Source organism: Dromiciops gliroides, chromosome 2, assembly GCF_019393635.1.
Source record: "Dromiciops gliroides isolate mDroGli1 chromosome 2, mDroGli1.pri, whole genome shotgun sequence".
Taxonomy (NCBI): domain Eukaryota; kingdom Metazoa; phylum Chordata; class Mammalia; order Microbiotheria; family Microbiotheriidae; genus Dromiciops; species Dromiciops gliroides.
In genome coordinates this window covers 412,507,345-412,639,903 of record NC_057862.1, presented here as the reverse complement: position 1 = coordinate 412,639,903, position 132,559 = coordinate 412,507,345, and the positions used below count along the sequence as shown (strand labels likewise).

The following is a 132,559-nucleotide window of genomic DNA, read 5'->3' as shown; positions in this document are numbered from 1 at the left end:
TTTTTATTCTAAAAAACTCAGTGAACAGCGGTTTTACTTGATACTGATTATTTTCATGTGTATGATTTACTCTTTTGTAATGTTTCATAAATTCTAATAATTTTTTAATTCCAAAAAAACCTTGGAAAATGAGAATCACAGAATCTAAAACCTAAGAGGAACCTTGAAAGATCATCTTATTCAATTTATTAGCAATAGGGATGCTCATACTTTTTTTTTACCTTTGCCTTGTTCTTTTAATATTCCATATTTTGTAGGTACAAGCTACATTTGAGCTGTCCATCCATTATTATTTGCTCTTTTTTCCATAAAAGTATTTTATTATTTTCCAGTTACGTGTAGAGATAATTTGCAACCCAACATTCTCTTCTTACAGATGAGACCTGTAGTGGTTAACTAACTGGTGCAAGGTCACACAGGTAGTAAATAACAGAACCCAGATCAGGAAAATCAGGTTTGCCAGCCAGTGTAGTTTCTGAGCTCTTTTAGCCTTCTGATTCTGGTGACTGGTCTGTATCTTTTCCAAGACATCATGATGAATCAAAGTATTTAATTTTGTCCATTTCTTGTTTTTCTGGAGTTGTCAACTTATTTAAACAAGTTGGGTTAGAACTGCTATAACTGGATGTGATGTCTTCTCTTGTTGCAAATCACTGTGCCTCATTTTTTTTTGCTTAGAATGCCCTTCAACCCCATGTCTACCAATCAAAAATCTTGCCCAAACTTTAAAGCCAGCCCAGGTACAACAACTACTGATTCCTCCAGAAAAGGGAGAAGTGATTATATATATATATATATATATATATATATATATGCTTATATCCATAAGTAGCAACATTACCCTTGTGTAATATGTGTGATATTTCATCTCCTCTAATAGACTATTTTAGTTCTCTGAAGACAGGATCTATGTGTCTTAATGAACCAACAAGAAGTAGTTTTTGAGGTATGTGCCCAGGCCTGAACTAGACAGAAGGAGGGGCAAAAAGATGAATCAGTTTATAATATTCTCTTGTCTTTGAAAGAAAGAGATGGAAAGGAATGGCTCATAACTCAAAAGTATGTTCCCTGTTGATTTTGCTATGGCCTGTAGGTAGAATTGTGATAATGTTGTGTTTTAAGTGCTTTCCTCACAACAAACGTGAGAGGAAGGTGATTTTACAGATGAGGAAGTTGAGATTTGCAGAGGTCAAGTACCTGTTTTCTTCTGCTTCTTTAATCATGACTGGAACCTCTTCAGTCCAGGCCCAGGTATGCCTTTTCTGCCAGGATCCTGGGATAATTTAGTCATTGTCTTCTCATACTTAGCTTCCTTCTCTCCCTAGAACCCAAAGTGGTGGAAGGATATGAGGGTGTGGTTAGGTTTGGGGAAGGAAGTCAAGTGGATAATTTCAGTTCTTACTCTCTTATCTTCTCCTTGAACTTCTTCACTTTCTCCCTCAGATGCTTTTGTAGAACCTTTTTTTCCCCTTTTCATGGGCTTTGCTGTTTGGGGGTAGCCTCAGTGTGACCAAGAGGATGAAGGGAATGTGGATGCAGTGGTATTCCTTTCAGAAAAGGTCCCAGGGATATAGGGGAGATTTCATTTTTTGCCTCTCTCAGCCATAATTCTCTATCCTCTTTTCTTACCCCACCCCTCTTCTCTCCCCTCAACCCCCTCCCAACTCAACTTCGTTTGCACAGCAGACAGGCTTGCCTTCCCAGGAGAGGGAGATAGATCTGCACCTGCATCATTAAGTTGATGTGCTCTGGGCTCCGGGGAGTGTATTTCCTGGGGTTTTTGGTATCTGATTGTGCTGCAAAGGCTGCAGAGGGAGACCAGACGTTCTGTTCAGAATGAGACAAAGCTGGATCTCACGCTAACGAGCCAACATTGTCTCCTCTTGGGCCTCCCTTTCCGGCACTTTCAGGCATGATCTTTGGGAGAAGTTTCCCAGAGACTAAATATTTCAGTAAGAAGGTTATGTTTTCCTTCCTTCCAAGGATGCCTTCATTCACCCAGAGCTCATCAGAGTTTAGAACATTTGAATGCCTTAACATGCAGGATTGCCATGTTGGAGGACTCCTGGCAAGCATAGAGCCCCCCACTCTCATTTTCCCCATCCAGAGCCTCATTGTGGGAATGAGTGATTATTGTTGCAATAAAACTGTTCAGCTTCCAGATCCGGGGAGGAGGAAGGGAGGGATGGATGGACTGATTTTCTCTTGAGCTGATTACATTTGGGTATTTTAATGTTGGCCCAAGACCTTCTTACGTGGCCACATCTGGAGCACTGTGTTCAGCCCTGGGCCCCACATTTTAGGGAAGACATTGACAAACTAGAGCATGTCCAGAGGACAGTGACAAGAGTGGTAAAGGGACTGAAGACCATGCCATGTGAGGATCAGTTGGAGGAACTGGGTATATTTAGCCTGAAGAAAAGAAGATATAAGGGGAGGGACATGATAACTGTCTTGGAATAGCTAAAGGGCTGTCCTGTAGAAGAATGATAAGATTTGTTCCAGCTTGAGAGGGGGAAAACTAGGACCAATGAATGGGTCAAAGCTACAGGGAGGAAAAATTTCTTATTTCTTTTTTTAAAAAGAATGGCTTCTTCATGAGATAGTGAGTTCTCTGTCACCGGAAATGTTCACAAGGATGCTCTGATGACCATCTATCAGAAGCAGTATAGAGAGGACTGTGTTGTATTAAATGGAAAGTAGAACTAGATGATCTCTAAGGTCCCTCCTAATACTAAGATTCTATGTTTCTAAGATTCTTCAAAACCACACACACTTTTCTTTGGAAAAACCATTTAAGGATGTCATTGAGAAGAGGGATTAAACTTGTTTTCCTTGGCCCCAGAGGGCAGAAGTAGAACCAGTAGGTGGAAGTCACGGGGAAGCATATTTGGCTTCATGTAAGGAAAAAGTTCCTAACAATCACAGATGTCCAAAAGTAGAGCTGGCTTCCTTAGGAGGTAGTGAGTTCTCCATCAATGGAAATTTTCAAGTGGAGGTTTGATCACTATTTGTCATGGATGCCATAACTGGGATGCCTATTCAAGGAAAGATCATGCTAGATAGTTTCTAAGGTTCTTTCCCATGTGATTAACTGAATTAGCTCTGTAGGTACATGGTATTTATTTTATGTATTGACAAAGTAGGTATATGATTAGAAAGGCATCAGGGGGCAGCTAGGTGGTGCAGTGGATAGAGCACTGGCCCTGGAGTCAGGAGTACCTGAGTTCAAATCCAGCCTCAGAACATTGACACTTACTAGCTGTGTGACCCTGGGCAAGTCACTTAACCCCAATTGCCTCACAAAAAAACCCAAACAAAACAAAACAAAAAAAAAGAAAGAAAGACATCAGGAAGGCTTCCCCATAGCCAAAAATATCTCTACCCACATCAAATTCTTATCCTTAGAGGATCAAAGAATCATAGAATGTTAAAGATGGACTTCATATCTATTACATACATGGAAATAGGCTAAGAGGAGTGAAATGATTTGCCCTACGTCAAATTTAATTGGTGGCTGAGTCAGGCTTAGAGTCAAGCCTCCTGAGCAGCAGGCAGTACTCTCTAAGTGGGCTTCAAGACTCAGATCACATTCTTCCTCTTCCAAGAAGCCTTCCCTGACTTTGCCATTTCAAAATAGACTTCTCAAATAAATGCTGGAGGGTCTGATTAGATGGTCTCTAAGGTCCCTTCCAGCTCCAAAACCATGATCCCCTGTCACTTGGTATGAATGACAGAAAGTGTAAGCCGGAACTCCAGGGAACTGAAATTGTTCAAACACTTTGTTTTCTGGATTTGGAATTAGTCTATAAGTTTTTTGAATATTTATATTCACTTCCCTGTAGGGCAATTGCTGCCACCTTCTGTGTGTCCCTTCATACTTTCCCTCTCGGCTTTTCTTGGAGAAGAGGTGACGTCTATCCATTTCCTCTTTCATCTTTGAGATTGTACCTTCTTCCCATTCTGCACTGGAAGGCAACCTCTTTAAGGTTCCAGACCCATTACAAATGAGCAGAGTCTGGGAACCAAACATTCTTTTGTAACCATCACCCCCATTTCAGTGTCTTTACACCTGCAGAGTTCCTTGGCTAAAATAATGTAAACAAATGTGGGTTGAATTTATTAGTGTGTGCATGCATTCATGCATGTGCCCACCAGTGCATTGAGGGAGCCAGGAGAGAACTTTCTAGCACAAAGACTGTATGCCTCTGAGACAGGAGAATTGCTCAGCAAACTTTTGAAATGATCAGAATGTCCTATCCATAAAATCCCAGTTTAAAAAATGTTAGCAGGTGCGTATACAATAGCAAGTCAGTTGGGATGGATTAGTATAGAATACCATTTCCGTTCTCACCAGATTATGCATTCAAGGCATAATTTTCCATAAATTGTCATTCTTGTCTGCTAAGAAAAGCAAAAAAAAAAAAAAATTCACATGGAGAAACCTCCCTCAGAGCCAAGCCAGTGCCTGTTTGCAATAGGATATCACTGAAGCATTTCACCCTGGACCATGGGAACTCTGGAAATGCCAGACATTAGCCACTCTGGTATGATGGAAACAGTATTGTCCAGAGGACCTGAGTTTGAATTCTGACTCTATTTCTTAACTACCTACCATGCTATGGGAAATTTACTTAATTTGTCTAGATCTCACTTTTCCCATCTATAAAACGAGGGGGTTGTATTAGACCATGGAATCATGGTTTTAGAGTTTAAAACATTCTTAGAAAAGATTTATTTTATAAATGAAGAACTCATCTCTAAGGGCTATGATCCTATGGAGTTCTCAGGCTCTTGCAGGCTTGGAGGTGAGTGTTGTGGGCTGAGATAACCACCTCCTTTAATTCAGTCTAATATGGATAATCTAGATGCTAGGCAAGGCCCAGGATGATAGAGCACATGAAAGGCTCTAATATGCAACTTGCAGATAATATCTCTAGGCTTCTAGATTGTCACATACTTGGGGGAGGGGAGAAAAAAGTGTTCAAAAACTGCGATGGCTTTCGATCATCCATAGACTAAAGACCAAACTTCCCAGCCTGACATTCATGTCCTTCCACACTCTGGCTCCACCCTATCTCTGGTAGATTTCCCTCCACTGTTCTAAGAGCCCTCTGTCATACTATTTTTCCTCTAAACAAAACAATAGTTTTTTGCCTCTGTACTTTTGCTCAGTTTACTCCCTCCTCATGGAATACCCTTCTCCCCCATCTCCAACTAGCAAAGTTTAGAATCGATCCTTCTAGATCCAACTCACTCCTTTTCAAAGTTTCCTCTTATCCTTCATTCTAATGCAATTGCCTCATCATATGTATTTAAGTAATTTGTGGATGCCTTATTTTCTGTATTCAATTGTAAGATCCCTCAGGGTAGGCAAAATGTCTTATTTTCCTTTATATACTTCCTAATAGCAAATACAGCATCTTGCATTTAGTAGGTAATCATTGAAAGTTCATTAAATTGAACGCCCATGACTTTGATTTTGCTCCTTGTGAATTTTTTTGTGGGGAGAGTAGGATGGTCAAGGTTGAATAGGGCAGCTAGGTGCTACAGTGGATAGAGCATGGGTCATGGAGTCAGCAAGACTTGAGTTCAAATCTGACCTAAGACACTTATTAGCTATGTGACCCTGGAAAAGTCACTTAACCTCTGTTTGCCTTAGTTTCCTCATCTGTAAAATGGAGATGATAATAGTATCTACCTCCCAGGATTATTGTAAGGATCAACTGTAAGCTATTATTATTAATTGTTATTACTAACAGGTAGGATAGATTCGAAGGAGTGCTTAATGGTTATTTGCAAAACTATTCTATTCACATTCATAGCATGTGTGGCAGGGTTACAGAACACAGGAATAATGAAACCAAGGTCATATAACCAGTCTCCACATGAACCACAGAACTTTGCTTTATCCTTCAGCCCAGCAGTTTCATTTATTGACCAGTCAGGCATCTGGAAAAACACAATGTTGGCTACAGATGGGCCCAGGTAAGAGAACATGGACAGGCTGAGGGCATTCTACCACTTCTTCAGCAAAACCTACTCTGAGAACTCATAGTCAGCAACAATATTTGAGGTATACTTGATGAAAATCCATGCATAAGTATACATATATTTTGTATAGACTTCCTCTCCTGCCTGACAACTTTGAAGTGCCCCTTAAATCAGTAAAACCAAGCTCCCCCAGGGCTTTCACAAGTGGTCATGCCTATCCTGAACTCTCTCTCTCCTCTTCAGCTCTGAATGTCTCCTCTGTGAGCGCATACACGACATACATTTGCGTGTGTATGCAAGCATGTTCCTCTGTGCCCCATCAGAAATCAGGACACCTCCATGAAGAGATCCACTTCCCCCAAATACATTTCCTTTTGATGAAGCAGAGTAATTGAGAACAAAGGTAGTCATGATATGGGTGGCCTGAGAGATAACCCAAGACTCTACACCCTAAAGTTTCTAAACTGTCTTTTAACCAGAATTCTGGGTTTCACTCAGTTATCCCAAGGCATAAAAGAGACATGCCTTTCTTTTCTGGGTCATCTGTTGGAATATCATATGATGTAGTGGAAAGGGCCATAGCCTGAGAGTTAGGAGACCTAGGTTCCTGGATCTGCTCTGCCTCTTATTAGTTGTTTGACTTTGGGCTAATCACTGGATTTCCACAAGCCTCAGTTTCTTCATCTGTGAAACTAGGATGTGTGTCAGAGGAAGGAGAAGGAAGGCAGGGTTGAATGGATAATATCTAAGGTTCCTGCTATGATGTTATGCAATTTTAAAGAATGCCTCCTGTGTGCCCCCTATTCTAGGTGCTCATGAGAGACACAGGGAAAGGAAGACAGGGTTCCTGACCTCAGGGACAATTAAATTCTACAAACACTTATTAGATACCTATTATGTGCAAGGTACACAACTAAAGGACTGGCTAGCAGCATTATGGAGGGCAAGGGGATGGGGTGGTCTGGAGACATGGGTCCTTGGGCTACTCCCATCAAGAACTGACTCATCACCTTGGGCAAACCATTTTCTCCTTCTAGACCTCATTTTTCTCAACTGTAATATTGGCAAACTGGATTAGATCAGTATTTCTCAAGCTGTGTTCTCTGGAACCCTGGTGTTCTGTTTGCTGTGAATTAAGGATTCTTTGAGAAAAAGTCAATGCGAGTAGTATTTGTCCCTTTGAGAAAGGGACATACTATATGCATTAAACATATTCACTAAGTTTAATTTCTTCCCCTTTCCTCCAAAGTTTCCCTGACCTTCCCTTTATCCTTGGGGGAGAATTTTGTGCCCCTAGACCAGAAGTGTGGGTTCCATCTTGGGAGTCATCCATGACCTACTGGTTTGAGCCACATTGGACTCAATGATTCAAGGTTTCTCCCGGTTTTGACATGCTAGGATTCTATGGATCCTTTGGTTTCACATTATACCTAAACCTTTGTCTTCTGCTGTGTACTTTCCCATTGACTTCAAGGCTTCAGATAAATAGGAAATTGTTTTCTAAAGGTATTCCTCATTTGAGGGGTGAGGTAAGGATGAACCATCTTATCCCTCCCCTTAAAGAGCTTACTTGTTGCCTCTTGGACTGTAATTTCAATACTGTTTTCTATGCTTTTCTCATCTGAACACAAAGTAATGCTTGCTATCTTATGGGTTGTTGAGATAATGAATAAGATGGTGTTTGTCTAATGCTGTGCTTCACAGGAGAAGGCAGATATTTTTAGTTGGGTGTGGGAAGGTATTATTACTTAAACAGTATGACTACTGTTATCAGTAGTGACCACCAAATGATGGGGAGCAGGGCAGAAATGGTTGCAGAATTTTTAGTTCTGATAGGGGCTTAATTTCCAAAACTGATTTTTTAAAAGCTTATTTTAGGAGACCTTTGAAGATAGGCAATCCCACCAGAATGAGAAGGTTTGCTTGAAGATTTCAGAAGCAGCTATTCTTGGGGCTGGGGAAAGTTTTTGATTGCCTGACATCTGTTTTTATGGAAACTTCAGGGAGTAACCAGAGGGAAATATACGTATAAACAAGGCAGCCAGTTTTGCCTTTTCACCATATTGTTAATGGGGAATTGTACACATGGCTCCCTCTGCACCCCAATGCAAATTTGGTCCTCAGTCTAAGGTAGGAGTTATTAAATTATATGTGCAGATTGAGAATTGGGCTGAGCCACAGTAGAGGAATCAATGTTTTATGTCCCTTGGTTTCATGCAGTAAAAGAAAATATTCTTGTTAAGTGTGAATTAATTTTCTCCTTTAATGGGTGCATGGAGTTAATTCTGGACATTTGGAAGGTTAAATTAAAAATATGAGGATCTGTTTTGTGGGCACAGGAAGTACTTGGGCTCTTCAAAAGTGCAGGAAGTAAAATCTAACCTATCTCATCTGATGAATTGCTTCCTGTTGATTGTGTATGGATCTCACTGAAGAACATGGATTCCCATAAAGTCCCATAAAGTCTCACATATTTTAATCCTTCAGGTTGAGTGTAAAAGCGTCCCCCTTGATTTTTCCTTCTTTTGAGAGTCTCCCCCATCCTCCTATTTTGGCTTTACTGGTTCAAAGGGCTCTTGGTTTCCTCTTGTTGCTAATGAAGGCACCATTAATGCTACCATTAATACAAGAGGCTTTTTTAGAGACTGAAGGCAACTTCAGATCTCTGCTGACATCTAAAAGAAACACAGGCCTAGGGGGAGGTGTTGAGAGTGAGCCTAGGGAGTTGTTTCATGCGGGTGTAGTTGAAATTGGGGTCAAGGACACACACTTCCTCACTTTGTTTGGGATTAGGGACCCCTAGTCATTACCATCAATAAATTTCTGACAACGATGACATAAACACAGAGATAAAGAGCCTTACTGCTATGGATCAATACAGGAGAAATGTGAATAATGCAGCCAATAATAATAACAGCTCCTGTGTACACAGCACTGCACAGAGTGCTTTCCTAACCCTAACCTTGTGGAAGGTAGATGGTACAAGGATTCCGCATTTTACAAATGAGGAAAGAGTCTGAGGCTTTAGAAGGCAAGTTAGTAATTGTCAGTAATTGACAGAACTGGGTCTTCTGACTGTAAGCCCAGTTCTTTCTATTATAGCACACAGATAGGGTTAGTTATATGGTGTACAGGCAAAGGCTTAAGGGCATGGCCCTGGGAGGGTGTGTGTGTGTGTGTGTGTAAGGAACAGACATCAGAGTGAGTTGGGAATATATATTACTTTTCCTTTTGAAGCTTCTGGCCCCGAAATGTTCTACTTATCGGCACACTGTGTTCTCCACTGCTGTTATCATCATAACTGGTTAATGTGTGTCCTTGCCACTGTTGTTATCATCATGTCTGGTTAATGGGTGTCCTTGTTCTGAGGAACTTGAAGCAGACCCCATGTATTACCTGTTTCCATCCTCACTTCCCCTGGGGCAGGTGTTATTTTCTCAATCAATTAGTCATCCAGTCTTAACTGAATGCTTCCTGTGTGCCCCCTATTCTAGGTGCCCATGAGAGGTACAAGGAAAGGATGACACAGGGTTCCTACCCTTAAGAACAATTAAATTCTACAAACACTTATTAGGTACCTACTGTGTGTAAGACACAAATGTCTATGCAAATTTTATAGCTATCTATTTTGCAGAAAGGACTTTCCAAGCACAGAGAGATACCTACTCCAGGCCATACTGACTCTCCATGTGCAAAGTCCTGGTCCTGAGATGCTTTGTCTCAATTTCCTTTTCATCAGCACCTATCTCACAAGGAAACTTGAGCACTAGAACCCCATTTCCTAAGAGGGCTGCAAAAGGCTATGGCAAATCTCCTATCCATCTCCACTTCTGCATTTGTGGCTGCCCCCATCTCCACCCCACCCCCGTGCAAGCTGAAGCGGCTGGAACTGTTGGAAATTATAGACTCTGCAATATGTTGAAAAGTGTCCAATTGTGTCTACAATGTAGCAGATGTCTTCATCACATAACACAGAAGGAGTCTGTGAAATACAGAACTTTGCTATACATCAACACAAAACTTTGAAGAGCCTTGTTTATTTAGATAGACGGCATCAGGGTGAAATAAGCACAATGAGAGCTTTAACAGGCACCAAATCCTAGAATTATGGATTCTTAGAATTGTAAGAAGCTTAAAGGTCATCTAGTCTGACCCTCCACCCAGTGCAAAAATCACAGTCATCCCGCTTCAACTGAATACCTCAGTGACAAGGGACTCACTAACCTACCATTCAAGCCCATCCCATTGCTAGGCAGTTCTCATTATTAGAGAGGTTCTCTGAGATCAAACCAAAAACTGTCTCCCTGTAATTTTCCCTCTTTTGTTCTAGTTCTCCACCCCCCACCCCCCAAGAGGAGTTCTTAACCTTTTTGGTGTCATGGACCCCTCTAGAAATCTAGTCAGATCTATGGACCCCTTCTCAGAATAATATTTTTAAATGTATTTATAGGATTATAAAGAAAACCAATTGTAGTAAAATACCATTAATAAAATTTTTTTTAAAAATAAAAAGTTCAAAGTCCCCAGGTTAAAAACCTTTGCCCTAGAATTTACTCTCTTCCAAGGGAGTGTCTATTCCATTATCCAATCAAAGAAGAATAACAGAGTCCTCCTGTTATAATTTATGGAACTAGGAGAATGTGCCTGACAAGTGACAGATAACTAGAAGTGATTAAACCTTACCTCTCTTAAGTCTTGAGATAGGAACAGCTAATGAATGCTTTTTCCTTTAGGAGGGGGTGATAGGAAAGGAAAAAGCAAGAGTTGAAGATTAATATTTGAAGGAAGAAATTTAAAATCACCAATGAGCAACTGAAGTAGAAAGTAGTCTTAAACATGTCCATAAGAAAAACTCTGGTTTTATGAAGTGGAAGTGTTAGATAAAGATTTAAATAATGTTGGACTCTTTGGCTTTTGTTGTTATTGTAGTTGTTTAACTAACCTAATGGAGAGGTGACAGATTAAGGATGCAAATAAAACATGCATTTTTGGACATGGCCAATTTGGGAATTTAACTTGCTTATTTATATATATACATACATACACACACATATATTTGTTACAAAGGTTTTATTTTTTTCCAGTGGGAGATGGGAAGAGAAAATAGATTTTTCTTAATTGAAAAAAAAGTAACAAAATATTTAAATAAACTATGTATCTATGTATTCTACTTAATAATGGTAATACCAAATGGAATTTTCTCCCCTCTTCACTTCCTTTCATCTTTTTCTTAAACATAGCCATAATATGGAACTGAAGTATTTTATTTTTATTTATTATATTTATTTAGTGGAGTTGTGTGCTCTCTGATCTTAATTTTTTAAATGAACAAGTAGAGCATTTTATATTCTCTATACAAAGAAGCTAATTTGAATTGCTTTTTTACTTATGTCAGCCTTGATTGCTTTCCTCCTATGAGTTAGTGTATCTCAGAATAAATTCTTGCCTAACCCTTATCTATATACTTTATCTGTATTTTCAAAAAAATTTAAAATACAATAAAATATACACCCCCAAAATGATCCTGAATATAATTCAACCTATATATACATATAAATACACATGTATACTTTATATATATATACATACTTTTATATATACATACATGCATACACACACACACACATATGTGTGTGTGTGTGTGTGTGTGTGTGTGTGTGTGAGGGGGCAATGAGGGTTAAGTGACTTGCCCAGAGTCACACAGCTAGTAAGTGTCTGAGGCCAGATCTGAACTCAGGTCCTCCTGAATTCGGGGCCAGTGCTTTATCCACTGTGCCACTTAGCTGCCCCTAATTCAACCTTTTATTGCCATTAATAATGACTCTGAGACACTGCTGTACCCTGAATTGACTTCTAAATCCTCAATTACAAATGTATCCTATATGCCAAAGACATATGGAAATATTATGTAATAGATGACTGCTTAATAGTGCCAAATAATAGAAAATACAGAGTGTCCTAAAAGTCTTAGTGCAGTAAAAGTCTCAGCTTTAAACTTCATTGAGATTTTTGGGACATCCTATTTAAGGATTTATATCTTTTCAAGGATCTATAACATTAATTATTTCACTTTTGCCTTCATAATGTCTTTGTGCTGAGAAGGGCAGGAAAGAATGTTTTCCCCTCATTTTTATCAATGGGAAAACTGAGGCTTAGAACACTGTAAGATTTCCCCAAGTTCACACACCTTGCTAATGGCAGAGAAAGGTTTCCTGATTTCTGATGCAGCTAAAAGCTGTCCAGGAGAGATAGCCCAGCTGGCTGCTCAAATTTGCCTTCTATAGTGCTGGGGGTAGGGGGGCAGTCATCTCTATTTCAGGGCCTGGTCTCCTGCTCTGCAGTCCCAGGAACTTGATCTCATCAGCCCACCCAGAGAGGACTCAACTCATGAGAGGCTGATCTCTAAACCAAAATGCCAGTTATGTCATGAAATGGATACTTGGTAGATATGGCTGATAGGATAACTAGTACCAGTTCCTCTTAGTGTGAGTAGCTCCACACCATAGACTAAATGACCGATCAGAAGGGTTTGTTTGTTTGTTTTTGGTAGGTTTAAAATTAGAGCACAATAAGTTCAATGTTCATAAGGAGAAATTTCCATTAAACTTTGATAGCCTGATAGACTGTCTTTTAACATACTGGGGCTATTTCTATCTAAAGAACCAGTCCTAGTCATTTAGGATCAAAGACCCTTCTCCCCTATGCAGTGCTAAAGGCTCATTCCCTTTCTCACTTAGCAAGTTACAAGAACCCAGCCCTTCTAGCCCCATCTCATCAACAACCCATTCATGCATCATTTCATAGGGTGGCCAGTCTCATTGACTTTATGTTAATTCTGCCTTGGAGGGTGACATTTTCCTGACCTTGTTTTCATACTCTGGTGAAGGCACTTTATGGCAGCTCCTATGGATGCATTGACTGAAAATTCTGGTCCAATCTAGTGCTTTTTCAACTCCACCACACCACCTCCCAGGTAATGCCTAGTTTATGTGAAACTTCATAAGTAAATGATTCATTCCTGCCAGAAACAAAAGTATAGAGACTGTCATATTCTAAACATTAACCCTACATAGGACCAAGCAGCAGCCCCCTCCCCCCCCCCACGGTACCCAGTGGTCCCTATACCCTCCCCTCCAAGGGTTTAGAGGCTGACCTTTTCATATTGTTTGATTGCATTTATTTATTTATTCCTCATTTTTTTTCTCCCGTAGGCTATGGTATTCAGTGTCAGGCCTTAAATCCCCACTAAGTTTAAGGTGAGTGGAATGGGGGGGGGTGATGTGTGCCTGGCATCTGTCAGGATACAGACATGAAAAGGGATGCAATCTTAGGGAGCTGATGTGGATCATCTGGTCACAGCTTTACTTAAAGGAACCTTAGATGAGGACCCCATAGGAAAGTTGGTCTTCATCATCTCTATTTACCTTCTGTAACAGATGGTGTTTGTTCGGAGATGGAAGGATCCCTTGCTGGTCTGACCTGATGAGAGCTTCACACTCAGCTCCTTGTTCGAGCACAGGGGCAGCAAATAATTAATCTTCTCTCTTAGTAGCTGAAACTTTCCTTTACAGAGTTTTCTCAGAGTGTTTTATGGTTCTAGGAATTGGGTCCAGTACATACCGATGCCCCACCTCCCCATCCATATGTAAAGTCATTTGGTTGTTTTCTGGCCTTTAAAACTCAGAGCTCTTCCTGCACTGATGTTTCTTTAAGAGGCTCCTCCAAGAAAGCTCCATTTATGTTCCTAAGTTCCCGAAATCTCTCAAAATCTCATGAATACCTCATTTATTTTATGTTGATTCTGTCTCGGAGGGTGACATTTTCCTGACCTTATTTCCAAATTTGGGAGGGGGGGGATCTTTATGGTAGCCCCTATGTATGCATTGACTGCAATACCTCGTTCAGGCCAATGTTTTTTCAACTCTACCACACCACCTCCCAGGCAACGTCTGGTTTGTATTAAACTTCATAAGTAAATGATTCATTCTTGCCAGAAACAAAAGTATAGAGACTGTCATATCTTAAACATTAACCCTACATGGGAGCAGGCAGCAATCCCCCTCCAGGGCACCCAGTGGTCCCCACACCCTCCCCTCTAAGGGCCCCTGATTTAGAGGCTGCCTCTCTCATATTACTTGACCAGGAATAAATAATCCCTCATCTGTTTTTCCTCCTGTAGGCTTTAGTACTTGGTGTCACACCTTAATCCCTACCAAATGAACAGTGGAATAAACAGCAAATCTGAGGGGTGATATGCGGTGAGCATCTGTTAGGATAGAGGCACAAAAAGGGTCACTATCTTGGGTAGCTGATGTGGATAGTCTGGTTAATAGCTTTTTAAAAAAAGGGCACTTCAGTGGAAAATTGGTTTTCAGTGCCACTTTATCAATAAAAGAAACTACATTTTTCAGCTGGTATCTTCTGGGGCAGGGGTGGAGAGAAGACAACATGGTGCCCTGGATTGGTACTAGGAGACCCGGGTTCTAGTTTCTACTCTAACACCACCTAACTGAATAACCTTGGACAAATCACTTCCCCTTTCAACCTCTTAATTTCTTTATCTGTAAAATGAAGGGGTTGAATTAGATGATCTCTATCCAGGAATTACTTTCCTCCCTCCATCTCTCTGCCTCCTTCCACCCAGGTTCCTGTGTTGCAATGGAAATACTCGAGAGGCTCATTACATCAAAGAGGAACAGTTTGGTGGGATAGAGATGCATTTAGGAGAAGGTGTAAAGGGAAAAGTCCTTTTAGCCTGAATGAGGAGATCTTTATTTGAGAGAAATCTTCCCTGTCCTATTCTCTATGTGCTGTCCGTTGCATAGCAGTCCACCCCTCCCACAGAGAACACTCAAGAACTATTGTTCTGGTCCTAGTCTTTTCAAAGCTACCTCCACTCTCATGCCCTTTGCTCACACTGAATTCTCCGGAAACAAAGTGAGGCCCATAGCTTTTTCTTTTGCTAAGGAATAGGTTCTTCAGCTGCCTCTCCACCAAGGATCTTCTTCTCATAGTCAGCAGAGCATAAATTCAGAAGTGAGATGTGGCAGAAATATATTCAAGTCCAGCCAACATTATTGTGATTTAAGCTGATGACTAAAGAATTGTAATGAGCCCAGCACTATTGAATAGATCTGCCACTTTAATAATCTCACCATAAAAAAAATCTGAGCAAGTGTGATGAATGGCACTTAGAACAGCAAGCATCTTGATCTAGTGACAGCCACACTGTAGTTTTCTTTCTTAGGTTGGTGGGTGTTTGCAGTGGATAATGGGTAAAAGGTGAGGTGTGTGTGTGTGTGTGTGTGTGTGTCTATAGTTAAAACTAAATTGCTGTCTCTCTTGTATTTCGAGTATATCAGTGTTTGAATAAAAAGTGCTTTGTCTCTATAATTTTCAATCTTTGTTTCTTTCCATGATATGGGGATGTGAGTTTCCCCTCACCCTCTTGAAAGTAAGCTGTGCAAACAACTCCTGCGTTACATGCGAGACAATATTTCAGACTTTTGCTTCCCAAACTTGCATGGAGTTTGACTTCTTCTGTCTTTACAGTCACCAGAAATCCAACCCAGGAAATTTTACAACTCTATCACAATCTTCTGTCATCCTAGGCTCTGATGGAGAAATTGTCACCACTCCAGGACCTGAAACAAATGGACAGTCTTCATCTATGACAATACTCCCTGCCTCACTGGTCATTCTTCCTTCCATGCTTAACACATCCTTGGGGCTCTAGCCTACAAGCTACCAATGAGACTACATTTGGTTGAGCTGCCTTATATGTTCACTTAGTTGATTATTTGACTTATTCATACTTTCACTTCAACACCCATCTGTTTCAGAACGCAGGTTCTCTCTTAAGTCATCATCCCTATTATTTTTTCATTAAAAAAATTCATTTAGTCACAACTAACATCCTTCTCTGGTACCCAGGATGGAGACAGCCTAGGATTCACAAAGCCTATGTCAGCATAGCACAAGTTCCAGCAGATCCCATCTTGATGAAAAAGCTTCAAATATTAGTACAGTGATAATGATGAGATATCTATTGTCTAAGGACCAGCCTTGATAAAGTTGGAGAGTATCATCACAAAGCTGGTGAGAGGGTAATGATTTAATGTCTTTTTGTCCACCTATATAAGATACTAAAGAAAGTAGTAAAAAAAAACCTATAGTTTTACTTCCCAAAAGGTGATTGCTTCTTCCCTGGTAGTTCTCTTTTACTGTTAGAGATTGCAGCAGAGAAGAATGATTGTTGGGATGACTGAAGGAAGAAAAAGAAGGTCAATTCACAACTATATTTTCAGATATGAGCATAGGCAAACTAGACTAGGGTTGGTTTTCATCAGTGGCTAAAACCCCCCAGGGAGCTAGCCAACTCAGACCAGCCCCCCTAACTCTTTTTTTTTCTAGCCCCCTAACTCTTGCCTGAAACAGAAAGAGCAGCAAAGCATTGGAGTCCCCACTCGCCTGGGAATACAGAAAACAAAACTTAACTCCCTTAAACAAGTGCCTGAGAGAAACAAAATCTCACATACATGGAGACATTTGGACCAATCCACTTTGGGAAATAATTTCTTGTATGGATTTCCGCACTAAAGCTACACAGAGATCTCATTATGTAATATTTCCCTGAACAAAGTTGGGGAATGGACTGTCAGATCACTGATACCAGACAGATCCCTGATGCTGGTTTATATAGTGTCAACCTTGCCACTTTTAGGTGGAGGCATGAGTTCATCTATGGATGTGGTTACACTTATATTTCCTGGAAGGTTTTGTAGGATTTAGTGCTGCTGGAAGGGACCTTAGAAATCATAAAGTCAAAACTCATTATTCTACAACAGATAAAACTGTCACACTGAGAAGGAAAGTGACTTGTTCACAGTCACACAGTAGCAGAGGTAGGGTTCCAATGCAGGTTCTCCAATCCCAAATCCTGGTTCTTTTCACTATACCCCATTGTCATCACTGACAGTTTGTTATTCCTCTAACTAGGGTATGTATACATTGGATTAACCAGAACACCCCTTTCCCCAACTATGCTGGATAATAAAATTTGCTATATTCAGTACACAGGTTTGCATGGATGATGCTCTATGAAATAAAAGTTTTATTATTACTAATCATTCCAAGATTACAGATCACATTTGATTTACCGGAAGAAACCATTGCTTGGTTACCCTCTGACAGAATGAATGCATGAATTGATTAAATTGTGACAAGTTAATTTATCTAACTATAAATAAAAGTATTGACTAAAGTTTGAAATAGGGCAAACTCTTAATACCCGTTAGCATGGGAGACTTTCTTCCCTGTTCAAGTAGTTGGATAGGCTCTGATTGTTTTTCTGAGGATGGCTCTGAGGCTACTTGGGAGAATGTGAAGATGTACTTGTATACAAATGTCTTTATAATGCATTCATATTTCAAGGGAGTTTATGAGACCAAAAGAATTGATATTTCTAGAATAGAGAAATTTACTAATCTTATAGCTCTTCAAGAAGGGTAAGACATAGTCAACAAATGAAAGCCAGCTGTGTACATATGTGTGCATTTGTTTGTGAATGTATAGATATAAATATGTATATGGGAGCACATCTGTGTTTCCCTATGTGTATATATAGGTCTTTGGTTGTTTGGGGCGGTCTGGGTGTGCAGTCCATGTATCTTGGTACATACTTGTGTATGTCCCTGCATGCAAATTTTTTCGTTTAAATACCTCTCACTGATACAATACTTCACAACTTCCACTCTGGTAACAGACTTTGGAAATGGCAAAGATAAACAATTTTTATTTACTAGCTTAACTTCTTCCCAGAATATTTCATGGTCAAATGTTTTTATTCTTGCATTTAGAAAGGTTCCTTCTCCCCACTTGCTCTATAGCCAGTGTAGTGTACCATTTCAAGTGGCTAGGCCTGTTATAAGCTTCCTGGCAGGGAGATTTGAGCTAGGCCTTGAAGGATGCATAAGATTTGTAAAAGTGATGACGAGACCTGAAGCAGCCTATGAAGTGGCCCATGAGTTAAGATACTGGGATAGTAAAATCCATAGTGAGTTCACATAGTGCATGTTTAGGAGCAGTGGGAAATAAGATTGATGAGGAAAAGTGAATCTAGGTCACTGAGAACCTCAAAAATCAGGCAAGAGTTTAGACATGGTATTCTAGGAAAAAGGGAATCACTGAAGGCTTTGGAGCTGGGATTTATACTACCTAAATAGTCACGGCTCCAATGGATATGTGGGACATTTTTCACTTATGGATGATGGGATGATGGGATAAAGGTAAAATTCTAGAACATGGAGTTGGAGACAGTTGTTTGTATGGGGTGTATTGGGTTATAAAGCCATTTGTTCCTGAGTGTATGAAAAATGTAGAGAAAAGTTCTAAATGGAAAGGAGCAGAGATGCTTCCTATTGCCACGTTGCAAGAAACTTTGGGGTCCTTAGTTTGGGAACTTGGATTTCAAAAACTGAAGACTTCAGGAAATCTTGTTTCCTGGGGGTTTGAGCCAAGAATATAGAGTTTGATTCCCTCCTGGATCACCCGAACAGTTCTGATAGGCTTATGTTAGTTCGAGGTCTTGAGCCCAGCAAGGGAAGAGGAGAGGGAACCGCACCCTCCAGGTGCTGGGCTTGGGCAAACGCCAGGGTCCTGTTAAAATATTACGGCTGCAATCCATCACCCGGCCTTGGCCGGGACCCCTGGGGGGACACACAGCCATCACCGAACCACACGCTAGGTTCTCCATCCAAATGTTCACGCTCCAATGTCAAAGTGGAGAAGAGACTTTGGGCTGGAAGTAATTAGCATCTCTTCCCCTCTGTGGGCCCCTTCTCCTCTAAGGTCACCATCAGGGCCGGTCCATAGCAATGTGCTGAAGTCGGCCAAGTTTGTCCTCAGTGGCCTCCCACCTCCCTTTTCTGGGCCTCTCATTTCTGGCACCCCTGTTCCCCTTCTAGCCCTACCCATTCCCATAGGGTCTTGCTCTTAGCTAACTGTCACATGTATGTTGCAGACCTACATTTCTTTTTCCTGGACATCTCCACCTGGATGTTCTGCCAGCACTTCAAACTCAACATGTCTAAGAATTATCATCTTTCCCCTCCAACCTAATCTTTTTCCTGAGTTCTCTGTTTTTGTCAATGACACCATTGACACCCAGGCTCAAAATCTCAAAGCCGGTTTCTACTCTCCCCTCCACCTCCTTCATCTCCTACATCTAATCAAAGTCTAGTCACTTTGATCTTCATTGTATGTGTTTTTCCATTGCCTTATTTTCTACTCTTACCACTCTCAACTACCTTAATCCAAACCTGCATCCTTCTATTGTAAGTCTCCTAAGCAGTATCCTCTACCTTCAGTTTCTCCCCTTGCCAATCCATCCTTCACACATCCATAATGTTACTAATGTACAGAAATTATCATATCAATCCTCTGCTCAAAATTCTTTAATAGCTTCCCATTAACTACAGGATAAAACCCAATCCTTAGCCTGGCATTCAAGGCTTATCTTAATTTTTCCTCAACCCATATTTTCAACCTTGCCTATTACTTTATTTCAAACTCCAGTCTCTTTGCTGTTTCCCAAACACAATCAGTGTCACTTGAGGAGCATGCATACAATGGTACATCTGCCTGGAAGAACTTATCCTTCCCAAGCCACATATTTAATTCAAGGGGCTAGTTTAAAGAAAGTTTTCCCTGCTTCCCCCTAGGCATAAGTGATCTCTGTCACAGATATAGCTGGAAGGTAGAGTGGATAGAGCCCTGAACTTGGAGTCAGAAAGATTTAAATTCAAATCTAGCTTTAGGCACTTGCGAGATGTGTGGCCCTGGGCAAGTGACCTAATCTCTATTTGCCTCAGTTTGCTCACCTATAAAATGGAGATGATAATTCCTTCTTCTCAGGGTTGGGTGAGGATAAAATGAGGTATTTATAAAGTGCTTAGCACAGTGCCTGACACTAAGTAAACATTTAATAAATCCTTGTTTAATCAAAATCTTAAAAATATACCTCCTCCCCCCAATGTACAATTCTTAGAGCAGGACTAGGGACCTCTATCCTTGCATTTTCATATTTTACCTTGTATTACAGCTATTAGTATTCATGTCTGTAAGCTCCATGAGGGCAGAGATCGTATTTTAACCCTTTTTTGTATCCCCCATGGTGTCTATCATGACGTTCTTTACAGAGTAGATATTCAATAAGTGTTTGGTGGATGAATGAATAAACAGATGAATTTAATCCTCATAGCCCTTGTGGGAAGGGGAGTTATTTGTATTTTAATAGAGGGCTTGGGGAAAGAGAAGAGAAGAGGAAAGACACCAAGACAAAGGAAAGACTCTAATGACATTTTGGTCATCTTGATGGGCTGGAAGAAGAAATTTTTTAGATGGGGAGGTGGGGCTCCCTGTTGCTCCTTGCATCCCGTCACACAATCAGATATTTATCCCACCTACATGTAAGAGCATCTTTGCTTACCCAAGTGTTAGTTATGGTTATTACAAGAAAAAAACCCAAGTAGAATTGCTGGAGCAATCACCCCCTGTTCAACCCATTCCTAGGATTCACTGCTAGAAATAGCCCATCTGTATGCTTGTTTCTCCCATTAGAGGGGAGTTCCAAACCCCACAAGAGGTTGGAAAGTGTTAAACTCTCCATCTGCTGCTTCAGCAGGGGCCTGGCTTGATCAGAAGGTCCCTGTTAACTTCAGAGCATCAAGGAGAAGACAGAAAGAAGAGAAAAACCACAGAAGGAAATAATTGGAGTCAGCAGTCCTGTCCCCACCCCCTCACAGCTCTTCCGGTCCTTCCTCCATCTGGGAGCAAGGTGGTTTGTGGGGCTGGCCAGTGTAAACACATCCCCAGGGTAGCCCTGACCCCAAATCATTACCATCTGAAAGTTGGCTGCAGGAAGGCGGGGTGGTAGTGGGGAGAGGGAGAATGTCAGAACAGAACAAAACCCTACCAGAGGAGCTGATGTTAATTGGTTTTATTGTTGGTTGACCTCTTGCCAGTTAATAGACCCACAGACAGCAGCATTTTCCCCACCCCCATCCAGAGAGTCCCTTTGGGGTCATGGTAGTGGGGGGGTGGGGAAGAGGAGAGAGAGAGAGAGAGAGAGAGAGAGAGAGAATGGTGTGGTCACCTGTCCTATAGCTTCTGCACATGATGATGATTTGGATTCCTGCTATAGTGGTGAAAACCTGGTACAAGAGTGAGTAAAACTAGGCTTCCTGTGTGCCCAACCATAGGCAAGTCACTTCAACCCTCGAAGACTCAGTTTTCCCATATGTCAAATTGGAATAAGAAGATGTGCTCTACTCTGCCCACCTCATGGGGCTTTTATGAGAATTAGACGAGATAATGCATGTGAAATCTCTTTGGAAAGTATAAAATGCTCTATAATTAGAAGTGACCATTATTGTTTTCTGGACTGACCATAAGGTTCAATGATTGATTATATGGAAGGGGAAGCTAGACCCTTTTAAAACCATCAAGTCAAATACCTTTGTTTCTTTTAGTTTTTCTCAACTTTTGAATTTTACTGATGACTTCCAGATCTATAACTTCTGAGCATTTTGAAGATAATCCTCCTCTGAGATACTAATTTGTCTTTCATATAAATAATTTTCACCCAGTCCTCCAGGGGTTCCTGGTGTATAAGGTGACATTTGTAATTCAGTGTTCTAAAGACATAGGCAGAGTTCTGAAGTGACATGTTTGGAATTTGCTGAGACAAAGAATTTCCCAGTCAGCAGAGAGAGTTTTATAAATGATACATCCTTGTTCCACACCTCCCCCCAAACTTATTTCCTCAGCAGTTCCCTTATAGTGATGATCATACCATACACCTATTAGTTAGTTTTTCTGGCATGTTAAAAGTATGTTTCTTATCTATTAGCTCACAACAACCCTTTGAGGTGGACAGGTCTGGTATTGTTAGCACCTCTTCTACTGATGGGGAAACCAAGCTTTAGAAAGGTAAGTAGCTTACCCAAGATTGGTCACATTGTCAGTGAGTTAGTGGTAAATATGGGACTAGAGCCCAAGTCTTCTGACTCATTGCTCTTTCTATCACACTATGATGCCTCAAGGCATGTGTTTCATACCTACTTAAATTGTAGAGAAAATTCTCATTTTAATGCCACAAGTGTTTTAATGGAACCATAAATGTCACTAATTTCTAAATTAATTGTCAGGAGAATTATACTTGAACCAAGGACAAACCACTTTGTATCCATGCTGAAAGTGTTACTTTGTAGGTATTTTTTTCCATTTGGAAACTGTAACAAATACATTGATAATGACTCTTTGGTGAAGAGGGTTGTTTTTTAAAAACACTCATTACAGTTGCTAAAAGTCACATTCATTACTGTGAAGGTGAAAAACTAATATGTTACTAGTGGCTGGGGATAATAAAGCTGCAGGATTTAATAATGCGCCGGAGGGAGTTGGGGGGAAACAAAGCCCCTCCAAGTCCTGAAATCTCATTTCTTTGGGTCAAGGAACAGACCTGGAGTGGGGGAGTGGAGTATAAGGGCGGCTAGAAAGGAAACCTTAATGTAAATCTATTTCCCACCTTCCCACACACTCCTTATAGCCAACAGCTACTCGAATGCAAAACAAGTCAGTGAAGTGTGTCAGAAGCCCACTCCTCTTCCCTCTCTGTGTCCTTTCCTCCCCTTTGAGGGCCTGAACACAACATCTCCCACCTTCTACTCCTATTTATTGGGAGTACCCCATTCCAAAACTCTAATAGAGAGAAATTTTGGATTATCACTATAATTGATTATTCATAATAATGGATAGTTCACTAGTGTGGGTAATTGAGAGTTAATTCTATATTCCAGCTTGCTTCCAGAAGTATTTATTGGGCACTTACTGTTCAACTCAACAAGCATTTACTGGACATCTATTGTGTTTAGGATCCAGTGCTAGTCACTGGAGGCAGGAGTAGGGCAGCAGAGGGGAATATGAGAATAAATGAGCCATGTTCCCTGCACTCAGGGAGCTTACAGTCTAGTTGAAGAGAAAAGACTAACACAAGAAAAAGGGGATAATAAAATAATATTTTTAATACCGAAATTGGCATATAGAAATTGCCATAGGAGTTTGTTAACTGAATAATTTCCTATGTCTTTAGTATCTCTATATTGGCTTTATGTTCCTTGGTCTCCCAGTCCCCCATTAGCTCCCTGGGATGTGACAAGGACAAACAGAAAATATTTTATAGATATAAAATGAGTAACTAAGGCTAGCTATAAGCAAAGACAGTACAGATAAGCACCTGCATCTTGTACTATTTGAGGGGTTCAGGAAAGATCCCAAAGTTTAATGCCCACAGTTGTTTGTATCTGAATGGACGTTAGTTTCTCAAATTACTTTCCAGGAGAAGAAAATCATGCATAGGACAGGGATGTTTAAATGATGGAGGCATAAAGGGAAAAATTCCAAGCATGAGCTACTTCTAAAAGAGAATGTCTGAGTGGGGAACCATGTGAGGGAATGGGGAACATGGTTGGGAGCAGGGATAGATACCAAGAGTAGGGAGAGATTTTATTCAAGAAGAAGTGGGAGATGTCAGAGGCAAAAGATTCCAACTCTACAACTTCTCTTAAGGTTTGTCCTAAACAGAACATCCCCACCATGACTGAAAACATTGACTACATAGTCTGTCATCTGTGGACAGACAATAAGTAACCATCTTTGTGATGGTGGTGATGAAGAGATAGAATGGAAGAAGAAAGAGTAAAGTAAAGCAGAGAAGAAAAAGAGCAAGGTGAAATGGAGGAAGAAGAAGAAAAGAAATTGAGGAAGAAGTAGAAAGTAGCAAAAAAAAAGTTGGAACAACAAGAGCAGCTAAAAGGAGAAGTATTAAAAGGAGGAAGAGGAAAAGAAAGAGGATAAGCAAGTAGACAGGAGAAGGGAATGCAATAGGAAAACAAAGAAGGTCAAGAAGGGGGAAAGAATAGCAAGGCAAATTTAGGAGAAGTTTAAGAAAAGAACAGGAAGGGAATGAAAAACCCATGGAGAAGAAAGAGCATGAGAAGTAGAAGCAGAAGATGGAGGAAGAGGGAAAGAGAAGGAGGAGGAGAGAGGGGAGGAGGAGATGTAGGAGAAGGAGGTGGTGGGAAAAGAGATGAAATGGACCCGGCGTCAATCCATAATTGGAGCCACATTTTGGTATCCCAAACAGCTGGACAGTGTTACTGTCACTGTGACTAAACAGGAAGGAGCTGAATGGGACAAGCAGGTTAATGGCTTCCAAGGCTAGTTGGCACTGATACTTTCTTGTACAATTTACTAATTTTCTCAAATGAGAAGGATGGAGAGAAGTGTTCGTTTCTGAGATGCAAATTTGCTATTTAACATAGATCCTTTAAAGCCACCCAATTATAAAGAGTGCTTGACAATCTCTTTAAGAGTCTTTCATTTGCTAGGCTAGAATATTGTGTGTGTGTGTGTGTGTGTGTGTGTGTGTGTGTGTGTGTGAGAGATATGTGTGTGTGTGTGTTTAAATCCTGCTATCGTGAGCAGCAGGTAGCAAAATGTTGATCTTTAATGTGTTAGTAAAACAGCATTCAATTTGAATATTGGCTTTTTCTGCCATCTGTACCAGTTGACACTATTTTTCATACTAGCTTATTACATTTCTTGTACAAACATACTTTGGGGTATCTCTGTTGATTTGTGCTATAGCTTCTCTGGGGTTTGTGTTAAAATTTCATTTTAAACGTTATAAAAATTGCTATTTCTTCTTTCCTTGAATTCCTATCTATCATTTGACAAACTCCGAAGCAATATATCTTTCTAGGGACCAAGCTAGCAACCTTGGTTCTTCTGGTAGAACTTCAAACTGACCATCCCAATGAAGTTCAGAGCTTTGTCCATAGCTGAGCAAGTATAGACATCTCATTGGGCACCCTGAAATCCCATCTATCAAAAAGGCAATCTATTAGGGCCAAAATTGTATTCTGTTTACCCCATTCCCTAAAAGTGAGCCACTTAATCACTTTGAGGAAGTTGGACCAGATGACCCAAAAGGCCCCTTTCTTCCCTTCTTTATCTCTCTGGACCTCATTTTTCTGATATGGTCAGTATGGGGGTTGGACCACGAGATGGTCTTTAAGGTCTCTTTAAGTTCTGACATTAGGATTCTATGACCTAACAATCCTGTCTTGATGTATATATTTTCTTTACATGCTCAAATCCAAAGTGCAGGGTTTTGTTTTGTTTTTTGAGAAAGTGATTTCTTGTTCTTTCTGTACCAGATGATAAACAGTTTGATTTGATGTCCCAAACCATGTCTCTTGAGCCCCCCTCCATCATCCTGGAGCCCAGCTGAACTGGATGGAGGCAGGTATAGCCAACGGCGACTGTGGGGAGGCTGCTTTTCCTCACTGACACCACAAGGAAGGTAGTTTATGTCAGCAGAGGGGCCCCACAGTGGTTTGTGCATGCCTGAGGCATTCAGCCCTTCTCCAAATCAGCATCGCCTGATACAGATGGTGGGAAGAACCAACATTCAAATTGGATTCTATTTCACCAACACATTAAAGATCAACGTGTCTTTCCTGACTGCTGTAACACTAGAATGGGATTCTTTCCCTTCCAGCTTTGACAGTCTATGATTCTCTGATCCTTTTTCCAAAATTGGTGTTAATTAGATGGGCTAGTCTTGGAGAGTGTATGACTATTGAGGAGCTAGAGAACACTGCCTTCTGGCTTGCTTTGCCTCCCTTGGCCACAGCCCCTAATGTCAGCCATATTTTGGCATCATGAACATAGAGTGCAGAATATTAAAGCTGGAAGTAGGGGTTACCAAAAGCAAAACCTTCACACACATACACCTCTACACACACACACACACACACACACACACACCCCATCATAAGATAGACCAATATGAAGCAATAAGCTTCTTTGATAAAATATCAGTTGGTGGTATCCCTAACCCTAAAAGGAACCTCAGAGATCACCAAATCCATTTCATTTTGCAAATGAGGAAACTGAGGCCCAGAGAGAAGAAATTACTTACCTGTGATTGGGTAACAAGTTTGCATTGGAGCTGGGACCAGAAGCCAGCTCTTCTGGCTCCAGATAGGTCTCTTTCCAGCACAGTTTTCCTCTTTGCTCACACTGTTCCTTTTTTTCCTGGAGTAACTGTGACCCCTAAGATCACAGGCTTTTGAGTTCAATGGCACCTCAGAGATCATCTAGCTCAATTTTCTTATCTCACAGATGAGGAAACTGAGACCCAGAAGGACTCATAGATAATCAGTAGCAGAGCCAGTATTCAAGTGGAGGTACCTGGCATCCAAATTCAATGTTGTTTTCGATACACCACCCTGTCTCCTTTCCCCCTGTAAAAGCCTACTCCACCTTCAAGGTCCTACTCAAGTCCCACTTCATCTGGGAAGCCTTTTCAATGTAACTTAAGAGAATCTTTCTCTTCTTCTGTAACACTTGTCTGTAGCACCAAATCTAGTATTTACTCAGTACTTCATAGAATATAGAATACCAATGTTGGAAGGTACCTCAGAATATAGAACATAATATGTCAGAGCCAGAAGGAGCCATAGAACATAGAATGTCAAAGGTACAAGGGACTTGGAACAAAGAACTATGAATATCAAAGCTAAAAAGGATCTTAGAACAGCGAACATAGAACACCAGAGCTAGAAGTAGAAGACTTTAGAAGGTAGAAAATAGGACAGGAGAACAAGAACAGGACTTAGAATTTAAAATGCCAAAGACTCAAGGGACTTAGATTGAAGAATGTAGAATTTCAGAGTTGAGTGGAACCTTCAAACAGACAAAATAGAATATCAAAATTAGAAAGGACCTTAGAAGGTAGAATACAAAATGTCAGAGCTGGAAAGGACCTTAGGATATATAATGGCAGAATACAATGTGAACTCAGAAGACACAATGCCAAAGCTGGAAGTAATCTTATAAACTATCTAGTCTATCTCCTTTGTCCTCATTTGAAAACTGAGGAAATTGAGGCTGAGAGAGAGGAAGAGATTTTTGCAAGATCACACAGTTAGTAGCAGATTGGTAACTAGAACCCAGGCTTTCTGAGTGCTCTTTATACCCAAAGGGGCTATAAAAACATGTTTCCCATATGTGGGTCTTGTCTCCTAAGTCCTCTGAGGCTAGAACCTTGCCTCTCCTTCTCCTTTCTCCTCCCCCCACCCCCCCAGCCCAGCCTAGTCCAAGGCTGAGCCCACAGTCCTGGCTCAATGAGTCCTTGTTGAATTGAAATGAATTGAGTTGGATTGGATTCCTGCAGAGTGGAGGTTGGTTGGAGTGATTTATTAAAAAGAAAACATTGAGTTGGTCATGAGATGGGGCCTGCCTTGGGGTACAAGTTAATGTAAAGTTAAAGCAAGTTGGGAAAGCATGGAAAACTGGAAAGAAAGAAATCTCAGCCTGAGGCCGCCTTGGCTGCCCCTGAGAGCAGCCAGCCCCCACCCACCCACCCTCTGCCTTCTACTCATAAATTCCCTTTGTTGATACTGCAATAACCAAATAGCCATTTTAGGCTGGACCCCTAGTTCCCCCTCTATCTTACTGACTCTCAGTGAGCCTAAGCAGTGCCTTGGGGAGCCCCCTGACAGTCCTGAGGCATGGGTAGGGGAGGGGAAGAGGGCATGAAGCAGAATGGGAGATAAAGGAGAGTTAGAATAACTCCTAGCAAAATGGTTGGCTGCAGAGTCTTACTTCAGATCCCCCTGCCTTTCTGTATTCTCTAAAAGCCCTTCTCTCTTCTTTCTTACTCCCCCACCCCAACTCCCAGGCCATCAGAACACTTTGTTTGTACCTAGCTTATGGCACTTTTCACAGTCTGTCTTACGTTGCGACTACTTGTATATCTTTTAAAACATATACAAATATACAAAAGGCGATGGATGTGATGGCATGAAGAGCCTTGGACCAGACTTAGAAAACCTGGATTCTCTTTCTGGCTCAGTCACTGATTAGCTGTGGGATGAGTCTGGTCCCTAACTTGGGCCTCAGTTTCCACATCTATATCATGAGGAGTTGGACCAGCTGTTCCCTCAGGTCCCTTCCAGCTGTAGCATTCTGTAATTCTATGAGTCTAAGTCCTGGACTGAAGGGGCTTCTTCTGAGCCATGAAATTGGACAGTGGTGTGTGGGTGGAGGAGACTCAGGGGCCCTCCAAGTCCCCAACAGCTGCCTGGAGCAGCTGTTAAGCACACAGACCCACCAAACAACCTAGAGATTGTTTGGTTTTATCTTCTAAAAAATTTTCCCACATTTGTTAGCTTACATTTATATAATGCTTCACAGCAATCAGGCAGGGACCGTGTCTCATTTGTCTCCTTATCCCACTCAGTTCCTGGCACAGGGCCCGTGCATAGTAGGCACTCAAAGACCTTTTGTTGAATTGAATTACATTGAATTAGTTACATTTTAGGCTATTTAGTGGGATTTCAGAAACACCCTGGACCCATCAGCAACACATTGACAAACCATCTCTTAGGGTAGCTTATTTCTGTCTCACATTAAAGGGTCACATGGCAACTTTGAATGTCAGACCTGGAAGGGACCATAGAGATCCTCTAGTCTAGTCCTTTCATTGCATAGAGTGGGAAACTGAGGCCCAGACAGAAGTGATTTTCCCAAAATAGATGGACTCAGGTCTTTTGACTCTTCATCCACTTCTCTTTCCATTATGTGGATTCAGTTCAGTGAATGTTACTAAGTTGTTAATTATCTCCTTTGTGCTAGGCACTAGAAATACAGCAATAGACAGATACAGACCTTGTTCTTGGGGTGCTTACAGTGAAGAAAAGGCAAGCACAGAAAACCCAATGATAGAGGAAGAGTGAGAAAAGTACAAAAGCAAAACCTTCTGAGAAATTTGAGGAGGATAAGATCCCTTTCAGTTGGAGGTGGGAAGGGGGGCAAACAGAAGGGCTTCATGGAAAAGGTGGCATCTCCAGGGGGCTTTGAAGGAAGGGAGGGGCTTTAATGAATAGAAATGTTGGTGGTGGTGGTGGTGTGGGTACCTTATTCTCAGCCTATTCATGAGCCTTGTCTCCCTGCTCATTCCCTGGGTGCAGAGACTGTCTTATTCACCTATGGATTCCTCACACTGATGAACATAAGATAAAATCTTGGACTCCATAGGTACTCATAAATGCTAGTGGAGCATTACTGAACCCTGTTCTGAATCTTTTCTGCATCTAATAGACTCCTCTGTATTCTAGGCATTGCCCTTCCCTTTCAGAGTTACTTGCATTTTAAAAGAGCTCTGCAGCTTGCAGGGCTAAACTAAAAGGGATAATTCTTCAATGGTGAAATTTCAGATACGGAGACATAACAGTGGTGAGATGTTTGGGGCTATCTTTCCTAGTGCCCCCAATATTAATTCCATTAGGTAGGTCTGTCACATAAGACAGCTCTGTCCACCTGGAAGGGTGAGAGGAGACTGCTGGAACTGGATCTGTTTGGAGAAGAGCCTCAAGGCAAATCCCCTCGGGTCTCATCTGAGGTGGTGGAATCATGGAAAAGAGCCTGTGCAAGCTAACCTACGTGAGGGACTGTACCCAAGTATAAACTCAGAGCAAACAAGGAAATGTTTCTGCCCACCAGCAGTTCACAATCTCCTAGATTCATGCAGAGAATGCTGGGTTTGGAAGGGATGTTAGAGCTCATCCAGTCTAACGCCCTCATTTTGCATATGTTATAGACAGTGGGAATGAGGCAAACATATAAATCCCACAAAATATGGACAAACACAGTATATTTACCCCTCTCCCTCCCTCCCTTTTTCCAACCTCCCTTTTCCAACCTCTTTTTCCTTTTAGCTTCCCCCAAACCTCACAAACAGGTTTTCTTCTCTCTCTCTCTCTCTCTCTCTCTCTCTCTCTCTCTCTCTCTCTCTCTCTCTCTCTCTCTCTCTCTCTCTCTCTCTTAAATGCAGGCATACCTCATTTTGGAGAGCAGCATTATCCCTGAAAGGCCCATAAAGTCATTTGATCTAAACCTAATCATTTCCCTTGTACTTGGGGAGTTCAGGATTAAAGGCACCCAGGAGGAACCCTTTTTCTAAACGGAAAAGTCCCTTTAGATGGACAGGGAACACCCCTTCTGTCCAGCCAATTCCTATTTATGGGGACTTGTTAGATTAGGGCTCCCCTACAAGTGTTCTGACTCTTCTCAATGACCTACAATGCTTGAAGAAGACCTTGTTGAAGCTCTGTATGGCTTCCTTCCCTTGCTGAGCAAGGTAAATCCATGTGTTGACCCATAGATGCCCCAGGGACTCTTGTAAAGCACAAGGACAGGAATGAAAAGGAAGCCGCCGTTTCCCCCACATAAGCTGGAGTTCATTCATTTACATGGTGACTTTCTCCAGATCCCCTGTCGAGGGCTAGTGAATGGGCAGCTCACCATCCCTGTTTTTCTTCCCAGCTGTTTCCAATATAGCTATGGGGGTCTCTGCTCTGGATTGGAGACAGGAGGGTGGAGGTGTGTGGGGAGGGAAGTGGTTTGCAAGGGGAGCTTTAGGACTCTCTAGAGACCTCGGTTTGAACACTGGTGGCAAATTCCAAGCAATTGGGTTTCTCCCTTGGGGTGTTCCAGGCACCTTTCCCAGCCTCCCACATCTGCTGACCTGTTGCACATGGTGATGTAGTGTGGCATGGAGTTGGGAGGGGAATGTGGCCACAGATCTCAAAGATTGAGTGTGGTTTTCTTAGGGCACCCCCACTCCAGGAATGGGGAAACATGTATTTGGGGTTCCCACATAACAGACACTCTTAAAGGCCTGCAGCCAGCACATGGACAACTTTGGAGAGGATCAAAGCAGACGGTGCTAACATGGAGAAATTCTCAAAGTAAATAACAGCTGCTCAATAAAACGATCATTAAATGTGTATTAATTAATCTAAAGAGCATTGCTATATGTGCAGAGCAGGTTCTCCTGTGCTAACTTTCATGGGACTGGGTGCAGACCATACTTGTTACCTTCATTAGAATATCCTAAGTTAAACTGAAGCCCACACAGAGCATTTTGCAGGGTGTTGATTGCTTTTGATTTGCCCTTTATAAATGTCAAATAGTAGGCTCTTTTCTTGTCAGATTGTTTTCCTCACATTCTCATAGCTTCTTAGATTTCTCCCTCTAGCACAAAAATGGATACTTTCCCTGTACTATAGAGAGAGGAGTAGGCAGACTTGGGTTACAGAAGGGATCCAGAATGTGTCTGGAGAAGAGCACTAAAAATCAACAGGAGATGGGAGAGGTTTCAGTCAATGAGATTTCAGAACCCTTCTTGACTTCCAACACCACTCACTGAATGGAACCTAATTCTTTTGACTTCAGGTTTCCCAGTGCCCCTTGGAAGGAGGGAGAAGAGCACAAATTAATTCACTTTCTCAGTTGCCTTAGTGTGGCCATGTTTGTCTAAACCTTCCAGAAAGCATGTTTGGATGGGTGAAGGAAGGCAAGAGAACATGAAGACCCAGAGTTTAGGGGTCTGGTCACTGAACTTGAAAGAAGAAAAAAGATGTATCTACTCACCATTCTTCCTGGTTTAGCATGAGTTTGCCCCAGTGCCATAGGAGAGCTTGAATATGTGACAACGGACAATTCATTTGATCTCTCAAAGCCTAATTTCACCAGGGGGTCAAACTAGATGATCTCTAAGGTTTCTTCTAGCTCTAAATTGTAAGAACCTAAAAAATTTTCAGATTGTGTCACCATGGAGAAGGACCTTGATTTCATACCATTCCTCATCCTCCAACAGACACAGTTATCCTGGGTTGTAGGGACCACAGAGCCAAATGGGGATTGTAGGTGGAAGAGGAATTTCTAGTGTTCTTTGTGTGTGTGTGTGTGTGTGTGTGTGTGTGTGTGTGTGTGTGTGTGTGAGGCAATTAGGGTTAAGAGACTTGCCCAGGGTAACACAGCTAGTAAGTGTCAAATGTCTGAGGTCAAGTTTGAACTCAGGTCCTCCTGAATCCAAGGCCCATGCTTTATCCACTGTGCCACCTAGCTGCCTTCTAGTGTTCTTAATGTTCCTGTGCTTTGAATTTCTCTCCCCTTATCTGCACAGAGAAACAGGAGTGGAAGGTGGTGGCAGTCATAAAACTAGAACTTTGGCATCTGGACCCAAAGTCCAGTATAATTTCTATTATCTTTGGGGGACCATCCTCTAGGTATAGAATTATAGAATCTTAGAATGATAGAGCTAGAAGTACTCAAGACATCATGGAGTAGTGAAAAGAATGGATTTGGAATTGAAGAACATGAGTTTGAACTTTTTATCCTCAACATACCACTTGCGTGACCATGGGCAAGTAATTTGACCTCCCTGGGACTCAGTATCCTCACCTGTAAAATAAGGGGATTATACTACATGGTTTCTAAGGTCCAGTCACAGAATTTTAGAGTTGGAAGAAACCTTTGCAGACATTTAGTCCAGTCAATCAATAAACATTTATAAAGGGTCTATCATGTGCCAATCACTGTGCTAAGTGCTTGGAATATAAAGAAATCCAAAGACACACATGAAAACAACTGTGTACAAATAAAATATAAACAGGATAAATTGGAGATAATTGAGAGAAGGAAGACACCAGCATTTCAGGGGATTGAGAAAGGCTTCATTGTGGAAGGTAAAATGTTATCTTGAACATGAAGGGAGCCAGGAAAGCCAGGAAGCAAAGAACAGCATAGAGAATGGCCAGCAAAAATGCCCAGAATTGGAATATAGAATGTCTTGTGCAAGGAACAGCAAAGAAGCCAATAATCATTGGATCATAGTGATGGTGGTAATGGTGGTGGTGGTGGTGGTGGTGAGATAATATTGTGTAAGAAAGTTAGAAAAGTAAAAGGGGGCCAGGTTTCAAAGGGCTTTGAACACCAAACAGAGTTTACATTGGATCCTGAAGGTGATAGGGAGCCATTGAAGTTTATTGAATGGGGAGCAAGCAGTGATAGTGGCAGGTGACATGGTTATTTCTCCACTCTAGTCTGCCATCCAACCTTTGCTTGAGTACCTCCAGAGAGAGGAGACCCACTGCTTCCCAAGGTCCCCTATTCCACTTTTGGATAGTTCGGATTGTTAGGAAATTTTTCCTGATATCAAGCTTCAAATTTGCTTCTTTTCAACTTCCACCCGTTACTCCTCATTATACCCTCTGGAGCCAGAGTAAGTCTAGAGTCTTTAGAGCCCCAAGCCAACAATGCTAAATAAGCTCTAAGTCTCCAATGCTATGGACGCTCTTATTTTACAGAGAAAAGAAGCAAGCCTCAGGAAACTTGACTGTCACCACCTTTCAGACTTCCCAGAAAGAAGTTTTAGGAACGTGGGATTGTATGCTATAGAGTTGAAAGCGACCTTAGAGATAAAACAAAACAAAACAAAACAAAATAATCACTATTAACGCAACCCTGACTACTTTGGTATTCAAAGACGGGAAGGAACTTGCTCAAGGTTGTGCCTTGAGTCTGTGTCAGAGTCAGGATTTTAACCTAATTTTCCTGATTCCTAGTCTGGGAGTTCCTTCCATTGTAGGTTGCAGAAGCCTCAAGGGCAACCTTGAGGGGTAAAAGAAGTTACAGACAAGCAACAGCCTTGGGATGGGGGTGAGGGAAGGGCAGTAACAGCTCACGTTTCTAGAGAGCTTTTAAATTTACAAAACCCTTTCCTCATAGCAACCCTATGATAGGAGGAATGCAAGTGATATTTATTCATGCTTTACAATTGAGAAAACTGAGGCAGCATGATGCTGTCACTTGTCTGTAGACATCCTGCAGACATACATATCAGGGCTGGGATTTAAACCCAGGTCTCCTGACTACTCTTTTCATTACAAAATTCTCTCTTGGTGGCAATTGGGGAAAGGATCTATTGGTGGTTGCTATTTCCACGTATGAGGGGAAGGAGTTAATCCTGTGCGGAAGCCGTTTTGTAAAGGACACCCCCTAATTTATTTATCTTGTAATCTGGGTGCATTGGGTTTGCTTACAACCGGTCTATTTTTGTACCAGCTAGCAGTACCTCTCTTCCTTGTCAGGCACTTCCCAGTCTTAGCAGTCTGGTAGCTGCTGCGCCCCCCCACCCCCGAAGTGTTGAACTCTAGACTCTCACCACAATTTGCCATACATTGGGGTTGACAGACACAGAGGATAAATGGAATCATGCCTGATGTCAAGTCTATTGTTCAGTGCCAAGAGATTTGTCCCCCACAATCCCAAACAGTCAGGGTCAGGCCTCCTACAGGGTGGGAAAAGAAACTACAAGTGATAAATTGATACTGGCAGATGGGGGTAGGACAAACTCAGCTTTTATTTGAAGGAATGGGGGACCTGGGTGCACAGAAATATGTGGACAACAGGATTGTACCTTCTCACTTTATATTCTGGATGCTAAACACCCTCAGAGCTGCATCTAACTTGTGCCTTAAAACCATTACTGTCCCCTACCCTTCCACCAAGGAGAACCCTGCAGGTGTTACTGAAGTGATTGGAAACACTGAATAACTTTAAGGTACCTTGTAGATGCAACTGGATAACAATAAAAATTAAAATTATTTGCCAGTGATTAGCATCATTGTTATAGTTATTTGAGGATTATGCACTTTTTTTAACCTCAAAGAGCTATCATATAGGGGAGAGAGGAAGATGGGCTCTAGTTCTACCCTCCAGGACAAAATAGAGAAAAATGGATTGATGGAGACAGACACTGGTTCAGTGAAAAGAACTTCCTAAAAATTTGAGCTGTCCAACCTTAGCAGAATGGACTGCCTTCCAAAGTAAATCAGTTTCTTCAAGAGGGGACTTCTCAGGGAAGAAAAGGTTCTTGTTAAGTCAGGGACTGGATTATATCATCTCTGAGATCCTTTCTAGCTTCAACACTTTAAGAATCTCTGAGTTCCAGTGCAGAGGATTCCCATGGCTGGGGCCCCTTCTTGGGCTGGGGTCCTAGCTAAATGAGAGGACAAATTGTTTTGAGAAAGTTTAAGGGTGAGAGTGGGATATGGTGTGAAAGTAACAGTAGCTCTTAGTGTTTTAGTGTCCACATAAGAGGGATTCCGTGGGAAGACCTTGACAATCTCCGCCTAGGGAAGCAAGGCTCCCTTCCGTTCCCTTCTATGGGGAATTCCCCAGCCTGCCTTTGTGGAGGGAGAGATCTTTGTTTTGATCAAAAATTGATTATGTTTGTTAGGCTTTTAAAAAAAAATGTTCAAGCTGTCAAAAAAGTATGTTTGTTGAGTTCAGATGTTTATTTCACTTATTTATTTATTTATTTTCCAGGCACTAAAGAGAAAACAATTTGCATATTCTTGCAAAGTCAGTACTATGGGCAGTGAGCCACTGCCATTCATAAGATTCATGAAATTTCTTTTTCTTTCCATTCCTGAAGGCAAAGCTCCCTGGGTCCCAAGGGACTGATGTGGAGATACCCTTTGCTCAGGGAGGAAGTCTAAACTTATGGCGATCTAGGCTCAGGCCTGATTTTGAAGTGGAATGGACCATCTCAAGATATATTGCATGTTCCCTCATGGATGGTCTTCATGCAAAACCTAGCTGAATATATGTGGGTCATGTTCTAGTGTCGATTCCTTTTTGGGCATGGATTGGTTAGCCTGGATGGCCAAGGAAGTCCCTTCCAATTCTAAAAATCTGTGATTCTGTTTGACCCACCCAAGGAGGAGCTCACCAACACCATAGTGAAGACAGTGGCAAAATCTCTTTTGGTCAAGGACTCTGAAGATAGCATGTCTGTAGCTTCTGATTGATTATTAATATTAAACTTTCAGGGATTTTATATCTTTTGTAGCTGCTAAGTGAAGTGTAATTTTGCCTCTACATTTAAAAAAAAATTACCAAACACAAGCATGAATTCTGGCTGATGACTTTCTTTTACCAAAAGATAAAAACCAAACTCTCTTAGCTGTGTGACCCTGGGCAAGTCACTTAACCTCTGTTCACCTCAGTTCTCTCAGCTGTAAAATAGAAATAATAACAGAACCTACCTCACAGGATTGCTGTGAGGATCAAATGAGATATTATTTGTAAAGATTTTGGCAAAGTGTCAGACACTTTGCTACATTATTGCTTATTCCTTTCCCTACTTTCCCTCCTGCTTGGCTTTTAAGACGTTAGATAATTTGGCCCCAGTTTATTTCTCCACTGCTCCCCAACATGAGCCATCTATCCCATCAGACTGGTCTCCTGCCTGTCTCTTCTATGCACCATACTCATTCCAGCTTCAGTACCTTTTCTTACACTGTCCTCTTGCCCTTGACTAAAATAACCCTTCTCCCCCTCCCCTTTTACCCAGCCTTCCAAAATCCCCTACATGGACCATCCACCCCATCAGGCTGATATTACTATTTCTTGAATGCACCATATTCATTTCTGCTTCCATACCTTTCCTTATACTATCCCCTTCCCTTGACTAAAATAATCACCCTTTGAAAATCTACACATCCCGATTCCCATGGCACTTCCTCTGTAAGCATATCCCAACTACCTTGCCAAATACGGCCCTGTCTCTTCTGAGAATTCCTACACCCCTTTTTCTTGGAACTGCATACTGTAATTTAGCACTTGCATTTAGACTATCTTATATCATTCTTTAGATGTTCCATGTCTTGCCTGCCAAGCCAGATTGTAAGCCCCTCAAAGGCAGGTAGTATGTCTCATACTTTCCACGTTTCCTCGAGCACATTGCTGGGAGTCATAGTGAGAAAGCTTAATAAATATTTGTTGACTGACAAAGCTGAGCCAAACCTAGGGTCCTTGTGCTAAGCCAGTAAGTTCCCCCAACAGGTCTTTCAGTCCAACTGGGGAAAAAGGGACTTAAGAAGATATAAATAACTGGAACAGAAGTGAAATGATAGACCCATAGAATGTCAGGCCTGGAAAGAAATTAGAGGTCATGTAGTCCAACCCTCTCATTTTACATTCTCTCATTTAAGCCTCATAACAATCTTGTGAGGTAGATAGGGTTGATAGAATTAGCTCCATTTTCCAAAGTAGGAAACTGAGTTCTGGAGCAGGGAAGTAGCTTACTGAAAGTCACAGAGTAAGATTGTGGAAGACTTGAAACTGATGGAAGACTACTTAGGATGAAGGTAATGGGATCATAGAATTTAGAGCTTGAAGGAACCTCTGTCTCACCTCTCCATTTTACAGCTGAGGATACTGAGACCCAGAGAAAAGCAATTTATCCAAGGTCATGCACGTTGTGGACTAGATGACTGCCAGGGCCCTTCCAGCTGTAAATCTTTGATCCTAAATAGCAGAGCTGGGATTCAAACCCAGGCTTCCTGACTCCAGCTTCAGGACTCTTTCCAAGGTCTACACTTGAGGTTTTCTTTTGGAATGATGGACAAATACAGATTCTAAGAATTTCTCTGAGACCTAAATGAGCAGATGGGAAACTTGGATGAAAATCTGATGCTTTCTTTGTTCTTTGTTTTCTGGCTAGATTTACCGTGGTCAGGGAAACATTGCAGAGATGGAGAAACATTTCCAAACAAGGGCTTAACTGCAAGCCTATCTTAACCAAGAAAATATTTAGCAAACACTTTGCACTGTCTTTACAGCAAACACATTTTGACACAAATTTTCTCCTAGCAGCACCTTACATTCACTAATGGAAAATGTTTCTATAATGCTAACAAAATCTTTATACACCCTGGCCTGAAGCATTTAAACCCTAGCTACCATGTAAATTTTAAATAAGCATTTCCTAGAAATGAAAATCATGTTAAAAAGAATACATTTCATCTGGTTTCATGACCAGGTAATTTTTAAGTGGTTACCATGTCAGTGTGGATATGGACTCTGTGAAATGATGGTCAGCTTCTTGTTTGACCACTCCATGCCTTAGCTTCATTGCCCACAAACTGGAAATAACCTGAGTAATTTACCCAAAGTCACTGACAATTCAAAGCAAAATAGAAATGGGTGACTTGAGAAAGAGGGCAATACTTGGATCCCATTTAGTCATCTTCAAAGTGGTTTCACATCTATTTTTATGTTATTTCATTCTTTTATCAATCCCGTTGGGGGTAGGTAGGGTAGGACTTCTTATTCCTATTTGACAAACAAGGAAACGAAGGCTCCCAAAGGTCAGGGAATTTGCTCAGAGTCCCCCAACTGATTAGTGACCAAACATGGATTCAGACCCATGGCTACTGTATCCCAGGCTAGTGCTACATACCATATAAGTTGATTAATGTTGGAAGGGTTAGATTGCTGATATGTAGAGATAAAGCCAGAGATAGGAGCTAACATGTTATTTAATATTTTAGGATTTAGGCAGGGGAAAAAATATGTTTCTCATCCTGAACGAGTTTTCTGGCTTTTTCATGAGGGCACTTGATCCCCTTTCCTCACCATTGCTCCCCTCTCTCCCCCCTGCCCAAATCCCCATCCTGTACATGTGAAACTTGGTCTGAGTCTGGGTGTCAGCTTCAGACAGCTCAGTTGGAATCTGTGTAAGAAATGATTAATTGTCAGCAGCAGGTGCAAAGCCAGCAGGATCAATGGCAGGACAGGTGTGAGGGGAACTGAAATGGGAGCTGGAAAGGGCAACCAAAAAAAAAAAGTAAGGAGGGGGAAGAATCCAGGGGACAAATTATCATGATTAACTGTGTATTTTCCCCAAATCTATGTCTGGTGCATGATACATAATCAGTACTTAATAAATGGTTGTTTTGAAAGTTGTGAAATAAATTAAACTTTCTAGTTTAGGCATAGGTCTAACTCATTTGTGGCCTACATGCCTCTCTCTTTTCCCTGCCAATACCCCCGCCCTCCCCCCTCCCCGAGCTGTGACCTTCTCAGTTCTCAACAGGAATGGACTCAGTTTCAGCCATTGGATGGCATTGGATTGAAGAAATGCCACCCAGCTGCCTCTCTGAGTTAGTAATATGGATAATATAGCCCGGCATTTCTATCGTATTTTTATTTCCAAAGTACTTCTGCATCTGTTTTCACATTGTACCCTGGCAGGAATCATCCTGTGAGGCACAGAAGGGTAGCAGTTATTACTATCTTTATACAGGTGGAAAAATTGAGGCTATGGAATATGGAACCCAAGGGCTCTTGATTCCCAGTCCACAGCTCTTTCCACAAAGCTATATTTTATCCAAACCCCTTTTCGTTTCTTCAGAGACAACATGATGAAGTGGAATATATACCAGACTTGGAATCAGTTGGAAACTGGGATTAAATTTGAGCCCAAACACTAATTAGTTGTAGGACCCTGATTAAGTCACCTAACACCTTTGAGCCTCAGTTTGGTCATCTGGCAAAGGGGCATCCCCTTCATGGAGACATTTCCGGGAAAACCTTACAATGTGACAAACGTCAATAGTAATTGCTGGCTCTCCTTTGTTCACTGAAGCATACACACAATTAAGTGATTTATACACAGGCATGCAATTAATTAGGTACTAACCCAGGGCTAGACCTGGGACTTGATTTCAGGTCTCTTAAATCACAGGACTAAATCACACTCTTTCCCATTATGCCTCACATGATCACTTAAGAGATTCCCAGAATGAAGATATCATAAGGAAACTACAAAACTTTAGTGCTCAAATGCAACCTGTAGACTGTGGCTCAGCTGCCAGTCTCCCTGGGAAGTGTACTATAGTCTCTAGTGAAGAGGATTCCTACTTTCTCCAACAGAGAATAGAAATGTCAGCTATCCTATCTCACCCTCATTCATTTTGCTTTTCCTCTTGAAAAGAAGCTTCATGTAGTGGAAAGAGCTCCTGCCTTAAAGACTGGGACCTGGATTCTAGTCCATGCTGTGCCCCTTACTAGCCAGCCATGTGACCTTCTATAAATCACTGTCCTCATCAATCAAAAAGTGATAATAGTCCTTGTTCTGCCTAACATATAAGGCTGTTGTGATGATCAAATGATAGAACAAATTTGAAAGAGTATAGTACTTTGCTGTTTAGAGCAGAGATGTTACACATGCAGCCCAGAGGTTTAATGGGGCTGTAACACTCCCTAGAGATACCAAGCAGATTAAAATGTAATTAGGAAATATTAAACAAAATAAATAAAAATACAATGGAAAATAGATAATGTTAATATGTGGTTTTGTAAGTCATTATATGGCCTGGAGGAGTTCTTATATATGGTTTAGTGGCCCATTTCTATTTGAGTTTGACACCATTTGTTTAGAGGACAAGAATCCATGCTATTTGTCATCATGTTATATATCTAGCATTGGCCAGATGTCTCAAACTCTAGTATCCTATCAATTCACTGGACCTCCAGGGTTCCTTTTATCTCTCCATCTTCCTTTGATAGGATAGATAGATATAGATAGATAGATAGATAGATAGATAGATAGATAGATAGATAGATAGATAGATAGATAGATAGATAGACAGACAGACAGATAGACAGACAGGTAGTTAGGTAGATAGGTTGATAGAGAATTTATTAAGTACTTATTGTGTGCTTGGTGGTGTACTGAGTACAATACTGGAGACAGTAAAACTGTTGATAGAAATATAAGTAAAATTGTCCTTGCCCTCAAGGAAGACAATAGGGAGGAGTTGCAAAGGAAGGGGCTTTATGTTTCAGTGCCTTGGTAGGGAGATGGCCAGGAAGTAGTGTAAAGATTTGTTCTTGGAATGAGTACTATACCTCAGGGGTGGAAACTAAGGTTGGGAGTGGGGACAATGGCCAGATTACAGAAGGCATGGTGTAGAGATAGCCAGAAAAGAAAGACCATCATCTCTTTGAGCAGATTTCCTGAGATGCACCTTCTTTTGGCTGCCCAGTCTTTTCTTTGCAATCCTAGTGATTGTTCTACAAGTGATTGAAGGAACTGAACATATGTAGCCTGAAGAAGAAAAGTCCGGGGACTTGGGTGGAGGGGAGAAGCAACATAATAGCTATTTTCAAGTATGTGTAAAATTGTCAAGTGACAAAGAGATTAGATATATTCTATTTGTTGTCAGAAAACAGAACCAGGACCAGTGGTAGAAGTTGCAAAGAGGCAAATTTAGGCTTGACATCAGGAAAAACTTCCCAACAGTTTGAACAGTCTAAAAGGAGAAAGAGTTGTGTATTCCTTCCTCCCTGGAGGTCTTCAGGCAAAGGCTGGATGACTACTTATTAGGTGGGTTGTAGTAAGAATTAATTTTTTCAAGCAAAGGTTGGACTAGATTTCCATTGAGGTGATTTTCAACTAAAAAGTTCTATGATTGAAATCTCTCCTGTTTTAATTTAAGCACAGTGACACTGTTCTTCCCTTCCTTTGAGGTACTGCTGGGTAGTTTTAGTCATAGACAGGGTCCCAGAATAGATGACACTGATTGTCTAATTGACCTGGATCATTTCTCCATTGCTAAAAATACAGAAAGAAACTACTGGGGTGTGTGTGTGGGGGGGGGTTACTCATAGTTTGTATTTTCAATAATTTATCAAGATTCGAGAGCACAGATTTCCTTTGGGGAATATTAGTTCTTGGGTTTACAAAGTGCCTCTGTTGTAAATCCCCATAAAAATGACAATTTGGTAAGTCGTATTTATTCTTAAGCAGGTCAAAGGACATTAGTGTATTCTGACTACATAAATCTGCCAGCTACTGAATTTCTGTGTGCTCCCAAGACACAAAGGCACTCTCTTCTCACCTAGGAGAAACGCAAGAAAGTGGATCATTACCAATCAGGGATTCTACGAGGGTATTGATCTCTCTGGCCGATAACTGGGGTATGTTCACCAAGTTTTCAGTGCTTAGGGCCAGCAAAGAGATTTATAGTCATCTCTGCCACTCAGACAGGATAGATATGTGTTGTATATTAAAGGCAGTCTATTGTACCTTGGTTCAGAAGCCTATGAAAGTGTGCCTCATGTCTCATGCCATACTTCTGTGGCTTGGGGTAGACTCTCCAGTCTCCTTAGTAGAGTTCCAGAAATCATCTTTATCCAGGAAGGAGGGTGTTGGAATGCTAGGAGGGCCCCTGACCACTGGAATGTTGGCAGAAGTCTAGTCTGTTCCATGGGGCCTGAGATGGGGTATGTGCTGAGGGTCTGGGTGCCAACAGGGGAAAAAGCCTTCTTGGCCCAGGTTGAGTTCTTCCAATGATTCTCAAAAAAGGTGCAGGAAAGCATGACAAAGTTTATCTCACTGAAAGGCTCCAGGTGTCCAGGACTGGGGCTCTGCTTAATAGCTATTTAGAGACTGGGAGAAAGGAGAAAGTCTTCTAGTTTTATGTTCTCAAACATCCTCTGGAGCCTTGAAATATATTACTTTGAACCTGGCCAACTGAAGTCCAACCGCAGACCCTCTGCTTCCATAGCTGAGGCAGTCACATCCTTCTAGTTCACCAGAGGAATGCAGGAGGATTAGCCAAATAAAGTCCCCTCTAGTAATAATAATAATTCCTTACATATGCATGGCACTTTCCAGTTTATAGAGTACTTTAACATTAATCATCTCAATTGATTCTAACAAATGCCTCATGAAGTAGGCAAAGAAGTCCTTCTTGACTTTTGTGAGTCTCAGTTTCTTGATCTGTCAAATGGAGAAAAAGTTACATGTCCAAAGTCCATGAAAAAGAGCTAAGAGTTGAGTCTGTGTCTCCTGATTGTTAGGCCAGGGATCTTTCTGCCATACTGTATGAACCCCTCTTATGAAGGAGCAATTGTCTTCTTATTTAAACCTGGATTTCCCACTACTCCCCACCAAACACTTCAAGTTCATTCCTGATTACATGCCTCAGAGTCTACAATCCCTATACCTGGAACACCCTTCTTCCTCCACTTTCAAAACTCAACTCACATTTTCCCCACCTCTAAACTCCTTCAGTCTTTAAGCTACACAGCTCAGTACTTAATTCTTCTCTAATTGTGTCATGTGCTTTAGCTTCATCTACCAAATTGGTTTGTGGTGGGGTTTTGGGAAGGCAGGGCTAAGGAGGGGAAAGATCTCTTGTCTCCCAGCCAGCACCTAGCCTAGGGCTTCATACCCAGTACAGGCTCAGTCAATACTTGGGTGGTTTGAGGGTTCATTCTAATGTTGGGTCCAAATAAGCAAAGCAAAAAGAAGGCTTAAAATATTTACTTACCTAATTCAGGAAGGGAGGTGGATGTTGGAGGGAGGGCTGCTTTTGTGGAAAAGGGGTAGCTTGGGCCCCAATTTTCCAATTCATTTTGCAAGTGTGGACCTGGTTCCTTAAAGCCCATTCAACTTTGTGTCTGGATAGGGATGTTTTGTTGAAGAACTATTGAGGTAGTCATTAGAAACCTGCCTCTCCTGTTAATGGCACCTAACATAGAATTGCCTATGCAGTAGGCACCCAATGAATGCATGTTAAGCATTGAATGAATGAATGAATAAATAAATGGATTCCTAAGACTGATAATATCTTTTGGGAAAAGATATTTGAGCCCTTTATAAAAACTGGGTCTGTTCTTTTTAACAACAGGTAAATTTCCAAGTATCAAGAATGAGATTAGAATCGAAAAATAAAGTCAAGACAACAAACATCTATTAATTTAAAATTTTTTTAATTTATAGAATAAAACAAGCATTTCCATAACAGAGTACAAGAAAAAAAATGACTGCACATGAAACTGTAAATCTACTATGCATAGTTTGCTATTCCTTTTAAATATACAGCAGAATTATTATGTAAATTTCTTTTCTTCCTTTCCCACCCCCCCTTTCCACTCCCAAACCCTGCAAAGATGGCTACCATTATTGGGGTCTTTGAGTAAGATCAGAAGTTGTAGGGGTCATAGGTCAAATCCATTGGTTCCTATTCCCTGAAACATAAAAAGGGTGAAGGAGGACACTGGATGACTTTTTTCAAGGAAAAATCTCACCTTTTCAGGTAAATACAAGATCCATTTGCTAAATTAGTGATAAATCATTACCTCTTCCCCCCACAAAGACATTCTGCTTCTTCATTTCAAACGTTTAACTTGCAGAGTTGACAGAAAAGCTGTAGATTTTCCCCAAATATCCATTTACTGGGGCCATTTCTCTACTTTGATCTAAAACACAGGAGCTGATGGAGGCCCTTAGGTAAATCAAACACTTCCTGTCTGCCAAAATGGGTTTGCAAATGCCCATTTCATGCCATTCCCATTTTTCTGCTTCAAACGATAAATCAAAAAGTATCCCCCATTCATCCACTTTAAAAGTAATGCCTTTCTTTTGCATAATTACACATACCCAGTGGAGATCTGCATGCATTGTAAATCTATTCCTTTAAAAGGTTTCGCCTTAAGTACATCGGTGACATAAATTGGTGTAGAGCAAATTTATTTATTTAATAGGTTTGTTCTTTTAACTGGCCTGATAACCATTATAGTTCACTGTTTGGTTTGGGTAGTGGGGGGAGTTCTTATTAATTTATCTGATTTATTTCCATGGCAGATATTTATGTAAAAAGGTTTCTCTGGAAATGAGAGTGAATATAATTTATTGGTTTAACAGGTTTATTCTTAACTGGTATTCAGGGGGTCTTAACTGTATCCATAGAAATCAGAGGGGTTTCAAAGTAATTTTACCAAATAGAAAGACGAGAGACTCAGAGGAAGAAAATGCTCTGAAGTCTGCATTTGGACATAACTTTTTCCAAACACTAAAATAATGGAGCACAAGTCACAGAATTAAAATGATGTGAAAAACTCAGCCAAAAAAAAAAAGTGTCTCAATAATAACAGCCCCAAAAAATGTTTTGGCAAATTGAAGATAAAAGAGAATCTGTTAATCAGCCTCATGTAAACTTGTTCATTTTTGTAAATCTTGTTTGTAGCTCCTGATGGTGTTAAAGAGAAAGCAGACAGGCCCAGCTGGTGGAAGCTAGGGAGAGAAATGCTGAATTTTTAGCAGTTCAGGTTTATTTTTAGGCATTAAAGGGTATCTTTAGCTTCCCAGTAAATGAGACCAGGAGAAATCAGTATCTAGAAAAATAAAAATGTAAAAACAAGAATCAAAAACCTGAAAGCACCAGCCCCAGAAACCTGAGGCAGCCAAGTTCCTTTTTTCCCCGATTTGAAGCAGATTGGGCTATTCCACTCCCAGAAAAAGGCATTGCTGAAGAAAAATTGTGACCCACACCCTCACAGCTAAGGCTTCTTGGGTAATTACAGCTGCACACTCTGCACACTATCTAATGGGGAGTTAGTGCAAGGGGCCTGTCATTGGGCCCTTGACACTCTTCCATTAGCTATCAGAGGAAAGGGCCCGAGGACAAGCTTTTCTAAGAAAAGGTGAAGCCCTAAACTGTGAGGCCACTGAGCCCTGTCAGTCAAACCACCCAGCCTGTATTGTCAAGGGAGGATTTATCTGAGCATGTCACTGCCTGATGCTGATTTTGAGGGATAAACTGCTCTGGAAGGCCCCAAAGGCATTTAGGAAGGAAATGCTATTTTTACATTTCAGGTCCTCTTATGAAGGGAGAATGTAGTGTAATGGGAAGACCACTGGAGTGGGAGACAAAAGACCTGGGCCTTTGCCTCCCCTTTCCCACCAACTCACAGTGTACCCTTGGGCAAATCACTCCTTTCCCTTTCTGGGTCTCAGTTTCTACATCTGTGAAATGAAGGGGCTAGATTAAATGGTTGTTAAATTCCCTTCTGCCTATAAAACGATCAAAGGGCAAATGTCCAAGTTTTCTTAGAAATGAACCAGTCATGTGGCCTGTATGAGTTGACAATTTGAGGTCCTTAGGAAGAAGCTTGATTTAGTTCCTGGGGAAGGAATCATTGTTGAGGTAGCGCCCTGCCATTTATGAAAAGAGTCACTCTATTGTCATCATGGAGATGTTTCTCTTCAGAGGACTCTGAAGTGATATGAGAACTTCAGGCCATTCAGGCAAAATGAACTTTGCCAGCCTCTCAAGCACTGGTCCATTGATTCCTGCCAAGGGTAGAGTAATAGATCCTTGGCGAGTGCACCATCAACATGCCCTAGAAATGAGCTTTGCCAGTCATTACGTAGAGATGATGAAAGACCAAGAGATTCCCTCTGTGTGATCCAAGAGGAATTTACGGAGACTCTTATATACCCAGCACCCTGTTAGTCTCTGATGGAGAATCCAATGGTGTACCATTTTTAACCTTTATACTTTCCTTTTCAGTGGCATGTAAACGACAGCAACAACCTCTCCTTCTCTTCTTCCTCCTCCTCTTCCTCCTCCTCCTCTTCTTCTTCCTCCTCCTCCTCTTCTTCTTCCTCCTCCTCTTCCTTCTCTTCTTCCTCCTCCTCTTCTTCCTCCTCCTCTTCTTCTTCCTCCTCCTCTTCCTTCTCTTCTTCCTCCTCCTCTTCCTTCTCTTCTTCCTCCTCCTCTTCTTCTTCCTCCTCCTCTTCCTTCTCTTCTTCCTCCTCCTCTTCTTCTTCCTCCTCCTCTTCCTTCTCTTCTTCCTCCTCCTCTTCTTCTTCCTCCTCCTCTTCCTTCTCTTCTTCCTCCTCCTCTTCTTCTTCCTCCTCCTCTTCTTCTTCCTCCTCCTCTTCCTTCTCTTCTTCCTCCTCCTCTTCCTTCTCTTCTTCCTCCTCCTCTTCCTTCTCTTCTTCCTCCTCCTCTCCTCCTTTTTCCTCCTCTTCATTCTTATTCTTTTTATATTTCCCCTTGTTAGTATTACTATTCAAGATATATTCATAACTGTTATTTCATTGAACCCTCCTATGAGAGAGATAAGGTGGCTGTTATTCTCTCCATACTACAGATGGGAAAATTTAGACTTAGAGAATAATTAGTCCAGCTTTACACAATGAACAGGTAACAATGTCAGAAGCGTTATTCAGAACTCCATACTCTCAGTCTAGTGCCTTTTCTATTTAGACTACATAATAGGCCCTCCATGAGATGGGCAAATGTAACTAGATTTAGAGCCAGAAAAGACCTTAGAGATCATCTTATCTAACCACTTCATTTTATGGAGGAGGAGGCTGAGTCTCGGAAAAGTCAAGGGACTTGCCTAAATCATACAAATATTGAAGGGTAGAGGTTGAATTCAAACCTATATGTTAAGGCAATGTGGTAGAGAGGAAAGAACATTGGATTTGGAATCAGAGAACCTGGGTTCAAATTCTGGTCCTGTTATTTATGTGACCTATGTGACCTTGGATAAGTCACTTGACCTCTATGGACTTCAGTTTCCTTCCCTATGAAATAAGGGAATTGGATTTGATGATCTCTAAAGTTCCTTCATGTTCTATGACTTTATCATCATTCACAAATCCAACTCCATTTTGCCTATAATGCCAACTGACACTTTATGAAACAATTATAATACAGTACAAGACAGCAAGCCACAGAGAGCTTGAATACATATATCCCAATTAAAGGTCAAAAGGGCACAGGCAACAGTTCTTTTTTTCTTAAATCTTCTCACTCCATCCCAGAAAATTGACTTCCATGGTCTCTTTGCCTACTCCTGATGGAAGTGTGGTATTGCATTTTCTTTTGGATACTCTAAAAAGTACTACAAGTGCTATCAGAGACTAAAGAGTCTAACTGGCCTTGTGTTACCAGAGTACATGGATACCTACTAGAGTAATTTAAGAGTGTTGGGAAGGCCTTGTTGGTCACCCCTACCCCCAACCCCATGTAGCTCGCTTACTTTCTTATTAATATCTAAAATTCCACCATTATAATGTCATTCTTTTGACTTAAGGCTTTGTTCCATTTTCAAATGTAAATGCTCAAGGGAGTCATTGCCCTTGAAGTCTTATTTTTTTGTTTGTTTTTTGCAGGGCAATGGGGGTTAAGTGACTTGCCCAGGGTCACACAGCTAGTAAGTGTTAAGTGTCTGAGGCCAGATTTGAACTCAGGTACTCCTGAATCCAGGGCCGATGCTTTATCCACTGTGCTACTTAGCTGCCCCTCCTTGAAGTCTTATTTTTAAAGGTGGGTGGTGGGGAATGAAAATCCTATGGATATATAGCACAAAATCCATTCCTTCCATGACATCTGCCCTGTACAAATATTCATAGTAATAACTTCTAGATACCCTTTCATCCTCTATTGTCCCAGCAAAGTTATCAAAACTGAATTGAGGGAGGAAAATGTTACAGGTATGACATCAATTTAAGGCTTTTAAGCTACCTGTGTCAATTTGTTTTAGTACCAGAGAGTACATCTTTTTCTGGGTGGAGAGCATATCTTTATACTTTTCAGCTGGTAGAGGGTAAGCATTTTAAGCTGCAAATATTGTTCCTCATAATAGGTTGGCAAATATTTTCAAATTAAATTGAGCTTCAGCTACTTAGAGTTCCAAACTCTGGAATTAAGATTCTTTTGTGATCATTGTTTTTACTTTGTCCATAGAAGCATAGACTCTTAGAGCTAAAAGGGATGCCAAGTTATTTAATTCAGCCTAGTTAGTCTCCCCAGCATCTCACCCTGCCCTCTCCTTTCTCATTCCTTTTGTGCAGACTATCTCCTACACATAGAATGGAGTTTTCCCACTCCTATTCATTTTTTTTTCCATTGAGTTCTCCCCTTACCTTAAGGTGCTACCTGAAGTCTTCCCTACCAGCCCTCTCCCCACATTGAAAGTGACCTTTTCTTTCTCGCATTTTTCTTAGTGGATTGCCTGAGCCTATTCTCTGTACTTAACTCACTGTCTTTTGTATCATAATTATTTCTATATCAGTCTTTCGACCACTAGATGTAAACTCTTTGAGATGAGTATCTGTGTCCTATCCATCTGGATATCTACATATTACTTAATATAGTATTTTACACCTAGTCAGTATTTTGTGAATGCTTTTTAAATGAAAGCTATCCAATCTCTTTCTGAAGACTTCCCTATTCGCTACTTTTTTTTTTTAAAAGGCAGTCCTATCAGTTGGAGATAGCTCTGATTGTTACAAAGTGCTTCCTTATATTGAGCTGAAATACACTATTCTTAGTATATTTTCTATTTATATTGTGATTTAACTTAATGATCTTTAATTATGTAGGAAGCAAAGCTTGCCTTTTTGAGTGCCCACCTAAACTCTCTCCTAGACGTTCAGTATCCTCCCCCTGCTAGGTTCTCCTGGATGGATAGAATGGAAGCTTCTGGGGGAAGGGACTGTTTTGTTTTTCCTCTTTGTTTTTGTAGCCTTTAGACCTAGCATAGTATTAGACAAGTGAAAGGTGCTTAATAAGTGATTATTGCATCGAAATTGCCCTCTTCAAGCAACTCCCATATCCAGGACTATTCCCCACCATTCCTTTCTGCCTCCTTTTCCTCATCACATCCATCTCTCATGTGTCTATTCATCATAGGATTTAGAACTGGATGGTTCCTTAAAAGCCATCTAGTGCAACTCTCTCACTTTACAGACAAGGTAAGTGAGTCAGAGAAGTCAAGTCTGCTTTTATACACACACACACACACACACACATATACATACACATATGACTTTATACACTTCCTCTGACTGCAAATCCAGTGCTCTTTCTACCACCTCACAGTTTTCCTTAGGGCTGGGAGGTAGGTAGTTAATCTGATAAATCAGAAAAGGCTAATACGGTGGGTGATGGCATTACCCCACCCAGGTGACATCTTTGCATCTCCAGAAAGCCCCAGTTAAAAGGTGATGTCTTAATCCGAAGGGATTACTTTAATGGTGGAATTTCAGTTGGCATGTCAGGGCCAGTGTGGGGCCAGGACTGGGGTTTTGTGTTGTTTCTTGAATCCTAGTAAGTTGGCAGCCTCCCTGCTCCACTCCCCTCCATCCCCAGCACCCCCTTCACCAAGTATAGAATGAACCCAGGTTCTTTTTAATGACCAATTTCATTTTAATAACAAAATCAAACCTCCTTTGCCTAAGATTCCAAATGTGCATTAAAAATAAAAAGAACAGAATTCCATTTGTGTGAGCGACTGTATCATGATCCATTACTGAAATACACTAACCTTATGCCCCAAATGACTTCATTTCCCAAATGCATCGTAAGAATCAGGGCTGACTGCTCACAAATACTAAATGAAGAGGATGAAGAATTGCAGGCCCATAGGACAATGATTCCGTGAAATCGGTGGGATTTTTGTCTGTGTTTGGGCCAGGGGGGAATGAATGTCAGCCAGACATTTACATCTCATAAAACAATGCAGTCCCTAGTGCTTATTGCACTGGCCTTGAACCTGGAGCTCTTTCTGGGTTAGTCTTGAAATTCCACTTCAATATGGAATAGATTAATTAGCAAAGCTTAAACCTGGAGACACAGAAAATCAAATCATGTCCTCAACAAGGTGGACAGAAGTGGTTTTTAAATGGGCATCTTTGACAAAAGACTATTGCTCTCTCTTGGATCCTAATCAGCCTGAGATCAGTAGTACCTTCTAGATCTCCCAGTTGGGCTGGTACAGTTTCCTGGATTTCACGATCTACAGCACACCCTAGTGATGGCCTGACATGCAGATAAGGGACTCAAAGCGAAGATGCACAAGTCAGAATCCCTTTTGAAAACTCCGAATGAGGAACAAGGATCCCTCCAACCTTGCTTTTGTGAGATTGTTTTCATTTCTTTGAGTCAAAGAGGAGAAATACTGGTTCCTGAACCCATGGGGGAGGGGGGGAAGTCTCCACCACACACCTATGTTTAAACTAATGCATCTGTTTCCTGATTCATTCATTCCTCCCACATTTATTGAGTGCTTGCTCTGTGAAAGGCTCTGTGCTAGGCCTCGTGTCTACATGTGGTTTAAATCGAAAGCACAGCCACCTTTTCATGCTGGAACAATGGAGGAAGGTGTTAGACCTGCACCCAAGAAAGGGAAATAGTTATCAGGTTTGTGAGCCTAGGGGCAAATAAGGCTCTCTGCATCATAAGGAGCTAAATGATCTACCTGGTTCAGAAACAGGTCATTGGAGCGGGTGTTCACATTACAGGGGTCTTAATCATTATTTTAGTTGCAATGTGCACTTAACTAGATGAACTCCTGAATGTTGCTGAAAGTACTAACCCGCCTTTGCCTCCATATGGGCAGGGGTCAGCAGTTTAAAACTTAGCCAGCCTGAGGTCTTTAACCTCCTTCTAGAAGAGGATATTCTAATATGCTTCATCAATTGGGGGTGGGGTGGGGGGGATGTTCCTTTTAAAGGAAATATTAGGGAAGAATAAGATTTTAAGTGACGGGAGGAAAATAAAAGTGTGTGATTCCAGCTCCAGACCCTGCAAAGGGATGAAAGAATAATTTGTTTCTTTTTGTCTCTGACTGAGACTTTGCAAATCACTTTCTGGACTCACCACTAGGTCTGCCCTGTCTAGGGGAGGGTTAGAAATCATCTTATGGTGGTGGTGGTGGTGGTGGTGGTGGTGGTAGTGGTGGTTGGTAACAACTCTCGGAAGCAGAACTATTAACTTAAGCAAATTCTGAAAATGACAGAATTGATTACAAACAGTTCTGCAAAGCAATAGCCTGCCATGCAATAAAACATCTTGAAACAATAGCTTAAATTGCTTCTCAAGCTTTTTCCCCTGTCTTGAACCAAGAGACCTATGTGTGTGTTTATGCCTCCTTTGGTGTTCTTCATTTTCCCTAAAGATTCATGGAACTTTGGAACTAAAAGGGACTCCTGATGTTGTGTCACTCACTCAATTTTCAGAGGGGAAAAAATGAGACCCAGAGAGGGAAAGAAAGTATTTCAATGCAATTGTAAATTAATGGCATAGCCAAGACTGGAAGCCATATCTCCAAGACTTCTGATCCAGAACTCTTTCTTCTCTATTCCAATCCAAGCAGCATTTATTAAGTGGTTACTAATGCAAGGCATTGCTATGCCCCACGGATACAAAGACAAAATGAAAAACAACTCCTGTCCTCCTACTGCTTACATTCTACATCACCCTGTCTTCCTCTAGCTTTTTCTTTAGCTCAGAAGGTTGAGGATTAGTAGTTGGATATCCTTATCTGGCTTATTCAGAAACCATTTTTAGGTAGGGGGAGCAGCATTGGCTGGGAAGAGGCTGACCTGGTTTAATGGAATGTCCAAGATGATTTCACCAGGAGGTCCCATCCTTTCTTCACTGTTCTGATACTGAGTCACTTTGGGCAGTAGTAATCTTAATAAGCCAGGTAAAGAAAAGTCCCTGGTTCCAGCTATGTTGTCATGAAGTACAGTTTCAGATGAATGACCAGGAGCATTTAGAGAAATGCTTTTCCACTAGTCTAAGAAATTCCTTGGGCAACTGGTCATATTCATTTGTGCTAACTGTAAAGAGAAAACAATGAAAGTGACGTAAGTGGAAAAAGAGTAAAAGTTGATGTTTTAGTTTATTCTCTCAAACCAAGGCAAATGGAGATGAGCTTTGGCAGGGCCAGGTGCTAGGTTTCAGGGGATTCAGCTATCCTGAACCACAGAACTAAACCTGGGATTTGTGGGGAGGTGGAGAATGTCCCTTTGCTCATTGTGCATCTTGACTGGGGCTGAGTTATCTCAACAATAATAGAAATGAACACTTTATTTTATGTAAATAAAACAAAAACTCGGCAATAATTCATTTATTTTATTGAAATGAAATGCAAATTACTTGGTGAAACTTAGCAAAACAGACCAGTTAAAACACCACTATTGTTTGGGAGCACGTTTTACATTCATTTCAAATCCGCATACGATATTTCATTCATGCTTAATTATTTCCCCAATGTTCACATCGGCATTACTAGTTCCCTTTGTCTTTCTTATTTTGCATGCGGTGTGATTAGCAAAATGCTTGCGCGCAACCCACTCCCGCACATATGGGCTTTAGACTCTTTGTTTTAGGGGTGGAGCGACAAGATATATAAACACTAGAGCTGCCAAATTTGGATCACGTGAATCCTTAGAGGTGCAAAATATCACTCATTTCATTTAAATCCCCTTTCATATTCTGCCATGCTGCCTTCTCCGCTGCCCTATTGTCTGCCCCTATTATCTGAAGCGGCTTTCCTCCTATTGTTTGGGCACTGTAATCCTTCAGGTTTCTGTAGTTATTTTGAGCAGCTTACTTGAAAGAAATCACTTGGCTCTTACAGATCACTTTCTCCAAACCTGCTGGCAAAGGAGAAGGCCTTGACTAAAGCCTGGAACCTCTGATCTTCCAGGGGAAAAATCTCTTCAGTGGAGTCTATCATTTTCTTTGCTTTCAGGAGACCCCCAGTCTTAGAGTTTGTACTCATGTTATCTTTTCCCCCCTTGAGGATTTTCTAACAAAACATGACAGGAATGTTCGCTACAGAGAGTCAAAGGAAAGAAAATAAAGTTTAAGCAAAAACAAAACAAAACAAAACTCTCCACAATCCAAATTTGAACCCACATTGAGCAAGGCCTTGGCTTGCTGCTGGTTGAGTCTCTGCAGGCTCCCTGCAAAGAGAGGCATCTGCTGCTTTATCATCGAAGAAGAAGTGCTGCTCTGGGGTGTTTTGCCCTCATACTTGCCTTCACCTCTTCCCAGGACCATGACCCCACAATTTATCTTTCTAAGCATAGTGTGAATTAAACAATATGAAGGTGAATAGCTTGAAAATCAAAGGAAGCTTCTCTCTAGGGGAGGAGGGAAATTAATTGGAGTCCTGCAGTGAGTAAGCAGAAGAGACAGTAATATACTAGCAGAGCCCACATAATATGGCCCCCACCATTGTTAAGACATTGTTAACCACACCCTGTGATAACCTTGAGCTTTCTATAATATTATTAAATAATAGGATCTGGAACTGAAAGGGGTGCTACAGATCAGAGGTTGACCTCATTTTACAAATGAGGAAAGTGAGGCCCAATGAAGGAAAAGTGACTTGGTCAAGGTCGCACAGCCAGAATTCAAAAAGATCTTCTGACTCCCAGTCAATTGCTCTTACCATTATAATATGCATTATGCTCTTCAGCTCTTCCTCCCACTAGCAGGTTGAAGCCACTCTGTTCTTCCCCTCCAACCTTGTCCACTTGGAGTTTATACCATTCAGAATCTATAATATTAACTGCTCCCTGTAACTTTATTTTACTTAAAGTTGTATTTTCTTAGAACAAATTAGGTGAATGAACACAAGAATCTATCTCTCTATACATATGTCCTTCCCTTTACACACAAAGTTTGCTGTAAAGCAGATTTTTGTAAATAAGTTCTGTTTTTCATTGACTCCCATAGTAAAATCAGAGATATGTTCCCATGGAAGGAAATCTCAAACAGACTGAATTGAAACTTTTGTGGACAGTCCTGTGGCATACTGGGAGCCGTAAGACACCATTACATACCTTCAGGGACTAGTCACCACCTAGTAGTTCACTTTATTATAGGATGTGCATATTCAGCAGGCAAAGATTTTCTTCTTTTCCAGTGGGACATCCTCCCAGAAGATCTCCTGAATTTGCACTAAACATGGAGTTTTGACCTTTTTCCTCTCCCCTCGCCCCCAGAACATTAATAATGTATAATGATGAGACTTGACTGTAGGTGAAATATGAAAATTTGTCTTTGGACCACTTCCCACCTTCCCTTTGGTTATTATTCTCCCTCCACAGAGATTCAGGGTCTTCATATTGCCCTCTAGATACTGAAGGATCCCACATGGAGTTGTTTTTACTTCAGGTTTTTTCCTCCTTAATTTTCATTTCCTCCCCCTAAATCTTCCTGTGGACCCTTCTATTTCAGTCATTCAATAACCACCTATCAATGTTAATTATGTGTCATGCTCTATTCTAGGCATTGTAAGGAAGACAATGACATACAAATCATAGTCCCTGCCTTAAGCAGTCTGCAGTCTAGTAAGGGTCGAGGGTGGGGTAAGAAACAGCTTAAATCTATAACACAAGTAGAGTGGGCTAGATACAAGAGACAGGTATAAAGTGCTATAGTAGTTTTAGCAAACAACATTTTTTTTTCTGTTAGAAAACTGATAAAGAATAAGCCTGTTAATGTGATAATACCCCGAAAGATGACCTAACATGCTAGCCCTCCCAGTTAATGTATTTGCATTTCAGCATGGGGTCTTTGGGAGATAGTGATTTAACCCAAAGGGTGGATCTAAAGAGTGAGGTTTTCAGACAGTATGCAGGCTAATTGCAGGACAGGGCGGGAGAGAAAGAGGAATTAGAGGCTTTTTCATTGCTTTTCAAATCACATCACTTAAGCAGCTGCCTATTCTGGCTAAAGGTATTGGGCCATCATATCACACTTCATAGTAGGTGCCTCAGTCAAACACATGATATACTTGAGTCTGAAAAGTCTTTAAGTATGAAACTTCATGTTCTGCAAAAAGAGTTAGTTCCCTACTTTATTAATTCTATAAGTAAAAAAATGTGTGCAGCCAGTTTGCTTCAAACAAGGGAGTGTCTGTATATCTTTGGGTTATGATGTCTCTTATGGACCTAAGGGGCTCAGCAATTACACAGTACAGTACTTATGTGCCAAAATGAAAGAAATTAGGTGTTTTTCCCTCCTGAGTTGAAAAAAAAAAAAGATTGTGCTAACTCTTTCTAGAACTCACTAGTACACATAGTGGAATCCGGGGGTGGGGGTGGGGCAGTTTTCATGTATGCTAAGGGAAACAAAGGAAAACCCAATGTTAACAAATCAGTAATTGTATATACCTGAATAAGAGAAAACATACTGACATTAAACAGAATCCTTAGACGTCTAAAGCTATTCCAAAAGAAACAGCACAGCAGCGTTAAAATAAGAACCACTGGGGAGAAAGAATTTCCATCCTCTGAGTAATTTGAAGTAAAAACTCTAGTATCTTAATAGTGACTTGACCATAATTTTCTGTAATAAAACATCTATTATAATAGATATTGCAATACAATAAAAGTCCTATTGTTCCAGAAACTGTATTATAACTGAAACAGGATAATTATAGAAATACTTGCGTGAGAATTGCATGTTCAATAGAACCATTGAAAATCATTCTTCTCAGAATGAAAATAAGTCTTCAGGATACAGCAGGATTGTTCAGTAAGATTTCAAATAGAAGGGAAGGTGTATTTAAAAAAAAATCTTTTATAGCAGCTTAACCTTCTAAACTCTCGGAAGGACAATCTATAAAATACATGTCCCCATAGGCATACCAGGCTCAGAGTTCAACATTTTATTTGGAATACTAAAATCTAACAGTAGTTTTTGAAGCTAACAGTAACCCTGTATGGTATTTCAATGCACGGCTTTGCTCTGTAAGATTAAATTCATCCATTCAACTTACTTTGTAAATTCTTGTTTTAAACTTTCATAAATTTTCTTTCAGAACGGGCCCCCCTAAACAGTTTTGCAGAAATCTAATCACGTGTTACATTCATTATTCTTCATTTATCCAGTACACACACGTGTGATTTTAGCAATCATTCCAGGCGTGGGACGTGCAGAGTGTGCTGCCCAGGATGCTGGGCTAAACTGTAGTCTCTTCATAGGTTAGGCACACACTAGCCCTCTGTGCCACAACCTATCCATCAGTCCTTGAGGAAGTACCATAAATTGAAGAACAACATGTGCCCTGTGCAAGCATCATGAAGAAGAGAGGCAACACTAACTCCTTTCTATGCAATTGGCAGAAACTTCCCTACACATCATGCCTTCCATCCTGGCTATCTTAATACCAGAAAGACTGGAGACTGGAGGGAATTCAAAAAGGCAACAGTCTCAGCTAAGGGGCTAAGGGAATGAGACATGAGGAAATAACAATAATAATAGGATACACTCACAACACTACAGCAAATATGTACAACCCAACTAAGTGATGACTAGAGGGACATGATAGCCATCTACAAATATTTGAAGGGTGTCAACATAAAAAAGGAAGATGAATTATTTAGTGAAGTTGTGATAGAGGGGGATAGATCTCATCACCATTTTCCAAGCCATTTATTCCCTTGCTAAATTCTCTCAGATTTCAGCTCTCCAAGGGACCAAAGTCAGCCATTTGACAGTTTTCTAGCTGTTTCTACCCCAAATTCCTCAAGCACAGTGCAGGAGAAGATGGCTATGCTTGCACGCAGCTTAGTTGAGCTCTTCAGAAAGAAGCATCGTGCATGTACCATACAGGCTTCGTAACTCTTAAATGACATCTTAGTTTTGTGCTATGCCAATACCTTCGTAGAACCAAAGCCACAACTGAGAAACATATGTGTGCCTTATTTCACTGATATGGATGACACATTTCATGAGAGGCCACCACTGGAACTGGAGCATGTGGCCATGTGATCTAGTCATATGTGGTTTATTTCTTGTCTTTAGGTTCTCAAAACAGTCAAATGACTTCATGTCTGAAACATTGGAGAAGCCTGAGATGAAAAGTTAATGCGAACTCTTAGAAGTGGCATCCTATATTTTCATCTGGATCTGTGATGCTTCTTTTATCTTGCTAAACTTCTTTTCCTAGAATCACAAGATTTCATAGTAGGAAGGGACTTCAGAAGTCATTTCGTCAAATCCATCCCAAAAAAGAATCTCTACCTCATCACCCCAGTGATTATATAGCCTTTTCTTGAAGACCTCCAGTGAGGAAGAACTCATGATGTCATGAGACAGTCCTTTCCATCTTGAGTAGTTTCTAGTTATTAGAAAGTCCCTCCCCCTGCAACCATATCACATCTCAATTTGCCTTTTTGCAACTTCTGCTCATTGTTTCTAGTTTTCTGAAGGTATATAATGAATACTCAGGATACTTGGCTCTTTAAGGAAGCCACCAGAGGGAGCTGGGCATGCAACAGATAAAACCAAGTTCACTTACTGGATGTTGCTAAAGAGATTTAGAACAAGAGATGGATTAATCTTATTGTCATTGTTGACTCTATCCTGAAGGTTCCAGAACTATCCTGAAGGTTCCAAAATGATGGTATTATTTAACTCAGGGAAGGGGAAATTTCTGGCTCTCAATTAAATTCTCCCTTTTCTAATGTCACCCTGCAGAGGCAAATTTTCCAAAATAAAGTGTTTGCTGACTACCTTCCATCAAGATCAACAAGTTCAGGTGTGCAAATATTATAACAGAAAAGGGGGTACTATTATCAGGACCACCTTTTACTGTGAGAACTCTACTGAATGCTTAAATCATTCTCAACTGGCATTATCTGAAAAAGGATGAAGCTAGGGAGATTGCTGAAGGTAAATTCTTTAAAATTTAAAATCATCCGGAGTGGCTAAGGATAGACTATTGTATATGGTCCATTCAGTCAGCAATGGCCCATAAGAACTTCTGACTGAACTGAAAGATAAGTCTTTGTAAAGAGTAAAGACTGAGGGGGCAGCTAGATGGCGCAGTGGATAGAGTACCGGCCCTGGAGTCAGGAGTACCTGAGTTCAAATCCGGCCTCAGACACTTAACACTTACTAGCTGTGTGACCCTGGGCAAGTCACTTAACCCCAATTGCCTCACTTAAAAAAAAAAAAAAGAGTAAAGACTGAGGATCCATTTTTGCTTGTTGCCACCTTCTTTTGATTCCTTGTTTTTCTTTTCCTCCTGCTTCCTTTTCTGGTTTTTAATGGCCCTTTTCTTTCTCTGTTGCTTCTTTTCTGCTTGCTACTTTTCTACCTTAATTAATCAGTTCACCCATACTTATTGAATAGTTCCATGCATTATATTCTCAATTTTGCATGCATCTTTACTTCTATGGATCCATGATGCCATTTGTAGGGGGTTCTCCATCTTGGGCAATTCTTATCCATGTCTTTCTATGGGGTTTCCATTGAAGATCAACTAACTGTGCTAAAGGACTAGCACGCTGACATTCAATCTGATTCTATTAAATTTTTCATGAATATCAATTTAGCACACAGGCTGTCCTTGTCTTATTGGATGATACAAAGACCCACCTTTAAAAAAATCTTATTATGTTCCTGGACATTGTCTTTTATAACCCTTCTTGTGTATAAGTCATCAAGGGAAATTTGCTACAGGCTACTAACTCCTGCCATGTGTCTATTTCCTTTTGGGTCATCTGTAAGTCTAATTCTCTCAACACATGATCTTCCATGATTTGCAGTTCTATGTTATCACCAGGAAAATATTTATTTAAAAGGAAGGGCTTTTGTTTTAGAGAGCAGCTTGGAATCATTGGTAGCAGCATATAATTTCTCCAGTGTGATTCAGCCTGATTTCTTCCTTTTAATCAATTCTGAGCCTAGTTTATTGTTTATCTGAAGTGCTGGTCCATAGCCTAAATGCTGATGGACTAAATCAATGGGCTGCCCTTTCCATTACATGTCATAATTGGGGCAATAAGCATCATTATCCACTGTTTGGTTTTGTTCCCTGTCCCCGTAACTCCCATGATTGCATGGTGTTAAGAGTGGACTTGAGGTAGGCAACATGTTAGTTCAGTTTTCAAGGCTGGTATGAAAAGAGGAACTTGTAGATCATTGAATAGCTAACAAAATGAGGTTACTTACCTAAAGTATAGAAAGAGTATCATGAAGGATATAGTATCAAGTATATAGTATAGTATAGAAGACATGGGCTTCTCTCACCTTCATATAGAAATGGATCAGTTCAACAGGGCAGTGTATGGTTGCTCATGTACTACCCAGGTTGAGGGAGAAAGATCCCATATGGGTGGGCCTTTTTATGCCCATATATATATGGGCCATAAATATGGCCAGGTGCTACCAAGAAGCTACCTTAAGGAGAGGGCATAGTCTAATCAAGTCCTGGGGGAAGCTTTGTTACCTTTTAGAAAAAAAAAAAGCAAGCTTAACTCATGATGGGTAGGGAGGAGCCTTGATAGATTTTGGTCCTATCACATATAGTTATACCTGTATCTTTTGAATGACTGTGGGTCTTACTGAAGAAGTCCTATTGTTTACCAAGGCTCAATTCAATCAGCACAGTATCAATTGAGAACCAGAGCATTTGGAGAACATCACCATTTATATATGGAATCTCTTTTCTCTTTGGACTTTAAGGAAGATATTTTTATAATACTAGGGATAGGGGCAGCTAGGTGGCACAGTGGATAAAGCACTGGCCCTGGATTCAGGAAGACCTGAGTTCAAATCCAGCCTCAGACACTTGACACTTACTAGCTGTGTGACCCTAGGCAAGTCACTTAACCCCCATTGTCCCACAAAAAAAAGTAGACTATAATACTAGGGAAGACTTTTGGTTAGCCTATATGGCCCAGCTCTATACCTCAAATGATGTTGCTTCTCGTGGTAACTGAACAAAGTTATGTCCTCAGTCACATTTTTCATAGCATCCTATATGACTTTTACATACACATTAGAAAGCCTGTTTTATGGGTTGCCATGGCCAAACAATTCATCCCCCAAGACACAAGCACATTAAAGAAGGAACCCCTTAAGGAAACCCTAGAGTCCTGAGGGAATCAATGTAGCAGTCTGGCTCTCAGTCAGCCCAGAGTGCACTGGCTTCACAAGATATAAACAGAGTAGAAGCAAGGGAAGGCACTAGCAGATGGAGGGACCTCTTGTAGGAGGTGGCACTTGAGTTGCGTTTTAATGGAAGGCAATGATTCTAAGAGGAACTGAGGTGGAAAGCCATTACAAAGGGGACAACCAGTGAAATAGCAAAGAGGAAGGATTATGCATAAAAAATAGCAAGCAGGCCAGTATGGTTAGACCATAGGGTCAGTGCAAGAGATTTGTGTTTACAAGGACTAGAAAGAGACTTAAGAGATTTTGATACCAATATTCTACCAGTGTTGTATAATTATGGAATACTACAGTCTATGAAGAATCCAAAATAAGCATCACGCAGGGTGACAGAGAGGTAGGTACATGGTGTATATGAACAATGCACAACATATAACGAACAAGGAATTTCAAGGAAGAACCAGAGCAAAGTTGTCATCAAAGAGAAGCATGATTGAAAAAGATTGATTGGTCAAGTGGCAAAGAATAACTGGTGGACAGCTTGTATACTACATCGGTATCTTCATGATACTGGGAGAAAACTAGGAAGGCCTCCAATTCTTTGGACAGGCAAACTTATGGGAGGGTATGATCAAGAATCACACAGGAATAGCAGATGTATCAGCAGACAGCTTGGGATCTGCATTGTTGGAAGAACAACAATGAGCTAGATCATAGAATCATTTGCATATGGGAGATACCTTGTTTGAAAAGAACTTGTAATGCTACGTTTTGTTTTGCCAAATCAAATACTTTTGTTTATTCAATGACAATAGACACAGAAGGAGCTTATATTCTTTATATTGTATGAATGTAAAGATATGGTCAGCTCTAGAAAATTGTCCACCTGTACATTTAAAAATTATGGTTACTCTTTTTTTATATTTTAATGAAGGGAAACTTTAATGCATGTACTGCCAGTCTAAAAGATTTTGTAGATATGAGAATGTGGATGAGTCTGTAGCAACTTATGTCTTCTTATTCACCCTTTTCTGACAATTTGAATTATTTGATTTTTTTTCTCCATTCTTTTAAATCTCCTCTCTGAGGTAACTTGAAGATTGATTTTCAAGTGCTTGGGGAAAAGCTGCTATGTAAATGTGAAGTAACCTTGGAATAAGATTTTTTGTTCTCAGCTTCCCAGTGTCCTGTTTCTGGAAAATGCAATGGGCCATTGGATGCTGCTGGATTCACCTTTAGAAATAATCCCAAATATTTATGACTCTTGATCCCTGCGGCCAGAGCAGAGACAGTCTTTAGGTGAAATTTCTCTTTCAGACATAGCTCCAATCATTTCCTCCCCCCTTACCCCACCTCTAATTTAAAAACTAGACAAACTGGGAATTATATTTGTAGTTCCAGGGCTCTGAGGGAATGACTAGCTCAGCCAGAGGCAGTTAAATCATGGAGAAATACAGGGACATTCTGAAGTCCTTTTCAGGTTTTCCATTTCATCATTCATTTACCCAACAAAGATTTATTAACTGCTTGCTATATACAACGCACTTTTATTTCCTGGGGAGATATCAGGATGGATGGATGAAATAGGAGTAATAGACAGAAACATGGATAAATCTGATGCAAATTAAAATATTAAATTCAATAAACATTAAGTACCTACTATGTACAAGGAACTCTGTTAAGTGCTAAAGATATATAAAATGAAATTGGCCTACTCTTTGTTTCCCATCTGTAACAGTTTGCTTCCCATGCTTTGCACATGTGGTCCCCCATGTCTGAAATGTTCTACCACCTTCCCTCCATTCATTGGAATCCTTAATGTCTATCAAGGCACCAATCAGAAGTCATTCCTTATACTAGACATTTCCCAATTTCCTGGTTGTTAATTGCTCCTTCCCCCTTGAAAAAACTTTGTGTTGTTTTGTATATCCTTTGCATTTACTTATCTGTGTCTATGTTGTTTCTTTCCTCTCCCCATCCTTCATACCACCATTGGACTATAAGCTCCTGGAGGTCAGGGACCTTTTTTTTTTTTTTTTGTATCTGCAGGGCCCAACATGTTGCCTTGTATATTTTAAGTGTGTGTTTTTTCAATTGAATGGAATTAAAACTGTCCCTGCCATCAAGGTAATTACCTTCTACTAGGGTGAGAGGGGGGAGAGTACAATACATATACATGTAAGTAAATATAAAGTACTATGCAAAATAACATGAAGTCATTTCCAGAGTGCAGGGGCATTAATTACTGAGCTCTTGTAGGAAGTAGTACCTGAGCTATGTTTTGGAGGAAGTCAGGGATTCCAAGTGGAGGAGGGTGTAAAGAGAGTGAACTGCAGAGATAGGAGAATCCCAGTACAAAGACACAGATTTAGGAGAGGAAATGTTAACTTTAAGGAATAGTTAGTAGGCTTATTGACTGGAATGGAGAAAGTGTGAAGAGGAGTAAAATGAAGTGATTCGAAAGATATGTAGAAGCCAGATTGTGAAGGGTTTAAATAAAAAACAGAGGTATTTGTATTTTATTTTAGAGGCACTGGGAACCAATGAAGAGTTTTGAGTAAACGAATGATATGGTCCAATCTATGTTTTAAGACTGACATAAATAAGCAACTGTGTGGAAGATAAACTAGAGAGGGGAGCAAGTGGAAATAGGTTTAGTCTAGGTCAGAACTGACAAGCGCTTTTGAACTTAGGTAGATGTTATATGAGTGAAATAATGGGAAGTAAATGAGAGATATAATGGCGGTAGAATCCATAAGATTTGCCAATGGATTGAGTGAGATTTGCTAAAGGAGAGTGAGAGGGAAGAGTTAAAAATAACTCCAAGGTTAAAAATTCTGGGTGATTAGAAGATTAGTAGCACCCTCAATAGACATAGAAGAGTTAGGAGACATAATGTCTTGGGGAAGAAATATAATGAATCCTGCTTCAGAGAGGCTGAGTTTGAGATTCTGATGCTGTGTCCAGGTAGTTTTCTACAGCAGGCACTTGCAATGCAGGACTGCTGTTCAGGAGAGAAACTATGGTTAGATGTGTAGATTTAGGAACCAACTAAATTTGGGCCACCATAATTGTACACAAGGGTCACCAAAAGAGAAAATGCAATTAATGGAAAGGAGAAAGATAATGAACCAGAAAATAGACTGAGAAGAAAGAAATACATAGGGGACAGAGAAGGAAGAGGAGGAGGAAGGTTTCTAAGTCAATATTTTGCAGGCAGGAATACTTATGTATGGGTTGGTGGCTATTTTCCTTGACTTAGACACCAGTGGTCTAGAAGAAGTCTTCTGCTGAGAATCAATCCATTGATCACTCAATTGACAAGCATTTATTAAATGTCTACTATTCGCCAGAAACTTTGGGATAGAAAGAGAGAAATGAAAAAGTTCCTGTATTTATGGATCATATATTCTATTGGAGTATATATATGCATATATAAAAGTAAATACAAATATATACAGCAAAAATAGAATATAATTTTGAGGGGAAACACTATAATTTGAGGTTGGGGTGAAGTTTTAGGAAAAATGATGTAGGAGGTGGCACTTGACCTGGATTTTGAAGAAAAACAGGGATTTTAGAGGTCAAGGTGAGGGAGTACATTTCATCCATGATTTTCATCCTATGCAAAGTCATGGGGGCAGGAGATATATGATGTGTAAGAATCAACAACAAAAAAAGGCTGTTTTGACTGGTCTGCAGAGTAAGGGAAGGGAAGTAATTTGTGATAAGGCTGGAAAAGTAGGTTGGAGTCAGGTTGTGAAGGGCTTTAAATTACCACCATCAGGGTGTGGATTTGTTTCTAGAGGTAATAGGAAGATAGAGTTTAATGAGTAAAGGTGATGAGTAAGAATAAGAAGTCAAAGATGATTTTAAGGTTATGAACCTGGGAGACTGGAAGGATGATGTTGCCTTAATACAAATAGTGAATCTGGAAGAGAAGTGGGTTTAGGAGAAAAGATGAGTTCTGTTTTGGACACATGGAGTTCGAGATATCCATAGGACATCTTGTTCAAAATGTATAATAAGCTGTTGGTGATTCAGGACAAAGTTGAAGAAAGAAATAGTAGGGGAGATATAGATCTAGAATCGTCTATATACACATGATCATCAAGCCCATGGGAGGACAAAGGGAGGTCACCAAGCAAGAGAATGTAGATCTGAGGTTCTTAACCGTTTTTGTGTCATGGATCCCTTTGACAATCTGGTGAAGCCTACAGACCTCAGATCAGGACAATGTTTCTAAATACCCCAAACAAAATATATAGGATTACAAAGGAAACCAATTATATTGAAATATAGTTATCAAAATACTTACAGAACAAAAACAAGTTTATTGATCCTAGGTTAGGAACACCTGGTATAGAGGGGAGAGTCTCAGGATAGATAGAGCCTTGGAGTGTACCCAGTTAGGGAGTAGGATATGGATGATAAACCAACAAAGGATTTAGATGAACATTCAGACAGGTAGAGGACAATCAGAAGAGAACAATGTGATGAAAAACAGGGAGGAAAGGGAGAGTGTTGTGATGTTTAAAATCTAATGTGTGATCACCTTACCAGACCCCAGTGTGGAGGAGAAAATAGCTAAGATTTACTGATAAATTCAGCAACAGTTTAGGCTTTTAAGTATTTATTAAAGTTTATGAGAAGTTAGTGAAGAGAGAGAAGGTGAGAACATATATTTTAAAGAATGGAAAAATTATGGACAGAGAAAAAAACCTTGCCTTCACCTAGCAGCCCACACTTCCAAAGAGAGCAAGTCCCAGCCAGTTCTCCCAGAAGCCCCCTGTGGAATAGGTAGCAGGGCAGTCCCCACACATAGCTCCAAGCTAATTGGCTAGTCCATTGATTGACATGACTTACAGATGGTCTATGAATAGATGTAACTTCCAGATGCTAGGCAGCTTCCGGATGCTAGTCACATGTTTTCTTTTCAGTGGGGTATTGCCCTGGTTCTCACAATGTCTTTCTCAGCATGGGGTAGCACCCTGATTCTCACAGTGGAGAAGAGAATATCAAGGAAGAGAGAGTGGCTAACCATGTTAATTGCCACAGAGGATGAGGACTGATAAAAAGCCATCAAATTTGGTGATTAAGAGATTATTATTAATTTTGGAGCGTATAGTTTCAGTTGAATGATGATGTTGGGGGACTTCTGGGTTATGTGACCAAGAAGATGGCAGGCTAGACATATTCTCTGGTTCATGGAACTCTCAAACCTCTCTAAAACAGAAACTGTGCACCAACAATAAAGTGATTTTAGTTGTTTCCATGGCATAGAATACCTGCAACACAAAAGAAGATAAAAAACAAAACAAAACCAATCAACTGATGTCTACCTTGAGCATACTCAGTTACCTCCACCCTCTTCAACATCCCCCCTACCCCACCCCACCATTATCAGCAGCAAGGTTATACTAGCCAACCCCAGGACCTGATTGAAGGGTCTGCAACAAAACACCAAAACATATTTTGTTGTTCATTTACTCTTTCCAGTGCCATGGATACTGGGACTTCAGGCCACTGAAGTTTGCTGGGGCAGCTGGGGCAGAATGGGGCAGCATTCTACACTGCAAAAAACATCTCTGGAGAGCAGAGAAACAGGGAAAGGGACAGGATGTATGTTTGGGCTTGAAAAAGAGCTCAACCCTATACCCCATACCCTTCTCCTCCCAGAGCTGGAGACCTACACTCTAAACCAAGGATTCTTAAATTTTTTTTTTTAACTTATGACTCCTTTTCACCTAAGAAATTTTTTCGAGACCCCAGGTATATAGATAGATAAAATAGGTATTTTATTGTTGCCAAATTTTTAGCAATCCCCATATTTGGTTACTTGATGCCATTGAGACCAGCAGTTTAAGAAGCTAGGCTCCGGGGTGGCTAGGTGGCGCAGTGGATAAAGCACTGGCCCTGGATTCAGGAGTACCTGAGTTCAAATCCGGCCTCAGACACTTGACACTTACTAGCTGTGTGGCCCTGGGCAAGTCACTTAACCCCCATTGCCCCGCCAAAAAAAAAAAAAAAAAAAAAGAAGAAGCTAGGCTCCAGGGGGCAGCTAGGTGGTGCAGTGGATAAAGCACCAGCCCTGGATTCAGGAGGACCTGAGTTCAAATCCAGCTTCAGACATTTGACATTTACAAGAAGAAGAAGAAGAAGAGGAGGAGGAGGAGGAGGAGGAGGAGGAGGAGGAGGAGGAGGAAGAGGAGGAGAAGAAGAAGAAGAAGAAGAAGAAGAAGAAGAAGAAGAAGAAGAAAGAAAGAAAGAAAGAAAAAAGTTCGACATAAGCAGATAAATCAACAAAGAAAACTTTAATAGCAGAAGGAAATATGGCCTCCAGATCTAGTAAATGAATACAGGCATCTATGACTAAATAATGTAAAACAAAGGAAAGCTTTTTAACACTTGATGAGACAGAGGGCCTTGTAGAATCTGAGGAAAACATAGAACCACAAGAACTCTGTTCCTGAGTGATTTAGAAGAGAAATGAGAATTATGAAAGTAGAATTTATGTCTTGGACAGCAAAATAATTGTCAGAAGAGAAAAACTTGAATCTGCAATGAAAAGTCTCATCAAAGAAACAGAGAGCCTTTGATTGGGAATGCAAATATACAGAAATGAAGGACAATCTAGAAGAAGAGAAGCAAAACTCTATAAAATTAAAAGAAAATATGCTCTATATCCAAGCAAAACATATTTATCTCAAAGAAAGGATGCATAGAGATGACTTTTGTTTGTTCGTTTGTTTTGATTTTTAGTGAGGCAATTGGAGTTAAGTGATTTGCCCAGGGTCACACAGGTATTAAGTGTTTTGTGTCTGAGGCCGGATTTGAACTCAGGTACTCCTGACTCCAGGGCCAGTTCTCTATCCACTGTGCCACCTAGCTGCCCCTGAGATGACTTTTGAATTAGAAGTCTCCCCCCAAAAACTACAAATCAAAAAACAGTAACATCATAATGCAAGCAACAATATAAGAAAATCATCCAGAACTTCTGAACACAGAAAATGAAATGCCAATAGAAAGAATCTACAAATTGCTTCCAGAAAAATACTGTAAACTCCAAAACATATAATGGTTAAATTTAACAATTCAATTCAGAATGATAAATTCTGAAAGGAACCAGGAGATAGACAAATACAAAGGAAAGAAAATTTGATATATAAACAAGACTAGTCTGTACCCACCAGAAAACACAGAAGGAAATGGAATAATGTATTCTGAAGAACAGTGGAACTCAGGATACAGCCCAGAATGACCAACTTGCACATGAGTCTAATTGCAAATGGGAAAAAAGGACATAAAATAATAAAGAGGCATTAAAAATAAAACCAGAACTGAAGAGAATATTTGCTTCTAGAATACTGCAGAGAACAGACATGCAAGAAGGGTAAATGAATTCAGCAGCCAACGACAGCAATAGCAACAGAATAAAAGCAAAGAGACCAGTAAGTTTTATTTTTCCTCAATCTACACAAGGAAACATAAATAAAAGTAGAAATCAGGTGGAGGTAATAGTAGAGAGGAAGGCCTGGAGAATTATGGATAGAACTCTGCAATACCCTGCCTATAGGTGATTTTTTTTTTTTGTGGAACTATTTTAGCAATATGGGAAGCTACATGAAAGGGAGGAAGGGAGCAGAGGGATAGAGGTAAAAATAAGGGTTATCAATGAGGGGAATGTGATCCTTGAGGTCTCTCAGTAAGAGAAAGGCCTGCAAGGGAAGGGATGAGGAGGAAGGGAGAAGGTTTGTAAAAAGGGGGAAGAAGGAGGTCTTGTTTTGGTGGTGGGAGGAGGTCCCACTGATGAATGCTCTGATGGGGAACAGAAATGTTTTGTGAAGGGAGATGGGGATCTTATGTTGGGTGTTGTCTGGGGGATTTGGTACTTGAAAAGACTACTCATTACACCTCTGAATAGGGGGATCTGGAACTTCTGGGGGCAACTGGCATGTGGGGGAGTAGAAGGGCATGGACATAAGAGGAGATTTTGAGGCAAATGGGGAGAAAGGATAACAAGGGGGAGTGTATATGGAGTTTTGGTGGGTTACATAATCAGGGACATGTTGGGGAGGGTGTTTCCTTTCATGGGGGCAATGTCTTCTCTGTCCCCTGCAGGGATTGGTATATTTCTAGAAATGAGGCATAACAGAAAAGGGAAATACATAGAGATTTCCTAGGGGAGAGAACCCAGAATACATACCTCAGAAATTTTGATTTCATAGAGAATACAGAGAATAGAGAGGGACTAAGTGTCATGGTAAATAGACCAGGCCTGGAGTCAGGAAAACTGAGTTCAAATCTGAACTCAGACACTTACTAGCAGTGTGACCCTGGACAAGTCACTCAACCCTATTTGTATCAGTGTTCTCATCTGTAAAATGAGCTAGAGAAGGAAATGGCAAAATAATCGAGTATCTGTCTAGAAAACCCCAAATGGGGCCCCAAAGAGTCAGAAATGACTGAAAATGACTAAACAACAACTGAGATAATTATAGGAATCATGAACCAGAGATTGAGGGTGGACAATGAAGAGAGTAAGAGAAATCTTCTCTGGAAAGGGATACCAAAAAAAAAAAAATTAAAAAAACTAATGAACAGGTCTAGTGAAGTGAAAGAGAAGGGGGAATTTACTTGACTAAGAGGGAAAAAGAGGGAAGGTTTAAATAAATAAATAAATAAAAGCAGGAAAAAAAAAGGAATTAATGAGCAAAATTCCAAAGGGAAAGGGATAACAGATTGGGGGAGGGGGAATTGGGGAAGACATTCAGTGGAAAAAGGACCTGCTTTAAAAACATTAAGCTAAAATAACTAGAGAGACATAGTACTGTGTTTATAGTGGAAGAAGGGAAAAATCATAACTTGAAAAAATCCACTATTTGAGAAAATAGAGCAAAATATAAATCTAACTCTCGTAACATTAAATGTGAATGGATTAAAGAATCCAATAAAATGAAACAGTGACAGATTAGATAAGAAAACAAAACCCTATAATCTCCTATTTACAAGCAACACATTTAAAAAGCCAAGATATGCCCAAAATAAAACTGAGAATGGAAAAAAATTTTTAACATGTATCACATGAATCCAAAAAAGTAGGAGTTGCAATTATGCTATCTGACAAAACAAAATCAAACATTCAAGAGGATAAACAAGGAAACTACATTATACTGAAAGGAACCATAGACAACAAAGTGATATCAGAAATAAACTTATGCATTCCAAATGCTTTAGCATCCAAATTTATAAAGGAAACATTAACTGAGCTATAAGAAGACACAAAGAATAACACAATGATGCAGGAGACTTCAATATCCTTCTATCAGTTTTGGATGAATCTAATTAAAGATAAGCAAAAAATATGGAATTGAACAAATTGCTGAGAAACTATAGTTTCAGGACTTAGAACATCTAAATGTTATTGCAAAAAGAAAAGACATATTTCTCAATGCCATATGGAACTTTATAAAAAAAACCTGGTCATTTATCAGTGCATAGAGATATAGCAAAGAAATGTAAAAGGGCAGAAAAAAAATAAGTAAAAATCTCCTTTACAGAATGGAACAAAATAAAAATATTCATTGGTTCAGGGACCACAAACAAAAGGCAAGAAGCCCAAATAGAGACTTAACAATGAAATCCTAAATAACAGTGGGTCAAGGACTAAATCATAGAAATAATCATGTTAAAGAAAGTGATATTGATGAAATAACATACCCAAATTGTTGGGATGCAGCAAAAGTATTTCTTAGGGGAAAAATCATATCCCTACAAATTAACAAAATAGAAAAAGAGGTTTAAGACATTTAAGAAATTACAAAAACAACAAATACACAAACCTAAAATAAGCACAAAAGAAGAAATATTAAAAATCATAAATACATAAACATACATATTAAAATATATTAAAAATATAAAAAAATCAGAGGAGAATGATAAAGCCAGAAGTCATATTTGTGGTAAAAAGTACGCCAGTTTTTGATGGACCACCCTTTTGGGGAGGAGACCAACGGCCGTGCATGGGCTACGCACACCAGCCCGGCTGCTAAGCACTCCACTTCCGGGGTGGGAGTTTAAAAGGCAAGGAGAAAATGGAAGTGAGATCTCTTTCCTGCTCTCCTGGTCCAATGACTGGCGCTGCACAAACGGATGCTGACTAGAGTTCGACTCGGCCCGGCTCACTGTTAGCAGCACATGCTTGACTTGGCTCTACCCCCCAAAGGTGTCCTTGGGCTCTTGGTGAGTTTTATATGGAATATAGACTAAGCTTAGATTTAAGACTATTTGTTTTGTATTTCTACTTTACTATCCCTCTAATCAACATCACCTTGTAACTACCAAACAATAAAAGCTCTAACTAGAGACCAGAAGCTTCTTCCATTTACTAGTCTGGGAGATAAATTAAGAGAAAGGTTAAAGAGGGGAGATTAATGCTCTAGTATCCAATTTTAAATCTCACATATTACAGAGGTGAAAAATGAATGAGATAAAAGGGAGTAGAGGCAATGAGTATAGAAACCTTTTTCTAGGAATCTGGTAGTAGGAGAGATATAAGATGCTAGCTTGGGGGAATGGGAAGGCCAAATGAAAAAAAAATTTAAAAGAGGATATTTGGATGTATTTGAAGGGCACAGGGAAGGAGCCAGTAGACAAAGATTAAAGATTACAGAGAGAAAAAGGATGATTATGGGCGCAATCTGCAAGAAGAGCTGGGAGGTGATAGAATCAAGAATACATGCAGAGGGGCTTGGTCTAGGTGAGAAAAACTGGTTATTCATCAGATCCTGGAGTAATAGAGGTGTTAAGGGGTTTTAAAATCTAGAGAATAAAAGTAGCTCGCAGCAAATGGCCTCCATTTTTTCAGTAAAGTATGAGGTGAGGGCTTCAGCTTAAAAGTGGGGAAAGGGAGAGGCATGGGATATTTGAGTAGGTTTGAAACAGCCTTTGTAGATAGTGTGACACACACACGTGTGTGTGTATATGTATGTATGTGTGTATATACACATATATGTGTGTATATATGTAATATATGCATATATATTGTTATTTAGTTGTTTCAGTAATGTCTGACTTTTTGTGACCCCATTTTGGGGTTTTCTTGGCCTTTGAAGATTCTATTCATTTTACAAATGAGGAACTAAGGCAAACAGGGTTAAATGACTTGCCTAGGGTCACACAGCTAGAATATGTCAGAGGCTGATTTTGAACTAATGAAGATGAGTCTTCCTGATTCTAAGTCCAGTGCTCTCTCCACTACCCCACCTAACTGCCCCTTGATATAAATTAGAGAGATGTAAAAGGACTGGCTTTTTGCAGAGGGTCTAGCTGAGATTAGATAACATAAATTGAAGTGGCCTAAGCAGGCTCTTGTTGTATGATTCCTTTCAGCTCAGTCCTACAGAGGAGGTAGATGGTAGGAGTTAACTAGAGTTTGGGTTTGGCAAGGCTTGAGCAAGGATAAGATGGGGGGGAAAGAGATCTGGGAGTAGGGGACATTGTATTTAACTATGAACTGGTTAATTATAAAATTGAGACTGAGAAAGGAGGAAACTAAAGACAAAGGAGGCCTGGGAGAGGACAAGAGTGGAGGAATTGGATTTTAAAGTGAGGACAAAGACAAGGTTTGGGAGAAGTAAGGCATGGAGAGAGATGAAATGATAGGTAATGACTAGATATGGAATACTTCTAAGTAATGGCAAGATCAAGGGTGTGATTATCTTAGAGTTATGACTGGGAGTTGAAGATAATTAGGCATTGAAAGACCAGAGTAAGGGAGGAAGCATAAAATTAATGTTGAAGTCCCTTTGTTTAAGGTATAGTTGAGATAGAGATGAAGATTGAGAAAGAGGTGGGATGAAGCTGGCATAGGAGGCTGGAAGAAAGAAAATACTAACTAGGAGGTTAGTAATCAAAGTCCAGGAATTGGAAAAATATTAAAAACTTTTAATTCAAAAGAATCCTAGTGACATAACTCCAAGGAAAATTGCATCATGACCCTGGGGTTTAGGAGTGAGAATGGGAAATCCAGTAAAGATGGCGCCGAGCCTACACTTTAGCAGATTGGAAGAAAGGAATCATAGGGTAGGAAGGTATAAATGACCTTCCCAAAATAATGACCATTATCAGTTTCCCTAGCCTAGCGATCCTTCCCCACTGAGGGGCCCTCAAGATGCTCCCTCCCCAAATGACCCTCATGACACCCCTGCCTAAATGACCTCCAGAGATACATCCCCCTCCCAGTGACCCGCATAACATCCCCCATAAAAGACCCTCCCATACACAATTCTAGAGATACGTCCCTTTCCCAAATAACTCCCTTTAGCCCCATCCCTAAATGACGCCCCCCCCCCAACACGCCCCTTTCCCAAATGGCCGTTTGACACAGCTCCTCCCTAAATGACCCCAGTGACCCTCGGTGACCTCCCCGCCCCATCTGATCCTTTCCCAGTCTGCTCAGTGGGGAAACCTGCGGCTCCACGGCTCCCTCGGGACCGGAGGCTGCCCCGCCCGGCCCAGCCCCGGCCCGCCCCGGCTCCGGCTCTGGCCCCGCAAGGGGAGCGAGGACGCGGCGGCGGCGGCGGCGGGGGCGAGCCGGGCCTGGAGAGAGGAAGGAGGCCGGCTGCTCCGCTCCCCATCCCCTCACGACTTCTGGGGTTCTGCCGCGACAGGCCCAGTCTGTGACTGCGGCAGGCAGCTGCCTGGCCGGCAGGTAGGAGCGGAGTGGGGTGGGGGTGGGGGTGGGGGACTCCGGGCCCCGGCATGACGGGGAGGGCCGTGAGTCAGCACCGGCCGAGGCCCAAAGGCCGCTGCCGGGGCGCTGGGCCCGGCCCCGGCCCGTTTATGGAGCCCGTTTATGGACGGGGAGAGGGCTGGGTCCTCCCCACCGGCCCAGCCCCGGCCCCCCTTCCCGCCCCCTTCCCGCCCCAGCTATACAGGAGCTTCTCTGGAGCTGATTTTCATAAGATACCCCTACCCCACCCCCCAAGCTCTTGCTCAGGGGCCCCTCCTTAGAGGGCAGAGAAGCCCTCCTGGTTCAGGCCCCACCGAGCCTGATAATCCGTGTGCCCCGTTGTCAGCTTGTGTGTTCCACTTCTTAATTCCTGCTTAGTGTGAATAAGGCATCCTGGAACATGGTCATTCACTTTACATATTTACATTGTGGGGGAGAGGGGGGACTGACAGGCAGGAATAAGCATTTATTAAACACCTACTATGTGCCGGTCACTTGGCTAAGTGTTTGCCAGTTATCATATCATTTGAACCCTACAACAGCCCTGGGAGGAAGGTACTCTTATCCCCATTTTTCAGTTGAGGAAACGGAGACAGGCAATGTTTTAGTAACTCATCTAGGGTCACATAGCTGGTAAGTACCATAGGCATCTAGGGCTCTATCCACTCTGCCACCTTGCTGCTTCTAAGCTGGAACCAATGATTATACAATTAGACCTCCAAATATCGTGAATTTGAATAAAGCAACCACTTCACAGGATTCATTATTTGCCCTAATCGGTGCCTAGCTGTGCCTCCCACAACTATTCTGCAAATTTTAGCTGATTGCAGGATTTAGAGCTGGAAGCGACTCTAGAGATGGTCCAGTAACATTCCCTTATTTTTTAGATGAGTAAACAGGTCCCCAGGAGGGGAGTAACTTACACAAGATCACACAGGTAATAAGTAACCAAGGCAGAAGCAGAAACTACAGAACGTTGCCTTTCCATGGCTTTTGGTTGGCTGGCTGGATTTTAGTAGCATTGACTTCTTCCTTTTAGCTACTGAGAATTACTTTGTAAAAACTATAAATCAGTATTCACATAGGAATTGTTATTATGAGTATGGAATTTTTGTAGCTTTTAGTTCTCATCTTCGGATCAGGGTGATGTTTTATTTTCACCACTGTGTCATCTGTGCCTTAAAGCCGGAGAATTGGTTAGGTGACCTCTTGAGTACCTTGCCAGTACTTGAATATTAACTGAGACCTGGATAGGCAGATGATGAGCTGTCTCAAATGTTGTTTTGCATTAGAACAGTTAACACCTGCTTGGTTAGCACCTGTTTGTTCCTGGTCTCATTCTACAGAAGTAATCTTCATACTAGATACATACTAAGAGAAAATTCAGTTGAACAAACATGTATTAAACATCTTCCATGTACCTATGAACAGAACACTGTTAGGTGATTGAAGAGATAAACAAGCTTTGATAAAACACTGTTTCTGTCTTTATGAAGCATATGTGCTAGTAGTGACTATTGCATAAACATAGATCACCATGATGCATGATATTATGTTATTTTTTAAAAAATATATAAAAGGTGACATGATACTCTCAAGATTTTAAAGGTGTTTTACCTACATTATTTTATTTTATTTTTAATTTTTTGGGGGGTGAGGCAATTGGGGTTAAGTGACTTGCCTAGGGTCACACAGCTAGCAAGTGTTAAGTGTCTGAGGTCGTATTTGAATTCAGGTCTTCCTGAATCCAGGGCCAGTGCTCTATCCACTGCACCTAGCTGCCCCTACATTATTTTATTTGATCCTTAAAACAACCCTGTGAGATAGGTACTGTACTTCATATATTATTTTAACCACTTTACAGATGGCGCAAGGTAAAGGCCAGTGGATATTGTCTAGCCTCTGACATATATTGGCTGCCGACCGTAGACAGGTTTCTCAATCTCTCAAGGTTCTAAGCAATTCTCTAAGACTATCATATGTAGAAGAAATTTCCTCTTCTGGGAGTTCTATATACCAATGAAATCATAAGTCCAGGTCCCTACTCCTATCTTCTTTTACAGTGAAGTGATAAAGGTGCCCATGGGGGAGAATGATTGAACGATGGTTACACAGCTAAGTAGAAAAAGTCCAGCATTTTTTCTATTACCCCCAACACCTCTCCCTGCCTCTGCAAAAGCAGAGTAACCTCCATGAGGTCTGAGGGTGCTTATTTAGAGGAGGTGCCATTTGAGTTGAACTTTAAAGGAGAGGTTGGAATCAATAGGCAAAAGATGATATTTAGGGCAAAGGGAACAGGATGAAAAAAGGCACTGGATGGACAAACTCAGGGAATGTTTGAGGGACTTTGGCTGAAGTTCCAGAGAGAGCCAGAAAGGAAGGGTTGGTGTTACAAGAATATGGAAGGTCTTGAATGGGTGGCAGAGGTTAGAATTTTGCTCAGTAAGCAGTAGCAGGCCCCTGAGGAGTGGCATGACCCAGATGCCTGAGTAGAAGTTTGGAAGTAGTTCCATGAAATGGAATGGAGGGGAACAAATAGTAAGTAGTAGGAAAATTGAAAAGGTGACTGTTGTAATGGACCAAGTGGATTATGGAATGTAGTATTGGAATAGAATGTGTAATGATAATGACGTTGGGAATGAAAAGGAGATGATGGATATGAAAGATGCTACAGAGGTTGAATGGACAGGACTCAATAACTGGATTTTTTTCCTCTCTCTTCTTTGTCACAACCAAAATTCTCACCAAGGTTTTGCATGTGGGATCCTGGGTGAAGTCAGAGGAGAAGTAGATTTATGGGAAAGAAAAAACCCTAAATTTTAGTTATTTGGGGTATGAGGTGTTGAAGTGCATTCCTGTGGAGATTTTCAATTGCCTTGAAGAAGTAGGTGTGGACATTAACGCACTGTTGGTGGAGTTGTAAACGGATTCAAACATTCTGTAGAACAATTTGAAACTATGGCTAAAGGGCTATAAAACCATGCATACTCTTTGACCTAGTAATATTACTACTAGGTTGGTATCCCAAAACAGATAAAAAACAAAAAGTTAAAGGACCTATATGTACAAAAATATTTATGGCAGCTCTTTTCCAGTGCAAAGAATTGGAAAATGAGGGATGCCCATCAATTGGGGAATGGCTGAACAAATTGTGGGATGTGATTATTATGGAACACTATTGTGCTATAAGAAATGATGAGCAGGAAGCTCTTAGAAAAACTTGTAAAGACATATGAGCTGATGCAAAGTGAAATGTACTGTATACAAGTAACAGAAATATCGTATGAAGATCTGCTGTGAATGACTGCTTTTCTCAAGCAATAGTATGATCCAAGACAACTCTGAAGGACTTACGATGAAAAATTCGATTTATCTCCAGAGAAAAGAACGGATGATGTTTGAATACAGATTGAAGCATATATTTTTTAGTTTGTTTATCTTGAGTTTTTTGTCTGTTTTCTTTCACAACCTAATATGGAAATGTTTTGCATGACTACATGTGTATAACATATTGAATAACTTGCCATCTTAAGGGAGGGAGGAAGGAAGAGAATTTGGAGCACAAAGTTTTAAAAATGGACATTAAAATTGTTTTTACATGTAATTGAGGGAAAATAAAATTATAAATAAATTAGAAAAAAAAAGAAGTGGGTCTGGAGCTCAGAAGAGAAGACAATATTGGAGATAGTGATTCAAGAATCATGTTCACAGATGGTGGTATTTGAAGCTATGGAAGTGAGAGTGATAGCCAAGGGAGAGGGGGAGAAGACAAGGTCAAAAGTAGTCTTAATGTTAATCCAGGTCAAATGTTGTATACTTTTAAAAAATAGTATTTTATTTTTTCAATTACATGTAAAGATGGTTTTCAACATTCATTTTTGTAAGATTTTGAATTCCAAATTTTTCTCTCTCCCTCTCTTCCCTTCTCCCTCCCCAAGACAGCAAGCAATCTGATATAGGTTATATAGTACAGTCCTGTTAAACATTTCCACATTGTTATTTGTCCTTCTTTCTTGAAGAGACCCATGACATCAGGGTGATGTCATGACTTGGAATGAATGGCATTTAAGTGAGGGAGGGCTGTGCAAAGTCACCAACTTTACCCTCTCCTCCAGAGCCATCTGGGTCCAGTTGCAAGATATACATCAAGACGACTGGAAACGGCTCTGGATGTTTAAGGTAGTTGGCGTTAAGTGACTGGCCCAGGGTCACACAGCTAGTAAGTGTCTGAGGTGAGATTTGAACTCAGGTCCTCCCAACTTCAGGGCCAGTGCTCTATCCACTGCATCACCTAGAAGATCAATGCCCCTGAAGATCAATGAAAGGAGAAACAGAAGCAGTTTTTCATTTGAGCATACTACATGTCAAAGTAAAAGGAGGAAATATATGAGTTTGGGAAACAGCACAAGTGTGACACAGAGGCATGCTACGGTAGAGACTAAAGATTTCACTTTGTCAGTTATTTAGAAATCTATTCAAGTTCATTCTCTCTAATTCAAAGCAACTAAATATTTTCTTAAATGACTTACAGATAATTTCATCCTTCAAAAGGTGGAAAAACCAACAAGCAGAATGCTGTTCTCCATCTGATTCTAACAGGAAGGAACTAGTTGCTGGGGTGTAATGATGGAAACTTTAGAATATGTGACATCTCCCTTTTAGAATTTATGCTAAAGAAGGAGTAGACAGCCAGGCAAAGTCTGACATGCACCTAGTTTTGATAGAGTGGATTTCAGAGGGTTCAGAGGAAGGGATGAAAGCCAAGGAGACACTTGGAGAGCTGTGTTGGGGAAAGAAGATGAAAGAAGGGAGAGCACTACTGCTTGGGGTAGCAGGGTTGATTATAATGAACAAGGAGAGAAATCAGTATCATGCAATTCTTCATTTGCTACTATTTTCTCTGCCAAGAAGTATGCTTTTTGATCAAAGTATGCTCAAAGGTCAGAATGGAAATGGCTAATAGAGATTGATATCCAAAATAAGTAAGAGATATTAGAAGAAGCTTAATGAATCCAAGTCACTCGGTCCAAATGAACTACTTCCTTGGGTACTGAAAGAATGAATAGATTCCATTTAGTCAACAAACATTAATTAAATGCCTACTGTGTGCCAGACATTGTGCTAAGCACTGGGGATACAAAGAAAGCTGAAAAATAGCCCCTGCTCTCAAGTATGTGTTAGAAGCAGGACCCAAGCCTGGGTTGTCCTGACTCTCAGGCCAGTTCTCCAGACACTGTAAGGGTTCTTAACCTGAGATTCATAGATGGATTTCAGGAGTTCTGTGAACTTGGATGGGGAAAAACCCCACAACATCTTTCATACTGGATGTGTTCTAGAATTTTGCTAGTTTGCATGAAGAGAATAGAGCTCTAAGAGGTCTAAGAATGTAAGCTGCAGAAGAGTTATCCCTCTGCCTTGGTAGGAGTATTCTTTCCGATAAAATCACAGGTCTAGACCACACAAAATATTTTTTTAAAAAAGAAGTTCACTAATAAAGAAAAGGAATTTACAATCACAAAGAGTCAGCATGGCTTCATTAAGAACAAGTCATGCTGGACTAACCTTATTTCCTTTTTTGACAGGCTACTAGACTGGTCTCACACAGGAATGCTGTAGATATAGATTAACTGGATTTTAGCCAATTGTTTGACGCAGTCTCTCATGCTCTTCTTGTGGGAAAAAGTGGTGAGATGTGGGCCAGATAATAGTTCCAAATAGGGTGGATTTGGAACTGTTTGAACAGGTAGCTTCAAAGAACAGTCATGTTCCATGTACAGTCTCTAGTGGAGTGTCTGCTTGAGCCTGTGCTGTTGAACCTTTTTGTCAATAACTAAAACAAAGGCATCCTCATCAATTTTATAGATGACACAAAGCTGGGAGGAATAGTTGACACAATAGATGACAGTCAGGATCTAAAGATCTTTTAAAGGCTGGAACACTGGGCATGATCTAAGAAGATGAAATTTAAAAGCCATAAATGTAAAGACTTAAAAAAAGATAAACTTTACACATGTAAGAGGGTAAGACAGAGGAGGCCTGGTTATGTACCAGTTTGTCTGGAAAAGACCTATGGAGTGGACTGTATCAGTACTGTTATGTGGTATCCCAAATGTGCCCTTGATGTGATCTTAGGTCTAGGGCTGCATTAAGAGAGCATAGATTGATGCCTCCTAGGAATAAGGAGGAGTTATCCCTTTGTGCTCTGCCCTGGTCAGACCATGGCCCAAATTTTGTGTTCCATTCTGGAGGGTATCCAGAGGAGGGCTTCCAGCATGATGAGGAGCTTGGAGTGCATGTCCTGAGGAAGGGTCGAAGAACTAGGGCTGTTTAGCTTGAAGAAGAGGAATCTTAGAAAGGGAGAGGATAGAGCAATCTTCAAGGACTTGAAAGGCAGTCATATGGGACAGAGATGAAGTATTTTCTGGATTGGCCCAGAGGGCTAAACTAGGAACAATAAGTGAAAATTGCAAAGAGGCAAGTTTAGGCTCGAGGTGAGGAAAACTTTGCAAAAGATAGAGCTGTTCACAAGTAGAGTGTGCTGCCTTGTTGTATAAGTAGTTCACTCTCATTGAAAGTATTCACACCAAGGCTGGATGACCACCTATCCCATATGTTGTTGTGAGGATTCTGTTTTAGATGTGGTTTGCACTGGGCAGACCTTTGAGAGCCCTTTAAATGCTGAAATTTTGAGATTCTGATTTCATGACTTGTTTTTGTATTTACTTGGAGCTTTCTAAATTTACTGATGAGAACTTACTTTATCAGGATGAAATAAATGTGTCTCAAGTGTATTCTAGGCCTCTTTTGAATCTGACCTTGGTTATACCCCTTACTAAAACCCATGCTATTTCCTCATGCATGAGCTCTCTCTAAGCTTACAGACTTTGGAGAGATATTGATGAGTTGGTTTTAATTGAATTTTTCAGTAAACAGATTTCTACCTGAAGTAACTCTCTTAGAAGATAAATAGGAGACTATACATGGCAGAGTTCATTTTAGTCGGACATGAAAGCCTTCTTTGCCCCTTTGTAAATAAATGAAATTACATTTGAGCTCATATTTCAGGTTCTCAACAGGTTCCTTTTTATATTAGTTATTACAGGGTGCATCGAGGTAAATAGTTCTCATTAACTTAGAAGCTTTCTAAATCTCATCTCTTTTTTCACCATCACTTTCTTTTGTTCAGCACAGTAAGCCTAGTTGCCGACTGAGTGATCAGACATACAGTATTATTCTCTTTCTCTTCTATCCCCAGAGACCTAAACATTTAATTTAAGAAGACTGTAATCAAAGAGATCAGTCCAGGTTTTCACAAATAACTAAGGCTTTGGATTGGTATTTGCCTTACAGTGGGGTGGCAGGTGGGCTTTCTGTTCACTTGGCCTATCTCACAGACAAATCTAATTGTGAATTAGGTAGGAGATTAGGTAGGCACCCAGAATTTCAACTCCTTTGAGGTATGGCCACTGACAGAGTTCATGTCCCGTTACCATTTCCACACCTTTACAGTTATTGTAGGAAAAAAACAAAAACAAAAGTATGATTGACAGTCCTCTAAATAGCTAACATAGAATAGCTCATAGAATATAAGAAGGCAAAGCATATTTAATAAGACTGAAAAAGTAGTTTATTTCACACTATTCACCTTTGTATACTTTGTGTTTTGACAAAACTAGACTACTTGGCATCTATAGTTCATATCCCACTCTGTCCTTTTCCCCTGCTTTTTTACTCATGCTATCCTCTATGCCTAGAGTAGAGTTCCTTGTACCCATTGTCTTTTTCTGAGGGTGGGGCAATGAGGGTTAAATGACTTGCCCAGGGTCACACAGCTAGTAAGTGTCAAGTATTTGAGGTTCGGAATTGAACTCAGGTCCTCCTGAATCCAGGGCTGGTGCTTTATTCACTGTGCCACCCAGCTGCCCATGCCCATTGTCTTTTGATTTCTTTTCCTTCCTTCAGGGATAAGCTCTGGTATCACCTATTCCACAAAGCTTTCCCTCATTCCCCCTGCTGGAGTTGATCTATGTCTCTCTGACTTTCTCATAGCACCTGGTACGGACCTTTCCCTTGATTAATCACATTCTGCCTTGTATTATATAGTTGTCTTTGGACATGCTTTATTCCTACTATTAGGCTGTAAACTTCTTGAATGCCGGGGCTGTCTATCTTATTTCATTGTGGTATCTTCAACATTCATTATCATGCCTTGCACATAGTACATGTGCAATTTTTGCACATATACTTGCAATAGTATATATCAGTTTTTGTGTTTTTTAATTGAATTTATCAAGAAATAAGGACCAGGAGTGTTGAATAGTCTAATTTGACTGGATCATAGATTGGAAGAGACGTTAGAGGTCATTTAAACTAGTCAGTAGTCAATAACAAACATTTATTAAGTGTCTACACTGTGGTAAACATTAGGGATACAAATAGAAAAAAAGAAAGACAGTTCCTGCCCTTGAGGAACTTACAATCTAATACAGAAAGACAACACACAAAAGGAAACTGAAAAGGAGAGGCTTTGGGGAGGTAGAGTACTAAGGCTGATGGGACTTTGTAGGATGATGTCACAATAATGAGCTTCCTGGGCATGGGGGAAGAATCAGAGAAGACCCAAATTAGTATAGTCAGGTGGGAAATGAGATGTTATGAGCTGAGCTCCCTCCTTAAATGGAGGCTTTAGAGTTCCTGGCTCCACCCTCCAGTGAGAGAGTGGTGATGAGGTAGAGTATAAAGACTGATAGGATATTGCAGGATGGTAAGATTAGACCAGCATCCTCATTTTAAAGATGAGAACGAGGCCCAGAAAGGACAAATAGTGGCTTGCCCAGAGTCACATAAATAGTAAATAACAACTGGGATTTGAACCCAGGTCCTCTGACCCAAAATTCAGCATTCTTTCCACTTCGCCATACTGGAATAAATCTTTCTTCTGTGACCAAGATCTGTTATTGCTGTTAGTATTTCTGAAGTTATTCTATGAAAAATACATATTCCTCTTGGATTTAGGCAGCTGTGTTTGAGCCAGTACTGCTACTAGGAAAAGGAACTTGAATGTTCTGGGATTCCCAACGCCACTATCAGTGGTGTTTTTTGGAGTGAAGCTATTGAAATGTAGCTCCAACCCTCCAGGCTTCTTTCCTTTGACTCTTCTATGCTCCTGGATGCCAGTTGACCACCCTTCCAATATACTGAATATATTTTACTTAGTTGCCTGGTCCAGTTATGTGAGGTTGGCTCTTTCAGAAGAGAAGAGGTTGTTATCAGTTAAAAATTTTGACTAATCTGGGGATAAAATTGTTGTCAAGAACTTTTTCTTAGAAGATAAGAGATGAAATAAGCAACACATATGTTTACTATCATTTTGTATCCTTCCTTACATGGTATTAGACTGAGTTCCTAGAAAATAATTTCTCCAGAATATTTATTAACATAAGGACAGTCCAATAAGATTGCTACTTGTGAGGTTGCATTGAGTGAGGTATTTCTAGATTCCCTCCAAATCTAAGGTGTTCCAGAGTGTGATCAGAGAATCCCTGAGAATACAGGCCATTTTTTTCACTGCCCACCCCCATACACTCTTTAAGAATATCCAATACATAAAAATCTGAATTCATGAAATATGTTACAAAAATAATTCTCTTTGAAAAGGTACAGCAAAGGATTTTATGTAACAAACTCAATTCTCCTAATAGATTTGAACTATAATTTATTTTATATACACTTAGTTTACATTAAAATTTTCTGGGGGACCTCTCTTATGTAAAGTGACATATTTGTATTGTTTCTCATCCACTCTGGATACCTTCTGGGGTTTTTCGAGGTGCCTTTTCTTTCTAATGCCAGCTTCTGGTGGCTAATTAGATCAATATAGCTTTCCCATGGATGGTACACTTGTTTCCATTTGCTAATCTATCTTATAGAGAGCACATGAAGGCAGCACTCAGATTTGAGTATACCTACCTACAAAATAAGCTTGCCCCCAGTTACCTTGCCACTTGGGAACTAAGGGGTGTACCAGGTAGACCTCCGGTCATGAACCAAATGGGCAACAGCAAATTTAGTCTTAAAAGTCCTAGATCTATATTCCAACCTCCTCCTCTTCTTTTTCTTCCCTTCCCCAGCAGGTGCTAGCTTGCAACCATAAATTCCCCCATTTCACAGGAACACTTTCCTTGAGGCAAAAGAAAATACCGCCCTTTCTTGAATGACAGAATGCCTTTCAAAACGTTAGACTAACAGCAGGAAAGGGCAGGGATGATCAGGGTTGCTAACAGCTCTTAATTGGCCTTTGTACCCTTCTTCTTGGACTGAAGTTGTCAAAATGGTCATGTGATCAAAGTGAAAGCCTCCTAGAAAGCAGCTACAGTGAAACATGTGGAGCCCCACACAGTTTGACAGATCTATTGCTTCAGTGATGTCTTTTAAACATCAGGTGGGCAGATCAGTATGGAACAGGAGTTGTTAGGTATCCTTTCAATATTCAACCAGGTAGTTATTTCACAAACTTCCTTATAAACCATCCAAGAAAATCAGCTGCAGTACCATAGAATCAGTCAAACATATTGTTTCCATTCAGTTCAGTAGACATTTATTTTTTAAGTGCCTGTTATGTGCAGAATACTGGGCTATATGGTAGGGAGGTAAAGATTTAGATAGTCTTGGGCTCCTGGAGCCTACACTATAGTGTTTCCAAAGTCACAGACTTAGATCTGGAAAGAACCTTAGAGATCATCTAGTCTTTTGTAGTTATTTTGGGGTCAGAGAGGGGAAATTCACACAGTTGGTTAGTGACAGAGATGGCGCTAGAACTGAAGTCTCCTGACTGTCAGTAAAGTGCTCTTCCCACTGTCCCAAGTCATCTTAATTTTATTAAGTCCTTGCAGCAATTGAGTAGAACTTGTTCCCAGGATAGATATACCCTCTGTGTTTGGAGATGGGTTGGTTGAGTACATAAAATATGAAATCCTTAAACACATTGTTATAGAAGTGGGTGAAACGGACTATTGAGAAAATGTTCAGTGTTGGAATTGTTAGTGTATTTATCTTATGCAATAGGAGCTTAAAGAAAGATTGATGTGGAAAAAACTATTCTCTAGGAAAACAATCAGATGTCAAACCATTTTTACTTAGACTCTTGTGAAACATGTTGTAAAGAGTATTGAGGATGGGAAGCTGGGAATAGGGTTAGAGAAGAAGAAGGCAACATTATTTCTCAAGAGATGAAAAACAGAAAGTATCTTCACTTTCTGAGGTCTGTGCAGGATCATTTAGAAAACTTGATGAAGTTTTTTGGTAATACTGCGTATTTATGCATTCACTTGATAAATATTTATATATCATCTACCCTGTGTGAGGCCCAGTGCACGATGCCATGGGGGAATAATCTTGCTCCTCCTACCTTTGACCATTCCCATCCTGCAAAGGACCCTCCTCCCAACCTATCCCTCTTCGTTTGTTGAATTCTTATTCATCTTCTAGAATTCTTCTTCCCTAGGACTACTGAACAACAATGGAGAAAAATCACAAAACTGCGCTGCCTTCACCCATTGCAAATTTGTTGTGTTATCCCAACTAGACTCTTGTAGCTCTCTTGATAGTCCTTACATTCTAACCTTTTTGACTCCTCACTCATTTCCCCCACAGGATATGTTTTAAAATTTCTTTTTATTCCTTTCCCTAATCTTTTCTTCTTTCTTAGCATTGAATTCATATCATATTTCACTGAGAAAATTGAGGCTAGTCAACATGAATCTCCTCAGAATTTCTCAGCAACATCCTCCTTCTTTCCTTCTTTTCTCTGGTCACAAAAGAAAAAGGTAGTTCTCCTCCTTAATAAGGCAAATCCATTTACCAGGGTCTTCAATCATTCCTTCTTGCCTCTTCAAGGATTTTGTTCCAGAGGTCATCTCTCCTTTCTCATGCATTGCCAGTCTTTGTCTCTCCACCGACCCCTTTTCACCAGCTTACAAATATGTTCACATATCCTGTGTTAAGTAAGCTTTTTTGACCTTTCTAACCCACCGAAATTCTTTGTCTCTCTCCTCCTCTTTTCTACTAAACCTGAAAACAATATATACCCAGTGCTCTTCATTTCATCACTACTTATATTCTTCACAACTTTATATTCTTAAAATCTGGCGGCATACTTCTGATTGTTAGGAGGGTTGTCTTACATTGGACCTAAATCTACCTCTCTTCATCTTCCATCATTTTCTTTTAGAATGAAGGCCTAGCACAACATGCTTTATATCTCTTCTGTGTGATAACCCACAACTTTCATAATCCCCTTCCTCTTATGTCCCAAATTGACTCTTCTCTAGGTTAAAAATTCTTACTTCCTTCACTGAATTCGTATATGCATGGTTTTCCATCCCATTACCACCCCATTTGCCCTCTTTGATTTTGATAGCCTTCTGAAAATGGAGCATCCTCAAACCAAGTACAAGACAATAGATGCCAGCTGACCAGGTGTTGGGTGGGTGGATGGGGGGAAGTGGAACAGGATCATTGTATTTCTTGTAAATCTCCAGTGCCTTCCTATGGCTTCCCAAGGCTAGTTGAGATTCCTTTGTCTGACATTCACAACCATCCTACCTTTCCCACTTTTTTTTCCATATTATCAACCTCTATACAGGCTGTTTAAAAAGGTTGCCTTTTTGTCCCTTGACCTGCCTATGCATGCTTTCTTGCTTCTATACCTTTACTCAGGCTACAATGCTCTCCTTACCACTCATTTGTTGAGTTCTTAGCCATTCTCCAAAACGTGACAGAAATGGTAGAAAGTCTTCCCAGATACCCCTGGTGAGCAACAATAGTCTTCTTCCTTGGGTATCATATGACATTTTTTTTGTACTCCCAATGCAGTGATCATGTAGTGTTGTGCTTTCTCAGTTAGGGAAGGGACAGTGTAGTAGCTAAACTTGGTACCTCTTTCTCAGTGTCCAAAATGGGGCTCTGTATGCAGCAGGATCTTAAAAAAGATTTGTTGAATGAATGAATGCAATTATGGAACATGAGTCCCAGTAGGGCTGAAGATGTACATGAATAATCATAACACCATAGAGATTCTGGAGAGAATTGGAAGGTACCATGGAAGTAAGTCATCAATGCCACCCCCCTCATTTCTATGAGCTGAAATTGGAAGAAGTTACTTGAGTCAAATAAGTTAAAAGTATAAAATTTTGCCAAGACTCAAACCCAAGTTCCCCAACTCCAAATCTGGCATTCTTTCCATTGCAAATATAGCTATAGGATTTATATCTGATGTATCAAAGGTCTTTACATGGGCCAGAGAAGACTTATAGGTTGCTGGGAATTTTGCCTCCTGTATTATCCTGATGTCTAAAAGGTAGGAAATAAATTTAATTTCATTCTGTTTAGTCAATGTAAAGTATCAGTAATGAATGTGTTTTGACCCATCCCCTGTCATAGTGCAGGCTCTGTGAAGTTTATCTTCTGATATAGAGTACTGATAAAATCCTTTACCAAATATTTTAATGTTTTCAGCAGTAAATTTAAAAAGGAACAAGCAGTGCTAGGCACTTACTATCTGTTTAATAAATGCTTGTTTGCTGGCTTGATTAACTTTCAGAATCACAAACCTTAGAGTTGGAAGGCTGCCATCCATCCTTCTACCCAATGCTAGATGTCATATTACTTGAGCTTGTGGAGGTACTTCACCAAATCTTTCTCACGATACCCTTGTGGACAAGATGGAGAAATGGGGCTGAAAGAAAGGGCACAAAATAGAGTATTTATTGTATTTATTTAAAGCTGCAACAGTGCTGAAATCACAAGGAATCACTTCAGCAAAGACATGTTAAATGCCTACTATGCACAAGACGCTATCTTTCTTTACAAATCGCCCCCATTTAATAAGTTCTTTAACTTTTCTTTCAGCAGAAACCTTCGCACTCCTGCTGTCTCGCTTTTCACTCTGTCTCCCTATCTCCCGCTGTGACCTCTGTGACCCAACCAGACTCCGCTGGGCTGCAGAGAGTCACCTTCCTTTCTTCTTTGCCCCGTCTGACGATCATATTTGGCAGGCTCCATCCTCCTTTTAAACAGACTGCCCTTCATTCAGAGACACAGCTTTTGCTTAGAATGGGACAATGTTCCTTAGTCTATTGCAAAGTCTTTTTCTGTTTTGTTTTGTTTTTATCCTTTTTAAATGTTCCCAGCCCTTTAGTTAACATGATTCCCATCTTTTTAACAATTTCTCCTAGATCCAAACTAGAAAGTGAAGTATGCAGGTTTCCACGCAGTTGTTACCATTCCCTCACCCCAGAGCGACTGAATAGAAGAACTGCTTAAATGATAATGTCTGAACAGATGAGGAATGTGTGGAATGGCGTTCTGATAGAAATAAGCTTGCAAGTATTATTGTAGAAGGGTCAGGGAAGAGAGGCACCTTGGGTTTTAATAGAGTTAATTCGCTCTACAGCCCCAGAACCTGTCTGACCTTGTCCCTCAAAAAGAGTTGCCTGCGTTGTCATTTTGAGAAGCTTCCTAGGCAACAGAGTGTTTTCCTTCAGTTATTCTTCATACCCTTTCCCCAGTTGCTTTTTCTTGCACAAGGTTGACATGTTCTGGACCTGAGAAGGCCTGTGGGAAAACAAAAATGTAAAAACTAAGCACGAGAGGGCTGTGTTCTGGGGTAGAAAGTGCTCTGAATGTAGCAACATGTTTAAAAATGTTTGCGTAATTAGGTCCATTGTTTTCAAGCCTCAATAAGTGAGGCCCCTTCCAGCTCTAAAATTCTCTGTTTCTAGGATTCTGCAAATATAGTTAAATGCCTGAGGACTCTCTAATTCTGCTTTGTAAAGGGGCATAGAACAGTACACTCTTTTGTGGGTTAAAGTGAACCAATCATAGAGCTGGTTCTTTATCTTGCCAGTGAAAGTGTGTGTTTACCTAAGTGTGTGTTTGTATCTGGATAGTCAGGTAGCTATTGGGAATTACAGTAAAATACTTTAATTATTGCTATTTTTTTCCTTGAGAGTTACTTCATATAAGCAATCTATGTTAGTAGCGATTTTCTCTGTTGATTTTTATATTTTTTTTAAAAGCACTGCTTTCAGCAATGGTGGGTGTTTTTGTTTTTTTTTTAACGCCACCATAAAGGCAATGACCATTAAACATAAATATCCTACCTTTGTGTTCACACAGACATGAACTGTACCAGAAAGGGAAAAATGGAAACCAGAATTTTAATAATTCTGCCATTCATATGGGGGCTAAGGGATTGCCGGAGTCAGTAGAAAAATGGCTGATGCAAGAGGACAGACTTGATTTACTTGGATGAGGAAATGCTAAAATGGATGGCTGCAGTGGTTGCTTTTGAAATCTGGTCATAAATCAGCAGTCAATCAGAAAGCAAGGACGACCTTTAATCAGCTCTGTTTGTTTGCTTATTAACTAAACTCTGCTCCTCTTTATCTGAGGAGATGTTTTCACAAAAATTGATCCTTTCTGTTTTGTACCCAGGAGACTTTTCTCTTCAGAAAACAGGGTTCATTTTGTTCAGTAGCCTAGGAAGGTGAACATTTGAATTGAAATACTGTTAAATTAATTCTTTTAAAATACTCTGTTTCCAGGGAGCCCTGTGCCAGTCATAATGCCAGTCATGGTAGAAGACATTATGAAACTGCTCTGCACCATTTCAGCGGAGAGGAAAATGAAAGCTGCCTTCAAGCATTCAGGGAAGGGGGCACTGATGGCAGGGGCCGTGGCTTTTGTTGGGGGTTTGGTGGGCGGCCCCCCAGGAGTAGCTGTTGGTAAGTCCCTTTCTTTGATGTAGCCACTGAAACTAGAGAAAGACTCAATAGTATTATCCACATGTATACCTTTAATGCCACATGATAATTGAGTCAAGGTTCTCTTCTTTAAAAATAGCTTTGTGGGGCAGCTAGGTGGCGCAGTGGATAGAGCACCGGCCCTGGAGTCAGGAGTACCTGAGTTCAAATCCGGCCTCAGACACTTAACACTTACTAGCTGTGTGACCCTGGGCAAGTCACTTAACCCCAATTGCCTCACTAAAAAAAAAAAATTAAAAAAAAATAGCTTTGTACATGTAATTTAACAAATATGTATCAAGTAGCTGACATACACACTGCCCCCCCACCCCCCCCAAAATGGGGCGGGGAGATACAAAGCTTACACTTAGTAAGGGAGGCAGACACCCAACACACAAAAAATAGTATTCTAAAATTGACAATAGTAAGTGCATAAATGATGTACAGAATGTGGTTAGGGTTGAGAGAAAGGAAGGATGACTTTTCACTAGGGGAATCTGGCAAAGCTGTGTCCAGGGAGGTGGTGGTTGAGCTGGGTCAACAAATGACACTGTAGGGATGAACCATTTTAGGCATTCTGCATGAATGAATATTTTAGCACTAAAGGTGGCATTTAAAATCACAATTTTTATTCTTCACATAATGAAGAGAATTGCTCCCAGTATTAAGAAACTAAAGCAAAAAATTTAGAGAAAATGCCCATGTCCTACCACTACTCTTTCCTACCTTGAGGAGATTTGTGGCCTTGCCATTTACTCTGATGCAGCACTCTAAGGACCACTTAGTTTGATTTTCTCTGAAGCTGAACTTTCCTCCATATGTTGTCCCCCCATTATAATGTGACCTCCTTGAGAACAAGAAACATCATGATTTATTTCTTTGTCCAGTGGTTAGCACATAGTAAGGGATTAATGTTTTCTCATCCATCCATCTATCTACTCATTCATTCTTCACTCTAGTTTGTACCCAATACTAGCTTTGATGTTATCATCACTAACCACTTTAAGAGATAGAAATGCTGCTTATGGGGCAGCATTCTTACTCACACTGGATTCCAAGAACCCTACAAAGTCTTAATAATAAGACATATATTTAAAAACAAGAGTTGAAAGAAAAAAAACCCATCTCCAGGATGGTATATCTGTCCTCTTGTTTTACCATCTATTTCCAGTTTAGGACTAGGGTAAAAATGGATAAGGGGCTGGGGGGAATTGGGTGTGTTTTGTTTCACACAAACAGACACACAATTTCTAGGCAATGAATAAATATTTTGGCTGATTCCCCAAGAGTACAGTGCAGCTGGATCTGATAATTACCTTGTCAAAAGATCATCATTGCTTTGAGGCACAGAACTGAGTTTATCCCTAAGGCTTGAGAGCAGAAGAAACTCCAGTGCACCCTAGCATTGGAAGATCTGACCGTCTGACTCACAGTTGGAGCCTCAGCCACAGGCTCTGATGAAATCAGAAAATCAGCCAAGTTGTCACTCACATGTGGTTTTACAAGGCCGACTCAGTGACTGGGCCAGATAGGGCTTCCCTAGAGGTACCACTCAGATGAAGTGTTCTCCAATCTATTTTAATTGGTATTATCATGATGATTTAGTGTGCTTTATTAACTCTCATCTTCCTAACATCACTGAGTTATATTGTAGTATTCTATTTGTACAGGTGGAGAAACTAAGGCACAGGGAGTTTGAATTAGGCTATCCAGGAAGTCCAAAGCCCAGGTGGAATTGCAATCAAGTTGTGATGAGAGACAGTGATTTCTGGTGGAAAAAGTAGTGTGAACAATTAGTCCACATGTTTTCGTCTTTATTTTTCCACTTCCAAATTATGTATGAACCAATAAGTTTTGACATATGCCTTCTTGCTCACCAGAAAGTGACTCTAGAAAGAAATTGCCTTTCCTCATTCTTTGCCAAATAACATCTCATAACCCCTAGTCTCCCAACCTCTACTAGTGTTTTAGAATTAACCAAAATGAAGGGAAGGAGTTGTACAGTGAATTTAGCATGAAGCTGTGCTCAAATGTCATTGAGGGGGGGAGTTTTTTATTTTATGCAATTTGCATGAAAACTGGTAGAAAGTGGGATGTCTCATGTCCCAAAAACAAACCCAAGGGATTAGATACTTCTGTCTTTTCATGGGTGGGTAGATAATTCTAGTTAGAAAAACAAAAGGAATTTTTTCTTCTTCAGAGAGCTAGTAACTCGTTGGTCGATATTCCTTGTGACTTTTTGCATTAAGTGCTGCTCTAAATCAAATATTGATGTTCTCATAAAGGTTTAGTGTAGATGAGTGCAATTCTTGTCGGCTTTAAGCGTTTCACTATCATCCTGGGGAAAAGTTCAGTAAAACTTGTAAATTAGCCATTTTTACTCTTTGGAATGCTTTGTCTTGCTGGGAAAGAGATGAGCATTGTATGCTTGTTACTGCAGCAGTGTTCAGCCTTCAGACATGGGGCAGGTGTTGTCCCTCTTAACAGTGAGGAGGGCAAAGAAAAAGGCTCCTGTGACCTTGCTCTTGCATGGCTTTCTATAGGGGAGCTGAGTCAGTGGTGGAATGCTGATGGGGGACTCGGGAGGCAGGCAGTGGGAGGGCTGATCTTCTGGGACCTTCCTTACATTGTATCGTCCTTTAGATTTGGCACACGGGCAAGCCTAGTTGGGTGGCACCTACCAGTGATCTAAAAAGTCATTGGCATCTCAAATTTCATTTTTTTAAATGGTACACGTTTGTTTGCCTGTTAATTTTGACCTTTAAGCTAATTTTAAAAGAAAAGTGGGTTATATTTTCCCCCTTTCCTTAAATAGAGGCAGAAGAAGAAATAATTGGTTATGTTAACTTACTGTCTTGTTTCCACATACCTTTGGGATGTTGTTTACAGCCTTCTTACCTGCTGCTGAGGGAGCATTGATAAGTATCTTTTACTGCTTTTGTTGGCTGTAATGAAGACTGTACTTAGAATCAAAAGACTTTGATTCAAATCCTGGCTCTGCCACTTAGGAGTTTTGTTATCTTGGATGAGTCACTTATCCCAGATGAAGCACAAAGAGGCACATTCTTACTTCATAAGGTTGTGAGAATCAAATGATATAATGTGTGTAAACCATAAAGTACTATATATATATATATACATATATATCTATATATGTATATATACACACATATTCTATATCTGTATATATGTATATAAAGTTATTATTGTTATTATGAGTTGAATGAAGGGGAAATCTCTAGAGTGTGAGGGCCAGAAATGATATCATTAGTCACAAGAAAGAGATGATTCAACTTCACCAGTGTGTTAGTGACTCTCACTTCCCATTTCTCTGTATCTTCTATTCTCTAGAGGAAATAGAGAGAATTTTATGACCAATCAATCAGTCCAATCAATCACTCAATTGTTAAGCATTTATTAAGTGCCTGTTATGTTCTAAGGCACTAGAGATACGAGGACAAAAGTGAAGCTGTTCTTTCCTCCTAAATCTAGCAAGGGGAGATAGCATGAACATATCTAGGTATGCACATGATAGAAGCCAGATAATTTTATGGGGAAGGCACTAATAATGGGGACATCAGGAAAGGCTTCATCTAGAAGGTAGTTCTTGAGCTGAGCCTCAAAGGGCTTGGAGGATTCCAGAAGGCAGAGGTGAGGTTGGAGCACATCCAGGGCAAAGGCACAGAGATGGGAAATGGAGGACCATGGTAGGAACAGTAAGAAGGCTAGTTTGGCTGGATCCCAGTGTGTGTGAAGGTGAATAAATGTGTAATAAGACTGGAAAGGTACATGGAGGAATTGTTTACATACACACAGACACCCCCCCCGCACCCCGAGAATTTGGGTTCACTATAATTATGGCTCTTTGTATGATCTGGCACTGGTAGAGATGTTGTTTGTACCATTTTGCATCTCTAAATTAAGAGCACTAAGACAGAATGTGTTTGAGTAATAAATTGAGTGGACCTTCTACCACATAAACCTGCCCTACAATCTAGGGACAAATATGCTTTGACTGCAGAATAGAACTACTTACTATGACGATAGATTTTTCTCATATCCCTGCCCTGATCAGTAAGAATTTAAGTATAATTTATGAGAGAATCATGACTTATTTAAATCTTTATTTGTTTTCTAGGGGCAACAGTTGGTGGCCTACTTGGAGCTTGGATGACTAGTGGACAATTTAAACCAATTCCTCAGATCATAATGGAACTGCCTCCTATTGAGCAACAGAAGCTTTTTGACGAAGCCTTTGCCATTATCAGAAACTTGGACTGGACGGATGCTGTGCAGCTGACTGCACTGGTAATGGGGAATGACGCCCTTCGGCAGAAGTTGGCATCAGTGATAGTAAATTATGTCACCCAGACGCTTCAAGCAGAAGTACAGTATGGAGACTAGCCCTCTCCAGTGAGTAGTTTTTACTATGTAATGCAGAGATTTTCATTTGGGTGATTTTGATGACTTTAGTGTAGAAAAGTAGCCAGTAATTGCTGCCACTAATGTTTGAGGTACCGGAACACCCTCACTCTGGGTGAGTTTCTCCAGAAACCCTTGATCCTTGAGCTATCCCCAAATTGGGTCAAACTACCTAATTTATATTAAGTTACTGTGAGGAAGTATTATAGCATGTTCCCAAAATGATGTATAAAACAACTGTGGTTGTGGGTCCTATTCAAAGTGAGGCCCATTGACATGCTTTTGACTGTGAAGTTGTCAAAAACAAAATTGACAGGAAGTTTGCTTATTGCAAACATTAATTGTACTTTTTTCAATTCATTTCATCTCTCCCAAAGCTGTTTTAAAAGATGATCGTGCTTTTTTGTCTTTTGGACCACTTTTCTGTTTTCTTCCTTGCAATCACTTTTTTGGTAGCACGTGGGTACTGGTTTTCTGTTGGTGCCCCTTCTGTCTTCATGGTTTTTTAACAGAAAGCAGTTGTGAAAATGTGTTTCACTTCTTCCTTCTCCCTGTCATTGTATACCTCCCAGACTTAAGACTGAATCACCGTGAAATTCTCAGCAAGGGGGAAGAAGTAATCTGCTGATTTCAGCGCAGTCCCACAGTACTGAAGAAAGAAATATAATAGAGGCCGTTCAGTGTTTGTGTCGAAGTCCCTTGACCTCTTAGTGCCTCACTTTCCAACATCTATAAAACGAGGGCAATTATTATTTTGTTTAATTTTAAGTGATTATTTTCAGAGCAAACTCTTGTTAGTTCTTCTTTCCCGGGATCATGAGCCACCTCTCACAAATGGTTCTTTTGACTTGCTAATTGATGTGTTGAGCTTCAGCAATGCTCCACTTAAAACATTTAGTAAAGGGGCAGTTCTTTTAGCAAGGGAAAATGCAGATTAGTCTTTTCTGAATAAACCCTTTTTCTTATTTATTTCGTGATGACCATTTTGTAATGCTTTCCAGAACAGTTTACCAGATGAACTAGATGCCACCAGAACCTGGAATTAAGAATTGTTCTGTAGCATATAAATCATCCTTCTATATTGAAAACACACACAACAAAACTTCCCTTGAATTGGTGTGAACTTAGACACAAATTTTTCCGGAAAGTTTAGCCTTCCCCATCTGGGCTGCTGCTAGGATGTACGTGTAGTTCTCTCAGCAGCACCACCCTTAGCCCCCCAACTTCTAGCAATTGATGAGAGGCAACTGAAATTCTTTCAGAAATTCCCAGGTCCTTTGGGCAAGAACAGAAAATCCCGGTGATAACTGTGTTTAAATAGCAACATGCTGGGGAAGACACCCGTAGTCCAGGTTTATCTCTGCTAAGAACTGCTGATTAATAAGATGGTCAATTTGTGGGTGAGTATAGCTGCTTGGAGCCTCTGTTTTTCAGTTTCTGGTTTGTTTTTTTGTTTTTTAATAAAGGTTCAGGCAGACCCAAAGTCCAGGTTAATTTATATCCATGGCAAGAAAAAAGTCAGATCTGGAAAATACTAAAAATGAAACTACATTGTATTTCTGTGTTTCTCAGTGAAACCTTTCTTCAAAATGAGCTTTATCTTCCACACATTAGGATACCATATCACAGGCTATGTTCTTGCACTTTGTATTCTATTTTTTCTCACATATGTGCCACTGACATGACATAGCCATGATGACATTTAAATGTGTTTTTTATAATCATGTTGGACATTGCCTCATTTTTTCCTGTTCACTTTCAAACTCCCAAGTGCAATCAGTAAAGATTTGTATTACCTAAAGTCAGAATTTGAGCTGTATAATGTTTGGTGCTGGGTTGGTTTTTTTTTCCCCCTGATTTGTAACAAACTCGTTACAAAGTTGCTTTTTTTTCCTATGTAAAGGGAACACTTGCCATCTTGGCTTGATTTTGAAGAAACAATAAAGATCTTTTAGTGTGCATTTGAATTGGAGGACATTTATTTCATTATAGTTACAAAAATACATCACATTCTATAGTTGTAAATATAATCACCTGAAAAAATGGGAATTTATTATAATGGCTCTCTATATTTTTTTCAAAATGGGAATGGAGAATAAACATAATCTTTTAGGGTACAAAAGGGAGAGAAACACACAGAATTAACAAGCTGGAAGGGGCCTCAGGGGGGAATGTAGTCCAGCCTGAAAAGAATCTCCCTCTGCAATATGTTCAACAAAGGGTTGTCTAGTGCTTGTCTGAAGAACTCCAGTGAGAGGGAACCCCTTTCTTCCTACCAGAGCCTGTTTCAATTTGGTATAGTTCTACTTTTTAAGATGTTTCTTCTTACATCAAATTTAAATTTCCCTCTGTAATTTCCACCCAGTTCCTTGTTCTGCCCTTTTTGTGTCCAAATAGAACAAGTCTAATCTCTTTTCCACATGACAGCAATTCTAATACCTCAAGACATTGATCATATCTGCTCCCCTCCGCTCCTAAGGCTTTTCTTCCTCAGGTTAAACAGCCTGAATTGTCAGTCAGTCCATGTATGGCTTGACCTTGAGGTTCTTCCCCATCCTGGTTTTTCTTCTCTGGTGGCTCTCTAGCTTACCAATGTCCATTCTAAAATATGGCAGCCAGAATTGAACACAATACTCCAGATGTTATCTGACTGAGGCAGAGTTTAGTGGGATTATCATGTCATTACTGGGTGTTATACCTATTTTAATGTACCCTAAGATCCTGTTACCTTGCATGACTGCCACATTATACTGTAGTCTCATGTTTTGCATTTCACTAAAACCTCCAGATCTTTTAAAAATGATTACCTTGCCAATGCCTCTGCCATCTTATACTTGTGGCATAGATTTTTTAAAAACAAAATGTAAGACTGCATTAATATGTATTGTTTCATCTTATTAGATCCAATCCAATTAGATATTTTCATATGCACATTATCATCTTGGTTGGTTAGCCATCTCCTCTGGCTTTGGATGTTCAGAAAATTTGATACTTGCATTTATGCCTTTATAGAAATCATTTATAAAAATATTCAACAGCACAGGCATAAGCAGGACTCCACTTCTGCCTTCCTCCAGCTTCTTAGGATTGATCATAGGGTCCAAAGGAGTAATCATGTCCAACTTCATAATTTCATCTCAAGCCCAGACAAGTCAAATGATTTGATCAAGGTCAAGGAAATGGTAAGTGGTAGAGCCAGGATTTGAAGTTGCATCCTTTGACTGCAAAGCCAGCACACTTTGTATGGCAGTAAACCATCTGCTCTCATTGACAGAAAATAAATAATGACTAGTCTTTGGGATCTTGCCATTCAACCATTTCTGAATTTACCTAATTTTATTGTCATGTACCCAAAGGTGTCAAAATCAGACAAGCAGATGAAAATGCAAATGGAAAATGTTTAATAAAATAAATAAAATAATATAACAGATAATATTAATTTGTGTTTTTTTAAGTCAATATGCAGCCCACAGAATTGGATTTGAGTATGATATCACTCATATATATCTTTTCCACAGGAGTAACATAAAAGACTTTATAAGATGCTTTGCTATAATCTAGGTAAAATGTACCTACAACATTCCCCCAGGTGACATAGTGGATAGAGGATTGGGCCTGGAGTCAGGAAGACTTGAGTTCAAAATCAGCTTTCTACACTAGCTGTGTGACCCTGACAGTAAGTTTCCCTCAGTTTCCTCAGTCATCAAATGGGGATCATTATAGCACCTACTTCCCAGGGCTGTGGTGAATATCAAATAAGATAATATTTATAAAGTACTTAGCACATAATGGGCACTTAATAAATTCTTGTTCCCTTCTCCCTCCTACCCCTATGTATGTGTAAAAAAAAAAAAATAAAGGAAATAAGCTTAGTTTAGTGTGAACTCTTCTTGATGAAGCTGTATTCACCCTTCTTTGTGATTATTGCTTCTTTTTCTGGCTTTGTATTAGTTATTCCTGTATTCCTGCATTCTAGAATTTGTCCAGAAATGAAATCATGATCACTGACAGAGGTAGACTCTGCTCTCTTTTCTGGAATATTGGGACCTTTGCCTTTCTCCAGTCCCTGTTCCGTTCTTCATGATACCTCAGATATCACTGACAGAGACTCAGCAATCAAATCCTCCGTTCCTTTTAGTCACCTATGATATAATTTATTTGGGCCAAGTGACTTGAACTTAGCAAGGACAACAAGTTGTATACCTTAATTTTGTCCTTATCTCATTATTAGCCATTTCCCCTCCTTTGTATCCAAAGATGATTTGTCTTTGGTGGGGAAAATAAAATAAAAATAACAGTTGAGCAGCTCTGCATTCTCTCTCATCCACTTTTAGGAATGCTCTTATCTCTTTCTTGATTCTCTTCTTTTCCCTAATATATTTGCTAAAATTACACACACACACACACACACACACACACACACACACACACACACACACATTTACCATGCCAATCCCAGCTCATTCTAAATTTCAGCACTCCTGACATTGTTAATAGAGAAGTCTGCTCTCTAGCTCCCTTTAATGAAAAAAAGATCTTTATGAATCTTGATTCCCTCCATCTCTGATAAAATAGACCTGGTCCTGAGCTCCATTAGGTAGGCAAAGGGCGTTGGTCACCTCAATCAGCAATCACCCTGATACTTCATATGTTTTGGAAGAGTTGTATTAGAGCTAACAGTTAACCCCAACAGTTAATCCAGCAGTTGTACTCTGCCTAACTTCTCATCATTCTTTCATCCTGACCAACTTTGGAGAGTCCTGTTCTTGACTTTCCTTTTTCCTTGCCTTTTTCCATCCTACTATGGAAGTCTCCCCTAAGTCATGGGTTGAAAGCTAGTAGTACCAAGAAGAACTTTTTTTCAAAGTCTAGTTTTATGAAAAGACAGGCCCAATGAGACAGCATCTCTGCCTCAGAACTGATCTGACAATATGTCCAGTCCACTGAGTGTCCCAGAGCTGATCCTCTACTAAGTGTTTACTTTATAAAATCCTTCTATTTGCCCAGCTACAGGCCTGGAGGTTGACCCTCTATTCTCTACTTGGCCTAGTCAAGGAGAGAATGGAGAGGTTAGGAGAAGTCCTCTGCAAATTTGATCACTGGAGCAAAAAGGGCACTCTGTAAGACAACGCATTAGCCTCCATCTGTTGCTGTGGCGAGGTTCAGAGCTGCCTTCCCACCCTGGCCTCCCTTGTTGGGATTGGAATCAGTGGCAGGCAAGAGATGGCAACTTCAGAAATCCGCTCCAGCTGCATAATGCCTGTGCGGAGTGTAAGACACACTCATCACCTAGGAAACGAGGTAAAGTGTTGCCAGCAGTTTGAGGAAGCAGCTGAAGAAGAAGCCACTGTGGGGAGATCCGCATATTTATAAAAAGAAACCATCTGCTCCAAGGCCGGTTATTAACCTGGTTCGGTTGTAGATGTGACAGAATCGAGCTCGATTTTTCACAGGCAGATGGTGTATTTTTAGCTAAAATTATCTTCTTTATTTTTCTGTTTTTTGAGATGTCTGGCTTTAAAGTAAACATGATGGGAGAGTGTTATAATAGAGAAGACAGGGGAGGGAAATGGCTTGGTTTTTGAAATGATTAAATTCTCCTTCTGATTCGTTATTGAGAGATGCCATCTAGTGGACGAGACTGAATTTTGTTGGGTTTTTTCCCCCCTTTTCCTTCCCTGCCATTCCCTACGTACATGTGCCCTCTTCACCACATCATCCCCACTCAACAAAGAGAATCTTGACCTTGCATACTGCTCTATTCCTACTACTAACTCCAAAGCAACTTGTTTTATGAGTTCACCGTTGTGAGGAGGGAAAGACTTTACTGAGGTTTTAATAGGCAATAAACAGATCGACCATATTTCCTGCAACCTTTTTGCATATAAAACAGAATGTCTCTCAATCCTGAACAATCAACATATGGCCATTAAGAAATGCCAGGATCCGTCTAAGCCTCCTAGGGAATGGGGAATGTTTGATGCGTTTTCAGTTTCTTCTGGGGAGATAAATTGCTTTATTAGCTGAAGGAAGTTTCTCTGGCCATTATAAGAATGGCAAACGAGAAAGCTGGACTGAATCCTGACCAGCTTCGTCATAGCCTTAGGGCCAGCAAGTGTTGCCCTATCAATCTAGGGAGAAATAGATGCAAATCATTAAGATAAATACCAGGGACTTTGACAGTGCTTGTTTTTAGAGTCTTTTTTATGGTTTTACAGTGAAGGATTCCTCCCCAGACCCCCTTTCTTGATGTCCACAGACTGATCTCTGCATGTAGTGGTTGTATCATAAAATGACTGAATATTAGAGTTGGAGGGGGCTTTACAGATAACAAGAGCTGCTATTCACATAGCACTTTCTGGTATGCAAAGTACTTCACATACTCTGTCTCATCTGATCCTTAACCCTGGAAGGCAGCTACTATGATTTTCGAGATTTTTACAGAGTTGGCGGGGAAAGAACTGGCATTTATGAAGTGTCTGCTATGGGCCAAGCACTGTGCTAAGCACTTTACAAATATTTTCTCATTTGATTCTCACAACAAGGAAATCAAGACTGAGGTCACACCAAATCAGCACTTTTATCCACTGCCTCTCATCTCTCAGCTAGAGATCACCTGGTCTACTGACCTTCATTTTGCCATCACATGGATTCCATTCAGGTCAATGTACCTGCCAACACTGAACCATTTTTTTGTTTTTGTTTCCTTGAGTGATGATATAAAGTCCAGCCTCCATGATTTCTAAGAATTGGCTATATCTGGCTTAAAGATTATCCAGATTCTTCTCCTAAGCATTGGAGAGTAGAAAGGAGGACAAGAAAAAGCATTTCATTGTTCTAGACAGGAGGGATAAGAAAGAAATAGAGATGAGATACTGGTTAGATCATTGTACTCTTTTCAGCACTGATCGAAAGATTAGTGGGCCTATTAATAATAATTTGAATACTATACCTAGGATTAATGATAGCAACAAATAACATTTATATAGTGCTTTATGATTACATAATGTTTTGCCAACTAGATGGCTCAGCAGATATAGCACTGGGCCCAGAGTCAGGAAGATCTCAGTTCAAATGCAGTTTTAGGTACTAGTTGTGTGACCTTGGGCAAGTCACTTAGACTCTATCTGCCTCAATTTCCTCAACTGTAAAATGTAAACTGTAAACTGTAAACTGTAAACAAGCTTATTGTGAGGAGCAAATGAGATAGTATTTGTAAAGTGCTTATCATAGTGCTTGGCACATAGTAGACACTTAATAAATACTTGTTTCCATTTTCCCTCCCTCCCTGCCTCCCTGTCTCTCTCCCTCCCTCCTTTCTCCTCCCTCTCTCCTCTCTTCCTTCCTTCCTTCCTTCCTTCCCTCCCTCCCTCCTTCCTTCCTTCAATTGCTACATTTGTGGAGTGTTTGAGACAGTTCAAAAAATGCAGAGAGGCATCATGAATACAGACTATATATTGGCATTTCCCTATACCACTAAATCCTCAGTTCTTATGATTATCTATAAATAAATACTTTTGTAAGCACTTCTATGTTCCAGGCACCATTAGAGATGGGGAAAAAACAACAACAAAAAAGAAATAGTTCCTGCCCTCAAGGAGCTTACATTCTGTCAGGGAAAACAACATAACATGCACATATGTAAGCACAAGGCACATAAAAAACAGGTATAAGGTAACCTCTTGTCTGCTCTGTATAAGAGCTGAAGGAAATAGAATCAATCAATAAACATTTATTAAGCACCTACTGTGCTCTACACACTGAGCTAATTGCTGGGCTTTCAGAAAGGTAAAAGACAGGCCCCTGCTCTCAAGGAGCTCACAGTCTAATGGAGGAGACAGCAAACAAATATATATATATATATATATATATATATATATATATATATATATATATATATACATATATATATATACATATATATATATATATACATATATATATATATATGTATGTATGTATTATATCTATATAGGCAATATACAGGATAAATAAAAAATAATTCACAGAGGGAAAGCACAAAATTTAAGAGGGTTTGGGAAGGCTTCCTATAGAATACGGGAATGATATAAAGAGCACAGAACCAGAAAGCAGGGGACCCACTTTGAGTTCCCACGACTGCAGACTAATTGTGTGACCTTAGACAAGTCCTTTCACTTCTCTAGTTTCCCCCTCTGTAAAGTGAGGAGGTTGGAACAGCTGCCCTTGAAGGGGCTTCCCATCTCTAAATCTGTGATTTGTTGATCCCACGATTCCATGACTTCTAAAGTTTCTTTCAGCTCTAACAAGGTATGATTCTATGCAGAGTTCTGCCTAACCATGAATCTGAGTAAAGGCCTCATGTCTGACAACCAAAATCTCCCTGGGGAGTTCAGCTTTTCAAAATCTTAACAGCTCTAATTATTCTTCCCTGTGCCTTTGCAATCTGCAAGAGCCTCCATTTGAATGCAAGCTGCTGAAGGCAGGATTATTTAGGGGTTTTTATTTGTAACAGTGGTGCCAAGCATAGGGAACTCTGCAAAGAGGGAAGGGGAAGAGAACAGACATCTATTAGGCATCTACTTTGTCCCAGGTGTGACGCTAAGTGCTTCAGAAATATTATTGCATTTGAGGTCCTCAACAATGCAGTTATGATCCTCATTTTACAGTTGGAAACTGAGGCAGACTGCAATTTAAGTGACCTGCCCAATATCACACAGCTAGCAAATGTTTCTGCCTGGATTTGAACTCAGGTCTGCCTGACTCCAGGCTGGGCAGCTTTATAAAGGCACTAAATAAATGTTTGAAGGATCTGTTGTCGGTGGAGCTGAGCAGGATGCAGAAGTTCCAGGTTTCACTAGCACAGACTAATCAGGAGGGACAACGTCATAGGCAAGAGCCTCAGAGGTCATCTAGTCTAACCCCTCTATTTTATAGATGAGGGAACTGAGCCCATAGAGGTTAGTGACCTGTACAAATACACAGGTGTTAATAGTAGAACAGTGATTAGAACCCAGATCTTCTGACTCCCAAACCAGTATTCTTTCCATTGTAACTAATAAGCATGTATTTATTAAGCACCTGCTATGAGCAGGGCATTGCAATAGTCCTGTCCTCAAAAAATGCCTATCCTCAAGAAGCTTGCATTCCACCGGACCATTCCTTTAGTCCTATGAAGTTTGGTGGCTGCCCATCTGTGAACTCTCTCTAAGACTAGAAAATCTCGAGATGTATTACGTAGAAGGCCCAAATTATCCCCTAAGGGCCATGTGAGAATAAGTTAGATGGGTGTTTAGAAAGTAATATATGCCTTTGGGCTAAAAGGTCTCCGACATTAATACCCCATTTTAAGAGTAGTTATCACAGTCCATCCGCTTTAACATGTCTCCATAGAAGTCCCTGGGCTCATTTGACCTGAACAGTTCTTAGAAAATCGATACAACTCTAAGCAGTTTACTTCCTCACCTTTGGAGGAAAGATCAATGCACAGAAATACCTTTGAGTCTAATATTCAAGGACACTTGAAGCAGGCTTTATGCTCTAACAAAGTAAATCATTAGTCTTTCCCTATCTTAGGGAGAACAATGTTGCTGAGAGTGGGCTGCTTTGTTTCCCCAAATCAGGTTTGCATCTGAATTATGTTCCTTCATGTGAGTTTTGACTCATGTGATAATCAGCTTACTGTGACAGTTTCTGAATGAGACATCTCATTGTTTTCTTTATTCAAGGAAAAAATAATCAGTGTCAATTATGCTTTTGAAGGTTCTGTTTTCATATCTTGTAGCTTTACTGTTCTTGTGGAAGGTATCCCTCTACATTGTGTGGTAGATTTTTCTCTAATGGGACTCAGAGATTGTGTGGTGTATGGAACATCCCCAAGGTTGGGGGGCTGCCCTCCTAACCAAAATAGAAATGAGGTGTACTCTCTGACTTTCTTCATTACAGGATCATAGGGTTATAGCTTTGCAGTTGGAAGGGTCTCTGGAGGTCATCTTGTCCACACTCTCTCATTTTCCATTTGACATCTCTGCAAAGCCACTCCTAGGCCCTTTTGTGAAGCCAGTTGTCCAAATTTGGATCCTCTGTGCCATTCCTTGCAGACATTTAATGTCTTTTTGCCCTCTTCACAGACTCCTTTCCAATAGCTGAGAACAGTTTGAGAGAGAGTCATTCACACAGAAATGCCAATGACTGATATGGTTTAATGTTTTACCTTTTTCTAGATGTATTGGCATTTTAATATGGGACAATGCTTTAAGCTGTTAAGGGCTAAAATTCTAGCTAAACTGTTTAAAATATCTAATGAGTGGTCGCCAATAAATTATAAGCTTTAGCAAGAGTTAGGCTTTTAAGCATTTATTAAGGAGAATAAAAATTTGGTAAAGAGAGAAGAAAATGCCTAGATTCCTATCTATTAAAGGGAGAGCACATTTCTAGCTCCCTTCTCCACCAGCATCCCCAGGAAAAAAGAGCGAGACAGAGCGCCAGTCTCTTCCTTCTTCCTCCCACTAGCCAACGTCACTTCCTGATGCCAAAGAAAAGACTCCTGGTCTTGCCCTCAAAGACCTTCACTTCATGGGCAGAACTCTTCTACAGTAAGTCTCCAGCAGGTGGTGTCATTCCAATCATTACAAAGCCAAAGCTAGGAATCCTCAGTGGTAGAATTTCAGACATGGGGGAAGGTTGGTAGGTCAGGTCTTGTTTGGGGGTTGTGAATGGAAGAGTCTTCTGAGTATACCTTATATCACTATCTGCCCTGTTCTCCTATAAGGTCAGCCCTGCTCCCTGCTTCTGGAGCTAGTCTGATAATTGTCACTTTTGGCGGGTGTGTGTGTGTGTGTGTGTGTGTGTGTGTGTGTGTGTGTGTGTGTGTACAATGAGGGTTAAGTGACTTGACCAGGGTTATACAGCTAGTAAGTGTCAAGTGTCTGAGGCTGGATTTGAACTCAGGTCCTCCTGAATCCAGGGCCAGTGTTTTATCCACTGTGCCACCTAGCTGCCCCCTGATAATTGTCTCTTCTTAAAGAACTCCATGGTCTTCCTGAAGAATAATCTAAATCAAAGCTGCTTCCCCAAAATCTCCTTCTTAACTCTTTACTCTTTACCTGAAGAAGGGCCTAGAGTATTGTCTGCACAATGGCATTCACATTCTGTTTATTTGAGGTCTCACTTCTTTTAAACTTGTTTCCCCAGTGCCCAGAGCTGCAACAACATCCTTAAAGAGACACTTGGGAATTGGATCAGGCAGTGATGATGTGCTGAAAGATGCTAGAGTGGAGGCCTAGGCTAGCTGGCTCAATGAAGGTCACCGAGAAAATTCCTGTTGAGAAGTTCAGAGTCTCAGTTTTACCGAATGGAAAGAGTGTGGCATAATGTATAGGGGTTTGGAGTCCAGCTCCGGACTCTGACACGCAGCTAGTGTGAAAAGCACTTCAGAGGTCACAGTGCCTATTCTGAGACTCACTTTCTTCACTGTGGAAGTGAGGATAATATCTGTCTCACAGAGTTGTGTGAGGATTGAATGAAATAATATACGAAAAGTGCTCTGCAAAGTTTCAGGTGATACAAAGATGCCAGTTATTATTAATGAATACATTTTAAACACAGCCAGGGTCTTTTGAGGGGCAGCTAGGTGGTGCCAGAGTGCACAGAGTGCTGGGCGTGGAGTCAGGAAGACATGAGTTCAAATATAGCCTCAGACACTTCTAGCTGTGTGACCCAGGGCAAGTCCACTGCCTGGGGATCATAATAGCACCTAACTCTCAGGGTTGTTGTGAGGATCAGATGAGATAATTGTAAAGCACTTAGCACTGTGTGTGGTATATAGTAGGTGCTTAATAAATGCTTGTTTCCTTCCCTGGGAGAGTCACCTTTCTTTTCTCTGTGCTACAGTGTCCACATCTTTACAATGGGGATGATAATCTACTACCTACCTCAAGGACTGTTGTGAAGATAGCACTTTATAAAGTCCTCTGAAAGTGTGAGCTGCTAAAATGGGAATAATAAGCAATACATGCCCTCCCCACCTCAGAGGAAATGAGGAAAGTGCTCTGCCAGTCTTAAAGCACCATAGAAATCTGAGCTGATACTGTGACTAATAAACATCAGATGAAATCAATTGGAAATACTCCCAGTATTTATTGCTTTTGACTTTGGACTAATCTGTAAAAATTGAGATAATGAGGCTCTAAGAGGTAAATCCACAAACCTGGGTCTTTTGATACTGAGCTCTGATTCTCCCACTGACCAGCTCTGTGACCTTGGTCAGAAGTACAGGATTCTTCTATTCATTGTACCTGGCTGTCTCCCTGAGGGAGATGGGAAACCAGCCCTGGTCCTGCAGACCTCACAAGGTGCTTAGACCGGAAACACTTTTATTTATTTTTTTAAAGAAAAAAAAATGGAAGATTTCCCAAATGAGTAAAGAGGCAGGGAAAAAAACCCCAATTCCCTCTACTATTGAAAAAAAAGCTTTCAAATTATTTTGACCTCAAACATTCTGATAAGCTAGAGAATATCAGAGGAAGGAAACCAGGATGGTGAAGAGCCCTCAAATCAAGAAGTCATGCCCCACATCCCCAGGCTAAGAAACCCAAAACCAAAAAACCCCATCAAATATATATTCTTCCTTCCTTCCTTCCTTCCTTCCTTCCTTCCTTCCTTCCTTCCTTCCTTCCTTCCTTCCTTCCTTCCTTCCTTCCTTCCTTCCTTCCTTCCTTCCTTCCTTCCTTCCTTCCTTCCTTCCTTCCTTCCTTCCTTCCTTCCTTCCTTCCTTCCATGGGGCAATGAGGGTTAACAGACTTGCCCAGGGTCACACAGCTAGTAAGTATCAAGTGTCTGAGGCTGGATTTGAACTAAGATCCTTCTGAATCCAGGGCCAGTGCTTTATCTACTGCACCACCTAGCTGCTCCCTCTATATTTATTTCTATGTATTATATATACACATGCATATTTTATATATATATATATAGTGTATAGCTATCTATCTGTATATATAATGTATGTGTATATCTATATCTATTCTATATACGTATTTCTGTATATATTTTGGCACACATGGTGGAATGGAGAGAGAGCCAGCTTCCAAATAAGAAAGATCTCTATTCAGGTTCTTCCTTTCACATATCATGTTTCTGTGACCCTTGTCAAGTCACTTAATCTTTTGTGGTTCTAGGCTACTCTCTAAGATTAGAAATTGCAGGGCAGGTATCAATCTATTTTGGTACAAGGAGCTTCCTCTATCTCAATATCAATGAGATCGCTACTCTACTCCCTAATCCCTATGTAGGGCTACAACTGAATATAAGCTTTTATCTATCTATCTATCTATCTATCTATCTATCTATCTATCTATCTATCTATCTATCTATCTATCTATCTATCTTGAGAGATAGAGCTATATACACATAAATATAGATAGATAGAGATAGAAATATAGTCTCCCTTGATATAGAATATAAGCTCCTTGAGGACAGGGACTGCTTCATTCTTCTCTGTATTTCCAGTGCCTAGTATATGGTGAGCTCTTGATAAATAAATTATTGTCTATTAATTGAGCTGTTGAAAAAACTAGAGCTGTTTGGGTAGAGAAGAAACTTGGGAGAAACTGTCTTTAAGGACTTAAAAGGTCATCACATGAAAGAAGGGATTGGACTTGTTCTGCTTGGTCCAAGACAGCAGAACCAGGAGCATTCCATGGAAATTACAGAAAGACAGATTTAGATTTGAAGTCAGAAAAAGCTTCCTAACAGAGCCATTCAAAAGTAGGATGAGCTACTTCAGGAAGTAATGAACTCCTCTCCATTAAAGGTCTTCCAACAAGGCTAGGCTGACCACTCATTGGCAATATAGTAGAGGGAATTCTCATTCATGTAGAGCTTGATCTCAGTGGCCTCTAAGATTCCTTTCACAATTCTGAAATTCTGGTATTTCATGAAATCTGAGATGATGATAACTTGCTTTTTGGAGTCATAGTTAGGATCACCCATGATTTAGTAGCTACCACTATAAAGAAGCAGAGATCTTGAAATATGATATATAAGAATAATAATAACTTATCTAGCAAAATTGAATATAATTTTATAGGGTGAAGAAATGGACCTCTGGTCTAGGCAGCTAGGTGACTCAGTGGATAGAGCACTGGGCCTGGACTCAGCAAACCCTAAGTTCAAATCCAACCACAGACACTTAGTAGCTGTGTGACCCTGAGTAAGTCAGGTAACCTCTGTTTGCCTCAGTTTCCTTATCTGTAAAATTAGGGTAATAATAGCACCTATCTCACAGGGTTGTTGTGAGGATCAAATGAGATTATAATTTTAAAGCACTTAGTATAGTCCCCAGAACATAATAGGTGCTATATAAATTTAACTATTATTATTAATAGAGAACTTCCAAGCAATCTTGAAAAAGATCAGAGTTTTGTAGAAACTTTAAATACAAATACAGAAATCAAGAGAAACACAAAAAGGTAAAGATGAACAGATAATCATAAGGTACTAAACAAGGATAAACTGTTTATATTCTGATATGAGAAGATGATACATATGCCCCCTCTGAGCCTCATCATCATCACTGATCAAGGGGGAATTCGATTAGACAGAAGCCCTAGGGGTCATACAGTTATGTCCTGATGCTTTTAAAAAGAACAATGAATGCAAAAAAAAAAGAACAGTGGAAATGAAGAAGAGGAATATACTTGAGGGGAGTGAGAATAGGAGCTGGAGGGAAGGGAGAGGAATGTTTGAGAAAATTATCTTATATAATTGGGGTGTGCAAATAGAAGTCTATACACTTGAGGAAGTAGGGGAGTGGCTGACACTTCAATTTCACTCTCATCTAAACTGGTCAAATGGGGAAAGAATACATATACATAGGGTACAGAAATACATTTCACTCAACAGGAAAATAGAAGGGAAGGGGAAAAGAATAAGAGGAAAGATAAGTTAAAGGGAGAATTAGTCCTAAGCAAACAAACTCCAAGGATGTACAAAAATATTTACAACATCTCTTTTTTGTATTGGTAAAGAGTTGGAAACTGGTCATCAGTTGGGGAATGGATCAATGAATTATAGGATATAAATGTGATGGGATACTATTGCATTGTGAGAAATGATGAAGCGCGTCTTTCAGAGAAATTTGGTAAGACTTGTATGAAAGGAAGCAAAGTGAAGTGATCAGAACTGGGAGAGTAGCTTATATGACAACAATATTGTAAAGACAAAACAATTTTGAAAGACTAAGGAGTTCTTTGTTTCTGTTTGTTTTTTTGCCGGGCAATGAGGGTTAAGTGACTTGCTCAGGATCACACAACTAGTAAATGTCAAGTATCTGAGGCTGAATTTGAACTCAGGTCCTCTTGAATCCAGGGCTGGTGCTTTATCCATTGTGTCACCTAGCTGCCCCAGGAGTTCTTATTATAGTTATGATCATTCCAGAATGAAACAAAAAATACCATCTTTCAAAAATATTATTATTATAGTATTACCAAAAGTGAATTATTATTTTGTTTTTTTTTTTTAAATATAGTTTTCATCCAGCAAAAATTTGCCTTCTTTACAACTCCCTTCCCTTTACCAAGAAAAGAAAAAGAAAACAAAACCCCTATTAAAAACATGTATAGTCAAGCAAAACAAATTTCTGCATTGGCTACATCCAAAAAAAATGTCTCCTTCACTCTGAGTTTTCACATCTCTGTCAGGAGGTAGGTAACGTGTTTCATCAAGAGTCCTCTGGAAATGATAAAATAACAAACCATAAACAGAAACAGTCTGAGTCACCTGGGAAACTGTAGTGGTAAAGGGAAGGGAGTGCTTGGTCTCGAAGTTGAGACCTCGGCTCTCGTTTTGATTCTAAAATTCCTTAGTTGTGCAGCCTTCAGCAAATCATATGCTTTAAATGGATTTTGATTCTTCCTCTGTAAACTGAGTGGAGTTGCATGAAATTGATCTCTTAGGCATGTTCCAGATCTAACAGAATGTCCAGAAGATGGAAGTAAGGGAGGGTAAGGAAGAGTGAATGCAAGGTGTGATACAGTCCTGTAAGGATAGTATCAGGATGCCTATCCATTGGAGAATGGGTATGTAATGAACAGAGTGGATTATAATTGTGTTGTAAGCAATGACAAAAAGGATGAACATAGAGAAACCCACAAGTAAACAACAATATAGGCAATGGCTATATTGTAAATGGAAAGACCACCACCAGAAAACAATAAAAAAGGAATTTGGCAAAATTACAAAGAAACATGGTATAAAAAGACACCTCCCTCCACTACTCTGCAGAGGTGAGGGGTCCACAAATGGGGAATGTTGTATATAATATCAGATTTTTAAAAAAATTTATTGATTAGTTTTGTTCAGTTTATTCTCTTCCTCTATTCTCTTTCTCTTTAAAAATTATTTGTTATGGGGGCAGCTAGGTGGCACAGTGGATAAAGCACCGGCCCTGGATTCAGGAGTTTCTGAGTTCAAATCTGGCCTCAGACACTTGACACTTACTAGCTGTGTGACCTTGGGCAAGTCACTTAACCCCCATTGCCCCACCAAAAAAAAAATTATTTGTTATAAAGAACGGCCCTCTAGGAGGTGGATGGGGAAGTGATACAAGGGGAAATTTAGGTGATATAAAACAATAGATATCAATAAAATTTATTTTAACTAAAAGACAGCATCAATACTCAAATGAATTGAGAGAGGTGAAGAAAATGCTAAGGACAACCAAAACTCCAAAGAGTTTTAAAAATTGTTTTTATTTTAGTTATTTATTTAGCTATATGTTTGTTCTTTTTAACAATATTGAAAAAAAGAGAAGGATCAAAGCCATGGGGTAGGGGAAGACAATGATAATGGATGACATAGAGAAGGCAAACCTACTCAGCCCTTATTTTGTTGCTATTGTCTACACCAAGGAGAATGATCTGTAATGGGGAGATCACACACACACACACACACACACACACACACACACACACACACACACACACACACACCTTCCTGCCCTTGATGGAAATCAAGGGTCATCAAAAAGAGTTAGAAGGAACCTTAGCGATCATCTTGTCCAAACCCCTCATTTTGCAGGTGAGGAAACTGAAGCCCCAAGAGGTGAGCTAATTTACCTGAATCCAGAAAGGGAGTGACAGGTTCAAGATTTTAACCTAGGACCTATGATTCCAAATACCTAACTTATTCCATGGCACTGAAAGAACTGGCAGATATGATTATTGGTCTACTATCAGTGAACTCTGAAAGATTGTGGAGAATGGGAGGAACCCTGCAGGAATGGAGAAGAGTGAATATCCTGGTTTTCATAAAAGGGAAGAGAAAGGAGCCTACAAACTACAGGGCAGTGAAATTGTCTTCAATTCCTTGAAAAATTCTAAAATATATTATTATTAAGGAAATGGTTAGTGAATATCTAGAAATGAAAGCCATGCTCACAGAGCCAGCTGGGCTTGATCAAAAACAGATTATGCCATATGAACCTTATTTCTTTTCTTGAAAGGATTACTAGACTGATAGATTAGGGAGTACTGCACATTAGTGGTGTCAAACTAAAAAAAAAAGGATTCTTGTATGTCATGGACTGACTCGTTGTTGTTGTTGAGTCATTTCTTTTCTTTCTCTTTTCTTTCTTTCTTTTTTCTTTCTTTCCTTTTTCTTTCTTTCTTTCTTTCTTTCTTTCTTTCTTTCTTTCTTTCTTTCTTTCTTTTTTTGTTGAGGCAATTGGGGTCAAGCGACTTGCCCAGGGTACACAGTTAGTACGAGTCAAGTGTCTGAGGCTGAATTTGAACTCAGGTCTTCCTGATTCCAGAGCTGGTGCTCTATCCAATGTGCTACCTAGCTTCCCCTGTTCAGTCATTTCAACTGTGTCCTGCTCTTAGTGACCCCATTTGGGGTTTTCTTGGCAAAGATACTAGAGTGGCTTGCCATTTTCTTCTCCAGCTCATTTTTTCCAGATGAGGAAACTGAGGCAAACAGGGTTAAGTGACCTGCTCAGGGTCACACAGCTAGTAAGTATATGAAGCCAGATTTAAAAAACCACAAATGAACATTATTTATATTATATTGTATTTTTATTTATTTTGTTAAACATTTCCCAATTACATATTAATCTCACTTGAGTAGCACTAGGGAATTTTGTGGGCATATGTGACCTGTGGGTCATGAGTTTGATTGCTACTGAACATTAATGTTACCAAGTTTAGCAAAGCTTTGATAAAGTTTCTCTAGAAAACGTGGAAAGAAATGAACTATACAACAGTATAGATAGGGGATTTAGAACTGGCCCAATTGTCATATCCAAAGAGTGGTCATTAATGTGTAACAATTGGAATGACACCACCTGCTGGAGACTTACTGGAGAAAAGCTCCGCCATGAGGGCAAGACCATGCGTCTTTTCTTTGGCATCAGGAAGCGACGTTTGCTTGTGGGAGGAAGAAGGGGGAGGCTGGCACTCTGACTCGCTCTCTTTCATGTGGACTCTGGCAGAGAGCAGAGCTAGGAATGCTCTCTCCCTTTAATAGACAAATGAATCAGGCCTTTCTCTCTCCCTTTACCAAATTCTTATTCTCCTTAATAAATGATTAAAAGTCTTAACTCTTGCTAAAGCTTATAATTTATTGGCAACCACTCATTAGATATTTTAGACAGTTTAGCTAGAATTTTAGCCCTTACAAATGGCTCTCTTTTAACATGAAAGTCTGTCTCTACTGGAGGGCTCAAGAGATCTGTACCTGGCTCTGAGCTAGTGAATGTGTAATTAATGATAGTGATAAAGATAGAGACTGCCCACTTACCACATTTTCCGATGGATAGAACTTCAAGCTAAATCTAATAAGACAAAATCTAATAGGAAACAATGCAAATGTTTTATATGTGTGTGTTCAATCAGCTTTACATATATAACATGGCTAGAGAGTAGTTCATATAAAAATATTTGTGAAGGTCTAGTGGATTGCCAGTTAAAATGGGTTAACAACGTGATTCCTCAAGTATTCAGATAGATCTATGAGCTAATTAATGCTAATATTCCTTTCAGTGATGCAGATTTCAACCCACTCATGCCTATTCATTCTGTGTGACTTTTGTTCATATCCCCTGATAAGTTTGTCATAGGGTGGATCATTCAATTGATTGGGGACCACCCTCGATTGCTATTGGCATTGTGAAGATATTAATGGGGCACAAAGTTTTTTGCCTCATCTCTATCCCAGTTCCTTTTTAGATCATACATTGCTTTGATGACATATTTTACTCTTTTTCATTTGTTATATTGCATTTCATTTGTTATATTGTTGCAGCCTACTTCCATCTACCATTTGCTTCTCTGTTTCCCTCTGAATTACATTCAATTTTAATCCTTTGGAGATCATAGTATTTTATAACTCATAGTCAAACACCATCTCTGGGAGAATTTTAGTATTAAATAGATGAGCCTTCATTTTGGAGAGAAGTTTGGAGTCATTAAGGAAGCTCCCCAATTACCCATAGGCAATCCAGCCCATTTTTCCTCCCATGTTTCATTTTGGGACCAACTTGTTCATTTTCATTATCTGTCCAAGGTATACATAAAAGGCTCATCACTATAGATTGACCATCCATAGAACTGCATGTCATAATTTGAATAGGCATTCTTCATCCACTTGGTTTTTCTTCTGTGGATAATTGTATCAAATTAATGTGGATGGTTATATATCTTTTCCAGGAGGCCCTGTGTTTTCAAGACTTGATACAACCAAAACAATAATACTTGAAAAGAGGAGTAGCTAGAGGACATTGCCAAACACAGGGAACCCCTCTTCAACTTGTGCTCTGTGATGAATCTATTGCAAGACAGGGTTAAGCACTTTTGGTGAGTATACACCTCCCTATTTAATGCCTCATCTAATAATAATGATCAAAGATTCACTGAGTAAGTTTATGTCTATTGTTATATCTTTCAAGGAAATTCACATAATTTTGATGTATGAATGTGAGTTACCTTAATGGAAGAAAGCCTTTGTTTTTGTTTTTGTTTTTGTTTTTGTTTTTTTGCTGGGCAATGAGGGTTAAGTGACTTGCACAGGGTCACACAGCTAGTGTCAAGTGTCTGATGTAGAATTTGAACTCAGGTTCTCCTAAATCCAGGGCTGGTGCTTTATCCACTGCACCACCTAGCTGTCCCAGGAAAAAAAACCTTTATGACAATATTTTGCTCTCTGGAATCAAAAGCTTTTTAAACAAATAGTCAATAAACAATAAACACAGTAGAACCTTGGATTTTCTACATTTTTAGTCAATTATATGCTGTTGTGTACTGTGGAATATCACTTATGAAAGCCTATATTGGGGGCAGCTAGGTGGTGCAGTGGATAAAGTACTGGCCCTGGAGTCAGGAGGACCTGAGTTCAAATGTGGCCTCAGACACTTGACACTCACTAGCTGTGTGACCCTGGAAAAGTCACTTAACCCTCGTTGCCCCACAAAAAAACAAAAAATAAAACAAAAACAAAAGCCTATATATTCTCAATTAACACCCATTAAGAAGACCTTTGGTGGCAAGTATATATTATTCTAATAGTTTTATTTTTTAAGGGAAAAGTAGCATATTGGTCAGTATTAATAAGTTTGATTTTTTTCTATACCTTTGTTATATATCCTTCCTTCAGATACCTTGTTAATCCATCCTCCAAAATCATCACAATTGTTTTGGCTGTAGCACAGATTTCCTTAATGCCCATATGGTCTAATCCAGTTATTTTTTTCTGTCTTTGGTTGCCTTTTGGGCTAAAGTGGGTCTACTTTCCTTTATTTTGCAAAGAATTTGCTTTGCAAATCTTTTACTTTTCTGTCTATTTGTTGTTCAATAAATTTTAGCTTTGTCCTTAAATACATTTGGGATGACTTTTCTTAGTTGGATATTTTACCAAGTTTCCTTTAAACTGGTTTTTACAATCCATGGCTTCTCTCTGTTTTATGAGATGATAAGGCTTGTTTCTCATCATCTTCTTCCACAATATTTTACAAACGTCTCCCTCCCTTCCTTGTAGGAGTGGGAAGTACAGGCATATTATTTATACTGTCATATTCAGCTGATAGATTTAGTCAAACAATTAACATTCATTAAGTACCTACTATGTGCAAAGCACTGTAGCTTAATGAATTAATTTTGCTGAATTGCTTTTTTACCTCCTTTCCTCCCTCCCTTCTTCCTTCCTTTATTCCTTTCTCTTTCCCTTCCTTCCTTTTTCATTTTCTCCCTTCCTTCCTCTCTTTCTCTTCCATTCATTTCCCTTCCTTTCTCTACCATTCATTTTCCTTCCTTTCTTTTCATTCATTTTCTTTTTTGTTTGTTTTTGTGGGGCAATGAGGGTTAAGTGACTTGCCCAAGGTCACACAGCTAGTAAATGTCAAGTGTCTGAGTCCGGATTTGAACTCAGGTCCTCCAGGGCCAGTGCTTTATCCATTGCATAACCTAGCTGCTCCCTCTTCCATTCATTTTCTTTCTCTTTCCTTTCCCTTCCTTCCCTTCTTTCTCTATTTCTTTCTCTTTTTCTCTCCCTCCTTTCCTTCCTTCCTTCTTCCCCTCCTTTCTTTTTTTCCTTATTTTTCTTATGCCTTTTGCAAAGAATGGCTTCATGAATAAGGGAGAAAGAAGAGATATATTAAGAAATGAAGGCTCTGTAAAAGCAAAACATACCAATAACAATTTTTAAAAAGAGATTTTACAGAGAGTTTAAATATGTGTTCCCCTTGGCTGCCATCTCTCTACTTGGTAAGTAGGTCAAGAGTTCACTGACTGGGGCAGCTAGGTGGCGCAGTGGATAGAGTACCAGCCCTGGAGTCAGGAGTACCTGAGTTCAAATCCAGCCTCAGACACTTAATACTTACTAGCTGTGTGACCCTGGGCAAATCACTTAACCCCAATTGCCTCACTAAAAACAAAAAAAAGAAAAAAAAAGAAGAGTTCACTGACTAGGGCACTTTTTCAGCTCTTTTGGTTTTCTCATTGTGGCCATTGTTTTACATAGATTGAATTTCTGTATAATACTAATAAAAGTTAACATTTATATAGCATTTTCTATGTTCCAGGAACTATCCTACAATTATTATCTCACTTGATCTTTACAACAACTCCTGGGAAGCAGGTGCTATTATTATCCCCATTTTCCAGATAAGGAAACTGAGGCAAGCAGAGGTTGATTGACTTGCCCAGGATCATACTACTAGTGTTTGAAGCCATACTTGAACTCAGTTCTTCCTGAGTCTAGGCCAGCACTCTATCTACCATGCCACCTAGCTGCCCATATTAAAATGGATAAGTTATTTCTATGTCATTTCTTTTATGCATATCTCATTTTTCATCATCAATGATTTTGGGGGGGCAGGGTAATGAAGGTTAAGTGACTTGCCCAGGGTCACACAGTAAGTGTCAAGTGTCTGAAGCTGGATTTGAACTCAGGTCCTCTTGAATTCAGGGCCGGTGCTTTATCCACTGCACCACCTAGCTGCCCCCCATCAATGATTTCTTTTGGTGGGTCAGGTTAGAATTGCTTTAATTGTATATCATATCTTTTTCTCATTCTAATTTTTTCTTTGAGTGTTGTACTAATTTTGATCTTTGTCCTAATAAGTCAGTCTGTATTCAGACAGCTGATTCAGAAATGACTACCACACTAGTAATGAGTAGTTCCCAGTTGTTAAAAGGAATTCCATTTTTGTGATTTTTGCCATACTAGCCATGTCCAGTGCCTTCTGTTTTTATAGGAAGAAAATATTCCTGATGAAGAAATGTTAGGCTTCTGTGTAGCCTACAAGTCTTTGACCTCTCTTATTTTTCATTTTGGATCCATATTTTCCAACATATTTTTGACATTCTCATCTATTCCTACCTTTGATTGAAGCCACTGAATATCATAGTTTATACTGATTTAATTTGAAGGATCTTATGAAATTCTTTGCAGAATTCCTCTTCTTCTTCATCTTTTTGCCACAGTTGTTGGTGTATGAGCTATAGTAATTTTCATGTTGGTCCTTTTTCAAATATTTATCATGAGTGCTGTAATATGAAATTACCAAATATCCCACAAAATAAGAGTTTCTTTTTGCTTTTGGATGCATAATAATGTTTTTCTTCCCTCACCAAGGAGTATTTGTGACCCATCATTCCCCTATAAACCTGGGGGGGTAGCTTCACATAAATGCATAGTGCCAGTAGGAAGAATGTATACTCAGTATACCTATAGTGAGGCACAGATGTAGGAAACACTAGGGCAAAAGTGACTTGTATCTCTCCAAAAGCTACAATTCTGTAGCACCCACTCTGGGTCACCTTTCCAAGTCACCAATCACAAGTTTGCAGGTAGGGTCCTGGGGAGGTAGTGGTAGAGATCACTTCTTCCTTGAAGTTAAAGGTACTCTGTGGGTCTATGTTCCTAAAACTATAGTTCTCAAGTCCCCACCAGTGAACTTACCTTAAATAGTCAGCTGGAAGATACAGTTACTTCAAAACAAAGACATTTATTAAGACTGCTAGGTCAGAACAGTAGCTGCATTATGTATCTCATGGTGTTTTGCACCCCTGGGCTAGTATCTTTTCTGGGAAAGTCATTTAGCTAGGCTCCCCAGATCTGTTCCTCTTTGTAGGTGTGCTGCCAATGCCAGGAGCAATTTGAATCCATGATTCGTTCTTTTTTGTGCTTCCAAAGGTCAATCTCCTTGAAGGTAATTCCTGCCTCGAAGCTAATCCCTGGATGCCATCTTTCTGTGCCTGTCTCTCCCTAGAAAATGTGCATCTGTGCTCCCTTTTGGTTTCAATATCTCCTAATGGGAATGTAGCTCAGTTGTAGGATGCAATAGCTGAGAGAAAACTCCCTTCCTCGCCTCTGCTGTCTTCTGGAAGACATGCAAGGGTCACACACTACCCAGCTACTTCCTTCCTTGAATGTCTGAGGGTTGGCAGGCATAGCCTTTTAAAGGCCATTAGTGGCATGGCCCATCTTCAGCCAACCAATGCCAAATTTCCCTTCCAATTTAATCAGAGAAACCTTTTCACACCTGGTAAAGGGATATTAGAGTATTAACAATGTCTACAGTATACTCTGCTAATATTTTAATACTTTAGTACCTCTATTATCTGTTTTTTTGTTTCTGTAATTACATTAACTTAGGTATCCTTGGGGGTGGGGAGCCAAATTCCAGTTCCATCCCCCTTCTACATACACCTCCTTCTGTTTTCTGATTTTTTCTTTTTATTGTGAGAATACTAAAATGGATATGATACAATTCCCCCAGTAGTATGTTCACTCATTGGTTACTGGACAAGTATCTTTGATTTAGAATATCATTAGCTAAATTATAGATTATGGATGGTCCAAAAATTGTGTTATTCTCGGTACCTTCTTACCTCCCCTTCCCCACTTCTCTGCCTCCTCCCCGTCCCCAACTTTGCCATGGTCATAGTGCAGACAAGGAAGCTAATGTAACCTTAGGTTGCATGAAGAGGCAGAAGACTAGCAAGATGATAATCCCCACTGTACCCTGCCCTGGTGAGATGATATCTCCAGTATTTATTCGGTTCAAGAAATCATATATTAGGAAGGATATTTACAAGTTGGAGGGTGTCCAGTCCTGGGTGTTGTTTTTAATATTGAGCAGTGAGGAAAGGAATTTAGATTTTGTGTCAAAATGTATGTGGGGGCATTGAGCACATAATTTTTATTCTTACATAAGAGATTAAACTATAGTTTCTGCCTTCCAGGAATTTGTAATCTAGTTGAGGGAACTTCTTGCTATGGGTCAAATAAATACTGGGGTTCAAATAAAGGTACCAATTTCAGAGTGTGGTAATTGCTATATAATGAGTATTTTACTCAATTAGCAAAGGACAAATTCCTTTCCACCCCTTCCCTGTGGCTAACACATTCTACAAGTATATTTGGGACAGAGTATACAGAGATGACTTTGATCCTTTTCTCCAGGCACCCCCTCCCCACAACATAAGCCATAGGCAGCACTTTGGTTCACAAGTTGATTACCACTTGTCTTTTGAGAACTGTTGTCTTTATCACCTCACCCAACAGGAGCCCCATGAGAGTTGCTGAACTTTCCCAAGAATCTTAAGGTAAAGAGGAAGAAGTAGAAGCCATCAGGCCTTTTGGAATATTTCTGTAGCCTGTCCCAGAACCTCATTGCCCTCACCAGTCAGCTAGCCCAATGCCCACACATGCCACATGATGTCTTCAAGGCACTTCCTTTATAGATCATCTCTCGCCTGCGTCCTGGATATTCTCTTGAACTCTTTGGAGAGGTATACCTGTGCTTGGGGGTTCCTGTCCTAATGTCCCTACTACTTTAGAGGAGAACACCATCCTCCCAGTCCCTCAGGCTCACAACCTAGGAGTCTTCTCTGACTCCTTGCTATCTCTTACCTCCCTCCATATCCAAGGTGCCCCAAGGCCTGTTGATTTCATCTCTGCAACAGCTCTTGAGGATGCCCCATTTCTTTCCTCTGACACTGTTATCACTGTGGTTCAGACCCTTGTGACCCCACACCTGGACTACTGCAATAGCCTGCTGGTGGGTCTGCCTGCCTCAAGTCTCTCCTCACTCTCATCATCCCGTATTCACCCACCAAAGTGATTTTCCTAAAGAGCAGGTCCAACCATGTCACTCCCCTACTCAATAAACTCCAGTGGCTCCCTATTGCCTCCCAGAGCAAATACAAAATGTTCTGTTTAGCATTAAAAACCCTTCATTATCTAGCCCCCTCTTGTCTTTCCAATCTTACACCTTACTCACTGACTGGTACTCTTTGATTCAGTGACACTGGCTTCCTGGCTATTCCTCAGACAAGACACTCCATGTCTCAGCTGATCCCCTTATTCATTTCTGCTTGCAAAATAGGAACTTAAAATTTTTTTAAAAATAATTTTGAACTTAAATACAAAAAGACAAAAAAAAGAACATTACCACATACACACTACAACATAAAAAGAAGATTCAATAAAAACCATGAATTTCAACTTCACAGTTTACTTTTTTTGAAAAACAATGTAATAAATACTACATATAGTTTTTAAAGCCACCCTGCCATGTTTCTAAGTTTTCTTTTATTCTCTGCTATGCACATTTTCCCCCTCCCTCCCACCCCACCCTAGAGAAGGTTGCCATTAGATACAATTGTGTTTTTATATATACATAGTATATATAAACCTTAATATATATATATATATACATACACATATATGTAAAACCATACTGTACATACTTCTATTTATCAGTTCTTCCTCTGAAGGTAGGTAGAACCTTCCTTTATAGGTCCTTTGTACTTCATTTGAGTATTTATAATACTCAAAATGATTTAGTCATTCAAAGTAGTTCTTAGAACAAAATTACTATTACTGCGTACAATGTTCTCTTGGTTCTGCTCATTTCATTCTTCATTATTTCATGTAAGTTTTCCCATTTTTTTTCTAAAATCCAACATCTCATTATTTCTTATGGCACAGTGGTACTCCATCACAATCATATATAACAACTTGTTATACCCCAATTGATGGGTATCCCCTCAATTTCCAGTTCTTTGTCACCATAAAAATAGTTGTTATATATATTTTAGAAATATAAGTTATTTTCCTTTTTCCCCAATCACCTTGGGAAACAGAATTAATAGTAGTATTGCTGGGTTAAAGGGTATATGCAGTTTTATAACTCTTTGGGCATAATTCCAGCTTGCTCTCCACATAATAGGAACTTAATAAATTTTGTTGATTGATTATTTCAGTGTTTTCCTTTGTTGTATCAAAAATATTATCTGAACACTTTCTTCTTTTGGGGGGGTATGGCCCCACATCTGAAGGTAGCTAGGTGGCACAATGGTCAGGAAAAGCTGAATTCAATTATGACCTCAAACACTTACTATCTGTGTCACCCTAGGCATGTCACTCAACTCTGTTTGTCTAAGTTGACAAAAACAAAACCAAACCGTAGAGGGACTATGGGAAAACAGACACATTAATTTACTATTGGTGGAGCTCAGAACTGGTCCAGCCATTCTGGAAAACAATGTCCTTTAGGCTCCCTTCTAGCTTAAAAGATCCAGAATTCTGTGAGCCCAGTTGCTTCTCTGGGCAGTGTGGTTCAGTGGAAAGAGCACTGGCTCTGGAGTTAGAAGACCTGGGTTGGAATTCCCTGTCTGACTACCCTCTTACACCTATGTAACCATGAAGTTCACTGAACCTCCTTGGGTCTGAGTTTCCTCAACTGTGAAATAAAGATTTGGAATTGACGGCCCCAGAGGTCCTTTTTGGCTCTAGACCTAGGGTCCCACACGTTGCTCCTCTGGGCTTCCATTTATCTGTATACAACAAAAGGCTTGGGTTAGGCTATTGAAAAGGGGCTTTCTATCTCTAAATTGAAACTCGTATGAACCATATTTTAGGATGGGAAGGGTAGGTCTTATGAAGAAACAGAGGCCCAGAACAGCTTGTCAATGAGAAAGGCAGGATTGGATCCCAGGGCTTCAGTTCTTTGACCCATGCCACCTTTACAGTGCCAGTGTCCAGATAAGTGGGGTAAAGGAATCCTACTGCTTTCCCACTGAGAAACTCGGGGCTTCCAATGATCCGGTATTAACCACCCTCAGTATTGGCCTTGGAAACAAACCTCAGGAATGGAACTCAACAAGCTGGGGCCTGGATGCTGGCCTTGTGACCATCCAACCACTGCAGAAATAGCCCCATGGTTGCCAAATTTCCTTGGGAGAGTTTGGTAGGTCTACAAACGACTCAGATGGTGATTAGGAACCAGACCAAGTTGCTCTGGCATTTAGAGGACGTCAGTGGTTTGTGAGCAGCATAAAGTTTCCATGTGTATGTATCTGTGGGCAAAGACACAAGGAGCCACCCTCAGTTTCCAAACCACAGCATGCTGATGTGGGGAACAGGAGGGAAGTCACGTTTAAAGCACAGTTGTTGCGGCTGAAAGATTCCACAGAAATTCTATTTCCTGGTCATTTTCTTGTAGTGGGGGAGACTACGTCTTCCATATGCCCATTTTAGATGGAAGGCTAAGCCCTCTTAGATGTAGGGGTGGTGGGTGGTGTGCTCTTTGTTTCTCTTCCTAGCCATTTGGGGAACAGTACTTCACTGAGCATAATCACCCCACCTGTTCTCCTTGGACCAAGACATTTAGGTGGTATATTTGATAGAGTGCTGACTTGGAGTCAGGAAGACTTGAGTTCAAATCCAGCCTCAGACTCTTACTAGCTCAATTTTCAGCCTCATTTTTCTCATCTGTAAAACAGGGATAATAATAGCACCTACCTCACAGGGTTGTTGTGAGGATCAAATGAGAGAATGTATGTAAAGTGCTTCACCAATCTTAAAGCTCAGTCTAAATGTTAGCTAGGGGCAGTGTTGTAGAGTGGCTAGAGAGCTGGTTTTAGGGCCAGGAAGACTTGGGGTCCAGTCCTGCCTCTCACACATCCTAGCTCTGAGAACTTAGCTTAAGTCACTTAACTTGGCCATGCTCTAGGTAACTCTCTAAGACTCTCTAAGCTTCAGAGAAAGTGGTCAATGTGCTTTGTTCATCTGTATGAACTTGGGCAAGTCCCCTAACCTCCCTGGGCCTCAGTTTCCCCATCTGTAAAAATGATGAAGTTGTATTAAAGATGGCATCTGAGGTCCCCTCCAGCTCCAGCTCTATGTTCCTATGAGCCTATAAGATCTATGTTAGAGCCTAACCTTTGAGACTTACTAGTTCTGTGATGCTGGCAAGTCAGTTAACCAGTTCAGTTCTCTCACCTATAAAATGGGAATAATAAACACCAATCAGGACTACCTCACAAATTTATTGTGAGGCCCAAATAAGAAAAGATATGCAAAGTCTTTTGTAGACCTTAAAATATTGTGCAAATGTTAGCTGCCTAATCTAGGAGGGAGAGATCAATGATAGCTGGGGGGTGAGGGAAGGGTTTTAAGGCCTACCCTGAATCATCTTTTCCATGAAGGATGAGAAAAAGTTCAACTGATTGAATGTATTCATTTGAGGTATAAAAGACAGCTGAAGCAGAGGTATAGAGATAGGCGAAGGCAGACTGGGAAGGCGAGATATGGCAGCAGCTTCTTCTTTGTACTTATAACCTAATTTATGTTATAGTTATTTTTTGTATAATATCTTAACTCATTGAGGTCAGGTACCCCACAGTCTGATGGGGAGACAACTTTAGCTCTCATGACCTCTTCTCCCTCTCCATCACCCTTCATGCCCGTATCTAATGAGGTATCAAGTCCTATTGATTCCACTTCCACAACATTTTGTGTATCTTCTCTTCTCTCCTTTAGCACAGTTAATATCCTAGTTCAGATGCCAACTACTTCTCACCTAGACAATTGCAATAACTTCCTAATTGGTCTTCTTGCTTCCAGTCTCTATCCTTTCTAATTTATTTTCCACACATTCACCAAAATACTCTTCCAAAAGCATGTCTGACCATGTTACTCTATTGCTCAAAAAGCCTCAGCTCCCTATTGTCTTTAGGTTAAAGTACCAATTCCTAAGCCTTACATTTTTTTTTTTTTTAGTGAGGCAATTGGGGTTAAGTGACTTGCCCAGGGTCACACAGCCAGTAAGTGTCAAGTGTCTGAGGCCGGATCTGAACTCAGGTACTCCTGAATCCAGGGCCGGTGCTTATCCACTGCGCCACCTTGCTGCCCCCCTAAGCCTTACATTTAAAGCCTTACACAATCTGACTCCTACCTACATTTCCAGACTTATTTCATAATATTCACCTTTATACCTGCTATCATGCAGGTCAAATTGGTCTCTTGACTGTTTGGGGAACTCAACATTTCATCTCCCAACTATCTCAATGCCTTTGAAAAGGACATCCCTCGGTGCAGCTAGGTGGTGCAGTGGATAAGAGCACTGGCCCTGGAGTCAGGAGTAACTGAGTTCAAATCCGGCCTCAGACACTTAACACACACTTACTAGCTATGTGACCCTGGGCAAGTCACTTAACCCCAACTGCCTCACTTTAAAAAAAAAGAAAAGAAAAAAAAGAAAAGGGCATCCCTAATGTATAGAATGTGCTCTTTTTTGTGGTCTTTGACATTTCAGTTTGATAAGCATTTATTAAGTACCCACCGAGTGTCAGGCACTCCATCAGGCACTGGAGATACAAAGACAAAAATGAAACATTTCTTGTCCTCCAGGAACTTGCTTTCTATTGGGGAAAATAAAAAGCACATAGAAAATTGAATATAAAATATCTATAAATTAATTTCTGGGGGAGGGAGGGTTGAGCTTTGTAGTTAGCTAGGGATTCTGGGAAGTGATGGTGAGGTGAGAGTGCATTTCAGGCATTGGGGTCTATGCAAAGGCATGAGAGTGAGAAATGGGATAGAAATGGAATAGAAAGCAGGCTAGGTTGGCTAGAATATAGAGGGTAGAAAGGAAAGTAATGAGCACAGAAAGGTAGAACATGGTAGAATCACATTGTTAAGGGCTTTAAAAACTAGAGGAGTTTTTATTTATTTATTTATTTATTTATTTATTTTTTTTTTTGCAGGCAATGGGGGTTAAGTGACTTGCCCAGGGTCACACAGATAGTAAGTGTCAAGTGTCTGAGGCCGGATCCAAACTCAGGGACTCCTGAATCCAGGGCCGGTGCTTTAACCACTGCGCCATCTAGCTGCCCCCAGGAGTTTTTATTTTATCCTTAAGACAAGAGGAAACCATTGGAGCTTCCTGAGCAGGTAAATCTCACTGTCAGAACTGTGTTTTAGAAATAATTTGGCATGCCCATCAATTGGGGAATGGCTGAACAAGTTGTGGTATATGAATGTAATGGAATACTATTGTGCTATAAGAAACGATGAGCAGGAAGAGTTCAGAGAAACCTGGAAGGACTTGCATGAACTGATGATGAGTGAGATGAGCAGAACCAGGAGAACATTGTACATGGCATCATCAAAATTATGTGTTGATCAATTGTGATAGACTAGATTCTTCTCACCAATCTAATGGTACAAGAAAGTTCCAAAGGACCCATGATGGAAAAGGCTCTCCAAATCCAGAAAAAAAAAAGCAACTGTGGAATATGGATGCTGATTGGCCCCTACTATTTCTTTTGTTTTTGGTGCTGTTGTTTTTCTTTTTTGCTCTGATTCTTCTTGTATAACATGACTAATGCAGAAATATATTTTATATATATATATATATATATATAAAACCTATATCAGATTACATGCTGTCTAGGGGAGGGGAGAGGGAGGGAGAAAAATTGGAAATTGGAAATCTTATCTAAACAAATGTTGAAAATTAAAATCAATAAATACATTAAAAAAATAATTTGGCAGCTGTGTGGAAGATGGAGTGGAGATGAGAGAGATGGGAAACTGTGAGACCAATTGGAAGGCTACTGCAATAGTACAGACAAGATAAGATAGCCTAAAAAGGATTGTAGTTGTGAGAGTGGAATGAAAGGGCCACGTATGAGATATATTGTAGTAGTAGAATTGATAAGACTTAGCAACTTATGGGATATGAGGGTTAAGAAAGAGAAAGAAGTCTATGATGATCCCAAGATTGTGAATCTGGGTGACTGGAAGAATGGTGATTCCCCCCCCCCAATGGAATTAGAAAAGTGAGGTAGAGGGATGAGTGATGAGGAAAGGATGAGTTATGTTTTAGACATATTACTGCTCTCTTTTTTTGCAGGCAATAGGGGTTAAGTGACTTGCCCAGGTCAAACAGCTAGTAAGTGTTAAGTGTCTGAGGCTGAATTTGAACTCAGGTCCTCCTGAATCCAGGGTTGGTGCTCTATCCACTGCGCCATCTAGCTGCCCCCCTGTTTTAGACATATTGAGTCTGGGATATATATTGGACATCCAGTTGGAGATGTCTAAGATAAACAGTGTGTGATGTAGGATTTAGGAGAGAGACTGGGATTAGGCATCTGTATCTGAAAGTATTTTGCAAAGAGGTCAAACCCATGGATATTGATGAGAAAAAAAAGAAGACACCATAAAAGGATTGGGCTGGGGGTGGGGAGGTTCAGGATGGTGGTAATGGTGACAAGTATGATGATTTTGCAAAAGGTGACTGAGAAGAAGCAGCCAAGCGTATAGGAAAACCAGGAGTGATAAGTGCCAAGAAAACTCAGAAAAGAGACATTGTCTCAGAGAAGGAGATGGTGGTGATGCTGTCAACAGTTGTAGAGAAGCCAAGAAGGATAAGCACTGAAAAGAAGACCAAAATATATGGCAATTTGATTTTTGATGAAGAGATCAAAAAGGAAAATGATTCATATGTGTATACATATGAATATATACATATATACAAATATATATACATATACAAATATATATATATATATATATGTGTGTGTGTGTCATCTCTTTCTTGTAGTGTCAAAGAACTAGAAACTAAAGGGGTGCCCATCAACTGGGAAATGGTTGAACAACTTAAGGCAAATGAGTATGATGGAATACTATTGCACTGTAAGAAATAATAAAGGGCATAGTTTAAGAGAAACCTGAGAAGACTTGTATGAATTAAACAATTTATTGGATAGATAAACAACTTTGGAAGACTTAAGAATTCTGAACAATGCAATGACCAACCATGATGAAACTTGTTACCCACACTCTGACAGAGTTGGTGCACTCAGGGTACAGATGGAGACATACACAATGTGGGAATTTATTTTGTTTGATGATAGATAGATAGATGATAGATAGATAATCTATATCTACCATATTCACATATATATTTATTACAAAGGGGAAAAGGCATAATTGGTAACCTTAGAGAGAGAAGTTTTAGTTGAGTAACAGCATCACAAGTCAGATTACAAGGGGTTGGACAGTGAGTGTGAGGCAATGAGTAAAAGACACAATATGGAGGCTATGATTGTAGCTAGGTATTTCTAGGAGTTTGGTTGTAAAAGGGAAAGGAGATTTAGAATGAAAGTTAGAAGAGATGATGCAATCAAATTTTTTGGTCTTTGTTTTTAGGATAGGAGAGCACTGTAATAGGGAAGGAGTCCAGGGATATGGAGAAAATGAAAATTAGAGAAAAAGAAAATGACAGAAAGGGATAAGTTCCTAGAGGGCATAGGAGGAAATGGAACCCTCAGCTCCCTTTGAGGCTTAGCTGAAATGCCTTTTTTTGTTTGTTTGTTTTGCGGGGCAATGGGGGTTAAGTGACTTTCCCAGGTTCACACAGCTAGCAAGTGTTAAGTGTCTGAGGCTGAATTTGAACTCAGGTACTCCTAAATCCAGGGTCAGTGTTTTATCCACTGCGCCACCTAGCTGCCCCTTGAAATGCCTTTTATGCAAAGACTTTCCTGATCTTTTCTCACCTTGACCTCCAGCTGTTAGTGTTCTTTCTTTCCTCGAATTATTTTGTCTCTACTTACTTACCTTTGTATGTGTTGTTCTTCCCTGTTTTCAGCAGTAGTCCTTGAGGGTAGATACTACTGTCCTTAGTGGTGAGGCAGTAGTTTGTTGAACTGAAACAAGTTGAGACCTAACCTTCAGATCAGCAGATGTCAGGACTGCAGAATAGCCCTGGAGGAAGATTTGGTAGCCTTCACAATAGAGGTCCCAGTGAGTAAGGCTAATTCAAGAATCTTGTTCTTTCCTGCATTGCAAACCTGGTCACCTAAACTTCTAATTCTCTCAGAAATGTATTGAGATTCTAGAAAAGAAAGGTTAAAATAATCCACCCTAGCCTAGATGTCCTTATCCCAAGGGCACCATTCACAAAATTAACCAGTAATAATAATTAACTGGGCAAGATATATAGTTTAAATCCAGTCCTTGTGCCTGTTCCCAAAAGACTTTAGTATCACCAAGTTGTATATTCCAGCCTTTCTATGCTCAAATTTGGAAAGAGGGGACAATGTTATCTCCTCCAACTGTCCTTGCATCAAGGGAGAACACGGAACATTTGATCTAGAGGGGACCTTAGATCATTCAGCCCAATTCTTTTATTTTGTTTTTAGGGAAACTGAGGTCCAGAAAGGGAAAAATGACTTGTCTGAGGGCACAAAAGAGTTAGTGGCAGAGCCAACACTAGAACCTGGGCTTTCCATCTTCCAGGTTCATGGTCTTCACACTATAGCATGTGTGCATACATATATGTGTATATATACACTTAAATATATATATATATATATGTATATATATATATATATATGTATGTATATATAAAAACACACACTCACATATGAGGAGTAAAGAGGCATCCTGTCTCTTTAAGGGAGAACTTCAAGTCAAAGGAAGAAGTGGGTTATGTGGCCTCCTGCTTGTTCTTCTCTCCCTCTTAGAAATTGCTGTAGATACAACCTGTGGATGATTTGGTAAACATCTGTGAAATTCTGCTAGTGATGAGTGAAGACAGCAAACTTCAGCAGAATCAGCTCTTTGAGAAACATATGCTTAAGCATTGGCTGGGGCCCTCTGTCCAAGTAGAGAGGTTCTGATCAGATGTGGTGGAAATCTGTCACCCACATGGGCCAGCGATGAATGAAGGGGCACATTCCCTCTTCCTCCTCTCGTGCCTGCTTACCCTGCCACCATCAGCAGACTCAGACCTCCCCTGAGCAAAGGGAGCTTCGATCCTCTGCATAAAACCCCATGTTGCCACTGCATTGGGTAGGCTCAGGTGGAGGTTTGTTTATTGGAGACAGGAAGTTCCTATATTACTAATTTCATGCTGCAAGTTTTATGAGGTAGAGGCCATGACTTATCTGAACACTATCTCCCAAGATACTACCATAGCAGGTGCTTCCAAAATGTGTGTTGAATTGCTTTTTAAGTTTGGAAAGGGCTTTTGAACTATGGGCTAGTAGAAAGAGCACTGGATTTGGAATTAAGACTTGAGTTCAAATACCTTCCCTTCTCTGGGTCTCAGTTTACTAATCTGTAAAATGAGTAGATTGGCCAAGATGATTCGTAAAGTTACTTTCAGCTCTAAATCTATGTACCTATGATTCTTGCTGGGAATGAGAGATCTGGACAAATCATTAGCCCCATTTTAGAGAGGTGTATTAATTAGATACAGAGACTTGCCCATATCTGCAAAGGGTAGTTAAAGGTTTCTGTATGTAGTGGTGGGTGAGGGAAGGTTAAGGGGGGACTGGTGACCTATGTAATGTGCTTGCTTGCAGTTTGAGAGTTCCTTCATGACCCAATCTCAATCTGACCCAGAGAAGCCACTTCCTCAGATGTGGGGCCCACACCACTGTCTCCTTCCCCTGAGAACAAGCAGAAGCAGCAATGACCTTAGCAGCCAGAAACACGCATCCTGTAGTGAGGTGTGTGGTGGAAGAGAGGCTCGGGGCCACCATGGGAGTGTCGGGGTGGGTTAGTGAGTGGGGTGAAGGGGAGTGAGGAAGAGAGTGACCTACTTTGTGAATGTAACCCAGAAGAAAGGGCTTTGGCTAACCCCTGAAGACTACCACTTTAAACACATAACCAGCACTTCCCTCCATTCCTTACTTAGCATGATGGCTCCCAAGGTCCTAAAACTCCATGGTCTTCCATTCTTTTTAGTTTATGGGGTTCCTAATCTGTTCCTTGCCCAGTTGAGACTTGACAGGACTTGACTGAACCCAGCCATTGATCCATCCATGCCTCACATTTGTTATATCCATTCTCATTCACATATGCCAGCACATACACACACACCAGCCACTTTTATCACCCACCCCATCATGGTCACTATGAAGTTGGGCCTAGGAAAGTGGACAGGATAAAGAAAGAGGAATTAATGACTAAATCTATTAATTTCAAATCAATTATTAAGTGCTTACTACTGTGCCAAGACTGTGCAATGCACAGGGTATACAGATCCAGTAGGGAGACATTTCATGAACTATAAAGGAGCTTATATGGAAGGAAATGGAAGAGAAATACACATAGGGAAATGGTGGCCAAGGAAAGGACTTCCAGTGTGAGAAGTCACAAATATGATAAATGGAGCTATAGAGCAGTCCATTAACACCCTCTTTCCAGAGGCAATGCTAGTTGAAGAGTGGAGGATGACTCAATTAAATCACTCTGTTCAGCCCCACTTAAAGTAACAGACAAGATACCTTTGGCAGCTAATCAGCTGAATCAATCAATTGGAGCTTTGAACTAGATGTGAACAAGACATCTGTATCTGTTCAGTTAGTTCAATTGAGGCATTTAAATTAGGTGCAACAAGAAGTCCATTCAAATTGGTTGAGGGAACTTGGTAACACCCTGGTTTTTATAAACCATGTAGAGTTTAGAATCAAAGGGGTAAGTGGGTTTTTCTCTCCCTGCAGGTCTTCAGGAAGAATTCTGGCTACTTGCTAGAGATGGCGCAAAGGGAAAGCTTGTTCAGGTATGGGTTGGTTTAGATGGTGTCTGCTTTCCCTCAGAACTTGGAGAGTCTGTGATTCCGTGATTTGGAGTCCCTGAGGCACTCGGAAGCAGCAGGCACGGGGATTTCATTATCCCAGGGCTGCTCATCTCGTGACAACAGCCCTCTCATCTACAAATGGAGGCCAGGCCGGATTGTTTCCTAGAACAGGAAACATGTGTCTGGATAATCTTTCCTGGAAGTGTTGGCCAGTGTCTGGGGCCTTTGTGTCTCTCTGCTGGAGGGGATCACTCAGCAGGGAGGGCTGTTTAGTAACAATGACACCCCTGTTTGGGGCCCTCACTTCAGATCTCCCACACAACTCCCTGTGGCATTGGGAAGAGAGTAGTGAGTGAACTGTTTCCATGAAGCTCTAGGAATTGACGGCATTGGGCCCAGAAATGCTATTTGCATGATTGCTCTGAGAATGTAAAACAGCCCTGGAGATTACAGATAGGTCCACGGACACCCATCCAGACTGCTTGTCCCCACAACCTAATCCAGAATCCTCAATGCCATCCAGGAAGACCAGAAAATAGGCCCCATTGAAATAATTGGGAAATGGTTTAGTGTGTTTACTGTAGGTAGGATAGAGACAGAAATAAGAGTCTCAGATCCCTTCCACCTCTAAATCCTGTGGTCCTATGGAGAGTCAATCAAATGCTCTTGGACTCCTTACCTGATTTATTTTGGACCTTGGACCCAGTGATGCCTGGTTCTGTGGCTGATCCAATGAATTATGTTATGGAGTTCCTAAAATGGTGCCTGAAAGCCTACAACACCAGGCTTTTTGTTTGTGTACAAATCCAAAGGCAAAGCTACCTAAACTTTAAAAATGGTCTTACAGGGCCTTGTTTCATAAGGACTTGACATATAAAAAGTCCAAATTTTCAGAATGGATGAATCAGAGACTGATTGCAGATATTCAAGAGAATTCTTGGTTGGGAGGCATGATTTCCCGATTCCTACTTCTGTTAACTAGCTGTGTGTATAATCTTGAACCAGACATTTGATTTTACTGACCCTCAGTTTCTTCCTCTGACAATGAAGGGGTTTGGACCAGATGACCTCCAAAGTCATCTTTCCTAGCTTTACCCTTCATGGGAGAGAGTACAGGAAAAAACACTAGCTCTGGAATGAGATGATCTTGGCTGAAATCTCCCCTTTGATGCTTATTACTTATGTGAACTTGGGCAAACAATGGAACCTCTCTGGGCCTCAGTTTCCTAATTTGTCAAAGGAGAGAGAGATAGAATATATGGCCTCTGAATTTCTTTCCAACCCAAAAACCATGATCCTAGCATTCTACCTTGAACGTGCCTCTTTCTTCAGGACTTAGTTTCTTCCTCTGTAAAAATGAGGGGATTGGTGTTGAGGGCACCAACAATCCCTTCCAATTCTAACATTCTAGGATTCTGTGAGGTAGTTTAAGCATTGCTCATTTTTCTTTGAAAGCCTAGCCAGGACATTCCCGTGGAGACAGGAGCTTATTTCTTTGGGGACCTAAAGTCTGCAAGTCAAATCAGCTCCTGGCAGAATCATCACCAGCCTTTGCTTCCCTCGTGTTTTGTGGGGGGAACAAAGTCCTGGGGCTGGAAACATCCACAGGATGAGACAGTTCCTACTGTTCTCTGCACAGGGGCCGGTGGTTTTGGAAACCTGAAGCAGCCACAACCAATGGAGCTGCACATGGAAATTACAGTTGGCAGCTTCCCACCTCCACATAAAAAGAGGATTTCTTCCAAACCTCAAGCACTCTCTTTTTAAAAAAAGAATATTAATCTCCCCTGACATGGGGGAAGAAGGGGGGAAGGAGGAGGGGGTGGAAAGCAAGAAGAAATTCACAACCCTAAGCAGAATCCTATAGCTGTTCCCGATGTGGGTGGTGTTTTTCTATTGCCATCTTCACATTTAGAAAAAGGTGTGTGTGTGGGGGGGGGGGTAGTTTACCATCACTGAAAAGCTTCCTGGGGCACAGGGGCAGGATGCTACAAGGGGAGTCTATCCCTGAAAATGGGGATTTTCATGCTTGCTGTCCTCCAGACGCCCCATGCACCATCAGGCAGAAATGGTTGCAGATGTTTCTCAAATTATCCCTCCAAGTTCCATCCGCAAGATTCCTCGAGAAGCGACGACCGCAGACTTCAGCGGAAAGGGATCTTCGAGAAACAGAGGCCCAGGAATTAGTTGTTCCCATTCCACGTTCCCAATGAGGCCAGGCAAGACTGCTGGCTTGCCTGACCCTTTTGGCTTGGCAACTTATGATCAGAGGATCAAAAGATTTAGAACTGGAATGAGACTTTATAGATCATTTAGTCTAACCCCTTCACCCTACAGAGGAGGAAACTGAGGACCAAGGAGAAGTGACCAACCCCCTCTACACACACACACACACACACACACACACACAGAGCTAATAAGTAGCAGAGCTAAGATTTGAACCCAGATCCTCTGACCCCAATTTTAGTATTCTGTAGTCTCACCCTACCTCCTGGAACATTATCTCAGCAACAAGCCTGGCATAAGGCAAATAGCACTTGTTTTCAAGTAAGAGGACCTGAGTTTAAATCTTACCTGTGATGTTCAACACCCATGTCATCTTGGGCAAATCACTTTTCTTCCCTGGGCCTTAGTTTCTTTATCTATAAAAAGAGAGGTTGTTGGACTAGATGGCTTCTGAGGTCCCTTCCAGCTCCGGATCTCTGATTCCTCTCCCCTTGTCTCCCAGCTGCCCTTCATAACTTTGGACAGCATCAAGGGGTGAAGGGGTAAGGTCGGTTCCATGAGCTCTCAGGCAGAGCAGGTCAGCCTTAATGGATGGCAATAAGACCTACATACACACCTCAATCCCAGGGACCCTGGGACCATGAGTTAGGGAGAGGTGCGATAAATCCAGGCCTTTCTCCTTGTCTCTGGCAGGAAAAAAAAGTAAAGGTGGGCCCCATTTAATTCATAAATAGATGTT

General features: G+C 40.4%; 1 protein-coding gene across 2 annotated transcripts; it reads left to right on the top strand.

Annotated features, from left to right (window-relative positions):
* Positions 1 to 72,737: 72,737 nt before the first annotated feature.
* Positions 72,738 to 124,075, top strand: C2H19orf12 (chromosome 2 C19orf12 homolog). 2 transcript variants are annotated; one of them, XR_006354755.1, is made up of 5 exons: positions 72,738 to 72,993; positions 88,620 to 88,799; positions 92,956 to 93,230; positions 112,922 to 113,068; positions 123,767 to 124,075. XR_006354755.1 is itself a non-coding variant. In XM_043982915.1 (3 exons), the coding sequence occupies exons 2-3, from the start codon at positions 88,640 to 88,642 to the stop codon at positions 93,219 to 93,221; spliced, it is 426 nt and encodes a 141-aa protein (XP_043838850.1). In that variant the 5' UTR covers positions 72,738 to 72,993; positions 88,620 to 88,639; the 3' UTR covers positions 93,222 to 95,206. The 2 variants fall into 2 exon arrangements, 1 of the variants encoding a protein (XP_043838850.1); XM_043982915.1 differs by lacking the exons at positions 112,922 to 113,068; positions 123,767 to 124,075 and having other exon boundaries at positions 92,956 to 95,206.
* Positions 124,076 to 132,559: the final 8,484 nt, after the last annotated feature.

Excerpts from the sequence above, each read along its gene's own strand:
- C2H19orf12 (XM_043982915.1), top strand. The coding sequence starts at position 88,640 with ATGCCAGTCATGGTAGAAGACATTATGAAACTGCTCTGCACCATTTCA. Across the intron at positions 88,800-92,955 it reads CCCCCCAGGAGTAGCTGTTG|GGGCAACAGTTGGTGGCCTA; the intron begins GTAAGTCCCTTT and ends TTTGTTTTCTAG.